Source organism: Nipponia nippon, unplaced genomic scaffold (genome assembly GCF_047370975.1).
Source record: "Nipponia nippon isolate SJK-2023a ecotype South Korea unplaced genomic scaffold, ASM4737097v1 scaffold_6, whole genome shotgun sequence".
NCBI lineage: Eukaryota > Metazoa > Chordata > Aves > Pelecaniformes > Threskiornithidae > Nipponia > Nipponia nippon.
Genome location: NW_028262380.1, coordinates 68,752,351 through 68,874,246, shown reverse-complemented (window position 1 = coordinate 68,874,246; position 121,896 = coordinate 68,752,351). Strand labels below are relative to the sequence as shown.

General features: G+C 40.6%; 2 protein-coding genes across 2 annotated transcripts; one reads left to right on the top strand and one right to left on the bottom strand.

The window, feature by feature from the left end:
- Positions 1-2,603: 2,603 nt before the first annotated feature.
- On the top strand, positions 2,604-27,895 carry SMARCA5 (SNF2 related chromatin remodeling ATPase 5). The gene is made up of 24 exons (XM_087736368.1): positions 2,604-3,040; positions 5,604-5,678; positions 8,561-8,727; positions 9,469-9,569; positions 10,252-10,352; positions 12,308-12,487; positions 13,950-14,105; positions 14,209-14,340; positions 15,170-15,238; positions 15,771-15,880; positions 16,144-16,370; positions 18,105-18,226; positions 18,315-18,467; positions 19,703-19,835; positions 20,547-20,695; positions 20,910-21,029; positions 21,268-21,378; positions 21,996-22,109; positions 22,309-22,431; positions 23,704-23,836; positions 24,878-24,996; positions 25,796-26,008; positions 26,451-26,561; positions 27,599-27,895. The coding sequence occupies exons 1-24, from the start codon at positions 2,888-2,890 to the stop codon at positions 27,662-27,664; spliced, it is 3,138 nt and encodes a 1,045-aa protein (XP_087592494.1). The 5' UTR covers positions 2,604-2,887; the 3' UTR covers positions 27,665-27,895.
- A 482-nt stretch (positions 27,896-28,377) lies between these two features.
- Positions 28,378-100,822, bottom strand: FREM3 (FRAS1 related extracellular matrix 3). The gene is made up of 24 exons (XM_087737871.1): positions 95,728-100,822; positions 93,733-93,822; positions 67,001-67,147; positions 64,182-64,412; positions 63,800-63,925; positions 61,369-61,620; positions 52,166-52,315; positions 49,743-49,952; positions 48,342-48,539; positions 47,528-47,692; positions 46,526-46,708; positions 45,106-45,236; positions 43,280-43,438; positions 41,744-42,047; positions 39,619-39,750; positions 39,024-39,355; positions 37,359-37,551; positions 36,487-36,591; positions 36,104-36,231; positions 35,067-35,201; positions 32,885-33,011; positions 31,634-31,821; positions 31,400-31,546; positions 28,378-30,617 (listed from the first exon to the last, which is right to left on the bottom strand). The coding sequence occupies exons 1-24, from the start codon at positions 100,820-100,822 to the stop codon at positions 30,087-30,089; spliced, it is 9,459 nt and encodes a 3,152-aa protein (XP_087593997.1). The 3' UTR covers positions 28,378-30,086.
- Positions 100,823-121,896: the final 21,074 nt, after the last annotated feature.

The following is a 121,896-nucleotide window of genomic DNA, read 5'->3' as shown; positions in this document are numbered from 1 at the left end:
TGTTTGGTTTGGGTATTTTGGTTTTGGTTTCGTTTTTTTTTTTATTTATTTTTATTTTTATGCCTGCTCTCTGTACTTCTCAGAAGTCTAATAGTTTGCTTTATTTTTGCCTCTAGCTCAGCCTTTTCCTCTGAGCATGGCAGAGATTTCGGTAACTCTTTCTGCTGTTTCACAGCATGGTTCTCTTCACTTGGAAATAGCTTGTCCAAAATTCTGATGTAGGTGTGGACTCCTAGTGATATTGCTCTCTTGCAGTGATACAGGGTCCATGGCAACTTCAAGTGAGCAATACTGAATAATGAAATAATGGATGGATTAGAGCTAGAGTTAGGATTTTTGGTGAGAAGTGAGTCATCTGTTCAGAAGCATTTGGGTCTATAAAACTGTATCATCTCATTACTATCCTCTTAGGGTTATGCAAAAAATACTCATATGATATTGCAGGCTGTATACAACTGTGAGACTAATTTTTTTCTTTTTTCCCCTGCCTCTGATGTAGAGAGAGAAAAAAAAAATCCTGTTTCTATTGTGGGATTCAGGTTTTGGCTAGGAATATTTTTTGATAATGTTTCACCTTTTGTGAATGAAATATTTGGGGCTGGTATTTTTGTGCATATTAACTTCGAAATTTAAGCAAAAAATATTCTATCTCTATGGTAAAGGCAGAGTTTCTCAGAAGTAAGGGAAGTGGAGAAGCTAAAGCAGTAGCCAGGAAGAGAAGAGAAACAATTTTGAAGTAGAGATGAATGATATTAAATTAATATTTCCTGATACCAGGCATACAAGTATCTCAACACCACCCACTGAGATGGTGGTGTTTTATTTTGCTGGCCGGCCAAGAATCAATGAGTTTTGGATGGAGGTGATGCTTTTCTCTCTTCTCCCCTTACTAACTTTTCTCACCTTCTCCACTGAACCAGTATGATCTTACCTGGCGATTTTAGTCTGATTATAAAAGGTGGTGTTGAAGGTGCTGAAACATTGTCACCTCTCTTCCCAAATGCCCGACTCCTTCCCAAAGACCTGCTACCCCACTTTTCTTCACCAGTGTTCCTCCATGTGTGGTTTCATTTGAGTGCTTTGCAGACACCACGCAGACAGCACTGCATTATCTGAAGCAACTCTAGAAGAGGAGAGGGAGTAGAAGCTGAGGCAGAGCACGTTAAAACTGGACACGAGACTATGCTTGAATAGTGTAGGTGGCTAAATTAATACAATTTCATATAATTTGCTACTGCATATATTTAAAAGTTAAAGCTGTCTGCCTGAATGCAGGGAAAAGCCTTCAGCAAAGCTCAGGGACTGAGTTTTCATCTGCGATAAGAGATGGCAGCACACAGTGGGAAAATATGTCTGTAAATTTGTTAGTAGTTGAGAAATTCTATTCTAGGGAAACTGAGATTTTCTGGGAAGTTATTCTTCTGAGTAGTTTTGGCAGAAATGAAGTGACACAATCTTTTGGAAATGTCAAAGCCAATAATTTTAACTTCAAAAAAATTTAAAAGATGTCTGTAATAAAAACCAATGGAATGAAGAGTTGTAATAATCGTTGTGGAGAAGGTCCCTGTTTAGCTGCTACCTTCATGGTTACAATAGTTTCTCAGGATGTAGGAGACAGCTTCACAAACCTGTGGAGTACACTCACTGGCTTAAATTTACCTTCCTGTTCCGTCTCATCCATTTTGTGCACTGTAGGGTTCTTCTGGGATGTGCGCTCTGGTAGGTGGTACCTGGCAGGGCAAGCGGGGGTGATCCGTCAGGAGCACTCCTCGCCTGAGCAAGGGTAATGCAAATGTCGATGTCTTCAGTTGTGTTCGACGGCAGGGGTCCGCAGCCCGTGGTGGCTTCAGGCCCGGAGCAGACACTGTGTTTTACTCAGTTGGTCTGTAAAACCGTACTTCTATACCTACGAACTTTGGCTGTCCCTAAAGCGAGGGAAGGGGACCTGAACAGTTAGCTCAGGCAACCATTTTGGCAAATGTTCGAGTCTTGTCATTCACAATTCCCTCTCTACTGCTGGAGATGTTGTTAGATTGACCTGAAAAAAAAGCACTTTACTGAGACCTGCTATTTCATAGCATTGGTGTCCTCCTTGCATTTTATTTTGATGAGGCTACAAATTACATTTGAGTAGCAAGACTTAATTATCTTGTCTGGATAGTAGCGTTGTGATGGTAGTTAACTTCAAATGTTAAGAGCAAGAGCGACTGGCTTCCTGATACATGCTAAATGCTGTAACAAGGAACCTCTGCAGTCACTGGACCAATTTTCAACAAAGCTGCCTTAGTAGGAGTGTTACTGTAAAACGCATCCCGCTCATCTGCTTCAATACAAAACGCTGCCGCTCGAACGAGCCAAGGCCGGTGCCCGTAGCCCCGTGGCCGGGCCGAAGCCTGCAGCCCCGCCTCGCTTCCTCAGCCTCCCGACGGCTGCTGCCGCGGCCCGCGCCGCGGGGCACCGCTCAGGGGCAGAAGGCGACGGGGCTTTTCGAACCTCCCCGGCAGTTGAGCGGCCCCAACGCCCCGCCGGCGGCCGTTGCGCGGGGGCGGGGGGCCGTGACGTCACAGCGGCGGCGGCGGGCGTTGCGAGGGCGCCTCCACTCAGGCGGCGAGGCGGCGGCTCGCGGCGGCGCACTGGCTCCCGCCGCGCCGCACGCCGGCGGCGGGGGCTCTCGCGAGAGCGGGGAGCCGGCTCGGTTCCTGGTTGGTGGGCGCCCGCCGGGAAAGCCGGGGCGGCAGCGGGGACGGGCCTCCGCCGGCGGCCGCGCACCGGGCTCAGCGCCCCGCTTCCCCCGAGCCTCCCGCCGGGCGGCCGCCGCCTTCCCCTAGCGCCCAGCCAGCCGGGCCCGGGCCCGGGCCCCGGCGGAGCATTGTCTGCGGCGGGGATCATGTCCGCCGGGCAGCAGGCTCCGCCGCTGCCGCCGTCGCAACCGGACGAGCTGCCCGCGCCGCCGCCGCCACCGCCAGGCGCCAACAGCAGCGAGGCCGCGGGGACGGCTCCCTCCGCCGCCGGCCCGCCCCGAGGCGACTCCGAGATGGAGGTCAGGCGCTTTCCCCCGGCGGGGACCCCACCCCCCCCCCCCCCACACACACACCCTTCTCCCCGGCTCCGCGGGGCTCGGCGGCGGGCCCCGGGGCCGCCGCGGCGGGGGCGCTGCCGGCTGCACGGCGGCAGGTGCCCGCCATGAGGGACGGCGCCGGCGGGGCGTCCTCGGGCCGCGTGGGGCCGCGGGAGACAATGGAGGGGCGGGCGCCGGGCCGGGCCGTGCGCCGCGGCGCCTCCGGGGCGCTGCCGGGCCCCGGCGGGAGGCAGGGAGGGAGGGCGGCGGGGCCGGGAAACGGCCCGGCGGCGGCTGGGGAGGGGGTGTTTGTGTGTGTGTGGGGGGGGGGGGGTGTCCATCCCTCCGCTACCCCCGCCGCCGGCCGCCGCACATGGGCCCCGCGCGCCGTGTTCCTCCGCCGGCCGCCGCCGCGGGGACAAGGGGAGGCCTCGCCGCCGGCTCACTTCATGAATTTATCTTCGAAGCGGGGTCAGGGGAGGGCGGGGGGAGCCCCCCTCACCTCCTCCCGCTCGGGAGGGGGGGTTCGCCATCCTCCCCGCCGCGGAAAGCGCGGAGATCTCCCTGGGCTCGTTCCCCGCGCCTTGCCAGCCGCCTTTCTCTCCTTCCTCCCTCAGAAGCCTTCCCGCTTGTGCTTCCTGCTTGAGTGATGCGCAAGTCCACGTTCTACAAAGCAGTAACGTCTTCTGGCTCCTAAAGTGCTTCAAAACTTTTTTTTTGGGGGGGTGGGGGGTTGAGAGGTGTTTCTGGCAACAGGTGCTTATTCCAGAATTTTCAAGGGGTCCGAGTGATTGCCTGGAGATGCAAATTTTATCGCAGCATTGTTTCTTTAACGATATGAGGAAACTGGTTGGTCCTGCTTTCCGCGCTGGCTGTTCAGTGCTCTGAGTCATGCTGTACAGTCCAACCTAGTTGATCTAAATAAATTTGCAAATGCCATATTTTTCGGATGAGCAAGTAGCCAAAGCACTGTGGGTAATAAGTCCTGCTCAAACCTGCAAAAATAGGGCAATTCCGGGCTGGGGCGAAGCGCACGGAGGCTGTGAAACGCGTGCTCTTGAGGCGCCCGTGTGCGAGGGTTCGCTCTCCGCTTGCTAAGTTAGTTCCTTTTTGCGTGGGGCAGGGATTACCTCGCGTAAAGTGACCTTTCAGTTGAAATAGCTTCTTGGTAGTCCTGATCATCTGAGAGACTGCTTTTCTTACTCTCCAGCTAAATTGCAAGGTTTTGTCATCTTTGTCGCAGATGATGAGTTCAGATGGCGCGGGGCTGCGTTTCTGTGTTTCGCACGTTAGGCATTTTGGGAGAAACGTGAATTTGGTACAGAAGTTCAAACGGTCCTGTGCTTGTGCTTGCTGGCAGGTGGGTGTTGGCTAAATCTGGTGGGAGAGGAGTAAGAAGATCCGGGTATGAGTTTAGAAGATCTTTAGCTGTAACTTTTTCCGCTCAGTTTTCTTTATATATTCACTGGTGAATGAAACACTTGTGTTAGGATTCTTCTGTCTCCACACGCCTTACCTGCCAGAGTTTTGTGAGGAAACACCCGCCCCCAAACATCCCATGTTTTGCCTGCCTTTGTTTCATGTCGCTTCTTACTTTCCTGTTCCTTTGTTCTACATTGGCCAGTAAAGACTGAATTTAGCTCAATTCTTACTTGGCTCAATTAAACAGATGGTTAATAATGATTTTGAAGGCATCTCGTTTGTTTCCTTTTCTTACCTTTTCAAGAATTATTTTGTAATCTGTTGCCTTAGCGTGGTTTACCAGGGAAGGATCATCCTTTGGTTTAAGAAGAGAAGATGAAATTATACGTAAGGGATGATGGGGAAAGAGTTAACCTAATAACAGGAGACACAAGGATAAAAAAGCCCTGATCTGAAAGAATAATTGAAGGCGGTATGTCAAGGATTTGGCAGGAAGAGGATGAGGGAGGACTGCCCCCTCCCAACCAACTTGTTTTTCTCTTAGTAGTGGTACCATCGGTGATAACAGCAATTATTTGATCTAGTAAACTAAATAGGGGGAAAATGCAGATCGTCTAAATTCCTACTCTGCTTCCAGGACAAAACTGCAGTCCAACTTCTTATTTAGACTTGTTCCCTTGATACGGAATGATGAGGGATTGGGGTAATCTGGAAAAACGAAAAAACCTTGAAACGCCTCTTGCTTCGGGACCGGAGCTAGTTCTTTTGCAGTACTTTCCGGAGCCAGCTTTAGGAGGGTTTTGGCTCAGCACCCTAGGAGCGGCATGCCGAGCTCCTGGACCACAGCTGTCTGTCTCATTCACATTGATGTGATGCTTTAATGATGGAGCTAAATCGGATTACAGAGAGATCTAGCTCTGTCCCTCAGCCTTTGGCAGGGATCTTTGATCCATCTCCAGGTAATTTACAATAAGTAATAGAAAGCCGACTATATCAAAGCAGCAAAAGATGGCTGTGCCATCTGATGTGGATAGATAGTAATTTGAAACAAGCTTATTCTCCTTTAGATGGCTATCTTCCCTTGTTCAGAAAATAATTTTTTTCTAATTCTTTTTTATTTCAGGAATCTTTTGATGATACATCACCAGGAAAACAAAAAGAAATCCAGGAAGCAGATCCTACGTACGAAGAGAAAATGGTATGTAATATTTGGGACCGTGTGCAGATATCTATTACTTATGCAGTTGCTTAAAATAGACTGAGTTTTTTCCTTGTTTGAAATCTCTTAACTGGATTTGTAAAACTTGGTCTAGTTATTAAAAAATGTTTGAGTAACTTGAAACAAAAAAATACCCAGAAAAAAGCCTTCGGAACCTTCTTTTTTAGCATTTTGTTCACTGGTGCTCTGCTGTTTCTCCATTCCCATTGCAGTCATTTGTGGGAATAACCGTTAATGTGTTTTGGTGTTTATAGGAAGCATAGTCCTAGCAGCTTTGAGGTGATTTAGAAGAATGATATAATGGGAAATATTCAAATGTCTTTGGGGGAAAAAATGTAAAAAAAAAAGTTGTCAAGTTGCTTTTAAAGTTACCTGTAGAGTTGTCCTTCCTGTATGTAAGGGGGATTATGAAGAGCTGAGTATTCACTTTCTCAGTCAGAAATGGGAAGCTCCTCTAGGAAAGCGTCCATAAGTATTTAAATGACTGCTACCTTACTTTCTCAATGTATGGAATCAGTTGAAGTCTAGGACCGTTTTTATAGCGCTGTTGAATACACGAAAATAATATTTTTGAACGGCAGGAGTAGTGGTCCTTTGTAGGAAAAGTATATTAGTTTCTGTTTGGGGGGGTGAGCAGTAAAATGAAAGGTTTGGTATAAGGCTTTGAGTAGGCACTGCCTTCATTTTCACTTTAAATATGCTTTAGTAGGAGGACTTCAAAATAGGCAGGTTCTTTCAAGCAGTACAGTTTACAGGTCAAAGTAAATAAAAGTTAGCTTTCAAAATTCACAGGAGGCTGAGGGGAAGGTTTGCCGTTTAGGACAAGTGCTGACTGTAAGCCTTGGCCAACTTTTTAACCCTTTTACTTTGTCTAGACTGAAAGGGATTTTGTTAGCTTTTTTCTGAAATTCAGTTTGTTCTTTGTGAAGCTCTGGTTAGAGTCTTCGAGTTTTTGAAGATGGGTGATTCTGTGCTTCATGGGTTAGATAGGAGAAAGCTTACTATTTTACTTATTTTTTAGTTTTTATAATATCCTGAATGTAAGAGATGGAGCCGTCCACTCACCATCTCATTGCATTTTCTTCCTCTGTTCCTCTCTGTTTTCCCTTCTTCCTGTTCGTAATTCCAGTGCCTGTGGCTGCATGTGGAATTTCTTCGTAGGAAAGTGAAACTGATTCTTATAATTTGCTGCTTCCTGTGTTGTTTCTTCTTGCCACTGAAAATAACCCAGTCTTCTGCTAATTTCTTTGTGCTGCTTCCTGGCAAACTGAAGAAAGTGAACTTGGAGTTGTCTCTTCTAGTCTCTAGACAGGCACGATGACAAGGAGGATTGTATTTTACTGCCGCAGTAGTCAGAAGATGCACTGGAAAAGAAAACAGGAAAAGTTTCTCTGTTGGTAGAAGGATACCTCAAGGTTGCAGAGTACAGCCTGTTCTTGTCTGTGTCCTATCTAAAAGATACGGACAATGTTTGTTAGTCTCTTAAAGGAATATCCTTAAGCGCAATGGAAACGAGTTGTGGGGATGTGTGTGCAGTGCCAAAACTTGCAGAAGATTCCTCACTAAAATTTTAGAACGAGGAAGCTTTTGCAATGCATTGTATCTCTTCTACTTCTCTTTTGCACAGCCAGTGAAACAAGTACTTAAAAATAAGGATCAGCAATTTGGATAGTGGTAACATCTTACCTAGCTTAAACTTCAGAAGCTGTTACAAAGTAAACAAAAAACATCCTATGAAGAATAGACAGGAAAACTTGAATTCAGTGGATGTGGATTGTAGCTGTGCTAATCAAGCTTAAACTACAGTTAGAGTGAGCCTGACTCTTGTGGTACATAGAGGATCTCTTTCTTCGTCTTTTTCTTCTCTCTCCCCCGTCTTCCTGTCTTTCACATAGTGCAGGAACTGCTTGTTTTAAAGAGGAGAACGCTCACAGAGCTGGCATTGCTCTTGCAGAAGTCTGGAACATATGTTCCTTTTTACTGAGAAAACTGACTTCCTGTAACCGTGCAAGTTGCTAAATACCAGGTTATGTTGTGGCATCTGGCAGAATGTCAGAGTGGTTGTTGTTAAGCGTGGAACTGTTTTCTGTCTTGATTGTCTCTTCTAAAGTCTTGATGTGGCCTTGGGAAGGTGTGTTGGTTCCAAATGAAACCTGTCTCAAAGGAACTGAACCTTTTAGATACTGATATTGTCTCCTGTAATCTTTTTTGCACGGCAGAAACAGCGACTCAAATCAAAGGGGGCAGTCTGACAAGTTAGGCTGAGCATATCTAAGAGGTCTCTGCTGCTGAAATAGGTGTTCTGGCTTCTAGCTGTGGGCTCTTCTGCCCCCTCCACCCCCTTTCGTGCCAGCTCTTTTGCTTATCTGACACCACAGTGAGGTGGTGTATCTCAGTGAGCAGGCAGGAAACTAATGGGGTAGAAAATAGTTGTTGCCACGTTGGTGAGATGAATGAGTTCCTTGAAGAATCCTGTGTGCGCTGGGCGGCGAGGGTAAACTTCTGGGAATGGGACTAGCATTTTTGATCGGAGAAGGTTGTTAAGGGGACTCTGCGGCCATGTCTAGTGACACTCATGCAATCTTTGTGCCAAAGTCAGATTTCAGTCTTCGCGCAGGTCTGTCTTGCAACTTTGATCTTAACTGCGTAACAAAGGCTAGCCTTGACCCAGTAGAAGAATATTGAATCTGTCAGCAGCAGTTATATTGTTGATGTTAATCATCTTTTCTTTGTTATTGTAGCTATGTATATAAAGAAATGTGAATCTGTATTGTCTAAAAAGCATTTGTTAGCTTTTTCTTTTGAATGAATCCATACTGTAAGGTCTCACACTTGTTCCACTTAATTTTTCTTGTCAACAGCAAACAGACAGAGCAAACAGATTTGAGTATCTGTTGAAGCAGACTGAGCTGTTTGCTCATTTCATTCAGCCTGCTGCTCAGAAAACTCCAACTTCACCTTTGAAAATGAAGCCTGGACGTCCACGAATAAAGAAGGATGAGAAACAGAATTTACTGTCAGTTGGCGAGTGAGTGATGACATGTAGGCCAGCTTGTACTGTAATTATGGATTTTATTGTACTTTAGAAGCGTAAGTTAAACTTGCTAGTCTTTTGTCCTATTTCGGTGTGTGTTTTATGCTGTATAATTGTGGGTTTTTTTTCAACTGCCCATCTGTAAGTTGAGAGTTGTTCAAGAATTCTAGGAGTTAATAAGACTTCTGTGTTGGTGGTAAAGCACTATCGTGAGTAAAAGTATTCCAGCATGAAGAAAAGCCGGGGCAGAAAAGTAAAGCATTCGTGGCTGTAAGTTGTAAGAGTTCATGGAGAATATGGGTATACTGCATCTTACAGGCAGCTGGAAAAGCAGAAGTCTAGAAATTTGGATTGTCTTCATTGCAGCTTATATGGCTACAGTATATCTAGTGTTTGGCAGATGTTCCAGAACTCTTAAATACAGTGTCGTTCCCTGCCTTGCAGTTAAAGGCCAGTACTGATGCACACAATTTATCCCTTTCCAGTCACTTTGCTCTAATATTTGAGCCCGCTAACAATGTGGTCATCTTATCTTATTAAGAAGCTAGTGGCTCTAAAGAGTTAAAAAGCAGCATTTCAGTTGATCACCTAAACATGAGTTGTTTTGAAGAATCTTGCTAGAAGCTTCTTTGGGTGTTTGCATTCTGTACAGCCATGATGTTAGATTTGATTTCGGAACAGTTTCACGTCTTTTCAGTTTAGCTGGAAACTTACTTCTTGCTTGCACTTTTTCAGCTACCGCCATCGTAGGACAGAGCAGGAAGAAGATGAGGAGCTGTTAACAGAAAGCTCCAAGGCAACTAATGTCTGCACTCGATTTGAAGAATCTCCATCGTGTGCGTTTCCTCTTCTTTGTTTTTGGTTTGGTGGTTTTTTTTTTTTTTCCCCTGTTCTTTCCCTTCAAAATGTTGTTTAAAATGAAGTCTGTTTTTATCCTTCCCAAGGACAATGAATCAATTTTGGGGGACAGGAGAAGGAGAAAAAAAATCCAGCACCGGCCTAGTGGGACAAAACGTCTTAGGGAGGGACTGTTTATTTTCAGTCAGGCTAGAAAGATGGTGCAGCGAGTCTTGTCCTTTAGAAATCCAGTTGCTATACTTTAGTTACTAGGAGAGAGCTAGCTGGTTTTAAGTCTGTCATCTTACAATTTTTACAGATGTAACCTATCTTCTGATACAATTTAAAGTACCTAACAGCTTCCAGTTCATTTAACAGAGAATGCAATATTCTGTTGTTTTAACGTTCGACTGTGTTCTAATTTGGGGGGTGGTGATAGAGTTAGAATTTCTACATATTTTGGGTTCTTGCAAAAAACAAAGGTGTTGGAGCAGCTTGCAGAAACAAAATTAACATATTGCTGTCTCCAGTCTGCATTGTCCTTGGAATTTACTGCATGAAATTTACTACTTGATTTCATTCTGTAGCTTAGATAATCAGTGTCCATTAGCAGGCAAGGGATGGTGAAATTCTTTGGTGAGTTTTTACAGATCTTTTAGTCTGTTCTTTCATGTCTTTTAGATGTTAAATGGGGAAAGCTGCGTGATTATCAGGTCCGAGGATTGAACTGGCTCATCTCTTTGTATGAAAATGGCATCAATGGTATCCTAGCAGATGAAATGGTATGTACATAGCCCGTGTTTCTGAGGACTTGTGAACACATGCGATACAATTTGAGTTCAGCTGTATATATGGTTTTTTTCATAGCACTAAATGCAATATAGAATTTGCCAAATCTTATTTTTCTAGTATGTTTTAAGTCACTAATGGTTTAAGTCACTAATGTTAAAAGTGTCATAGGTATCTCAATTTAAATAAATTGTGCAGGCAGTTTTAGAAATAGGCATACGAAATAGAAATCTGTCAACCTTTAGAAAAATAAAATTCGGTGGAGGGGAGTCGTTCTATAGAATGACGTGTCCTCTGTTTGTTTTCTCTAAATTGCAGCTATTTTGTTACGGTATTCTCAAGCTCCCCTTGTGAAGAGAGTGTCATGTTTGAAAAGAGCAACAAAGGCAGGAATGCTTCCTGGTGTATAGGGTAAAATGCAGATAGCAGGATACGAGTGTGTCCTGTATGGACTGATCTCAGCAGCCAGAGCTACACCAGTGGGAAATTTTCTGGGAAAAATGATGCAAAGATAGATGTAGCTAGAGAGCTGTGGTAAAATTTCTTTCACGCCGTGGCCATGGACATTTCAGTCAGCACTGACCATAGTAGCTTTTGCTTCTGTTTCTGTTCTTTTTCCCTGAAAGACAAGGGATGAATGCAGAAGAAGTTGGAGTAGTTTGACAGGCAGGTACGGTTTTGTCCTCTTAAGTGATTTTAGTTGTATCTGTTTTTCATGAGGAGCAGATAAAGAAAAACAAAAATCTAATTATATTTCAGTATATTGCATTTCTCGTAGCTTCTGGTAATTTCTTTTCTGTGTAATAAAACCTCTTCAAGTAAATTAGAGACAAATGACTTTAAATGATTGTTTAGTAACATGTTTAATTTTGAAATAGATCAAGGATTTTCTTCAACATATGAGCTTATGAATAGAGGAATTTTTTTTTTTTTTTTTTTTTGCTAAGTACAGTTCTAAGTGGAGCAGGCTTGTTTTAGTGAAAACAATTGGGAAACTTTATAAGTCCTTGGATTTGTGGTATTCCAAAATCCACCTTTCGTTGAGGAGTTTAAATATTTGCTGTTAAATATTTTTTGATTCATTCTTAAATATTGATCCTTTTGAACTTAATAACGCCTTTCACACAGCTTGTAAACACTTTTCCACATCTTACACCAGGTGGAATGCAGTTATTTTGAAGACAAAGACTTGAATTTTAGAAGCAAAAATAACTTGCACTGATGGTTTTGGCTTTTTTAAATCCCATGTGTTTGAGTCATAATCTTTCTGAATTATTTAAATAATATGAATGATCTGGGCTTTGCATGTCTTCCTCAGTTTTGTTTTGATTAAAATTCTATGCTGAAGATACAAGTTTTTAAATATTTCTGTTGAATAAAGAACAGAGCACTTTAAAAAAGTACTGCTAAAGAAGCTCAGTATTTGTTTTCTTCTTTGACATGTGCAACTGTTTACATAGTTTGGCTTTCTTCTCACAAGAACTGACATCATGTCGTGGCCTGTAAAAGCCTCCTTACAGGGTTCTTTGTTTGTTCACTTTATTTCAAGTTTAAGAGAATGCATACGTCCAGTTTGTAAAGTTTGTTGACCTCTATATAGATAGTCTGAGTACACCCTAGTCTGCAAAACAAAATTGTATGAAATAATGTTTCATGGGCCTTCTAAGAATGTGTCTTGTTTGAAAAGTAAGGCAAAATTCTAACTTCATAATCCAAGGTTTGAAAACGTTACTCTTATTACTTTCCTTTAATTAAATGTGGGAAGCCGTAAAAGCTTTTCCTAACCAAGATTTTGATCCCTTTTGTGAGTAGCACTGTCTTTACTAGATCTCACTCATTTCTTCAGGCTGCTGTGTCTTCCGTGTTGTACTCAGAGCTCACGCTTGGGTTTTTTAAAGGTGTTTCCTGAGAGATTTTTTTTTTCCTGACATGTTAACATCTCTTACAGGGTCTTGGGAAGACACTGCAAACAATTTCTCTTCTTGGGTATATGAAACACTACAGAAATATTCCCGGTCCTCACATGGTATTAGTTCCTAAGTCCACTCTACATAACTGGATGAATGAATTCAAGAGATGGGTGCCTACGCTTCGAGCAGTTTGTTTGATAGGTGACAAAGACCAGCGAGTAAGTTTTGGCGTGGTTGTTTTTCCTGGGTAAATCCAGCATGTGTTCTGGCTGTCCTTTACCTTTCGTTCACAGGGAAGGACATTACTTGGATTTGTAGTGGTTAAACAGTAAGACCTACAAGTGCTACCTACTTAAAATATAACCAGCTTAGAATTCATACGTATGTTGCCCAGCTATTGCTTCATCACTTTACAGTCATGATTTCTTGATCACAGGTTTTCTCTCTCCTTTTGTGAAGGCAATGTAGCATGTAGACCAACAAAACCCGAGAAATCTGAAAATAGTAAAATAAAATGTTCCACGTAAAGTGCTGTCATTTGTATGAATGTATAAATCCGTAAAAAAGTAATTTGTTTTCTGCTCTACGGAGTACAGTATGTTGTATTGCCTGTAACAGCAGCTTTTAAGAGGATTATGGGGTCTGTCACTAAGGAACTGTTTTCTGAAAACGGTTGTCAGCTTCATGTTGGAGGGGGCCAGGTGGGTCGGTTGGTAAAAGTGGTACACAAACGGATCTTATTTGGCTTGAATTTTGTCAATTAAAAAAGAAAATATTGTTCAGCTTCGTATGGCCTTACTATTTCAATCATTCTCTTTTTGTTAGTTCAGTATGAGTTCTTTGCTACTTTTTTTTTTAGCGCAGCAAAGAAAACTTGAAAAACATGGAATGTGATGGTGCATTTGTAGATCTGTCAACTGGAGTTACCTATTTTTTTATGGGAGGAAGAGTTATTACTGGTGCCATTAAACTTCTACTTTTGTCAGCAGATTTTTTTTGTTCTAAGGGCATCTAGCTCTATTTTCAGAGTTTGTTGGGTTAGAAATTACAGAAATATTGATGAAACTTTAAATAGTTCTGGAGGTCATCGGTCCAGGTCTGGTATCTTGTGATTTTTTTTTTAGTGCATCTTTTTTAATCCAAAAGTTCTTACACTTTCTTCACTATATTTCTTGCTTACATGAGTTAAGTTCTTGACATTTATACATCTCTGCATTTTGAATTCTGACTTAATTATCGTGTCTGCTTTTAACCTTGGATGTCAGTGTTCTAGAAATTGTTCAGTGAGCCAAATAAAGCCGTGCTTGGGATTATTTTTTATATTCAAAACGTACCATTTTCTAAACTTAAAACTTAAACCAAAGAAAACCTACAGAAAATGAATTTTGATTTTTGATCTTATAGTTCAGCTGTTGAAAACCTCATGTGTGTAGGTAGTCATCTGCAGTTCCCAAAGGCAGAAGTGAGAGTTTCCCTGCCCTGCCCCAAGGGTTTTAGCATCTTCAGCACTGACAAAATTGTCAAGCTTTACCATGGTTGTATGTTATATTGCCTCTATAATTAATTTTATCTTTTCTTCCGAATATAGTAGCAGCAATGTTTCAAAATTTTGGCATCGCTAGAGTGTTCTTTTTGTTTTAGATTTGACAAAGCCTCGGTAACTGTCACCTTGTTGTCTAGGCTGCCTTTGTCAGAGATGTGTTGTTGCCTGGAGAATGGGATGTCTGCGTAACATCATATGAAATGCTTATCAAAGAGAAGTCAGTATTCAAAAAGTTTAACTGGAGATATCTAGTTATAGATGAAGCCCACAGGATTAAAAATGAAAAATCAAAGGTAATTTATACTTTCACTGGAAGAGAGATTTGTGTGGGTTATTAGGCGGTGGTGTGGGAACTAGTAATATTTTTCTATCTGCTCATGTCTCAATGTCCTTCAGTTATCAGAAATTGTGAGGGAATTCAAGACTACGAATCGGCTGCTATTAACTGGAACGCCACTTCAGAACAACTTACATGAACTCTGGGCGCTTCTTAACTTCCTTTTGCCAGATGTCTTTAACTCCTCTGAAGTAAGTCTTCATTTTCTGCTAATCAAGTTAAATGAACTTTGCTGGTTTTTGAGATTTGAAAATAGACCTGAATACGTATAGTTAGGAGTATCGGTTACTGATAACGATAGATGGACAGTTAAAAATGTTTCCAGAATTACAAAGTAAAGTAGGGTAGTCTATTTTTCTCAGCTTGGCCATTTTTAAGGGCTGTTGTGAGCTCAGCAGATATAAGAGGTATTTTAAATCATGATCTGAAGATGATCTCTATGGCATTTCAAAATAGGTCTAAACATCATGATGGCTAAACCAACTAACCTTGTTCTTATATTTAACTATAAGTTACCTTATTGTTTATCTAAGACTTCTTTCCTGTGAATTGGGAGATACTATATGAATGAACCATAGACTTCACAAAGAGAAGCACGTGCTTAACTGTTTTGGTGAATTGGGAATGTAACGTCTGTAGAAAGGAAAGCCTTGTGGTGCGTTACACCAAAATTTTACTTTTTCCTCTTCATTTTTCATCAAATGCTGCAGTAGTCTGCTTCTTCCAGATGGAATTTGTCCAATGGAGTGATATGAGTGAATCTTTTCCAACAGAAAAGGACTCACATATTGATTTTTTTTTTTTTCCTCACCTTCCAATGGTATGGAGGTTTTCTTCTTTTTTTATTTTTGAAGACATTGTGTTGTAGAGCTTTCCATAAAAATAGACCAGAGAGGGTAACGTGTTCTTGTACTTACTGCTTGTGTAAGAGAATCACTTGAGTTGTATTTATTCACCATTGTAATGATATTGCACCTTGCAAGGAAACCTCTTAACACACCAATGATTTTGTTGATACAGGACTTTGATTCATGGTTTGATACAAACAACTGTCTAGGGGATCAAAAGTTGGTGGAACGTCTCCATATGGTAAGTCTCTCTGCTTTTTGTTGAAGTAAGTGTTATGTTTACCGAAGTTAGGTTCTAAGTAATTCTTCTAATGCTTCTTGTGACAGAATGTTAGGGTAAGAAAACTTATTCCAGAAACTATGGCAGACTTTCAGAATAGGTTGGTGAAGCTCAGAAGATGATCTGTTTCTTGAAAAGGAAATTGTTTTGGAGGGGAGAGAAGGGTCGATAGTTCTGGCTTTCAGCGTTCTGAAATGCTTACATTGAAAATATTGGCTATGAAGAGACCGTAAATATTTCAGTCAAGCAAAACTAAAAAAGAATCAAGGGGCATAGAACCATCTGAAAGGTGATTCTGGCCTAATGTTTGGGTCTTCCAAATGTATATTCCCACATTTAATAACCTGTTCATCTAGATTGCTTTTTCAGATGATCTGGTAAATAGGTCTGGTGGTTGAGCATTTATGATAGAGAATGTCTGCGCTGCTTTTGTCTGTTGACCTGTTCAGTGTTTCAGTTTGCAAAATACGTTCAACGATGCAATCTCTTCCAGGTGCTACGACCATTCCTTCTACGTCGCATTAAGGCCGATGTAGAGAAAAGCTTGCCTCCAAAGAAGGAAGTTAAAATTTATGTGGGACTCAGCAAAATGCAACGAGAATGGTAATTCACAGACTTGACTGTGCCGTGGTTAATGCTCAGGAGGAATGTGCTGCTTGTGACTTGACGATTGTGTGGAACTTGATTTGGTGTGCTCCCAACTCGTACATATTTCCTTGTGACGCTTCTGTGATGACAAAACCATGCGTATCAGGGAGAGTTACCTGCTGAAATGAGGGGGAGGGGGAGCTTGTGACTATACTTACCATCTAAAGAAAGGCCCACTTTAAAATAAAGTTACAAAAGTTTTTCTGTCTTTGATGTAGGTATACACGAATCTTAATGAAGGATATAGATATCTTGAATTCAGCTGGGAAGCTGGACAAAATGAGACTGTTGAATATCCTCATGCAGCTGCGAAAATGTTGCAATCATCCGTATCTCTTCGATGGAGCAGAACCCGGTCCACCGTACACAACGGACATGCATTTGGTCACCAACAGTGGCAAAATGGTAGTACTGGACAAATTGCTACCGAAGTTGAAAGAACAAGGTATGCGTCTCGTTGTTGTTGTTTGAGAGTTGTTTGGTTCAATGATAAAAATGGAGGTTGGTGCTTTTTAATGTTTCCCTGTATCCTGAGGAAAAACCAGTACACTCGAGCCAGGATTGTTGTTGGTTCCTAGCATGATACCAGTTTGTCAAGCACTGTATCTTAAGTAGTTGATACAAAAAACAATTTGTGAAGTGCCTTCATAAATAATTGGGTCGATAGCCCGCTATGGCTTTTTGTGAGGGTGAAGTGTTTTGATTTTTTTTTTTTTTTCTTTTTTTCATCCTAGCTAAACTGGGACCACAGAAATGTCGGCTGGTCTGGGCTTTAGGTTTTCTTCCTTAACATTAGCTGTTGGAAACATAATCACGTGGTATTTTAGCCACTCCTTTGGTTTGCCGTTTAGTACCATTGCAGATTCAAAGTCTTCGTGTTTGATTCAAAGTCAAATCCTTTGTGAAATGTTGGTTTGTCTCGCCGGGTATGATTTTGAGCAGCACCTGAGTTTTTTCAGTGAATTCTTTAAGGCACGCAAACGCGGGGGAACACACAGTTATTTTAGTGTCATTTGACGATAGGGACAGAGCTCTGGAATACATTACTGTAGAACTCGTGCGCCACAGAATGTTTGACTCTGGAATAAACTCTTAAGTCATTATTTTAATGAGCATGCTAACTGAAGTACCTTGGCTACGGAAGTGGAGGAAAATTTGTGACTGGGGAGCCATTGCAGAAAAATAAAACCAAATCCAGACCTCAGCTTTCGGTAATACGAAAGTAACCTGTACTTCGTATCCAGGTATCATTCAAGCAGCTGTGGCAACATGCGACACTGCAAGACTAAAAAAGAAGAATTCAGTGGTTACCATGCTTTTTTTGATCTTGGTTTCTTTCTGCTATGAGGCTTCGTGTTGAGATGTTGCAATTAAAATTGGCCTGGTCTTAAACGATCGATCGTCTTAAACAAAAGAGAGTTCACGGTTAGACCTTGAGTCCAAAGGACAAAAAAATCGTGCTAGGAGAACATAGGGGGAAGTGGAAGCTTTGTAATATTCTATGTTTCGCTTAAATCTCTCAAGTAGGTTGGAAATGGTTGTGTGTATATGCATAAATTACGGTACATTTACATTTTTTGGAGGTTGTTCTTGGCAGGTAAGTAAGTAAACTGACAAGTCTTTAAGAAGAACTTACTTTATTTCTAGATCTCTTAAATCCAAAACAAATAGTGCAGAATTTCATTCTTTATACTCCTTGGTGTTTGTGTATTTGTGTTACCATCTTACGCCGCTGTGTCTGGGAACATTTTGATAAGGAGTACAACAGAAAACAAAAGCAAAAAGGCAGCCACTGACTAGGCTGTAATGTACGGGACGGCAAGCAAGCGCCACGGCAAGCAGAGGAGCCTGCCGATCAGCAGCTAAACGGCACTAACGGCTATGATTTGGGTCTGGCACGCTCCGGTCACATCTGTCGTTATCTGGAACCCTTCGAGCCCCATGTTGGGCACCAGGAAAGGACTGTTGTGGTTTAACCCCAGAAGGCAGCTAAGCCCCACACAGCTGCTACGATCGCAGCAGCTGCAGCCCTGCGGTATATATGGGGTTCTGAAAGTCTACCTACTTCTCTTCTTAGTACATGGACCTGTCCTCCTTCCCCTTCTGGTAATGCAAACTTGCAGAGTTTGATAAATCTTAAGTTTTGGGGAAAACATAAGGAAGTTTTTTACCCAAACAGGTTCGAGAGTCTTAATCTTCAGTCAGATGACCAGAGTCCTAGATATCTTGGAAGATTACTGTATGTGGCGAAATTATGAATATTGTAGACTGGATGGACAAACACCACATGACGAGAGACAGGTATTTAAAATTTTAGGTATTTCACTTAAGTAAAAATAGTACTTGTACAACATTTGGTTTACCTGCTATTTTCCTTTTATTTATTTAGGCATCTATTAATGCATATAATGAACCCGGTAGCTCAAAATTTGTGTTCATGTTAAGTACACGGGCAGGAGGGCTTGGAATCAATTTGGCTACTGCTGATGTTGTAATTCTTTATGATTCAGACTGGAATCCACAAGTAGATCTTCAAGCTATGGTAAGAATCCAGATGGAAGTGATGTTCTTTTTTCTTCTCTTTCTCGCAGAGCTTTCCTAGAAATGTGTGTGTGGCATGACAGAGTATTTCCAAAATAAATGGGTATTATTTTTCTTGTTTTAGGACAGGAGTAGTACTTTTCAGACTGATTTTCAGTTCCAGTGTGCCTTCCACGGTGTGGAACCCTTAGTCATAATGATTTATGCAGTGGGAAATGCTGAGTATGTGCTCCAGTACTCGTAGTATTTAATGAGAATAGCCTGGTTTGGTTTTTAAAAAAAAAATATAAAATAAAATATCTAGCATGGTATGTGCTAATGCCAAAACTATAAAGCTTTGCTTCTGTGGGGAGCAGAGGTGAACGTGTTTACACTGTCTCGTTTCCAAGGTATCAGAGAACACAAAGAACAGGTGAATTAAACTTTTCAGAACCTGCTTTTTATGGTGGTGATAAGTGAGCAAGCTCCTTACAGCAACCACCTGTAATTTTTTTTTTAAGTATATTGGCATGCCTCTGCAACCTCAGGAGTAGGACCAAGAACACTACTGACCCCATAAGAAAGTAAAGTTATTTAAAAACTACCAGTGTTTTTTGACAAATAAGGCCTTTGACAAATCTTGGAAAGTTATTTTTAATTATTTCAGTGCAGCTGTAGGTTCTCAAGTAGTCTAGCAAAAAATTAGTTCAAAAGAATGATGCAGCTGGTGTCTGGAAGCTAAAATGAGGTAGTTCCAGCTACCACTAAAGGTGGCAGTACTACTAATGCTCGCAGCGGTTAATGATTTGTCAGTCAGGTGAGGTGGTGCATTGTGTAGTTCTTGAAATAGTCGTGGCACAACTGACCAGTTTTGAGAAGGGTAGCTTTTGGTCAGTACAGGGATAATTTCTTAAATACTTTGGTTTTACAGAAGGTTACGTAAGGTCAGAAGCGTTCAGGCTTCTCCCCCGTGTGATGTAACAAAAAACCCCCCCGACACATGCTACATGTAGGTATGGCATCTGGAGGCATACTCGGCAACGTTATTTAAAAAACACGCCAGGACTTGCAATGCGGCTAAGAATGTGCTGGCTTGGGTAGTCCTGTTAACTGGCTGTCTATAAAGCTTTAACTAACCTACGCTGTTCCATTTTGTAAACTAGTACGGTGAAACTAAAGAAAATTGAGGACTGATTATATAGTCATGCTGGAAACCAAGTACTGCATTTCCTGGTACATTTTTTTTTTATTGCCTAGGATCGCGCGCACAGAATTGGTCAGACAAAGACTGTTCGAGTGTTCAGGTTTATCACGGACAATACAGTGGAAGAAAGAATAGTGGAACGTGCAGAAATGAAACTCCGGCTAGATTCCATAGTCATTCAGCAAGGCAAGTACATGAAGGCAGTTTGTTTGTATATATGATGCAATGCTCTTTTTTTTTTTTTTTTTTCCACAACATGTAACGTATGGTGACATCAGCTAGTAAGAATTAACGGGAATGCTGCTTTTACCTCAGCTGAACTCTGAAGATAGCGAGCAAAGGCCTGATCCCCTTGAAAATTTATTTTACTGTAGGGGTAGGCTTTTCCTCACTAACTTTTTGATTACTTCCCTTCCGATACGTATGTACAAGTGGCTATAGTAAGTTGTGGGGTGGTTTGGTTTGGGTTTTTTTTAGCACTCGGCTTCTCATTGGAACTGGCGAAATTAAGGCCTTGCCTTTTTCTTAAATGGATGGGGAGAGGCGATGACAATGCAGCCGCCTTGGTTGACTTGATTGGAATCAGTAACTTTATTTCTGAAAAAAGGATTCAAGAAGGTTTAGTCTGGAGATTGTGAAAGCATGCACCGTAACAAAGCTTATACGGGAAACCTCACATCCAAAGGGCTGTTTGTTGAACACAATTAATGTATACTAAAACAAATGTATGTGGTCCCTGGCTGGATTTTGCTGGCTTTTGTTTCCCCCCCCCCCCGTCATGAGAGAAAAGGATATAGCTTTAACTTGGAAATGTAAGGGGGAGAAAAATCACATATTGCCCCTTCTGTAATGTAAACTCTTTGGTTAGTTGCTATCCTGCAATGCTTTTATCTTCAGGAAGACTGGTGGATCAAAACCTGAATAAGCTTGGGAAGGACGAAATGCTGCAAATGATTAGACATGGAGCGACCCACGTGTTTGCCTCAAAGGAGAGTGAGATTACAGATGAAGACATTGATCACATTTTGGAAAGAGGTGCAAAGAAGGTGAGATTAAAGTTTTAAAAAAATGGAAGCCCACCTGTAGACTTAAAGTTGATGGCAAGATGCTACATCCCTAGATGATAACTTGGTTGTAAGCTGGAGAGAATAGGGTTTTGGCTGTTGGGGGTTTTCATATTGGTCAAACGTGTTTGTTTGTTCTGCTGTTGTAAACGATACGTTTTATAACGAAGTACCATTCTTTTCTCTCTCCTCCAAGACTGCGGAAATGAATGAAAAACTTTCAAAGATGGGTGAAAGCTCACTCAGGAATTTCACAATGGATACGGAGTCCAGCGTGTATAATTTTGAAGGGGAAGACTACAGAGAAAAACAGAAGGTAACATTTAAATTTCTCTTGGAGGAAAGCACTAAGATGTATGATTGAACCATATTTATTTAAGAAGTGTTGGTTAAAATACAATATAATCTATGAAAATAGTTTATTACAAGTCTTATTACTTCTTATTTAATGAAGTAGATGTAGACCTAGTTTTACATAACCCTTGTAGCTGGCCTGAATATTTTGCAAGGCTTCGTCTTAATATTTTTGGGGGCGGTGGGATTTGTTTTTCTAGATGGCGTTTACAGAGTGGATTGAACCACCTAAACGAGAAAGAAAAGCCAACTACGCTGTGGATGCTTACTTCAGAGAGGCTCTTCGAGTCAGTGAGCCAAAAGCCCCCAAGGTGAGTTGACTAATGTAAAAAAAGAAATTGTTCAAATAGGCATGATAAATGGTTAAAGCTGAAAGCGAGAAGTTGGTCTTTATTCATACAAACCGCTCTATTGACTTCTATAAATTGGGGAGGCAATTTAAATTCAGGAAAATCCAAAGGACTTGAGAGAAACTTCTGTGAGAAAAAAGTAAGAGCAGAATGAAACTTGTAAGATGTTGACAGGGTGAGACCGAGGTGTCTCTTATTTTATTTAAGCAGCTGTGGATTTTCCTTACCTGTGGAAGATTTCCTTATTGCTGCTGGGAACACCTGAACTTTGTTCAAGGGGATGCATGTGTGACTCTTGCCCCAGCTGCCTCCTCCTCCCAAAAGACCCTCTCCCCTCTTCTCATGGCTCTTTTACCTTTAGAGTTCTTCATGGTCGTCGTTATCTCTTGCGTGGTGTGGCTTTTTTTTTTTTTTTGTAAAGACAGTGAGTTTTTGTAAAAATAAAGCTTTTTTTCTCATAGACTGAAATCAGTTTTTTTCCTCATAAACTCATTTCCTTGTAAACTGAAATCAGTTGTTACAAGCAGACGGATTCTGGATGTCAAGGGTGTACAAACGTTTGTATGTATGTATTTCAGGCACCACGGCCTCCAAAACAGCCAAACGTACAGGACTTTCAGTTCTTTCCTCCACGCCTGTTTGAACTATTGGAAAAAGAGATCCTCTACTACAGGAAGACAATTGGGTACAAGGTAATTGAAGAATTGACACATTGCAACAGTTTACTGCAACATTAGGAGAATATGTACTTGTCCTGCCTTTTGCACTAATTTAAATGAAAGAAAAGCATGTTGAGCTGAACACATGGTTGGGTTATCTTAACAGAAAAGTGACAGTTGGCAACTATCTGTGAAAAATTAATCAACTTTGACAAAATGCAAAACCTTTCAGGTACCTCGTAATCCTGATCTGCCAAATGCAGCCCAAGCACAAAAGGAAGAGCAGCTTAAGATTGATGAGGCTGAACCTCTTAATGATGAAGAACTGGAAGAAAAAGAGAAGCTTCTAACCCAGGTAGAGTTGGGTCTTTCTTTAGCGAGACTGAAATCGGCTGAAGCTTGCTTTGCGTTTTACAGTGTTGCAGGAATGCTTCTTGGCCATTGATTCATACATGTCATAGTTAGCACAGCTGCAGATTTTGGTTCCTACTGAACAGAGGGTTAGCGTTAGGTTTGTCGCGGGCCTGGGCACCTTTGAAGAACGTGCACCAAATGAGCGGATTCAGATTCTACTGAGTCTGACCTATGTTCTGTGTAAGAACTAGCCCGGTGTCCGAGTCTGGCTTCCCAAGTTTGCCTTGACTGTGGACTGTGACATCTTTTGTCAGCTGTGGGACCTTGCAGACTAGCTGCAGAGCCAAATGTGCTACTTTCCACGTTATTTAAAGCCTATCTGTCTTCTGCCAAAGTATCGCTCCCATGTGGAAGTGAATCCTGCAGGCTGAATGGTCAGTTTTCCTAAACTGTGACTGGCAGTGGATAGTGTCCCCCTCTTTAAGAGGAGATAAGCTGAATAACAGATATAATTGCGTAGCATGTACATTTAAATAATTTAAAACAGGTTAATGCCTGTTATGCCTTATTTGGGTATTACATTTTCACGTTGTATTTTGCGGCAGCAGGCGGGGAATTATAGGACAAGATGTCACGTTTGAGCAGTAATGGAAGAGTTCGCTATTAAAACCAATACAACAGCACAATCAAGTAAGCTGTGACTAAATCGTGACATGGCTGGCAGAATGTTTTGCTGTTTGTAAAAGTTATTGCTAATAGGAAATGAGCCTATTTTGGCAGCTGCTGCTTTCAGCATTGCTATTTCTGTCCCTACCGAACATCATCGCAAGATACCTTCTGAGGGAGAGTGACCAGGGCAAATGGCGGATGGCTTCTGTGAGGCACGTGGGGGGCCTTTTTTGCTAAAACCATTGTAAAGACTATTGCTTCACTAGAGCGTGCGTTTTTTCTGCTTAAAAAGTGATCCCATGTTCTCTTTCAGAGAACAGTGGTAGGAGGGATTAATTTAGGAGCTGAAGACTCTCTTATCCGCAACTAGTAGGTAGTTACAGAATGAGGGCTCATCATGATGCGGTATTTAGATGGCGAGACAACGGTGACTGCGGTATAAAAACAGTTTTTCTCCTAACATCAAACTGCAGAGAAAGCAGAGGTTTAATACTGTGGGAATGATGGAAGTGTTACAGGCCCTGTAAAGAAATCTATTAAAACAAATTCAGAGGGAGACAAATACTGAACTTCTGTGCAATGTTTCCTTTTGATTGCTATGAAGGGATTCACCAACTGGAACAAGAGAGATTTTAACCAGTTCATCAAAGCTAATGAGAAGTGGGGCCGCGATGACATTGAAAACATAGCACGGGAAGTAGAAGGAAAAACCCCAGAGGAAGTCATTGAGTATTCAGGTAACTCACTCACTCACTTTACTTACTGACTGACTGACTTACTTACTTTTTTGAGCAGTCAGCCCTGTGAGTCCATATCTAATGCTGCTTTCCTAGTTTGAACTGTCTGTGAACATGGTAACATCTTACTTCTTACACAGCTCCTGAAGACTTTCGGGGTGGAATTGTACTGATGGATTTGGGATCTACTGATCTAGATTTTTGCCCTGCTTAGCCCCTGCGTAATTAAAGCTGTACTAAAATATACGTATAAACTGTAACTGACCCACTTCAGTATATCCTAAATCTACTGTAACTGCAGAGGGCTGTCTTCAAGTCTTGTTAATTTTTGCAAAACAAAATGCTGAGAAACAGTGCTTAGCTGGAGAGATTTCACTTTTCCTTATATTCACTAACCAGCAGTTTTCTTGAATCTTTATCCCTTTATTACCCATTCTTATCAAGAGTGGGATACAGTAAATGCTTTGTGACTGAACATATAATGGCCATTGGTTTTTGAAACCTAAGTCCACTTGGCTACGTACCTCTGATGTCTCACAAGTGTTTTCTACTGTAGTGCAGCTGCAAGGTCCTGGGGCTAAATTTCTGAAGGTATACAGCAGCTTACAGATGTGAGCAGTTCTTTCAACAAACCCTTCTATTCAGACACCTAATTGTCTTTTAGACACTTGCCCTTGCCTTTGGCCACTCACTTGCCCTCCTGCTTCCCTCTGTAAAAATACATTCCTGTTATATCAGTTTCCATTTTAAGCAGCTTTTTTCTTTGAGAAGAAGATTGGCTACAAAAACCTTGCTGGCCTGCATCGCACCTCATTTAAACTGAGGACTCACTCCTCCCTCTGCCCCCTCCAAAACAGCATTTGTAATACTGCAACACCTACTATCGGGAAGTGAAGGTTCCGTACTGGGTAAAGGCATGCCTATTTTTATACAGCAGTAAGTTCTGCTACAAGGAAGTAACACCTAACGTCTTCTTTTAAGGTAAAAAACCCTAACTTTTAAGATGCACGATAAGAAACTAACCAATTGTTCTTTTCTTAGCTGTGTTCTGGGAAAGATGCAATGAGCTCCAAGACATAGAGAAGATCATGGCTCAGATAGAAAGAGGCGAAGCCAGAATTCAGAGACGAATCAGCATAAAAAAAGCACTTGATACAAAGGTATCTTTGCTGCGTTTTCTTCCTTTATCTCCCTGTGCAGTGAGGCGAGATGCAGGACTCCATGTCGAGCCAATGTTTCTAACGTATGAGGACAACGTGTTGGGCCTGGTATTTGCCTCTTTTGCGTATTCCTCAGCCGTTGCTTCCTATAGCTTTTCCGTTCCGTAGAGGTGCCGTCCTGGCCGATAGCTATGACGATAACTTTAGGTATGGCCTAACCTGTTGGCTGTAACCATCAATCACCTTTATCATAGGCCAAACAGTTCATAGTGCCGTATAACGAACTCCCAACAACTATGTGCTTTTTGAAGAAGCAAAATTTCTTTTGGACCCATGTAACTGGAAATGCCATCTATACCTTTAGAGCGCTTAAAAAGGGAAGACCGTGTGCTACAGTCCCATGTACCGTTTTACTCTTGCTCTGATTTTGACCATTCCTGAGGCTTTGTATGATGTTAAAGAGGATTATTGCCGTTTGAAGCCTGGCGGCTCTTGGCTATTTTCAGATGCAGCGACAGGTCTGAAGTCTGCCATTAATAAAAAAATCACAGACGAAGCTGTCTGTTGTCTAAACTAGAACTCAGCAGTTTAGATGGTGTTGGTAAATGCACTGTCTAGAACCCACAGTTCCTTACATATGGTGACTTAGCCCCAGAGATCACAGAAGAGCTAGTTTTCTAACTTGGTATGGTTCATCTGCCTGTCTTCATGGGATGTATTGCTTTCATCTAAAACGGTTCCATGCTAATTCTGAACTATTTCTTAGTTTTATATGATCTTATTTGTTTTGTTTATAAAGATTGGCAGATATAAAGCCCCTTTCCACCAGCTAAGAATATCGTATGGTACTAATAAAGGGAAGAATTACACTGAAGAGGAGGATCGCTTTCTAATCTGTATGCTTCACAAACTCGGATTTGATAAAGAAAATGTCTATGATGAATTAAGACAGTGCATCCGAAACTCCCCGCAATTCAGATTTGACTGGTTTCTCAAGTCCAGAACTGCAATGGTATGTATGAATCTGTTTTGCTTTTTGTTCAAGAATGTCTGTGACAGCACAGTTACACACCAAGCTAATTAAATAGCTTCTAAAATACTGAGGTAACGTATAACACAGTAAATTTTTATAAACTTCCCAGCAAGCGTAGTGGATGGCAAATGCAGTAAACTAAAAAGTCTTACCGGAGGAGAAATTCAAAATGCCAAGGTGCCGTTTTTGAAAATCAACATGAATTTGAGTTAAATACAAACACGTTTTAAAAAGCAGACGTTGCAATCAAATCCATTCCTGTGAAGCCAGCCAGTAACTATCAAAAAATATTTCATTCCTTTTTTGCTCTGCCAAGATACAGCAAAAAACTTACCTACTTAGAGGCATTTCTAATACTCTAATATGATTTTTACATTAAGTGGGTGCCTAATGTAGTGAATGAATATGTTGTGCAATTTAGGAGCTGCAAAGGAGATGCAATACTTTAATCACCCTGATTGAAAGAGAAAACATGGAACTGGAAGAAAAGGAAAAGGCAGAAAAGAAGAAACGTGGACCAAAACCATCTTCGGTAAGATTTAAAAAAGCATTTCTGTGGACTTTAAGACGCTGTGCTTTTCTAATTGTCTAGGACAAGTGATATCTAAAGTTATTTAAAAACAACAACAATGAAAAACCTTATAGGGCAGCGTTAAGAGCTGCTTACGGTTCACGCCCTCGTTCAGCCAGTACGGTTGTGGATGTCGAACGAAGGAAAATAAGTTTGGGTTCTACATTGTAGCTCACACGTTTTGGAGCAGATAAACTTGTTATGCTTTGGATCACTGAGTTGGTATGCTGTATAGGTTTACCCTGGTAAAATAAACCTGAGATGTATTTGGCCTTTTGATTAATTTCTATCCCTAAAGAAATTCTGTGTTTACCACTGAGGGATACGTAGGCGATGCAGCCCATTCGCTCCACTTTGAGAACGCTACAGCTCTGTTTGCAAGCGTTCCTATGTAGGCTCTGCTGTCTCCCATCCCTGTCCTTGGAGGGGGACTGGTCGTGAAATGGGCTTCTAGAGCTAGATTTGAGAAAACAGCACATATGCTTGACTACTCTGCTGACTAAATGCACAATATTGCTAAATACAGAGGCCTGTTTTGTAAAGGAAATATCAAGTTTAACCATTTTCTTGCTTAGAGTTGTTGTTCAGGTTGCTGTTGTATCAAAAACTTAGAAGCACAACTTACTTTGCAGATGTGCAGAAATCAGTAAAGTTAAGAGTGGTGGATTAATAAGTTTCTTAGAACTGCTCACAGAATATTTACACAGCTAGTCAGAAATACCGTTTGATAAGCAGCAAGCTTTATAAATAACATCCTTATTTGCTTCTATACACTTTTTGCCTCTATGAAATCGTACTCTTCCAGAATGGAAAGAATACAAACCAGGGCTATCCCGAGGAGGACGTGCATATTTGCCATATTAAAACATTCTCGATTTATCACATTTTAAAGCTGCCAGGGTGCAAATCATCTCCATCTTCTTTGACTTGAAACGCATTGGCTTGCTTCACAATCTTTTTGTATCACAATAACTTACTAAAAAAAACTTACCTTACAGGCACAGAAGCGCAAAATGGATGGTACTCCTGATGGTCGCGGAAGAAAAAAGAAGCTAAAGCTGTGAATGCAGAATTTTTGTAATCACTAAATTTAAAAAGTAGTTCTTTAATTTACGGGTCTTCATAAGATGTACTGTATAATGCTCAACTATTATGTCATTAAAGGACATCGGGTTCATCTGTTTACTGAACTAGAAACATAGTACTTAATGTAGTTTCACTTTTTTAAATGCAACAGCTGTGCTGAATTTTTTTTACCATTAACACTTGAAGTAATAAATAGGCTTCATTTATTAACAAGGCTTCACGTGACTTTCTTCGTTCATGTTTCCACTTGAATACCTGTTTATTTAGTCATCCCTCAATTTTTTTTTCCTCTTAGGGTGTTGTGAACACTTTTTCCATTATGATCAATAGAACCATTTAGTTGTGTTTTCTTGTTCCAAGCCACCACCAGTCAAACCCCGTTTCTGGAAATGCTGTGGCTCTGACCTTACCTTTACTGAACTTAATTTTACTGCACAAGTAGGCTCTGTTCTTTGACATTAGTTCTTGAGGTACTTACCTGGTCTTCCACTAATGATCAACATACATACAGATATATTATAACATTTTTCTGCTTAAAGTCTGCGCCAGAAGAAAGGTAAGTCGGTCAGTCATGCTGAGGTTTGTACTTAATTAGAACGGCCTAAGAACGGTAGAATTGTTTTTATTGGCAAACAGCAACAAGTCAGAACAGAGAACATACCAATACGGAAAACAACCCGCTTCTCTCAAACGCTGCAGTAAATGCACAGACAGTCTTGGTTACTGCAAAAAGAACTGGTGCTGACTCGAGGTGTGCAAGGTTGGAATGGTCTGGCAGTCCACGCTGTTCGCTGAGCTAGTCAAACTGTACCACGCGCGAGCGGTTCCTACGCTGTCCTTTCTTTGTGTATCTGGCATATAATGACTGAGACGAAGAGTCAGGTGTTTCCCAATACCATCACCTAAGGTAGCATAATTTTGGAATTTACTAGGGGAAAAAAGCCAACAAAAAACACAACAAAAAACCCCAACAAAACAGAACAAACGCTGAGTTTGCCTTGACCAATCTTTGCTCAGTTTTGGCTCTTGCAAGGACGCATATCAAAAGGCATCAGTGTTGTGTAAGCAGGGAGAAATGCATCTCTAGAAAAAATCAGCCTTTTGGAGCTTAAGCACTTAAGCAAAATGAGACTTAAGAAAAAGCGGAGAATTCACACACAGATTCGTGTACAGTAGTACAGCTCTTGGTAGCACATTAAATGAGTTTCTATTTGCAGGTGACTGATTTGCAGACCCCAGCTGAAAACAGGTTGAGTAACCATACTTTGCTCTTCAAAAAGTCAAAAGAACTTCGTATGTATGTACAGCAGAGTTACTTAAGAGCCAACCTACACCACTTTACAAGTTGAATTGTCACGGCAGCCACAGAAGACATCAGTCTAACTGCTTACGCTTTGTGTACAACAAAAATGCTGCAGTGCTGAAGCCTTCCTTTAAACGCGTCCCTTTTCACAAGAAAACTCCAAACACCATCAAAACCCCAAACCACAACAAGCCACGATCGCTTGTTAACTACTAGCCTAAATAAAAAGCTTTAGAGGAAGCAGAAGGGAAAGGTTTATCAAATAGCTGAGCAGCACTGCATTTGTGCTAATGCTTCTCAAGTGCTGCTATGCAGAAAGCAATAGGAACTAAACCTTACATCTTGCAAATGGCATGGAAAGCAGTCATTAATATTGTTCTGAAGTATTAAAATCTGTTTCAGGATGTTTGAAAGCACTTAATGCCAGCACCTAAGCATTAACACTGTTTTTCTAGTGTAGCTTTACAATATAGTTCTAATTCTCACTGATCCCATGTAACGTTCTCCTTACGGATAATCGCCATTACAGCTTTACCTGAATGAGTCTCCCTCCGCTGTCCATATGTCTGAAGTCCTCATTAAAATTTGAGACAAAACTGTTGGTATCGCTCGTTTAAAAGAACACTATCACCTACCACTTAGCTTCCACTCTAATACTACTCCTTTCTTCCTTCCCCAGCAATAATTATTTAAAAAACAACAAAAAACCACCCCAAAACCAGTTATATGAAAGCTAGATACTGTACATGTTATCAAAACCAGCACCCTAAGCACCAATCTTTCATGATGGATATAAGGCACGTTTACAGCTGCACATATTCAAAATGGTAAAGAAAAACTAGGTGTGGAAAAAAAAAGGAAAAGGCCTCAACTCCCATTCATGGAGTACTAGTTTGAATGCTATACACAAGTAGTCACTCGCACATGAACCTAGTACACCAACCCCGTCAGAAATAGCTGCCCATGACAAATTGAACCAGCATTAGAAGCAGAGCCGCCACTTGCCTGTGCAAAGGAGTCAGCTAAGAGCTAGTTTTGAGAGTCTGCTTTTTGGTGAAGTTAGTTACATGTTACAAGAGAAGCACCCAAGAAATCGGCTAGACTTCTGAACTGTCACTGCCGCTGTGCCGCGTGCTCATGGTTTCGCTGCTGCTGGAGTGGCTGATGGGCGCTTTGCTTTTCCCAGCAGAGGACTGGTTCCTCTGCTTCAGCAAAAAGAGAGTTATGACCGCAGTGCAGATCAGAAACAGCAATCCTGTCAACCCTCCAGTAACGGGTACAATACTGTTTCCAGAGTCCCTGCTTGTGATTTCCAGAACTGGCCTGTGATGCGACGTGCCAGCTGGGACCGCGTCTTTCTGGATGATGACAGCTTTGTCAGAACGGTCAAGTGCAATATGCTGAATATTCGTGCCTCTGTTTTTATCTGCTCCAATGTCTTGCATGAAGACCGGGACGTCTGGGTTGGCTCTTCTGCTGCGTTTGAAGGCTGTGGTGCTAACTCTTCCTTGAGCAGAGGACAACACATGGTGGTAGTCAAGACTTCTTTTGCCATTGTGCCTGTGTGCATTTTCCTTCGATCGGACTGTGTAAATAGTGTGAATGTACCATTCTCGGCCAGCTGCCACCTTAAAAAAAAAAAAAAAAAAAAAAAGACCACATAAAAAACCCCAACAACCCCGAACAACCCCCTCATGCCCATTTACTATAAACTGGAAAACACAAAGCATCAGGTTCATCCAGACAGGTGTCCCAAGTTTGCTGCTAAATACGTCTAATTAAAGTCAACGGCAGAAATAGACACGTGGAGATAGGAGTAATCTTTTAATGCAGACTGCTGAAGTAGGTCAGATAAATAAGAGAGCCTATTTCTTTCTAGTGTTAATGCAGAAAGGCTACTGGATTTACCTAACAAAACACTAGTCTTAATTTTGGCAAGAACACCACCACTTCAGGTGACCAAAAAAAAAGACTTGAGGAATTTGAATTCATCTGACTTAAAGCAGGATGCGTAGTTCTCTCTTTTTTTATTTCGTATCATATCCAAACCAATTACCTTACTCCACCCCCCCTCACCTCCCCCCCCGCCCCAGCTGCAAGAAAATAAAGTCATTTCTTAGTGTTCTCCTATGTAACAAGGCCCCCATGGTAAGCTAAACGAGTGACTTCTGCTCCCAGTCACGGGTGTACATGTCTGCAACAAGAGGAAGGCTGCAGAAGGGTAGTTCAGTGTTACAAAGCAATGCCATCCTTGTTTCTACACTGTTAGGGAGAGGGAATAAAGGAAATGTGTTGCTGAAGTCTGTCGCTGACTAACACAGTGCCCACGATTACCTGCATGCTCTGTTCTCCACCTCAGTCGTCTTTTAGCATGAAAGAATTTCTGTGATACACTTATCAGACAACTTACCTGGAAGAGCGGAGCAGAAGACAGGCTGAAACCATCAGAACCGGGCTGTTTTACTAGAGGAAAAGCATCTGCATGATCAGCTGCTAACGTAGCATGAAACTCCACGTTTCCAAAGGCTCTGGCTTGTGTCTCAGGTTGAGCTTTATCCTAAAGGAAGTAAATTTAGTATTTCCAGATTCACATGGAAATCAGGGATCTAAAAATGCATGCTACCATAACTCTCTGTTTACGTACCAGGATCTTGAATCTGTACAAGAGGGAGGGCGAGTCAGCCAGGCATCCGTATTCCTGATTGCCTGGGCTGTACTTGGGCACGTACCCGTCGGCACCAGTGCAAAGGAACACCTTCTCGATGTTGCAGCTGAAGGAGTCACCGAGATTCTGAACTGGATCCACCATCACTCGGCCATAGATTTCAGATCCTAGTAAAGCAGATGAACACATTTTACATTATACCAGTCAATTTAAAATTATTAAATCAAGTTATTACCAAAGCATTGTTCTTTAAAATTCGCAGGACAGGAATTATCTAGTTTTAAGTGTATTTCCCTTTGCATGTGAAGACGGGATGCTCCATGGCTGTTACTACTAATTTATCAGGGCTTTAGTCTTACTTGCTGTTACAATTTGTACCGACGTGTTTTTTACAGTGCAGCTCTTTTTAAAGCAAGCTCTTCCCTTCTCTTCACTAGAGGGCAACCCATATTCACGTATAAGAAACTACCCAACCTGATAGCATTCTATCAAGCAAAATAAAGTTCTTAACAGGACATCTGGGTTTCAGACTGATAACTCAAATAAGGGACCAAATAAAACCAAAGAACATTCTGGTCCAATACCGCCATTACCAGGAGTTTCCCTGGAACCTGATAACAGCTCCAGTCAGTGAGTGAGTACAGAGTGTGAGAGCACCCGCCCTGGGCCAGAACTCAAAAAAAAAATAAAAAAAAATAAAAAAAAGTCAAGAATGAGTCTGAGCAGCTTGGCTGAAGCCAGCTGCAGGTGTGCACCCAGTCTGCAATTGAGAACAGCTGCATGACCAAGTCAAGGAGCCTCGGGTGTACAAGTATTCAATTCCTGCATTTCTGACTAGAATAACCTAAGCACTGAAATTACGTAGCCCCCTCAAAATGGGGCAAAAAGTTCCAGTGTGGGCAGCTTCAAAGCAAAACAGAATGAGGGGAATACGTGATTATGCAGTAGCTGAGCAAGAGTTTTCAGAACTGCGGTTTCAGATATATGCCCCTATATTCTGCACCTACCTTTAGAATGCTTTTCCTCTCAGAGCCCATAAACAGAACCAAAGCCTGTTTCAATTACGCTAAATTACATCATATTTTAGTGCTTCTGTATTTTACTTTTCTGCAGTGGAAATACATAGACCATGCAGGGGTTATAAAACTAGTAAAACACATATTCAGCTCTTGTTAAAAGTGGTTCTGTTTTAGCTTTCATAATATGTTGAAGGTTCAATTGACTTTTTACCTTTGGTAAAGGCTACGTCAGCTCCTTCTCCAAATCCCATTGATCCATCAGATATCCAAAGCTCCTTTTTGGACAGCAGAAACATTTGAGTATTTAGACTGAACTCTGCTGCCACTGGGTCACTGACCTGTGGGGAAAAATGAAATTAGATGACCAAAAAAATGCCTTGGTTGTAGCTTTACAACGATCATTCTACACCATTGCCACAGTAGCGATGCGCTGGTCAAACCTTTCAGCAGTACGCAGCATTTATAAGAATCCCTCCGACATACATACATGCATAAACCTCCTCTTGTGCTTCTCATCATGATCCACTAAAATACACAACTACAGTGCTTTATTTCAACATTGCCAAGTAAAACAGCAAGAGTTATCTGTTTCCTCAGATACAGGGTAGCAACGTATCCTTTCAGTGACACTTGGGTGTCAAAGTAGTTGGGAGAACAGAGCTGTGGGCAAGAGGTCAATAAAACTAGATCAGGACCAGAACCTAGCTCAGCACCAACTCATTTTCCCTACTCTAAAGAATCCGCACATTCAAAGCAACAAGCACAGGATGGGAAACCTCATCTGCCCCTACTCGCCCCCGGCTACACTGTGCATGTTCCACTTGCGACCTGGAAGCTGCCTGCAATTTGCCCGGAGAAGTAACCTGGCCGATGGCCCACACCCGGAGCCAACACAGGAGTTGCCCTGCAAGTAGGTTAATTCCTCTGGTGCAATGGTAGGTCACTCCCAGTCACCGCCTTTCTGCCTTCCCCACCACAAACACCTCGTGGCTGCAGGAGCCCAGCACGTTTGGACGGAGGAAGCTGGCACCGGGCCACGGGTCTGCGCCTGCCCTGGGACTCCGGCACTCCGGGGTGCTGCGAGAGCCACCACACGTGTAATGGCAGGGAGATGTAGAGGGGAACAGAAGGCAACCGGCTCTCCAACACAGAAATAAGGTCAAGAACTAAACTGTCTCACACCACTATTTAATCTTGTTGACGACAATAAACCCAGCATCTAAGGGTAACAGTCATAAGGATGCGATTATATACACACAAGTGCAAAATTAACTTAATATGCAAATGCCACCACAACTCCAGTTATTTCCCTCCTCATCAAATCATTCTCCTCCTCCTGTGTAGCAGTTATCTCCTGCGCTACAAGCTGGCAGCAGGAAAACTATTGCTGAAGCAGTATCTTTAAATTAAATTCAACACCAATTGTTTGAGCAAACAAGACAGACATTCAGTTAATTTGCATGTAATACAGTCGTCTCCACACTTGCCACACATGCCACGCAACTGGCTAACGAAGCAGAAGGCTAAAGAGCAGCTCTCATGGTCAAAAGGGCTGAACGGCTCTGGCTGACATTGACATGGCCTCTCAGGTATCCAGTACTTTTGGAGGGGGCGGGAAATCAGGTCATTTTTTTATGTACTGACAGAAGGATGCAATGTTATACTAAGAGGTTTTAAAATGTTTGATACGGTCACTGGAAATTAAGCCTCAGATTCAGAACCCTTGCTCTCCAAATGCTATTCAAGTCATTCCTCAAGCTAATTGCAACAGAAAATCCGGTCTTTGTAACAATCTACAATAGTAAGTTACTGCTACTTGGTGCACTGCTTTTTTTTTTTTTTTTTTTTTTTTGCTTTAATATATACAGGAAAATTGTCACAATTGCCACCCTAACCCTGAATTAAGTGTTTCCCACTGCTTGAGAAAAAGACCCTCTTGATACAATTCTGTTACATTGAATCTCAGTTTTAAAAATCAACCTCGGGACTACAAGTTATTTTTGAAAACCATCTCGCTTAGAACTAAAATTCCTTCCCCTTTCAGCCCCCGCCATCCTGAAAAAAAGCAGCAAAGTACTTGGGAATAGGCTGGACTATGACGTAAAGAAATGGAAAAATAAGATTTTAATTACTGAAAAAATGTTGATTTAGTTTGATTTTCTCCCACCTGTGAAGATGAGATCTAGAGCAGGCTACAAGCACTGTAAAACTCCTTCTGAACCCACCTGAAATAATCCATGATTTTCTCTTGACAACTGGTACTGGATGGCCTATGCCAGAACACCTCTTTCAGTGGTTACAGAACACTGGCCTTTCAGCCTGAATTTGCTCTTGGCTTGTTTTGCCCATGAGGCTTCATGGAAAATGTGCAAGTCCTAAGTAAAATGGTGTACCTGTTGGAACCTGACGTCCATATCAAATACAATTGGGTCCCGTGGGTTACAGATGACAGGAAGGGCATATTGCTGACTGGGCGCAGCAGTGCAAGGGATGAATTTCACAGTGTAAGTACCTGAGTAATCTCGTACCTGCAAAAAGATCAGAGAAATGAGCGCTTCTCCACAGCCTCTGAACAATCACTTTCAGCTCACATTGCCCTGAGGTGAAGCTGAATTCCCAGCAGCATCCTAAACACTTTCACAAACTTGGACGTTACTGTTTATGATCGTGGTGCTTTCCCTTATGCAGGAAGCGTGTGCACCAACACCATCAGCACACTTCAGCAGCAAGACACTGACACACGCTGTCTTTCCTCTACTTCTCTGTAACGAGAACTAATACAGAATATCTACTACCAGGCCTTTGAGGGACTGACCTTGCTGCGGTGGTGGTGGAAATGAACATGTCAATGTCCAAATCTAACATACTAAATCTCTCTGAAGAGATGATGATTTTGGCCAGATTTTTAGTGAATGCAAATGGCTCCTTTCCTGTCAGCTCAGCAAGAGCCCAGTAACTGGGCTCTGTCCCTCTCACAGAAGCCAGACACTTTTAAGCAAGCCTCTTCTGCCCTACTAGAGGCACAGGCTTTGGGGCCACAGTAGTTCCCACTGACTCCTGAGCTCAGCAGGAGCTAAGCAGCTTTGCCACGTGTGGGGAGAAATCAAGCCTCTCATAACAGCAGCAGCAACTCCTGGATCACAGTTTCCTGGCAATGCCAAGGGAGATAACGTTAAGGCAAACTCTTCAAGAGAGGCCAGAGCTCCAGCACTGAACGGTGCCGGCTAGCGGGAGCATGGGTTCAGGCCTCGGGACTCAAGCTCCAGGGACACCAGGGACTTCTGACTGTTCATTAGGTAATGAAAACACGTGACTGCATCCAAATAAGTTGATGCTTACTGATCTTATAGTGCTGACAACTGCATGGAAAGTATGCTAAAAACCGTCATTCCCTTTGCTTCCCTAAATTCAAGTCTGAATATAAACTCACAGCAAAGTCAGAGATAAAACTCCACTGCTGCACAGGCTGGTGGAAGGTCGGCTCGCTTCGTAACAGACTGAGTGTAAACGTGAGGCCAGGGTGGTCAGCAGACATCACCATTGATGCCAGAGATGTTCCTGAAAGCATAAAAGGCAAATTATAATTTGCCATAATTAATACTGATGCCTGGCATGGTATAAAATCACTACACAAAAGCAAAGCAGCAAGAGAACGGAAAGAAATTAACTTACACCCCAGAAAGGGAAGCGCCTCGGTTACTTATACTCCTTCTACACTGAGACAGACCCTTTACTGTGATACCTTTGTCCTCTGCCAGACAGACAGCACTACAGATACCCTGGCTAGCACAGGTGGACGGGCTGGGTACGCACCTGGGTGGGACATCACCAGCTGGCCCCAGAAACGAACCTCTGTTCGGAAGTTCACCACTAATCGCCCTTCGTCATTGATCCGCATACTCACAGGATAGAGGGAGCCTAGGGAGGAAAAGCCAAGCATTTTACCACCAACGGTTCCCAAACGCATTTTTAAAGGAAGGCTCTTCATACATTTTCTGCATCTGGAGATCTGAAACACTTTACCGAAACTCTAGTGCTCTTCACAGACATTAGACCCTGTCACATTGATTGTTTTGAGAGAGATCTCCAAACCCACCAACTTCAGAAAAAATGAACTAATTTACACCTGCTAATGGTTCAATCCATTAAGGCAGGGTTTTTTTTCTCCCTTTTGCTGACATAAGACCAGACTCACCTGAAGTATATCCACATAGGCTGATATAAGAGTGCAGGCAGGAGAAAGGAGGAGTCTGGGTCTTTTTGTCACATGGACACCAAGGCTGCTCCCTCCAGTAAGGTCCCTTTTGCAGGCACTTCCCCTGCACAGGGCTGTGTAAGTGCTTCCGTTGCCTTGTGACCGTGTATCAATTCAGCACTGGAGGCTATCTTTCCATAAGAACGTCTGCTTTAGAGTTGGTCTGCGCACTAATTTGTCTCATTTTTAGAGATTAAAAGCAGCATGCAGTTGAGGGAAGATTCAAAACATCTAGTTCAGTAACATACAGCACTGAAAACCAAACATAATTGTCCTTTGGGTGGGTGTTTTAACTGAGGGAGTCAGCATGCTGTTACTGCTTTTGAGAGTCTCAAGGCTAAAAAGCATCAAGGTATTGACCACTCGTCTCCCATCATCAGAACATTGAACAGGATGGAGTTTAGAAATGACAGCATCTGAAACAGCTCACCTTGGAGCTCTGATTCAGGAGGGCCACCTATCCCATCTTTCCACAGGATAGCTGTGTCGTACACAAAGGTGAGTCTCAGTTCAGACTGCAAATCAAAATGTTGCCAGCCACCAATGGCAGCAGGGGAGTGGAAGACATAGGAGACATAGAGAGGCACCCGCAGAGTTACATATGACTGCACCAGATTTAAGACCTGAAAAACATTAAGGTAGCAGGTTACTGCATGCAACCTGAAAAAAACAATTACTTTCATGCCAACTTTGCATTCTCATGAACTGCACTCTTTAAACCTAAGCAAAAAAGCCTGCACAGAAACATTTTACATGTGTTACTGACATCGCTATTATTTCAGGTCCTGCAAATCACCTCACTCGATAGTGTCCTCAAATTTTTGCCAGTTCAACATAACAGGGTTCACACCTCTCCAAAATAAGGACCATCTAAGATTTTGTTTTACCTTGGAATTTAAAAAAAAAAAAAAAAAAAAGCTTTCAAAACAAACTCCATTTGAAATTGAACTCCAAGAGAAATTGAAGGTGGCCTAAATTAAAATTCCAGATGGGAACCACCAGATTCCTTAGGCATTCAGAAATCAAACACAAATTTAGAAATGAGTTCTCTAAAGTAACACCTACCTTTACAATAGATTGAACTCTATGGATTATGGCACCCTGAAACACTGCAATTTAAAACTATCTTCTGAGTTAAGAAGGTCTCTCTCTACCAAGCAACTAACAAGCAACCAGAATGGGTGGCCAAGCAGATGATTAGTAAATAAATCTTCTTTGGCTACTGAGCATCAATTGAGAAGGGAACAGTTGAGCACTTATGGAATGGGAAAGCATCAAGCTGCTGAGCCAAGGCTGATTCAAGGTGAAGTCAGCACAGAGGCTCCACAGCCCCCTGGAATTTCCTCCAGTGTAAGTGCAATTGCTGTAGGGTGCTTGTGCCTTGGGTTATTTTCCAAGTAAATGCAGTGTGCTTGCTGTCAGACACTGCACAGGGGAGCCACCGTGCCTGCTCTTTGATGTAATTCATATCAAAGCCCTGGCACAATGGCTTGTTTTACTCAGGAAAATCATGTGTGTGTTTGTTCCTCATCAACCAAGCTTCTGTTTACAAAATCTCACCCTACTTGACAGCTCTGCCTAAAGCCCAAACACTGTAAGCCTAAATTAGAGCTTCTAATTAAAAAAGCGTTTTGTTTTTTTTTTGTAAAAAAGCATTTTTTTAATGTAGCCTTAGAACACACTTCCAGGGTCAATAACATACTTTACATATATGGTTTACTTCTGTAAGGCAATAAAATTGTAGCCTCTTCTTTGAATATGCTGCTACATGGGCTTTAGGTGATAGCACAAGCACGTACAGAGTTTGGAAAAGCTCTCTGAGTCAGAAAAACTGTTTCTAAAATCCAGACTAGGAGCAACAGCAATGCGGTAAGCTGTGCTCAATTACCGGGAAGATGAATCATGTCTGTGCACAGAAATACAGTGCGAAGGAACAAATCTGTACTTCCAAAACCATTTGTGCTAAGGGAACACATATCAAACTGCCTGCATAGTGACGAAATCCTTCCTCATGCAATCCTTAGTAACACTTTCTGTTGGACTTGTGCTTCCAAAGCCTCTTATCGAGAGAGGAAAGCGCTTCAGTGCCACATACCTGCCCATCTGTGCCAAGGGAGCCACTGCAGTCTGTCAGCAGCTCAGACATATCGTAGTAACTGTTGAACTCCCAAAGGCAAGCCTCTAGGTTGAGGTTCTGGTAGAAACGCAAGGTTTTGGCAGACCGCAGAGCACTGCTGTACTGGTAAGGTGCTGTTTCTCCCATCACTTTGGGGTTCTTAGTTTCCTCTGTAATAAACCCGTGTTTGGTCTGGATCTCATTATAGTCCAGTAGGTTGGAGCACTTGTGGTGTCCCACACGAGTGCCATCTGGGCTAAGTGTTAGCTCAAAGTTGGATAAGGGGCGCGTGGAGATAACCGGCAGCATTCCTAAAACATAAATGTCATATGACCCATTAACATCCTGAATAGAAATAAAGTATTCATTAACTGCTTGTGAACATATTTTTAGAGCTGGAGTCCGGAAACACAGGAGCTAAGGATGCCCAACTTTGCAGTTGGCAAGCTGTTCATTAAACAAGGATTATTCATGGTTCTGCCACAACGCAGCAAGCAACTGTGGAGACAAACCTGTGGGAGAGGAAAAGTCCAAAGCAGTGTGTGTTAATTAACTCTCACCACTTGATGCTTACCATCCATATGGGGCATCGTGACTGTTAGTTGGATCAGATTGCGATGGTCAGGGTCATCTGGACCCATGTAGCGAATTTTAGCTGAGAAAGGTTCTGCTCCTACTGTTCCTGGGATGCGAGGCTGGCAAAGACCTGAGCAAAGGGGAAAGACAGGTTGTGAGATGACTGCTAAACTGTGTCGTATCTGTGTTAAGCAGCTTGGAGATGTCTGTCCACAGAGCTAGGTCAGAAAAATGCAGAAATGTCGACATGCTAATTAGGGAGTTCCTCACAGCTCTGCCCATGCTGCCTGGTCTAACGCCTAGGGCCAAGAAGCCCTTCTCCAGAGAGGCAACAGCACAAGCATGGAAACCCTTCAATGCCCAGCAGCGGCTGAGTAACCTGACCTCTTCCTGATAAGGATTTGTTCTTCCTCCCTAGAAATGGGGAGATGGCAACTTTACACCAGCATTTACCTTGGCAGCCATCACTTACTGAGGTGAAGGGCAGGGTGGTTCACAACCACACCTGAGCTCTTGCCGCAAAAAACAGGCTGCCTGAGGGGGGCCAACATCTTGCAGACAACAGCTAACTAAAATACACAGGGGCAGTTTGTGTCATTCTGCAGGGTCCACTACTTACACCGGAGAGGTATTTCAGGTTCTGTCTTTTTCTGTGTATGATGAGGCAAAGATCATTTCTGATTAAATTACAGAAGGAACTAGCACTTTAGGAGGATAGCGGTAAACCCACAGAGGAGCTATGGTGGATAATGGCCACTGTAGACCTATAAATCTAACACTTAGGAGCCTGAGGGAACCTTGAAAACTTCACCTAACTTCCTAACGATGGAAAGTCTCAAGGGAGCTACTTTTCAGCCACTGAGCCTGAGCACAACTGACTAAAACCTTGATGGATTTCAGTCTGGATTACATGCGCAAAAGCTTCCCTTCCTTCCCCAACTTGTGATCTTAACAGAAAACACTGCCTCTGTTCACAAGCCTTGTCTTGTTTTTTTGGCAGGCCGCTGACACTACAACAGGACCATCACTAATACCCTGGTAACACAAAACTTTTCCAGTTCTTCCCACATAGTTCAATGCTGCCCAGGGGTTTTGCACTGTGGCTGGAGGAGATGGAGGTGGAGGACTCCATGTAGCAGAGGAGATGTAGCAGAAGGACTGAACTGCAGAGAACAGAGAGCTGAGGAAGCACAGCATGACCCACTTGCATAGTCGGTGAGCTAGTGCTTCTCTCACCCAGTGAGTATTTAATTATAGAGCCTAAATGAAACATTTTAGTATAAAGAGACAGAGTCGCCCCCTAGCACGCAACATTTTGGCCCCTTGAATCCCAAGATGCAGTAAAGTCAAGCTCCTGCTTTAATTTGGGCAGAGTAGGACTTTAAAGTAACTCCCAAGTAACTGTTCTAGTCACTAACTGATTGAGCAAAAAGATGCATTTTCCTCATCTGAATTTCTGAGAAAAGGCAACAGATTAGTCATACACATCCAGATATGGATCACAGTTAAGAAACTTGAGGGATGTGGGCTAAATCCAAAATTAGCACGTCCCCTTACCTTCTGATGCATAGCCTCAGCAGAGTTATGCATGCAGTGCTGCAATATCTGAATTTCCACATGCATTTCATGCCCCCACCCTTTTCCAGCACCTGTATTTTAACTGTCTTTAGTCTGCAAGTCTTAAGACAACATCAAATTCAGTACACCTACAACCTGCTCTCAGTGTCAGTAGCTCTGTTGTTTAAACTAAACACACATGGAAATAGAGGTGTATTTGAAATATGTATATTGAGAAAAGCAAAGGACCCAAGACTGGGGAAATCAAATTCTGCTCTGCTCACTAGTCAAATTAGGTGTAAAAAAATCATTATCACCATACACCCACCAGTCTTTTACATATGACCTATGATGGGCCCAAACTCTTGAAATACTAGAGCTGATGAGACGATTACAAGATGCTTTTGCCTTTCGCTAGAACAGTCCCATGCGTGTATGAAAAAAAATTAACATATGAGCACTACGCCCTAAAACAAAACACCCCACAGCAGACCGCCATCAGCTGCAAACACTACCTCATTTTTTCCCAAGAAAGGCTACCTAATTCCCCATCATTAACAACTTACCTTCCTCTCTGTTTACTGTATATATTGGACTTAGCAGCTCCAGACCTGCATCACCATTGGCATTCACAGCTCGAGCTGCACACTGAAGCCTGGAGCCTGCTTGGAAGTATACAGAGTCCAGGGAGATGGATTTGGTGCTGGTAAAAAAAGTGTCGGAGTCCACTTCCCTCATCGGGCTGGTGACACCATCACTCCCACTTGGAGCGCTGACAAGCCAGCGGTACAGGGTCAGAGTATCATTGATGTTTTCCATGGCGCAGATGGATCCCGTTTTGTCGTAGTCTGAATACTTGGGATTGCATGCCTATGGGTTGGCATTTACATAAAATAGAGGGCGTTATCTGTTCTTACCTACGCCTGCTCCAGGCAAGCAAACTGTTCAGTATTATTCTAACAGTACTCTGCTTATTACTAAATCAGCAAAATAAGACCTTTATGCAGGCACACTATCTTCCCCTAACTGAGGGGATATGAATGAATGCCATGGGGCTTTTTTAATTAAAAATAAGAACAAACAAACAAAAACCAAACCCCAGATAGTAGTGAGTTGTTGTTACACTTCATGTTTCACCTCTGACCATGCAAACCTGGAAAATGCCAGTGCTGACTCCAAAAGCTGAACTCTCAAGTCAGTTCTCCCAAATTCAGACACCCTAGCTTGAAAGATCCCCACTCTAATACACTGGAAACTGTTAGAAACATAAAATGAACGGCCTGAATTCACACATCCCTGGCAAAGACCTGCCAAGTTACAACTGCACCCTCCCCAGCAGTCTGCTGCTGCTCCCACAACAGAATCAAACAGGAGGGAAGACACATGTGTACTTTTTGCTAGTGCAAAATTCAGCTTTTTTTTTTCTTTTTCTCCTCAAAATCATCCTTGATCAACAGTTTAAAACACCTGACTTTACACAGAAGCAGCAGGCACACAAGTACAGGTCCCTCTGCCAGCTCTATCTGGGAGAGCAGTCTCCTGCAGATGGGACAGATGGCTGATACCAGAGGCTGTTCAGTCCACTTTGATAAAATGTGCTCAGCTGCTCATGGCACAGCTCTGCTCACAAAGCCCAGGATGTGAACTGTTTCTGGAAAGCTCTGTATGGCCCAGCCACAGACCTTTTTTTTGGGCAGCACTTATCTCCTCCTCACCTTCCTGCCGGCTCAGCTTTAGGTTTAGAAATAGCTTTAGGTTTAGAAATCTCTATTTTTCTGGCCCTAATTCTACGTGTCCCAGCCATCCCCAAGAACTAGTTATTAGTTTGACAGCACAGCCCAGTACCAAAGCCTATTTAGGTCAGCAAGAAACACTCACTGCAGAAAGAGTTGTCACAGGTTAGGGGTGTTAGTGACCCTCTCTTGGAAGCTCTCGTTCTCTGACTTTGGTCAGCAGAAAGACTTATGCAAGTGCCTCTGACACAGTAACAGCCTGCTGCTTTTAGTTGTCATTTTCCAGAACTGAATACTTTTTCAATTTTTTACATGGTCCAGAGCACAGAGTGAGTACGTTGGACAAAAGCATGCAGAAACAAGCCTTACCGTTACACAGACAACAGGATAGCCAGTTGGAGGGTGTGGATTCTCTTTGCTTTTAGCAGTGTCGTCATACATCAGAAGTGAGACAACCTGGGGCACAGCTGGAAACATCACATCTGCAACACTGTCCATTTCTTCAATGTACACAATGGCTTTACTCATCTGAGTTGAGCGAGAGAAAAGGTTATGTATACCGCTGACAATAAGGAATGGAGGGAGAAGGAGAAGTAGTGCCTGCAACTTAATTTCTGCCACCAAGCTCATTCTGGTTTTACCTGGCATTCTTTGATAAAATGGTGACTTGTATTACAGAAAATTCACTCCGCAGTGGTTTTTAAAGATTTTCCACTTAAAACCTGTTCACCAGCAGCTAGCTAAAAATTCAGGAAGAACTGATTCCCCAAACACGAGGAAAAGGGAAATAAAAATATTCCAATTTTTGTTTACCAAAAAAACCCGTAGCCTTGGCAAACAGTCAAACACCCACCCAGATGCTCACTCACTCCCCATCTTCAGTGTGGCAGGAGGAGAAAATAGAATGAGAAAGCTCATGGGTCCAGCTAAAGACAGGGAGATTGCTTACTACTTACTCTAATGGGCAAAACACACTCAACTTGGGGAAAATGAATTGAATTTATTGCCAATTAAAATAGATTTGGGTAGTAGGAAATAAAGACAAATTTTAAAATACCACCTCTCCTCTTCATTTTCCCGTGTTCAACTTCACTCCTGACTCATCTACCCCCAACTAAACCTTGCGACAAACATAAAATATAAAAACAAACCCCCAAATTCTGCTAAACTACTTCCAGAGACCATGTAGTAGCTTCAGCGTACACATCAATTTGATCTCACCTGACAGCCAGTTTGGGCTTTTACCAACTGAAGTATAAAGACTGTGTGTTAACTTTAGATCCTCTGTTTTTAAAATAGTGGCCTACAAATTTATCAAGGTATAATATACACGATGTAACAGATCCCAGGGCCACAGTTTCTCTGCACGTAGTCATTTACTGTATATAGTATTGAAGTAAGAAGCTGCTAGTGTTTGAGACAACTTAGGTCTTAATTATAACCCAAAATGGCAGGCGGTGCTCTTCAGAACTGTAGTAGCTCTAACACTTGCTGTGCTCTCCTCTGCTTCATCAAAATAAAGAAAGAAACGGGAGACAAATCTACGCTCATCTGTCCCCATTCGTGCCTTCCTCCCTGCCCACAGACCTCCTACCATGGGAACGGGTGAGAAGGCCTCACGAGGCTGCACTTGGGCACATGAAGTGATGCAGAGCACTGATCAGAGCACCCCAGCATGGCTGCAGCTGCTGCTGCTGCCACATCTCTCCACACGTTTAGAGAGGGACCAACGCAGTCTCTCTGTCATACTGGGTCTCTAGCAGCCAGAGACACTATTAATACAAACAAAACCTGCCAATCACAGCTTCTTGCTTTCTTTTTTTATATTTTTAAATCTTTTGATGTAGTGGGAAAAGTCAGAAGAGGTTTCTACAAGTCAGTCAGTGCACTATACTCTCCTAAGATGTATACCAATAACTTGGAAAGAATGAGAGAGGTCTCCACTGCCAAACTCTCTATGAAGCATATAGCGGGTCATATACAGAATTTGTAATTCAGTGCTTCTAGACTTTGTTCAAAGTGTGCGGATTTACAGCTAATTTATACCAGTATTTAGACAGGCATGCACCAAACTAACCACAGGAGCCTATGAATACCAGGCTGTCATGCACGCTGTGAGGTTTTTTCAGATGTTTTTATATAAATAAAAAAAAAAATCATTACAAATGGCAACTTTTGTTGTCAACAGTGGTTACCTGTGTCTCTGCTACCATGTTTTCATCCGCTTTCAGGTAGACAGTAAAGGCTTCTCTCATTTCTCTTATGCCATCATACAGAATCTCTACTTCAACAAAATGCTCCATTTCTCCTTCTCTGAATTCAATATCTGATTAACAACAAACAAACAACAAATTAAAGAAAAATCAAGATAATTGCTTTCTTTGTCCATTGTGTTCAAGTAACATATTCTGTATTCTGTTGCAATAACATGTTTTTGCTCTAAGTAAAATGTACTAGTAGACTGAGCTGCTAGCATCTGTTCTGCAGCATAATGACCAAGTAAACCTAACTCACTTTTGCTGGACAGAAAAAATAAATACAGTTGATATTGATAACTTGTTGGAAGACTTAAAATAATATAAAAACATAATATCCAATATCCTGACATAATTTTGCACCAAGCCAACTAGCTTTCTTCCAAACAATTCCTGGACACAGTTCAGAATTAGTGTGGGCCTGAGAGGCACTTTTCATGCAGAAATCCTGCTTCAGTGGCAAAGAAACTTCAACAGAGTGGGTCTACATGCCAAGGAATGGTCCCAGGTACATTATTATACCAGTATGGATACTGTCTCAGGCTCCATTTGCAGTGCATATTTAAGCAGGATCCAAACCACTGCACTTCGAACTGAAAAGTCAACATACTTGGTTTTAGGTCTTTAGGACACATGTTCACCTACATGAAACCTCAAGACAAGAACAGTCTCTTAGAAATAGGCATCTGTGGTCCTTCCTCCAGAAACCAAGTGGGAACTGTTATTTCTTGCTAAAAGTCAGGAGGAAGTGGTACCCATTTTTCTGATGCTAGCTCTTAGTCAATAGCACAAATACTCAAGAAATGAGAGACTTTGCGTGTTCATTTCAGTCTAACTGTATTCAAGGTCATACCTCCCCAGGAGACACTGTAGAAGAGTTACTCCTCTAGGGAGTTTGCATAACCACCAGGCTATAACTGTTCCTGTGAGGGTGACACGCCATCAAAACCATGTCACTGTAAGGAAAACAAAATCCAAATGCAGTGGGTCACAGAAAGAGAATATGGGTCTGTAACTTTGAGGTTTGAACTCTTTCCTGGGAGAGAGGGGACCTGGGTGCCAGCTCCCAGGAGTGGGCTTTTCTATGAAAAGCACCCCGGGACCACTGGCAACTCCTTACTGTAAGTGCTTAGGGCAGATCCACATGTCCCACAATTAACTTGGAGAAAAAACAAAAATAGACAATACTCAAATCTCCCATTCCAAAACACACAGAACGAAGCAGGAAGTCCTAGTCTAAAGTACAGCACTTACCATTTGGTTATCAAAACAAGACTCCAGCTCCCTGTCCAGCATTCATTTTCAGGAAGGCACTTTCCAAACTAATGTTTCCAATCCCCACACCCAATGAAGCCCTTACCTTCTGACATTGGATTGTAGTCCTCCCCTGAGGTGGCTGAGCCATCCTTAGTGTGCACTCTGACAACAGATACTTTGGAGCTATCACCGAGGCGTAGAACATAGATTCTTACTAGTGCAATTTCTCCAGGTTCCTGAGGCTCCTGAATGCTGTGTTTTACTTCAGAGAATTTAATCACTGGTTCTAGATGAGAAAAAAAAACAAAACCAAACCAAAACAGGACAAAAACCTGAACATAAAAAAAAAATTTACTGATGTTAACTAGAACAAGTGCAAATACCTTATCTGAGAGTGAACAGTCCAAAGGAAATGAGAAGGTCATAACAAACCTGAAAATTCAAAGTGATTGTCTGGCTATCAATTTATTTGCCTTATTGATTGTTGTCTAGAACGCTTGAATTGAAACGTTTTGGAAACTGTAATTCAGATAGAAGTTTGTAGCTATTATTAAAAGAATACCTGGTCCCCTGGTGTTTGCTTTAGTGAAGTCTAGAGTGGAATATTTAGAGATAAAATATGTTTAGCTTTTGAAGAAAGCAGTTACTTCTATAAGTTATTTACTCTAATACCTTGCCAAAGGTATGGGATAAATCTGATTTTCTTAAATGACTCTCTACAACTTGCAAGGAGTCCATTTTATAGCATTAACAATTATATATATATTTTTTTTTGTGTGTGAATTTGACCCAAGGCACGCATGATTCTTTCAACTTAGTCAAATTTATGATACTCTTATGAAAGCAACACATATAGAGCAATAAATGGAATAGAAATAAACAAGAGAATTTCTCTTCCCATTATCCCACAAAAGGCAGAGCCAGTGATGCATTCAGAATAGATTAAAAGGGTGTAAAATCAACACATAAAAATAAAATACTTCACAGTTTTTGAAAAACTTGGTACTGGGGACTTTGAAAACTGTTGAACCAAACACTGCATGGAATTAGTCCCATGTTCCCATTTGCAGCTACCTGTATAATCAACAATTAACATAAAACTTACTGTCTTCTTCATCCTTAATCTTGATCACCGTCTCTTTCTGATCCCCAATGGAAGCACTGAACGTGGAATCACTTTTTGGTGTTCCAAGCACCAATCTGAATTCCTCTTCCTCCTCGTAAATTACATCATCCTCCAGAGTTACCACACAGGGCTTCTCAGTTTCTCCTGCAGAAAGGTATGAAGCAAGAACAAGACATTATCTTCATAGGAGTACAAAAGACCAGGATAAAAACAAAACAAAACAAAACAAAACAAAACAAAACAAAACAAAACAAAACAAAACAAAACAAAACAAAACCCCCACACTTTCTCAGGCTTGCCATAGAACATGGAAGCAGAGACTAGCGCTGACTGGCACACTTCATTTTTTTGTTGTGTTTGAGTCAGTCTCTGCTAAGGAAAAATCTCATGACTCTGCCACAATGGGAACTAAGCAGCAACCCTTGCAGCATTCAGCAGGGTGTTGTATGGCAAGGAACCTGCTGCTCTGATTCTCCTCTGCTCAAGGCACTGCATCAGTATTATTCCTGCTTATTCTCATGAACAAGTGCTATGCTCAAAAGTGTAGCAGAGGATGTTCAATATTACTGAATTCTTTATTATCCAACTTCAGCCATAATCACCTTTGAAAATGCTGCTGTCACAGTCATAAAACTATTTGTTAAATAGTCCTGTGCCACGTTCTTCATCCACAGAAGCTCAACTGGCATAACAACTCCCAGAATGTCCTGGCGGTCTAGTTCCTATTTACCATCAGATTACTTGTTAGACAAAAGTAACACATTATTTTCTAATTCCAATGGGAAAAACTTACCTGGGAGAAACACCACTACAGAATCACCTGTATTTGGCCTCTCCTTGTAGTCCATCATAACTTGGGCAGAACCCTGGCGAGTATAGCAACACACTGTGGATTTATGGCTAATGTCACCGCTTCGATAAATGAGGGCCACCAGCTGTTCATCTTTTTCATTTGCCACGTACATTGGTTCTTTGAACTGGACTTTGGGTACTGACAACAGAACATGTTACACAAGTTGAAAAGAACCCTCGCACATGGGCAGAAAATATTAATCACATTCCTTGATTAAAAAAAAAAAAGGTAATTTTCTTTAACTTAGCATTTTATTTGCTAACCTTTTACAGTAAACTGAAGAAGGTTCAGATTTACACATGCTTTTTAAACACAGATTTTGAATCTAGATGAATTCAAATACTATCTTGGTCTACAGCAACTAATTGCCAACTTTGTACTAATTCTGTCACCAGTCTTCTCACAGTAGCTAAGACTTGGTGATTTTTTTTTCAAAACAGCATTTGAGCCACTTCAGAGCTGTGGGATTATTTTCTATAAAGCAGTCTCTTTTACCTTTGATGCAGAGAGGAAGTAGATGCGCGATACCACAAGGGCAAAAAAGGGTGATGACCACAATTCTATCTCCGCTGAAGTCAGTATCACACTTTGCACTGACTTCAACAAGTGAATATTTCAGAGTGGAACTGTAACTGCTCTTCAGAGTTCTGTCTGAGAACGAGCTTTCTAAAACATAGCTTCTTTAAGTCTTTGAAATGCAGTGAATTTGCAGAAACCTGAGACTGCTGAGAGCCAGCTTGGTTTATTTAGGAAGTGCTGGAGAACCTGTAAATGGGCTACGCTGAGTGTTGTTTACTTTTAAAGTTTTACACCTACCTTTTTTTTTTTCCCCTTAGTGCTCCCCTCGAAGAGACAATACAGTTACAGCTTCATGTAACAGCAATCTGCATAATTATTTGAGAAACTTGGCTCCCTACAATTTTTGGTGTTCAAGTAACTATTAGGGGGAAAAAAGTTTAATCCCTAAGGTTCTCTACTTTCAAAATGAATATTCATTCAAACAAATAGCCTTAATGCACCAGGCATAAACAAATGTACTTTTAGCTCATGGCACAGTTCCACTATTATGTTAACTTGTCCAAAACAGTACCTTCAAGTACATAATGAGAAGGAAGACAAGCCAGAGTAAAGAACCTGCACTATAGCCCCATGTTCCAACTTCAGATGTAGCATACAGCTGTTAATCTTGATAAGGTAGTTGGGGTAAATGATAGATCACAGCACTTACGCACATAGTAATTTATGCTACTGCGACAAGAGCTCTTCCACCTTCTAAGTGTACTTAAAACACTAAAAGGAAAAACCCTTGGAAAAACTCTCCCCCACCCCCTTTATACTTACAGTCAGTGACAGTGTCGTTGATAATGACAGTAGTTTTGCTAGGCTTTCCAAGTGCTGCATTCACGGGCATGCAGAGAACTAGTTCAAACTTCTCCAGACCTTCCAGCATAGGCTGGCCCAAATCATCAAGGATGATCACTCGAAACACTTGCATGTTGACTCCTGGTGTAAAATCCAGGTTATGGCTGATGCCCACATAATCAACTCCAGCTGTTTGGGAAGCAACAAGACTTGTTTGGTCAGTTACTACTATATGTTAACAATCACTTGTACATTTGTGAAATGTGTTTGCAGCTGTTTCTGTTGCTGGACTGAAGAAAATTTAATTTAGATTTTTGTCACGTGCAAATCAATTTGGGAACGATGAACATACAGTGCAACACACACACAAATAAGTATCTCGATCATCATTTACTCTTTATGCTATCAGCACAATTAAAACTTGTTTATGATCCCTTAAACTGCAGAGTAACGGGCTACAGCCTCAACAACACACAACAGACCTGATGTCCACAGCAATTTAACCCTTTTGCTCAACTCTGGACTACATGCATGAGGTTTTACTTGGCTGTTTACCTGTAAAGGAGCAGATGCCTGTCCCAGAATAATGCCAGCTGTACCCTAAGAAAAAAATGTCTTGCACTAGGCTACATCACTGAGCTTGAAAATAACGCTGTTACCACTGTCTCAACCCTAAAAGAAGCAGGCAGGCTGAGTGCAGGTGAAAACACCTAGAATGACTTTTTTGTGTGTGTATGAGACTATTAAATCTAAACTGGAAGATGTAAAATGACTTCACTTCTTCCTTCTGCTTGTGTCCCATTGTTTTACTAAGATTCTGACTATTTCCATAATTTTGTATTCTTTTTAACCAGAGTGTTCCTTCCTATCCCCTTTTAAACGTTCTACTTGTTGCCTGTAATGACAGCAATTCTTTCCCTTCTTTGTCACAGTATGTTGAAGTTGACATACTTAAAAGCAACTGTGCCTTTTTCTTTCACACATCATTATGCAGCCTCTGGACTGGAGGCAGGGAACACTTACCTGCACAAGAGCTGACCGCCCTGGTTGGCTCTGTGCATCATGAAGAACTACAATTCTTGCACAGGTTTTGTTCTTTCCTTAATCAAATACTGTGTGCACAGGCATTTCATATACAACCGTATTAATATTTTTTGTATGAAAAACCTCTATAAATACTTGAAACTAGGATAAGATTTTGTGAAAAGAATTTTTTTCCAAATCTCATAGCTAGGCTTTGGCAGAAGTGATTTTTTTAAAAAAACCCTACGAATACAAGATTAGAAATGCAACACTACTTCACTACTTTATACACAACACAGAAAATCCTGTAGGACCCAATCATATTTCTTTACCTGAATAGTGAGTCTTCACATATTCATCAGATAGATTGTGTATTTTGCTAACCACTTCTCCGTTCTTCGGTAACTGTAGTCAAATTCTATTTCCATATATGTTCCTTCAATCATACATGCTGCATTACTAGTTGCTATAACTCTTTGTTATTTTTGTAGCAAATCTGATTATGTATCACACACATGCTAAAAAATACAATTTTGCTTTCAGCTTGATTAGTATGAAAATTTCTGACGCCTTATCTGTCTCTTGCCAGTGTGTCATCAATTTGTTGGGCTGAACGGGGAAATTCTCATGAATACAACTGATTTCCTTGACACCCAGCAGATGTAACTGCTCCTTAAGATTAATTTAGCAGCTAGCAAGTCAAGCAACATATTTAAACAGCATTGCAAAATTTTGGCCAGCCTAAGTATTCCCAAAGTCTGACAGGGAAAATGACTTTTCGCTGGGACTGAGAAATAAAACCAGGGTTTTACAGAGACAGTCACCAGATTGGGGGTATTTTGGGTCAGTGTTGGACAGAGAAAATCCTTGGAGGTCACACTGGTGGTGCCTTCCAGAATTTCTCTCTACAGTAACTGAGAGACCCTAAAATCTCAGATGCACCAGCTCTCATAGATAAATAAAGCTTCCTTGGCTAATGTACTGACAGCATCACTTCAGGGCAACAGCAGATTTATGCTGTAAATTCAGTTTTATTCCAGGGAAACACAGTACTATAAAGACAATGCTCTCTTCTTCACTCCAACTGTTTCTCCCAATGTCTGCCATCAGTTAAGGTGCGCGTAAATTAACAATCATTTCATTCACATTTGTTCTGCAGTCTCCGTCAGAAAGTCAGTGAGCTTAGCCAAGCTGTCCTTGCCACACACAACTGGGACACAACTATGTTTTCTACCTGATAAATCCACGTCTGATGTCTTTTACTTAACTTTTCCACCCCATATATACGCTGAAGGTAAATAAGAGTGAATGCCAGATATCCCATTTCCATGCTCACATACTCTAAAGCAACCTGAGTGACATTTCTATGAGTAACTCACCCTCTGCTGACACTGGTTCTGTTTTTCTGGAACGCACCGTGACAGAAGCTGCTTTGGACAGATCTGTTCCAGTCCTCCAGACACGAATCTCCACGTAACCAGCACTTTCATCCACTCGATATTCAGTGTTACCAAAGTACAAAGCAGGCTCTAAATACAGAGAGAAAAGCATATATTTTTGAAAGAGCCTCTTTTGGCTTGCTCTTGTGCACGTGTATATTTAGTGCTCAAACTCTCCAGTCTGACTTTTATTATGTTAACAGCTGCAAAAAAAAAAAACAAACCAAAAAACCAACAAAACAAAAAACACCAAACAAAAAACCAAACCATTACTAATTTCCCCTGCAAATCCCAGTAATATCTACTGTCCACTTCCATAAATATTATTATGCACCTGCCTACCACTTCATGTAAGGCTTTTTTTATCCTTTAAAAAACAAACTAAACACTCCTTGATTTAAGTAAATGAAGTGTTATATCTATATATTTTTTATCTTATCTGCAGCTGACAGAGATCTTCCACAGCCAGCTGTTTAGCTTACTGGCTGTTTACCTTACCATCTGAAGTAAAACAGCCATTTCAGAAATTGTAGACTATGTAGCATAACACAGACATAAGACACGGGATAGTTCTTCCATTATATTTTTGTTATGCAAACCAAAGCAGAAACTTTTTTTGAAATTTACTATTGAAGGAAATATATACCTAAATACACCTTCCCCCCTCCCTAAAAGACCAAGGCAGTTTGCAGGATTTCAAGAGTTTAGACTTTTTTTTTGTTTTAAATTGTTTTCAAAACAAACATTTGACAGGGATGTGGCAGATTAAAGGGTTACAAGCTGGTTTTTCTCTTCAGTGTGGTAAACTGACTTTAGTTATTCATAGGGAACACAAAAAGTTGCACAATCCAGGTCATGGAAAAGGTCAATATTAAATTGGGTTTAAGCAGACTCTGCTGTTTAGCATAAGAGATCAAACATCACAAGACTGTCTCAAACTAGCGCCAATTTAGCCGCCTTTCTGATTACCCATCAAGAAGAATGAAGAAGCACACACTGGAGACACGTTATACCTGCTGCTTTTACATAGTAATGGATAGAATCTGGTAAATTCAATACATGGCCTCCTTTACTTTTGTCACCTAAACAATAGTAGGCTTTATCTTGCTATCAGTATTAATAGAGTCTGACACATTTTTCCTGTGTTGCATATTACTGCTAATCTGTATTAACACAATGTAGACAATCTCTCCAATACCACAGAAACATTATTTTAGCACAATAGCCAGTATCTTCTTTAGTAGAACCACGCAGTTGCACAAAGCCTGGCGCTCATCTAATATGCTGCATTTCTATTGTACCTCTTGGGGAAATTCAAAGAACTCTGAAAAGCTTTAGAAGACGTGATTGTTGTCTCCTACAGCTGGGGAAATGGAAGCTTAGAGTAAAACACTATGGTCCATAAAGAGTTTTTAATTTTTGGCTACCTGGTGTTTTCCAGAGCTCAGTTTGTTACTGAGCTTAAAGCCAGTTTTACAGAAGGGACAGACAGTTTCAAATGACTCAATGTGCCAAGTAGAGCACAGAAAAATACACAGGCTTTTCTACATAATGTGAAGCAACTCAATAATAAAAGTGCCTCATCCTAGTAACAATTTTCTACATTCTGGATCTCGCCTCCCCACACCTAAGTAAATGTTCTTTTGCAAATGGAGAGAACATCTAGCTAAGTTCTTTTCTCAACAGGGACAGACAGCACTGCTCAGCTAATTGAGAATTTTACGTTTGCCTAGAGGCACTACCTGCTTCCTCCATGTATATATAAAAACATCAGAACACCATCTGGCACATACCTATGTAAACATTGCCACTCCAGCTTGCAGGCACCTTTGGATATTCACTGCAATTTTCTTGAGCCACTGAACCGCGAACCTTCGCGTTACTTTACCATCAGAGCAAACCCTGATAATCACAAAGACTTGCTGCAGAAGCAGATGAGGTCTTCAGCACACAGTATTAAGGAAAGTACAAGTCTTCCAAGCAGGACTGCATTAATATTTATTTTCAACCTTTTGATAGATTACCTTTAACCGGGCTAAAACATTTCCTTCCTTAGTCAGCCCAGCAGCATGTCTGACAAAGCAAAGCTTCCTCAAGAGAAGGATTAGAGAATGAAACCAGACACTTGATGATGGGTTAAATAGTTTAACAAAACACAAAGCTCTGAAAATGTGTTTTTTTGAGGGACAGATCTATTCATCCGGACTACAGGACTGACTTCTAGCTAAAAATCGCAACCTTTGGGAGATTGAAGGTGTTGGCTTTCTTCTTGAAAAATTCTTTTTCAATTCTTGAAGTATTTTTGTGTTTTAAGCAAAAGGGTATAATGACTGAAAGTCAAACTGAATGTCTCATTTTATGTCAATTAAATACTTCAAGCTGTTTTCAAAGAACGTTGTGCTTTGCCTAAAACAGTACCCCAACACAAATTTTTCTCCCCATCCTCCTCCCACCCCTCCAATCAGCAATTTTAATGATCAGTTATTCCCCAGTTTTGGCATTTTTCCCCCTGCCGTGACAGGTAAGAGTTTGAAGATGATCACATTCTCTTCCCACCAGCTATGCAGCTTTTACTATTGAAGTCTTCCCCACATGGTGGGGAGAAGAGTAGGAGTCTAAATATCCAAACTTACACACCTTTTTGTCACAGCTAATGGATTATCGAGTGACTAATGATGTCCCATAAGTTGTTAACCAACTTGTGTAAAGCACAGAAAGAGTAATTCTTCACAGGGCAATGGCAACACTCCACGTTCTATCGGTGTCACTGGGACCAGGATCCTACTTCAACTGAGTGGGCAGAAAAATCATCGGGGTCCCCCACCAAGAGTGGAAAAATACAACTTGACAAGAACTGTTACAATTTTGGCTACATTTCATGAAGATGATCACTGTGAAGTATTTACTCTGGCAAGAGTAATCAAGAATCTTTGTAATTAAAAGAAAACTATTCTTTATATTTTTAAAAAATTTAAAAAAATATTTCTAATATAATATCATCTATTCTTTCCCATTCCTTCTTGCCCTCTGAAAGAACTGTCCAAGATTCTAGATTTAGTTGAAAAATTAGACTGGTTAGTTTTCTCTACACAGGAATCTGCTTTCAAATATCAAAAGTCCATCAATTTCCCTTAGGCACAGCTTAATGGATTTTCAAGTACAGGTTGTAAATTCTTTTAAAGTTTTAAGAGATCAGGCAGTTCAGCTTATTGCAGTCCATGATAACTGTCTTGAACTGGCCTTTAAATACCAGCCTCCTTAATTGGGAGAGTAACTTTTCCCCCCCTTGAAAGTGCATACAGTGTCTACAACTATATGGACTGTAACATTGTAACTTCAGATGTCAGTGCTGCTCCTTTTGATAACAAGCTTTTTTTTTTTGAAATATGGCTTAAGAAAATGCAATAATCAGTCATATTATTCTTATTACAGTAATCTTTCCCATTTCTATTATACTCATGGTAATTTGTCATCTTAAATTGTGCTAAGCTGTTTATAATTCTCCTGCTGAGAGAACTTGAAATGCTTGCTGCAATGATCCAAAGTTTCTCTATCTTATTGTATTATCAATGAAAAATACTGAGTAAGCAAATACTTTTGTTCATTTCCAACACAAGCAGAAAAAAATAAGATAAAAACCCAAAGGTATCTCTATAATTCCTTTTTTTTAATCTTTCAGATGAACATGCTTCCCATACAAATATAGTACAACGAGAGAGAATCATTCCTTGGATACTGTGACCAGTGAAATATTCAACAGCATTTTATGTGTCTTCAGAGTTTCTGAATGTCCAATCTAGATACTCCTACTCTCCCAAAAAGAGTAGGGATAATAAACATCAGTCAATGGGCTATTAAACATACAGGTCCAGCCCTCAAGGAAGATGACAGTTGTGACTCAAGTAGTACAGTGAATTAATCACTTGTCTCTGAAACACAATCCATTCTTACTATGGAGCGCAAAGATAACCTCAGTACCCTTTACATTCTACCAAGCCAATGTATTTTAAAGACACATACCTTATTTAGGATTTCAAAAGCTGACACACCAAGTCAAAAAAAAAAAAAAAAAAAAAGGAAAAAAAGAAATGCAGTTTTAAAAGTGGCGGTCATTCATGTATTTATACACTTCTTTCCCTTTTAGGATGGTCAGTGAAGAAATCATTACATTAATTACCGAACATTTAACTAAGAAAGCAGAACAGCGTCTGAGCTAACTGGTAATCTTCATCAAACAACAGCAATATCAATCATGACATTCCATAAACTATTAATTTAAAATCCATTTTCCTTCATAAAATAATAGCTCTAAATGTTAGTTTGGCCTGGAAGGCCAGCCAATTTTCTGTTTGTTCGTTTGTTTTAAAGCTGTGGTGCTGAAATCCATTCTACCTGTGATGCCACTTAAACACACGAGCAAAGAGCTAATGTGGATTTCCACTTGCTTAGAAAACCACGAGCTGTTTGCACTTATTTCTTCAAAGCCATTTACTGAACAACCGGACCCTTTGTTCAGCTAGACACGGACAGCGTGCTCCCAAGCGCCCACATTACAGGAAAACGGCACACAACTCGGAGCTTACTGGTTTAGGATCAAGGGTCTGCTACAAAACCTGCATTGTTCTCTGGCTTGGAGAGACTCTAGATCAAAGGACAGGCATTATGTCTTGACTATTAACTTGCTGTTTCTTTTTCTTTTTAATTCTTGAACTAACACTTTCCTTTATTTAAATGTTACTATGATGCTATGAGAATGTGGAGTAATAATTAGAGATACTTAAGTTTTAAACTTTTTCATGCACTAAGCTATATGAAACTAGTGACTCTGAAGACTCTTGAGACCTAATAATGAGTTATTTCTGGTTTTTATGCACATGTAACATGACTCTGTGAGGAGCTATGGATCTTCATTTGAGGCAGTCTGTGGCAGGCCTCTCCTTATGACATTGACAACAAAATTTTAGGACTGTCTTCTTTATAAAGTCTGTTTTCTCTTTAAGGAATCCCTGGGCATATGCCTCTCATACTGTACTTCAAGCTTTGATCAATGCCTTCCTCCACATAATGCACAAACCCTATCACATCTGAGCAGAGATGGTGGAAATTTGAATCCTTCAGATGCTAAATAGGGACAAGTTTCTACAGTTGTAATCTGAGAGATGAAAACAGGCCCATGTACAGAACTAATATGGAAAATTTTCATCCATTTCACAGAAAAAAGTCACTGTAATGTGTGCTTTATTTTCCAGGATAAGGCCATTATACAGAACCATTTATTTAAAAATGCAGCAAGGTAGGGCCCTTCAGAGAGGGAGACCCAAGCAGAATATATGTAAGAAACCTCAAACCCTAAAACAATAAAACCAAGAAACTGCTTTCTTCTCCATCCTCACACACACATAGCACCGTGGATACCAGTGATCTCACAAGTTTTATGAAGCTCTCATGACACATCCCAACAGAACAGCCAGCAAGACAAAAATCATTTCCATTCCTGCCTGTGCTCTGGTATCAGACTTTCAAAATGGGAATAGTGACTAAGAGAATTTAATAATGTTTGAATGCCTTATATTTATGTCACCTTATGGTGACATTATCTTTACTGATAGAATGTTTTTTTTCTGAAATATGCTATACACTTTGTGAACCACTCTGTATAAATATTTAAACAGCAGTAATTTCACTAACAGAAGCTCTGACAACATACTTGACTGCTTTCCTTGATGACACTTTAAGGGGCTTTCCTTCTTGCTGTAATCTTTAATGCGAGTGAAAACATTTCAGATCACTTAATATAACTAATTCTTCAACTTTCACTGACATGTGGCAGCACCGAAATGACTGACATTAAAGTTGTGGCATTTACGTACAGCTTTCTTTGGCCTAAGAAACTCACACCTTTTCTCTCCAAAATGTCTTCTTTTTTTAAAATTGTTGACAAGAAATGTATTTGTTGCTTCAAATCTTACTAATGTTAGGCAATACTGACACTAATACCAAGCAATAACCTGCTCTCTTTGTATTTGATCATTGTGAAACATGGAATGCTGTGCATAAAATTAGCACAAGGTATTTGCTTTTGTATGTATGCCAGGGAGTGTTCACAGAATCTCATCGTGGGTGAACAGAAGAGCAAAGTAATCATTCCCATATTACTTTTATTCAGAAAAAGTGTGAGGAATATTTCCTGTGTTGCTTGCTATAGCAAGGAACACATTCATACTGCATATATCTGTATGTGGTCATTGCTGCACACCTCTCTACACTGTCAAAAGGCCTTATCTTGCTATCGACTAAAACTCCATTGACTGCACTGATGTACTCTAACACCTCTGTAGGTATTTAAGCACTTATGATGTAATTGTTCAAGCTTATCTGCTATATTGCCCTCTACTCAATCCCAGCTATATTTTTACCATCTGCACTTACAAATAAAGGGGTTCAGACCTCAGAGCTTGCCATTACACATGAAGGACTACACCTAGTACTTTGCTGCAAGGTTACCTACTTTCTACTTGAACCGTTAAGCAGTTCATAAAACTGTAAAATTCTGGAAGTGGTGCCAATATTACGGACATTTCTGTAAAAATTTGTAATACAAAAAAAGCCCACAAATGCAAAAACCGTGTACTATGTTCCAGATTCATTTATATTAAAGCTAATCACGGCCTGAATCATCATTAATTTGTGCTGTGTATGGCCACTTACACATACAAGTAGTTTCGGAACACTATCAGATCTTAATACTAAAATTTTGCATTTTCCTTTTCTTTTTCCAGGGCTGGCTAACACAGGATTACTATTATCCCTTAATGCTGCAAATAATTCTGTTGATACATATGTTAAAGTCTTTGTCTCTCAACTTCTTTCTTTTTCTTCTTGCAGGGTTCTCTGGTCCTTGTTGCTAGAGGCATCACAGCGCACCCCATCATGACTAACTTGACCAAAGGATTGTGCGAATACAGTCACATCCCATATCAAAGCTGTGCTTAGCTTTTTTTCCAGTTGGAAAGAGGCACTTTCAAGCTTACTATTGCCTTATTCCTTTGCTGAGCCTATCAATGATTCCAAGTTTGGTCTGCATACTTCAGCTGTTAGCATATTGCACTTTACAATGGGAAATCTTATCTGTTTTAACAACCCATTTTTCCCAGTATTAACAAAAACACCAAAGCATTCATCTTTCACGACACAACCAGACATATGGCTATGAAATCTCATTTTTCACTTCAATGGACAGTAGGACTACCCACTGTAGGAGGGGTAAGTATATATACTTATCCACTGCATATACACTTACAATACTGTATAACTATTAGAAGTGTTTGGTGGATCAAGGTATCATTCTGCAGAAAAACAAAACTGGTGAAACTCTACTCTTTGAAACTCAAATTTTACACATTTGAGAAAGAAGGCTGTCCAGTTTCTTATCAATCAATCCAATGCCAGCAGGCTCCTTCCAGGTCAGATCAAAATAGAGTGGCAGCCTGTTTCCTGTCTCTTTATTCAAAATGAAATAGCCTTACAAAGTGACGTATTCTTCAGAGACTTTTCATTTCAGAGCACACTCTTTAACAAATTGAGCTTAAGCCCTGGCTACCTTCCCATATGACATAGCCTGAGTACAGAACTACTCTGAATTTATCTGATGATAGGTTGTTAAGTATTTTGCCAGGTGGTTCTCTTAGAAAGAAAGCTTTGTAACAAAGAAAGAAAGTGAATATATGATGACCTATCAAAGTTGTATTGAAAAGTAGAAGCATGATAATTTTCTGTCAATTAATATAAAATAATTATCTATATAGTAATTTAGCTTTATATAAAATAATTTTCTATCTATTAAAAACTGCATAGAACCAGTTTTGATCTGCTGATAATAAATAATTTTGTTTTCCATGAAAATAAAAATCTGATCATTGTGTCTGGTAAAGAAAACAACTCTTTCCTTAAGTGGCTAATTCTGCATTATTTTCCCCTTCCTATACTCTGAAAAGAATCAAGAAGCCTTTTGACAGATCTCATCAAGCTAAAGACTGCGACACTCTTATTAACTTCATTCTCATGTAATGAGATGTATGTAAATCCTTTGGCCTCAGAGGAATTACACCAGTGATTATTTTGGCCCATTCATGTTCCATTTCAGAAAACAACATTTTTCCCCTCTTCAATTTGACTGTCTGTTTTGACTAGTTGACTTCTGCAGGACATACAAAAGGGTAGAAATAAACAGTAGCTAACAGAAATATTCTCCTGGATCTTTAGCTTCTTACTTTTCTTCATATAACAGAGTGAAAATTACTTTTTTATTACAGGGCACAGAAATCAGCCCCCAAATTCTCATTATTTATGAAGGTAATCAAAAGCTCCAAAGAATCAGCTCAGTATAGCTTAAATACTGAACCCGACCACTATTGTGTATCATGGATTTGTCTAATCACAGTACAAAACTCCTGCTTTACTTAGTGCAATTATATTCACAAGACTGGATTAGCAAGAAAGATTTAGATAGAGACTAAAAGAACAAACAGAAGTATGACAATAAAGTACATGGCTTTTCTTCTGCTTCTGTCTAATAGTATCAATTTTTGAATTGAATTCTGTGTCTCTAATTTTATAATAAAACAGGAAGACTTGCATTTCTACCTTAAAAGTGCACTAATCTTGATCCACTGGGAAATACTGTGCATGCAAATTAGCCTCTATTAACGATTTCTACTCTTTAGCTTTATCTGATAGTATACAATTTTTTTCATCTATAATATTGTTACAAAACTAATCCTATACCTGTGTAAACTACTGTAATCACAGACTCTGCTGCAGTAACAGTAAATCTAATCCTCACAGATCTACTTCAGAGTAATAAAACAGCCATCTAGTCCTGTGCCAGTAAAGAAAATAAAATCGAATCCTCAACTCCTACTGCAATAACAAAACAGCGTAAGCCGAAGTGCACAATACATATTTACACTGTATCTTAAACACAGTTCATGTCTGTTCTGACAGTTTTTCTACTGAGTAAGCAATTCCTAGACCCATGTTTTCAGCTGTTTAAAAACCAAAAACACAGCGGAAGAGATTTTTTAATCAGTAAAACGTCCAAAGAGAAAAGTCCCAGCAAAACAAAATTGCTTCTTCATACTCACCATCATCTCTGTCAGCCAAGATTGTTACTTTAGTGCTTGGGAATTCAGTGCCAATTTGGCCACCCACTGGCATGCTCAGAGAAATACTGAAGGTCTCATCTTCCTCATAGAGAGAGTCATCAATAATGACAATACGACATGTTTTCTCAGTCTCATCCTTATTAAAATGAACAATGCTGCTATGATCTTCAGAACGCGAGATGTAGTCAGAGTAAGACAAGACAGTGGACGGTACTGTGCCAGTAGCAGAACCTATGAGGAGAGAGGGTAAAAAAAATTAATTACAGGGACCCAGGACTTTAAAGCAGCAGAAGAACAACAGCCCTTTAAATGAAATAAACACAGAAAAAGTGTTTTATGCTGAAACTGGCTAATAAATGTGCTTTGGTAACAAGTTAAACACAAGAAATTCTTCCTATTTATAATTACAACTTCTCTAGTAGCAAAGTGGCTCAGAGGGCTCTTATTATCACCTAGCACCCTCATGAAACCATTCCTGCTCCCAGTGCACTATTAGCTCCAGTTACCCTGACTCAGCTTCTTTGTGGGGCTGCACTTCAATCAGGTGAGAAGCGAGTCAACTCATTAAAGAAAAAAAAAACACTCTCAAAAATATGCTTTGATACGAATTATGTAGAGCACAGCCCCATCAGCAGTTGAACAGTCACAATAAAAAGCAATTTTGTGAGGGACGAAGAAAAGAGTGCAAGAGCAGTTAGGAGAGGCAATGGGCAAAACCCCCAAATAGGTTTTGCTGTTGAAAGATGAGGACATGGAGTCACACACGATTTAACATCACACACAAGTGATCACATTTCATAACATTTGCACTGAAAAATGGCAAGATGTTTTCCCTTTTCACTTCTACACGCTCTTCTTTCATGGATCAGAATGCCTATGAAAGTCACTGGGGCTTTAGGATGAGTACCCTTCCTGAAGAAATGAATGTGAATTTGAATTTCACGTTTACCTCATTGTGTGATTCTTAGAAGGTGGGGAAAAAAACAATCCCTCCTTCTTACTTCTGCTGCGTTTATTTGTGTGAAATACTTGTTCGAAAAAAGTAAGGCTTATGTGCAGTAGGAAACAAAGAACTATCGTGGATTTGCACTACTGGCATCCTTGTAGCCAACTGGGATGTTACTATCTGGTTGGGTGGACTGCTAGATGGGTGAAAACTGGCTAGATCACCAGGATCAAAGGGTGGTGGTTAATAGTTCATACTCCTCCTGAAAGCCAGTTAAAAGTGGGTTTCCTCAGTGGCCTGCCCTGGGTCCGCAGGGATTTTCAGGGGACAAAAGCCTGAGCAGCCCTGTCCCACCTCACAGCTGCCTCTGCTTTGAGGAGCAGATCTAAGTGGAGACCTCTCAAGGTCCCTTCTAACCCACATAATTCTGAGTACGTTAGGTGGCCTGATTTTCAACGGTCGTAAGTACACACAACATGCATCGATTACCTTCCTATACTGCGGACAGGGGTTAGTAATGTGTCAGACACCTATTAAGCAGGCTGAGAAAGATTAAACGAGAGCCAGCATCATGTTTACCATGCTCATCAGGTTTAAAACTTTGAGAAAAATTATTTTACTGCAGCATGTTTGTGAAAAACACAGATCACGACAACAATTACAGCAATTGTGCGTTTGGGTAAACAGCTAGCGTTATTAAGGCCAAACAGGCTGACAGCCTACAAGGACAAAAAGCCTTAAGTAACTCGGTAAGATTTTCTGTGCCTCAATACACAACAAAAGAGGGGGAAATTCTGTTAAGCCCTTATAAGTCACTGGTGAAGGAACAGTGTGTCAGGCATTCAGAGGTCGTTTGAAGATTCCTAACAGCCACTCAGGCTGACTCTTACAGGTAAGGGTAAAATAGAAACAAAAGACGCTAAAAGGATTTTTCTGAACCAGAAGTTTAAATAAGTCACAGAACTGAGGATGATCCCCCATTTTCTCTGCCCATGAAGCATACAGAATGATGGTATCTCAAGCTATGACCAGCTGATAGAAGACTTCTACACAAAACCCAGTTTTTTTTAATCAAAACATTCATATTTCACTGCTTAGGATAAATGCTAACCTCTATCTTAAGCCTGGTTTCGTTTATAAGTGCCCATTTCCTTATCTTTATTAAATCTATTTTTGAATGTACATTTTAGTTTTAAGAGTTATCTGATATATTCTGTAACATCTAGCATTTCTACAATATCTAATATTTTCTAATATTCTTATATTTTTATTCTTATATTTTGGGCTTTAAAACACTCTTTAAACAGAGAACCAGACACACATAAGTTGGCTGCAAAAATCACTTGTTCCAGCTACTGAAGTTACTGGCAATACTTGCTGACCAACAACAACTGCATTTACTCTTTTACTTACTTAAATGTGAATATTATACTGAATAATCTGTTACCTAGATAGATAACATACCTTGGTGTGTAGAACAAACAACCACGAGTTCTTGACTGACATCTCCAGATCTTCTAACAGGAATCTGCAGTTCACCTATATCTTCCTCTACTCTATATTCCAGCTGAGGAATATACACCGTAGATACTGAAGAAAAACATGATGAGAGAAAGGGGGAACCAAGGCTGAACACCTGTATGACTTTACATACAGAGTATAAATTTAGCCAGGGAAGAGGTTTAATAAGAAATACAAATTCCTTGTTCAGCTAGGTGAAGCTTTAAGACAAGGCTGAACCACAACAAAGCAAGGACAGATGAGGTATACAGGTACTCACAAGACCTGCAAGTGAACAATACTGCACCTAATAACAAATCCTAAGGGAATAAGAACTGATATATACCATCACCAGGATCCACAATTTCAACCGTTGCTATTGCTGGAACCTCAAGGGCAGCCATAACTGGATCAGACAGAACAATCTGGAATGTTTCAGATGCCTCGTATTCATTGTCCGCAAATATCCTCACTCGCCAGGTGGCCGAACCCTGTCCGGGATTGAACTGGACCTGTTTCTGAGGTTTCCCCTTGAAGTCTTTATCCTTTACTGCTGTTCCATCTTTGGTTCCAATACCTGCATAAAAATTCAGAGGAATTATTCTCCATGCACTTTAGTATTTTAATAAAATTAAAACAACCACCACAAAAAATAGTTTTAAAATGCTAATCTGACAGTTACTGACCTTCAGAAAAAAATAAGGATGGTTATATCGCACTTTCTCTAACACTGTTGCATAGCTAGTTAAAAAATAGGTAATTAGGGTCGGTCCTGCCAACATTTGTATGCATAAAGAATTGTATTTGCATGAAAAAATTCCATTGACTTCACCTGCTGGGCACTTCAACCCTATACGCGCGTCAACAAAGTTACTGAGGCATGAAGTTATTTATCAAATATGACTGAACAGAACTGTTCAACAAGGTCAGTTTTCCCATCTATATAAAAATTTGTGGAACAAGTTTTCCAGTTATGCCTTCAGAAAAGATGTATCAGCCTGTTAAGAAATTTATGTCCAGTAAGGTGTTCAAGGCTTTGTTGAAGGTATAATTTAGTCACCCACATTAAAAAAAAAAAAAAAAAAAAAAAAAAAGACCTACCCCACCGCTCATCTCTTTCAAAGAGAAACTGATCATTATATGTTTAATACTTTGTGCTTACAGTTTCTGTTACTGCTCTGTGTCCGTGCTGTACTTATATACATTTAAGATCTGTGAAGTTTTTTTATCACTTTTACCTGCACACTAAATAAGCCCTAAAGATTTTTGCCATCTGTCCAAGTCTTGCTTCTGCAGATGCTCTCCTAGCTAGGTAGGTAAATAACTGGACATTTGATGCGGAATTGCAGCTCAGTACAATGTTCTCAGGGTTTATTGGGTCCACCACGCTATGTACATTTGCTCCTTCTCTCCGACCCCCGTTTCTTCTTCCTCATGCAACTCTAAACTGCAATACCTAGTCACATATCCATCCTCGCTGCTGGGGTAGTATCCAAGCAGAAGCTTTTCATTGTACAGGTTTAAAAGACTGCACATTCTCATCTTAATAAAAAACACAGAAGGTAGTTGCATAGAGATTCTAGGGCTAGAGATGAATCCGTTTAGCTCAAAGTTAAGCAGCAGATGAGGACTTAACTCAAAGTAAGTTTCTTTTGCTATTCAGATCAGACGGCTTTTGCTGCAGCATGAGTTCATAAAATGGTGATAAACCACGAATGTTTTGGAAGAGCAAAAACCATATCCAGTAATGTGAACTTGCTTTATTGGAAACTCAGATGCAGGATGCTACAACTGGCATACGGATTCATTCAGCTTTTGCTACTTAATGCACCACAAACACTCAATTTTTTGATATTTTTGTTTTAATTTTTTTCTAAGTGAGACTGTATCATACATAAAAATATATCATAGGAAGGCACTCAATAAAAGATTTTTTTTTTTTTTTTTACTACAAGGAATTGTTACACATTTTTTAAGCCTGTATATTTTTATAGCTACGTTTCTTGTTCGTTTTAATCAAAAGTGCACACATACTGGCAGAATCCAACTGTGGATGTAATGAAGCAAAGATCTGTAATTCACCGTGGGGTTTTGAAATTTATTACTGCCTTTGGGTTTCAATCCAGCATTAGTTCAAATATACGGGCACCTTTTATTAAGGTTCAACACCAGCAATTATGAGTCACTTTACCTCCCCAGTTGAGAATGATTAGTCCCTCTCAAGTCAATGGCCTATGTGTTTGTTGGAGAATCTGATGGCTAGCGAAGAGCTTCTGAAGGCTGGGAAGTATGAAATCATTCCTAAATTATTTAATTCCTAAATTCCCACAGTTTTTTCTATTCCAAAACTGCTTAGGTTTTAAATGGCCGATTAATACTCAGATAATAGCCCAATATATTTGTGTTGCACAAAGCAGATATCGTCATACATGGGTTTAAATGATAAAAAACCCTAAAACTTTAAACCTTTTTTCTTTTTGTTTTAGATCAGGGAGAAAAAGACCTTTCTGCTCAGTGCTCCTTGAGTCGCTCCATTGGTGCAAACATTCCTCTGACTCCTATTTACTTTGCAGAGCTGTCATGCTTGAGTATTCTGCTATCCCATGATAGCACACTCGTAACTTCAGTGTGCTCTACACCTGCCACCTATGCTAGCAGACGACCCTTTGAGAATTCCTAGTAGCTTTCAGATTTTCTCGTAGCTCAAAGGCCGGCATAACACTGCCCATGCAAAGTGAGGAGTTGTGACTAACTTCTCCACAACTTGGTTCTGAAAGCAGATACCAGCTACTTCAAGAACTTAGTTGTTTACTTATAGCTAAAGTTAATGTGTTATGAAATGTATCCTCCTGCCAAAATAAACAAAGCAGAGTATCCCAATTTCTGTTTTGTTGTCTGGCAAGTGACTTCAGGAAAAAGACACCGGGCAGATTTGTTTATTGATTTGTTCTTCCATCTACTAATATACATACTCACTTAGATTTCTGGGTGGCAGCAGTGGAAAATGAAACACATAGCCACACCTGAGCAATAAAAATCTACACCATTGTTATTCTCGTTATTTGACATTTATTATGTAAACAGAGGAACAAACAACTATGGAACAGCTCCTTAACAGCTGCCTTTTCTGGTGCAAGAAGCTTCAAACATTAAAGATTTACTTACTGATAAAAGAGGTTTCTCGCAGATATCCTCTGCGTCTGATGGTCACCTCCAGAAATTTGGAGTTCTCATCTACGACATAGTTCTCTTTCTCCAGTGAAATCCAAGCCCAGTTCAGTCGAAATGGCTGGCTCCTTAACCTGTTACCCCCTGTGTCACAGAAAAAGTATCCTGAATACTACATATAGTTCACAAAACACAACTAGAATTCCCTAAGGTCATTGCTTAAGTGTATTTATATCACCTCAGAACAAAGCCAGCCTGTTTTTTCACCTGCAGATATGAGGGACAGAGGTGCATCACATGAACCACAACGGTCCATCCTCCCAGACCTTCCAGAGTTGACCGGCACACGTCTTCCAAGAGGCTGGAGGTGAGTTCAGGGGCCACAGCCTGCGTCTTAGCACACCAGCTCCCTAATTAAGCTACCAATTAACTCTCAAAGATTACTTTTGCAAAGATTATTTCTGTCAGGAGTGGGATTAAGTTGTGAAAATAACTCTTTGGGAGGCTTTAGGTGGGTCACATTGTAGTCTTGCATTACTGACTCTTTTTAACAATGCTAGCGTGCGCCTATCAACATGAAACATGAGCACAAGCTGAATTCAGCATCTCCTAGTAAATGTTGGCAACGTGTAGTACCACGTAAGGAAGATATCATATCGTGAATTATATTTTGATTGATTGTGCAAAAATATTTGGAAATTGTGACTAAGCTTCTATTCTTTGCTTTCAGGAAAACAATTTATTAAAAACAGTAGTTATTTTGTATGACACAAGGGAAAACTGAAAAAAAAATCAAATTATGAATGTAATGTTATTTAAAATATACAAAGCCAACAAAATTTAGGTTGTCATTTCCTTCTGTTTTGGAAAATTAACTCTTCAGAAGTATTCTGTAAAATTCTCATGTGATCTGGCAAATCCCCTGTTTCTACACAACAAAGGTAATCAAATAACAACTGGTCTTGAAGCCAGAAGCTTCCAGTTCATTAATTACCTTTTTCTAGCAAAATTAGGCCTTATGCTGCATGCAGTATGCAGGCCTTATGCTGCATGCAGTATGCTTTGTAGTACAGGATTCTACCATCTAATTTCAGAAAGTTTTCATTGCTTATAGATAATTGACAAGGTATAGACAAGATAAGAATAGACAAGGAAAAAGTTGCCCATAACAAGAACTAAAAAGTCTGTCCTCCACTTGTCTGACGATTTTCCACATAATGAACAGAAATTTGCAAAAAAGAGTGCTTCAGATATTTAAGCAGCCTCTACTTACTGAAACAGACAATTTAATAAACTAGAAAACTGTATCCTGATAGCATTTTTTTTTGTTAAAAATTATGTTAACAATTTTAAAATAAAAATCACATTTTGCTCCATAATTATTTACTTCTATTACAGAAGGGTGACAACATGAGAGCAACTGACTAATTCAGCACTGGATAAAATAAGCACTGAAAGTTTTGCATTAAAGGATCTAATTCTCTACTAGTGCCCAGTTGACATCTAATCAAAATCATCACATAATTCTCATTTGCTTTAACATTGCTAATTCTTAAACTGATATTATCTCTATGGGAGTTGCCTCAGGCTCTTAAAAAGCGTAGGGCAAAGCCCAGCGTAGGATTCTCCTGCTAACTGGAAGCAACTCTAGATTATACATTGCGAGTAATTCCAGTAATTAGTGAGGTTACAGCTGCGTAAAACCTAGGAGCCTGGAATCAATTTTAAGATGTTTTAAGTAGTTACAACTTGGAATTAATTGTACCTTCGAACAAAAAATGAAAGTCATTCAGCAACATTGTGAAAAAAGCATTGAAGAATACAGATTTCTGAAAAATCACCTTAGTTGCAAACCTGAAGCCTAAACCTCTTTATCAACTGGAATATTTTTATAAAATATTTAGCTGTTTGGCTGCTGCTTTGGCTGACGCTCTGTTGCTGCATGTATGCTGGAAAAAGACCTCTGAAAGCATAATTTACATGTGCTTCTTGGTCACTACTCCCTTATAGAAAATAGAAAGGCTTCTTTTTATCCTGGAAACATCCCAACGAATGACATTATTTCTGCTGAAAAAATGCTTTTCAGCATGGTCATTATATTTCTGCTAGACATCTTTCCTGGTGACTCTTTGTTTCACAACCTTCATCTCTTGACAGAGTTCAGTGTTTTGGGTGGGTTTTTCCCCATTTTTTTACAAATAAGACTGATCACAGTGTGCTCCAAATTAACAAAGACTTATCAGCTTAGAAACAAAGGACTGGAAACAAAGGGAAACTCTGACTTAAGGCTAGATTAAAACCAAAACCAATGAAAAGGCTCACAACATGAAAAAACTTTAATTCAATAATAAATTCATGATAAACCAGCCAATTTCCTACTAGTCAACAACTGCAGTCAAAAGCTAGTTCTCCAATGTGAAATTCCTGATGAACTGCTATATAGACCTATGCAGAGCTAAACCCCAGATGTGACGGGACCACCTGCACACCTGTTTCCAGTCACAAATACCAACATCTCTGTTGTCCGTTTGGACTGCAAAGCCCTCCTACATACACAGAAAACACACACAGCCTCCTCCTCCATACATACAAAACACACTTACATGTGTAGGCAAATACACTATTGCTGTTTAGCAGAGACATGTTCATCATTCTTCAGGTATTCTACAGATATTTTCTTTTGGAAATGTCTGCTCCTACTGCCAGAGTGGGAAGGGTTTTAGGAAGGTTAATCTGCAATATAACTATCCCCAGGCTATTTAGTCATGACATAATGTTGCTGAAAAACTAAAGTAAAACACCCCCCCAATGGTTATCCTTAGTGCGCAGTTATGTGCAAAAAACCATACTGTTGGGAAACATTGTGGGGGGAAAAACAGTGTATTGCATATGTTCACCTATAGCATTGGCAATCTCAGCACAGTGTGTATCACAGGACCTGATGACTGACTGCTGGAGCTGGTGATACAAAGCAGCTGCCATGAATCGCTAGAAAATATCTTTTGCTTTCATCATCACTAGGAACGATCAGAGAGCAAGAGAGCTAAAGATACACAACACTTTTCACGGGTACGTATACCACATCCAACTGAACTCAATACCTGGCTTTTTCAAACTCCTGCATTAAACAAAATGATCCCAAAAGCAGACCCCAAACACTCTGTAGGTTTAAAGCAGGCTCAAAGTAGACGCATATAATTTCCTATTACTGGGAATATCACAGAACTCAGCATCCTAGAAGATAAGTGTCTGGAACACTCTTTGGCCCTGTCTTTCAATAGGCAAATAGCAAAATACCCATTCATAATCCTAGACAATTTTTTCCCCTTTCTAAACAGACATCTCATTTGGTAGATGCACTTCCAACAGCAGATTCCCAGCCTTGGGCTGCTTAAGGATCCTGTTCCTCAGGATAGCTGAGGAACTTGTGTTATGCACAATACTAACGCGAGGTTCAACACTTGCTTACCACCTCACAACTTCTTCACCCATTCCTTATTTCAGAACTGGGAAAAGGTTAGAGCAAGAGGCAGTTAAATTTTTAAGGTAATACATTTTTCTGTAGTTTTTAAGAGATAATAAAGTATAGTCTAAGGAATTCATTCTTTATGTTGAGGATTTAGTACTTGCACTTTAAAAATAATAAACAGGAGAACTTTATCCTGTAAAGTGTGTTCTAAATATATGCTTAAATATCTCTATTTTCTAACTAAACCACAAATTCATTAGATTACTTGCATATGCATCAGAAGATATAAAATCTTGCAGCTTTCCATTTTGCAATTTTTAGGAAGAATATAGATGAAGGGGCAATCGCTGGAAAAATTAAGCATTCATATTAAGTATTTTACATTTGCATTTTTCAGAGAAAGAAAGAACACCGAAAATGACAGCAAACGATATGTTAAAAACAGGCCAGTATGAAATTAGATGGTTGCCAGTTCTACGGTTACGATAAATGGCAGTACTCCAACAAGATACAGTTAATAAGGCCCCTAACTCTTTCACTACACAGTCCAACAGCCTTTTCCTGGCCCACGAGGGAAGCCTTCAAGGGATGTCTCATGCCATCAGCTTCATAAATCTAACAAAACCAGAACTGTTTTTCTCTTGTCACAGAAAATTGCATAAAAACCTCCTGAGTTTCATAAAAGAGAGCCCCCCATTTTCAGGGTTTTCCTAAAAATACTATCCTAGTTACAGCTTTCTTGGTTTTATTACCCCTAAGCAAGGGTTGATGTCATGCCAAGTGTTATTAGGTCTTGAGGAAAAAGACTAGATTAATACAGTGAGGTAAAAGTTGCCCATGTGCTTGGCAGATGGGTCCTGCATGCTAGGAAACGTAGACTTTCTTTCTGTAACCTTCAGACAGCATAAATATATATTCAGCAGTTCTAAATTAGTAAAGAATAGTACAGTAATAACCCCAATGGCAGGACACTTTCTTCCTTTTTGCTCTGGTGAAAAGTCCATCCGACCACCATCTCAGACTTCGTTTAGCTTGGGTGGTTGGCAGTGTTTCTATCAATTCCTTCAAGTAAAGTTATCGTTTTTTACAACAGCTGCTCTGTGGATGCAAGCCTATTTGCAGTTGGCTTTGATTTGCTGGATAGTTAGAATTTACTGAAAGGGATCAGAAAGATAGAAAGCAGTTCAGGGGAATAAACAGTGAAGGAAATAAAAGGAATGAAAAGTTGGAGAAGCACAGAAGGAAGAAAGAACAAAACCCACCAGCTCAGAAAAAGAAAGTAAATATACATATGTATGAAAGGGAAACAGTTCCAAATGTTGGAAAACTTAAAAAGGGAGATGAGAGGGAGGGGAAAATCTAAATGAATTTGTAACTTTAGCTAAAAAATTAAGGGGTGGCAAAGTCACAAATGGGCACTCATCCCCCTGCCGCCCAAAAATCTTCAAAAATTCTTGGGCAAGACAGCAGGTCAGGAAATGTAGAGTTTGTTGGGAACTAGGCAGTTTTTCCTTTTGTCTTTATTTTGAATAAAATTAATCTTTCACCATGGCTCAAGGAGTTACTTTTTTAGAGAAGTCATGCTTCAGGAAACAAACAAACAAGAAAAAAAGAATGCACAACAAAGCAAAACACCACCTCCCCTGCCCCAGATATCTCACTTCCCCCTGCATTTACACAGATGCACTTAGAAAGGGTTTTGGTCTTTTGTTGGTTGGTTGGTAGGTTTTTGTTTGTGTGTACCACAATATCAGGCTGTATTGTAACAACTGAATATTCTCAGTCTGGTACTTGTAATGAGCAAACATTCTGGCTCAGAAGGAACAAGTGGCTGTTCTAAGCAGATCAGCTAAAACAGCTGCCATTAATCCCTAATCTTTTATCTTCCTTCTTTGCTGGCATGCACAGAAGGTCTAACATGCTACTCAGACAAGCAGCAGGCAGGCATACTACTAGACTCAAGAAAACTTTGTTCTCACAAAAATATTTTCCAAGGAACTTCAAATAAATAAACAGCCAGCAATAACCTCAGATTGAAAATTCAGAAATGGACTTACTGTTCCTAAAAATTTTTTAATTCTAGAAATTGTTTCTACAAAATTAATACTGTAAGCATAAATTGCTAAATAAGATGATGGAAAAAAGAACTAGTTCTTTGTCTTTACTTTTGATGTAATTAGTAGATTTTCCTCACCTGAATGTCTCAAGAGCTGAAATAACAGCATAGGCTACCAACCTAGAAAAAAACACTTTTTTTTCAGGAACAAGTAACCTTCCTTGAACTACTCTAAGCAGCTACTTTTATCCGAAATAAAGGAAAATCTAGAGAAACATCAAATTATTGGTGAAATGGCTTTCTAAAGAAATACATCACTCTGGCCTCCCAAATACCTGAAGTCTGATTATACCATACATTCCATTTCAAGGACATGTCAGCATTTGAAAAGACCTTAGAGCTGACTTTGAAGAACAAACAAATAAAAACAAAGAGTAAGCAAGTTATAAAATCACTTTTTAAAAAAAATATCTAAATGCAAAGTGCAGAACACTTGTAAAAAGTGTCTGCTGTACAGTATCATGCTTTTTCTTTAAGTGTACACAAGTCAAAAATAGGAAAAAATTGTAGGTGTTGGAAAAGAGCACTAAATACCAAAAGAGCAAAAATTAGCTGACAAAAAAACACACCTAATGATTTTGAATGCACAAATCTAAACCAGTGGTACCGCACCATAGTTAAGCCTTTTACATGGCCTTTAAATGAGTATTTAATAGGTCTTTTACAATTCATGCCTGATTTCAGCTATCATCAAGAAATTTTGAGGCCTTAATAAATCTACATGAAGATGCTTACACTCAAGACTTTTTTTCCTATTTGATGTGGTTGGACAGGGCGGTTAAAGGAACAGGCACACCGTTGTTCGTATTTCATTGGAGCCACCTTCATTATTGCAGTTTGTGGTGGAGGGCTGGCGTGCACAGGTCGAATTATCTTGCCTTCTGCTTTTAAATCTAACCCAATTGTGAGGATTTCATCTCTTCATCCTCCTGAATTCCAAGAGACCTGGAAGTTGACTACAAGATTTGTAATTTGAGAATGATGAGCCAGTGCCTACAGTGAAACACGAGGTCAGCCTGTGCAGCAGGAGACCAATAGTCATATCCCATATCTTTGCCTTCCCTTGCCCACCCTTCCCCACTGCTGCTCCAGGACTGGAGGGCTGCAATATATCGTCGATGTAACAATAACTACATGCATTTTACAAAAACAAACAACTGATCTGCTGCCATATTCTCTACCAGGAAAGAGCGTTACTTCATTTGCGACTCCAGTGTTTTTACTCATGTTCTTTGCCTTAGTAGCTTTGCTTTGGCCTGTGTTTTTATCATGAATTAGTAACCTTTACCCAGACCCAGTCATCCTCCATCTAAATCGAGTATTGTACGCTTCTGTTAAAATTTGTCATTTACACTATATCTTTATAGTCTTTCTCTTTCTGGAAGCCATTAACTCAAGAGGAAAAACGTCCTTAAAGCCTCACAATAACATGCTTTGCTGGACTACATGATTCTACACTAAAGCTATTTATCTGGTGGAAGCCATCATAACACACTGTTCATCCATGCCAGTGTAGATCACTGGAACACAAAAGCCATGCTCCAATTTGCTCTAAGTATTAGCATGAAGGAATATGGTTTAGCCTGCGTGGCTGGAAAGGCGTTTTCCATCAACTAGACCTTCTCAGTTCTTGGAGTTTTTCCGATATATGAACACACTGCAAGAGATCAGATGGTAAAAACAGCTCTCAAACAAACTTACTGCTGCTCCATTTTCAAGTATAGGAGTTCACGAGAAAGAAGCCCAAGAATTTTTGTTCTGGCAAAAGGGAACTTGGCATTTGCAACAAACCATCCTCACTGCACTTTTAAATAAACTGGTTTTGTTGGTAGAGTGGAGTTGCATTTAATAGTACAATTAGGAGAAAAATAAGGAGAGAGAAAAAAAGTTTTATATCACAGGCTTGTCTAACTTTTGTCTGTTTTTCTAACAGCCTCAGTCGCAGATAACTGCAGTCTAGCCATGACACGTTCTATTTAGAAACACTCCCCTTTTTAGAAAGGGATGGAAAATTTAAAAGCAGAGGGTTCAAGAAGGGGAGATGGGGCAGGGACCAGGACGGAGCTACTGTAGAAGGATATGTGTTACAAAGGCACAAGACACTCCTTACCACCATCCAAGGAATTTCCAGTTGTTCCCGAGAGCAACTTTATATCATTACAGAGATACAACGAAATTTATTAGAGGTCATGCACATGCAGAGTCTTACATACTCTGCTTGTTATGAGTTAAATCTAACTCCCACTCCTCATTTAATTTAAGAGCAAATTAATCTTCTTCATATAACCAGGCAGCTCAAACAACAATAAACTACCCTGAAATCAGGCCTATGGTCCAATAAAGATATATACAAGACAGATGAGAAATAGGAGTTTCCTAGCTATCATTTCACAAAAGTCTCTTTGTCTGGAAAGACTCAGAAGAAAAAAAGAGAAAAGAGAGAGAAAAAAAAGACAGACAGAATAAAGGAAAATCAGAATAGTGAAGTTAACAACAAAAAATTTAAAACCTGGAACATGTTCCTGAGGGAAGCTAAGAGTGAGCTCTTCAGTCATTTTTCGCATTAATTTGAACAAACAGAAAAATGAATTTTTGGGTAACCAGTTCTGTGCCAGAAAAAATCTTCATCAAAAAGAGGAACTGAAAAACTTCCTTGTCACTTGTTTGCTCTAGATGGTTCTTAGATTTTTATTATCCAGGAGACTATTAAGGAAGTATATTGTCTGCAGAAAGTGACGAGTGTTCCTTGAAAAATGTTTGTAGGTAAAGCTAATGCTAAAGTCTCTGCTTTTCGGGACTGTATTTGGCCTGAAAGAAGTCATGGTAACTGTGGGAATTTGTTCTTCCACCGCCACCCTTTTTTGTATTAATGACATGAAAAACTATATTCCAAAGAATCATCTTCATTTCCATGTTTAGGTTAATTACAGAAACTATCTGCCACTGTAGAAGAAGCAACATCAACCAATTCATTGAATTAGACAGTCTAAATTGTGCAGTGTTCAGTTTACGAGCTATTCATACACTAAAGACTATTTTACCAGAGAATCCTACCAGAGCTTCACAATAACAAACACATTCAAGAATTCTGCAAGCCATTTGAACTGATAAACCAGCAAAACTTATGTGATACAGTCTTCATTAGAAATTTCCTTACCCAGTCATCGTCTTGCATATACTTATGGTCTGCCTGGGCTTTGATCCTAATCCAACCTAATACATCTGATCTAATTCAGGCTTCCTCAGTATCAGTTGTTTCAAACAGCTATCAACCCATTTGCAAGCTTTTATGTCTGATTACCTATACAAATGATTTGGCAAATTGCTAAAATATCATGAGAACAATATACAGATTATGATTCTTAACAATTATTCTTTTATCATATGAAGTGCCTTACAGACTCTACTATAAGCTTTTGAAAGGGCAGTATGATAAACATGCTTTATGGATGGTAGTACAGTGCAGCCAAGGGAAATTAATACAGGAAGTAACAAACCATAAATGAAAGCAGAAAGACTGACCAGCAGGCTCCACAGCCAGCTGTCCAAATTCTGGAGAGGTGCCCAGAGGTACCACAGAACCGTAAGATATGTTTCTTTCATGCTTCAGAGGCCTTCCCTTTTACTCCTGGGTGAAATGCCTGCTCAGCCTTAAAGGATCACTGCCACATGACTATTCTGCAGAGCCATAGTAAGACCAGTAGATGAAGACGGATGACAACAGAAAGGTTTGCTGAACCCTCTAGCCACTTGACGTTGGCTGAAGGTGCACAACAGGGTAATGACCTGGTGCCTCTCCAGGAACCTTACAGAAATCAGTACTTGTCTAACAAGGACCAGCATTACAAGAAGTGATGACTGCCTCTGCCTCCCTTCCTCTTGATTTTCTGCCCCTGTAACCCCATGACAGTCTTGATTTCTCCACACATGAAGGCTGCTTGCCCCTACACCCTGTCCCTTGATATCCTCAAAAGGGAGTGCCAGCTGGGTTGCCCAACGAAGTGTGCTTGTCGTGTTTCAAGAGAACGGTCATTTTTGATATAATAACATTTTGCAGACAATAAAGAGAAGCACTAGGGCACTGTGAAAGGTGCTCATGTTATCACATTTGGCCAGGACATTCTCTAGGCAAGCCTGCGTAAAGGAAGGTAAAGCAGGTACACAAAACAGAAATGAAAGCTTCCGAATACAACCTTGCTCACTTCTACTCACAGAGCTCATGAAGCAGCTAAGTTGTCCTTGGTAAGAGCTTCATCATCACTTACACACTATATCACAATAAAGCAAGCTTGGTATCGATTTCATGACATGGCAAACGAGTGATGCCAATGCCATTTAGTCATGGAGCAGGCTGAAATTAGGAGATAACTGCTGGAAATCTAAGAAGAGCCAAACCGCACAAGTAAATAATTGCCACTGAAGAAAAATTGATGACTGAGTTATTGAATGTGGTACACAATGAAGAACGATGATATCTTCTACCTATGGATGTACTGATTTGGCAAGTATTTCCTTTATGCTAATCCTTGAATCTGCAGGAAAGATCACAACCTAATTAAGGAACTGCAGACATTAACTGCTGCACATTAGTTTTTTAAAAATACTCTTCAAACTTTTGTCCTAGAAACTACATTACTTGGCAGAGAAAAATCTTTGGATCTGGTCTTAAATTGTCCCCTAGCCCTTTTGCTAAGATGAACTCAATCCAAAAGGAATCTCTAACCTGTCAGTGACAGGCTAGAGTAAGGCATATCAGCTGACCTCGCAGTCTCCTTCCCAACAGCTCGGTCACTGCCTATGACTGTGCTAACACATAACAACAACAACAATAATCTAAGTTATCTGATGCCTCTGATTGACCAAATTTAATAAAAGGTATAGTGACATGTTCCAGTCATGGTCACTATGATGAACTGACTATACATTGTAATCTTACAGAATATAAAAATTCAAAATTTACTACCTGGATTGGAAGAAAATTCCACAATTCTTTCAAGCAAATCATAGGCCTGATTTTGAGGTAGACCATGAAGAAGCTTAAATTATTCACTATGCTGGGACAAGATCAAAGTGATGTAGATAGATATATACAGCTGAGTGGATATACATGACAATCTTAAAAAAGGCCGCTCTTCATGTGTTTGTTCTTCAAACGGTACTCATCACATAGTTACAAATGCAATCCCTGTCTCAGAGAACAACAAGTCTTTGAATCTCTCTGGCTCCTTTAGGAGACAGCAGGAGGAAAGATCAATGGATGCATTCATTCTATCCAATACTCCTCCATACTCCATCCTGAACAAAATATAATTTCAGTTATGCTGTTACATGGTCAGTGCCAAAATGCATTACATTTCATAACTGTCAAATTAAGTAGAGAGAAAAGATATATTACAAGTTTATCATTCTCTGTGCAAAAATAACATCATGACTGACAACACACATGTTCAATGCACAAAGGATGCAATTATCTTACGCTAATCGTAACTCAGAAGTGCAGAGCTTTCATTATAAACAGAAAGCCTTTATGTTTTCCAAAAGGTAACTTTCCATGTGTGCTAACATGAGATAAAACTACCCATCCGTAATGCAAATGGTAGCTTTAATCATAAATTAAGTTCCTCCCCTGAATCAATGCTCTTTTGCAACACACTTTAATATGCTTAATATTTCAGGTCCCTGAAGAAGTTGAGGCTTCACAGTGAGACCTTGGAGATCTTGTAAATCAAGGATCAGTGCAAGAGATCTATGTTATAGTTTGACCTTTAAAGTGTTCCAGCAAGAGGCAGCTGACTGATCCATAGTTTGAATCTGCAGGGTTCATAAGCATGATGGCTGTCTTGGGAAGCTATAATTCCCCAAATTAAATCAACACATCAAAACTAGGCAACACAGTTGATACTACAGGCAGTCATTAGGGAAGGCTTCTTAAAGTGCCATACTAAGTAGATGCTGAGGCTGCACACCTGCAACTAAGCACCACGCAGCCACTCGCTCACTCCGCCCCCCGGTGGGATGGGGGAGAGAATCGGAAGGGCAAAAGGGGAAAACTCGTGGGTTGAGATAAGAACAGCTCAATAACTAAAGTAAAATAAAAATAGAACAGTAGTAATAATAACAATAATAATAAAAACAAGTAATAATAGTACAATAGTAATATAAAGCAAGCAGTGCAGTCTACAATTGTTCACCACCCGCCGACTGATGCCCAGCACGTCCCCCAAGCAGCGATCGTTGCCCCTCCCCCAGCCAGCTCCCCCAGTTTATATACTGGGCATGACGTCAAGTGGTATGGAATAGCCCCTTGGCCAGTCTGGGTCAGCTGTCCTGGCTGTGCCCCCTCCCAGCTTCTTGTGCACCGGGCAGAGCAGGGGAAGCTGAAAAGTCCTTGATCAGTGTGAGCACCACTTAGCAACTACTTAGCACTGCTTAGCAAGAACAAAACATCAGTGCATCATCGACATTGTTCTCATCCTAAACCCCAAACACAGCCCCATACCGGCTACCAAGAAGAAAATTAACTCTTTCCCAGATGAAACCAGGACAACAACGGACAATGCCTTTGAGAAGTGAGAAAGAGCTTTGCCATCTGGGAATGATGAGACTATATTAGTCATTTCTTACCTGCAATCACAAAGAAATGCCTCTATAACATCAGGAAAAGCAGCTGCCTAACTTCAGAGATATTTCTGTCCTAGATAAGGCTAATGCGATTGTTGCCGACCTGTGGAGCCATTTCCTGCATAACAAAGTGAAATACACACTGGGTAAGAAGGGCACAAGCCAGAGTAATGGACAGGAACGTGGCTGACCTTGGAAAGTTCGGTCTCATCACTGGTGCCAGTTAAGTTCAAATGACATGTGAGAAGACAAATACCTTAAGAAGTATTTTCCTGGTCACAGCATTGGAAGTAGAAAATCCTGCACACTTCTTCCCCATCCCAGCAATGATCAGCCAGCCAGGACAAGGCAGTGCAGGCCCTGCCTTAGAAAGAGCACAATGGCTCTTCCCTTTGCCTACATGGAAGATGAAGCTAACAAAGGAGAATCTAGGACCACCTTCATCAAGATGAGTGCTATCAGTGCAGCGGCTGTGCCTCTCATGAGTTCTGGGGACTCAGAGACTTGCCTTTTGGGACACAACCCCCTTATAACCTCCTTTGGAAGCTACTGCTTTGGAGAAACGTCTGGTCTGCATATTATGGCCATTAAAGTACCTTCACTTAATTGTTTACAGATGAATAACAATACTGAAATGCATAGCTGACTTCTAAAAACTGATAACAGGATGAAACAAATGGAAAATATTAGACTCAGATATCAAAGAGGTTAATGCTGAGAAGCTCTGTGCTAATGCTGACAACGAACTTCAAGGAAATTTAGGTGAAACCAAGTAACAAGTTTGCAACTTGTCGCTATTTCAATTTCCATTCTGCATAATTCAGCTTGAGTTCCAAACATCTGAAACTGTATCCTATAGTATCCTAAAAACATTTTGAGTACTATAGGAATGCACGTTGAACAGAACAAATGTATTTGTATCCTGTTTGAGACAGGCAAATTACACGGAACAGGTTTATATGTTCTTTTTTCTTCCCCTAACTTCTGGATAGTGTCAGAGAAAGGAATAACCACACTTCCCTGAATGTACCACACATGTAAATGGCATGATCGATATCCAATAGAAAAGCACATAAAAATACATGCTTAAGTTAACTAGCTTTATGTTATTTATAAACACCTTCTGGATTCAGATTTTGCACTTTGAAACTATACTTCAATTCCTAATTGCCCATCTATGTATTCAGATGATTCACCAGATGTTAAGGGAATTACAAGGGAATCTCTGTCCCTCTAATTACAAGAGATTAAACTAGGAGCCATTTCATACCATTTTGAATGCACATTTAATCCTCATGCTTAAAATTCCCATCACTGACAACACTTATGGAACAGAAATATTTTCCTTTTAATAATACTCTTTAAAGAAAATCACCTACTTATGCTGTCAAAGTCATTAGAAAGACAAATCACAGGCTCATGTGAACCCTGAACACAGAGACAGTAGTTGAATTTATTTTTGCAGAGCTTACTGATACATAACAGGAAAAAAAGGGACGAGGTAAAGAGGAATTGCTAAAAGGCATGCAGAAGAAAAAAATCTGAGATTTGAAAGAACCAGAGGAGGACAGAAGACTGCCCAAGGCACGTCAGCTGTTCAGGAAGAACATCACGGACCACCAAGTCATCAATTTCAGCAGCACTAGAAAATGACATCCTTTAACTAAGTATGTCCTGTTCTGGAAAACAACGTCCTTAACTGATAGATTTGAGAAATATTTACTCAGTATTTTGAGGGGAACTGAAATCCAATATTACCAAAGGTGTCCCGTAAGCAGACAAAAAGAAACTAACTTTACTGTCCAAGGAGTTGACCTTCGTCAGCTCTCCTAAAAAGAAAAACCTTATCATGCCACCCAGGAAGAACCTATCTGCTGCCACACATTCACAATACAACATCAGTTGACTGGGGTAACCGTGTTTTGCTTCAACCTCTGTTACCGTTTTGAAGCAATGACAAATAGGTCAAGTGCCTGATATACAAAAACCTTCCTGATATGTTTTATGCATCTCTTAACAACAGATTGAACACATCAGAGACTAAAACATGTGCATGCCTGTTTACCCATAAACATTCAAGCAAAACTCAAAGAATTCTATTATCTCATGTTATAGTTACAACAAAACGACTATGAAACACATTAACACATTGGTAATGGGAAAGGAAGGCAAATGCATAAATGTAATTAAAAAAAAAAAAAGATGGTCTAAAGACAGGTTAATTTCAACAGTAAGCCATAAAATTTCCTAAATGTCTATTAATGTTATCTTTTAAATCTCTCAGGCTAAAATTGTCAAATGAAGATGCAAACAGATTGAGACATGAAGAAACTCTAATCAGTGTCCATAGACAAATTGCAAGAGACAGCCGTTCCATAGACTCTTCCTTTCATTTAATTTTCCTTCTTTCTCACTCCTGTGCTCTCTTGTGTTCTTTTAAATTTTGTCTTATGACTAAAAGGACAGAGAAAAAGCCTTGTAGTAAGAAACCAAGAAAAATTATGTTCTGGTACGGGCAAGGTATTCTGGATTTGATAAGTTAGAAGATAAGGAAGATTCTGCTTTAAGGCTTTTATCATTCTTGGTGAACGCTTCTATCGCAATGAAAAGAATAAAACAGACCAGATGAATTTTCCGTAGGAACCGCCAAATTAGTCAAGCCCATCAAAGGAGCGTGATGGGGGGAGACAGACAGATCAGAGGGCTTCAACACTTGAGCAAGTTATGACAGTAACATATGAGAGCTGATCTGTAATAACTCTGTGTACATGCTCTGCGACTGCAAAAAATGGGGGGGAAAAAATACCATAGTCCCATTTCATTGAGTTTATATAAGTGTTGAGAGAAACACATGGAGAGCATATGAATCCAAGATACTCTTGAAGTCATGCTTTAAACAAGTGTTAAGTACCATTTTGAGTGGGACTGTATTTGTAGAACCCACATCCTTACATTCTTGGGTAGCCATCAGGAAAATAGTCTACTTATGAAGCCTGAAGCTCTAATAATCTCTGCGATAGTTATACAAAAAACACAGAAATTGATCTGACATTTTGCTTGACACGGTAATGCTATGTAAACTGGCAGCAACATATTAACTGGAAAGAACCAGCAATGAAATTTTAATCAAGTATTTTATTCGCGCTCAAAAGTATATGAAAAATCTTCTGTTATATTTTGTAGTTGCTTTCCCCAATTGTTACCCAGATGCAAGAAAGTAGTAATGTATACATATTTTATCTCCTGTCATTAGGATGTAGAACCAAAAACATGAAGACAAACAAAATGTTTGCATAAAATTCAACTCTGAAAATTTGCTTACCTCCAGCATATGCTACAGGAAAAAAATTGTCCCAAAAGACTGAATTAGTCCATGATGATTTAAATCACATCAAACAAAAAATTCCTTCAGCTTTCCTATGAAAAATTAAAAAAGGGGAAAACACAAACATTCTCTAGTCCACTCTGTTCACTTCACATTAACATTAATAAACTTTATAACAAGGTGCCAAGACTCCCTAAAGAAGTACTCTGTGGAAATAAAGTTCAATTTACCTATTCAAAGAAAATCAAACCACACAACTCAATGATAATAAATCTTTTGCTGCTACTACTATTTAATCACATTCTTAATATATGCAGTTTGGTGCTCTTTTTTCGCACACCTTACGCAAGAACATGCCACCATGGTAGGTGACGCCTTAGGTTCACCAACCAAGCAGCTTTCCAGCTGCTTTGCACCATCTGAACAGCTTTGTGTAGATGGAAGCAGCTTACTGAGGACCTGTGCTGTTGCTCCTGTCTAGAAAAGGTTACAGTCTATGATGCCTAATCAAAGCTCACCGGATTTTTTTGGAAAGATTTCCATTAACTTCAAAAAGTTTTGATCAGGCTCCTAGATGAGAAGGGACATGAACACAGGGGTAGAAAAAACGTGAAAGATTAAAATAAAATTGTAAATCATATTGTATAGCAAAAACGTAGCTTCATCTTTTTTAAAGTATACTTAAAAATTTACGCACATACCGTTCATCGGGTTCTTTATCACTAGGTTATATGAAAAGCAGACTTGTGGGTTGTTCAAAGACAGCAGTTTAATTTATGCAGAGTTGACTGGAAGGGCCATAGGGCTACCACAGGTGATAAATGTATTTGCTAAGGAAAGAGGAAAAACTACTTTTTTTTTTTTTCCTAGTCTGCTTACAGAAAATACAAGAGAGATTACTGTGGCTTTTGAAGGGCAAGATGTAGGTTTCGGCACAATTACTACATAAACAAGAAGACAGGTTGGGTTTTTTTTAAGAATTCATTTTATCCTAAGCTTTAGTCCAGTGAAAAGACACCAGCAAGGAATTATTTAATACACACGATTTTGAAAAGTTACCACAGAGTTCTCTGTTTTGTGTGATTAAAAACAAGTACTCAGCCATGAAATCTTCTATGTACAAAGAAATATACATTAAACCTAGCCCATTTCCTGTGCATTTGTTGTTTAGTTTTTCCATACTGTACTCTTAAGACATTTTTAAATGAATACTGTTTCTTTTCCTATTAACATGTCTCTTTACACGTGCATATGCTGACATTAATGTTTAAATATGGTGCTTAACTTTAAACAAGCATGAAAACGTTTTTGACAAATGAAATAGTAGTGTTCAGAAGCAGTTCTCAGTGTGTGCGTTTAAACACACATAATAGGGTGGTCAGATGAAGACCAACGAAGGCAAAAGCATAGTTGTCCTGCTTGCCCCAACAATTATCTTGGGCACTATGAGAACGGAGCTGTGCAGCAGATGCCAGCTACTTAACAAATTCAAGATTTAACACTACGCACTATGTTCAGTGCAAACACTCTGGGGAAATCTTAGTTTTGTTTGAATCCCAGTATGTAATACTGGGACAACCATTGCACTGACAAGAAAGTAGTGTGAAAAAGTTTGTGCTCTAGGCTGCAAAAATCCCTTTCTCTCCGTTTAAATTCCTTCAATATGCTTAAATAGTGATGAACATCATTAATAATGTTTCAAAGTTTAGCTTTAACCATTAAGGTTTTAAAAGCTTTTAGTAGAATATCAAAGATCCCACTCCAAAATGAATCTGAACTCAGATATAACTGCACGCGTGTGAATCTCCAGCTAAAGCATACAGGACTTTCAAGAAAAGCCAGGAAAGAAAAATCAAGTACTTTTTCCTAAAAGTCTGTATTACTGTTTGAATGAGTTTAAACTTATGGGACTGAAAAGTAATTTCTGAAAAACCATAATATTGGCCAAAGCTCCCTCCCAGCTGACATCTTCTAAAGTAGGTCTTGTTGTGACATTGATAATGACTAGGTTCTGTGTGAGAGAATTTTCAGGATTTAGAGCGCCCTGGTTTTAATCTCATTCACACTGGCACAACACTAGAATTACTTTTTCAGCACCCGTCTTTAATTTCTTAAAATTCTTGAAATTAACAGTCAGTCACAGTCAAATCTCATCTAAATCCTAGGTCTCATACGCTGTTATTATTAGAAGAAACAATAGTCAGTGGAGTAGTATCAACATGAGATGAAATTCTGGACCTTTTTCTTTTAGTTGAGGAAGTCCTCAAAAACCAACCAAAACATACAATTTTCTTATTAGATGCATGGCAGGTGAGCGAGTAGCTCTCAAAGCTGGTTCAGCTTCAGAATTGCCAAAGCATCTTTGCTGCTTCATCCAGGCTTTGTAAGATCCCAGATGAAAACCAAAGGTCAAACATAAAGGCAAAACAGAGGGCAGCAGCTTCGCAATACTTGCCTCACATATGGGGCTGCTTCCATACAGTCAGCTTACTGTGTAAGTACTGCTACTCTGGGTGTTTGCTCCCGCTTCAGATACACATCCTATTTGCTACACACACATAAAGGGTACAGATTTGAACCCTATGGCTACTGGCTAGAGAAGAATCTTACTTCGCAAGGACAGGAGTTGTACATCGCAGAAAATAATGAGGCTTTTACAAACACGACCTTCTAGCTCTTAAGAACCAAAGTTTTAGCTCTTAAGAAGCAAAAAGCCACAATCAATCAATGAGATGGAAGCTCTGCAAATACCCAGCATGTCTGAGTGAAGACATGAAGGCAGCAATTTGGAAAACAGCAACACATCAGCTAATGAAAAACAGAGAGCAATCAGTGTGAAACAGAAGTTACCAAGTGCCAAGTGTCAGGGTTATGCTTGAATCTGTTCAAAGGAGATGATAGTCTGTAAGTATTATGTCTTTGGTAGTCGTTGTCATCAGAACAGAACCGGTTATCAGGTAGAGATCAGCCTCTTTGAGCTATTGCCTGTTAGAGCCTTCACATCCTATTTTCTTGTCTCTTGTTTTGGGCCTGCCCTGACACTCGGTGTTGATAAGGGACAACAATATGAGGGGGAAAAAAGTTAACACTTGTAAATCGAAGAATCATTCTTTCCATCCCCAAAGATTCAAAACTTAAACAACAACGTCATTTTTTACAAAGAGATGCTTAAATTACTAATTATACAGGAAGGACATAAACGTTCAGCAGAGATTTCTTTATTGATAGAAGCAGACTGATGGCCTTGTACTATATGAGAAGAAGGAACTACTTTCTAAAGCAGCACAAACCAATTTCTAAACTGCCACTAGAAAGAATTAAACACCATGTACTTAGAGTAGATATTTTTAAAAAACAACAATCCCACGTACTCTTCAAACACATGTAGTATGTGCCAATAATAAAACAGCCGGCAGATCTTACTCTCTTTCAGAAAGCACTATTTCTAAATGGGATTAACAAAGGTTAGTAATCAGTGGGATGCTAACTTGTTCCTTTTGTGATCAAGGAGCACAACATCTTTTGTGGTAATACTTGATGATAAGAGGTTGTTAGAAAGTTAAAAAAGAGAGGCAAGAACAGGGAAAAATTTGCTGAACTGAGCAAGCTGCTCAGTAGGCAGAGTCTATTAAAACAAACCCCACATTTCAATACCTCCAACTGCAAAGTTTTACAAAGACCTTTGTAGATCTTATCAACGTATAAAGTAGATAGTATGTATGGAATGAGGCACTGTGTCCTGGAAAGCTGCATTTCTGAAAAGGATCTATTATGCAAAGCAGAAGAAAATATCAACCATAAATAATCTTCCACTGCAATACTGGAGCTAGGGAGTCCTTTGTTTTACAAAGCGGAGAACAGCAACTAGAAGCATCAAGGCTATTTTACTTCTCTACATTACTAAGAATCGGAATTCAGCACACAGTTCTGCTTTCTACAGTTAAAAAAGGCCTTTGAGAAAATGGGGTAGACATAGCAAAAGGGACATAAAAATAATCACTGTCTCATTGAAAAAGTATTTCATGTTAGGAATGAAGTACATATAGATATCTACATTGTGAAAAATAGTGCTATGGTAAGAAACCTGACAGCTCTAGCTGGCAAACAGATTTACAGAACAAAGCAGCACCACGTGCAGAGATACAGGTTTGGATTCTGACTGGATTTCAAAAGCTCAGTCACAAGAAAACCAAAAGGTACTTTGGCTGCAGAGTTTCTGCATATTCTTTCCAGGAGAAAACCAAGAGCAATAAACAACTTTTCAATCTAGCACAGTCATGAGAAGAATTTTTAGCCCAAAGGTGAAGCTAGACTACTCGAGCTTTTGTAAACACACACGTTTTTCTCAATGAGGATGCTAAATTACTAGAACATATCAGCATGGAAAGTTATGGCTTTTCGTTCTACTTATTTATGCTTTTAATCTAAAAATCAAGCCTAGATATTCTATGAAATGTGTTAGTTCAAAGAGGCGGCTTCTGGACTCAGTAGAAGAACTGAGTGAAATTACCTGGGATACACAGCGGAAGAGAGCAAATGACCTAGTGGTCCCCTTCAGCTGAAAACACCTGGCCTGAAGAACTTACAGGAGAAATGTCTGGTTTCAATGTACCTTTTTCTTTTTTTTTTTTTTTTAAAACACCGCAGAGGACATCATAGCAGGCAACTAACAGAAGGCTGCAAAGTTGCATATGTGAGGGAAGAAGAGAGCAGTTAAGCAGCTTTAGGAAGTAAAGAATGGAAAGGAGACTGAAAGAAACATGGTTTGGGAAGGAGGGGACATAAAACCTTGATTGCAGTGGTAGTTCAAAATGGTAAGGATTAATGATAGAACCTTGTAGTGTCAGGGCACACAGAGGAAAATGAAACTGAAAATGTTCAAACAGGGATGACCATTAGCCTCCACGTCTTTTTGGCTCTCAATGAGGCCCATCAAGCACCTCAAGATGTCAATAATGTTCATATACATAGTGGGGAGGCAAAATAGATAACTTGTGAATTAAGATTTTCTTGTGCCCTGCAATGCAACTATTCTCTTCCAGGCATCTCACATTATACAGGGTGTTAAAAGTAAAATTTGCTAATCATAGTGGTGAAGAAGAACACTTCATTCTCTTCCTCTTATCTGTATTAACAAATACCATATCCTTTCTCTGTTTCCTCTACTCCAGAGTGAACAGTATCAAATCCTTTAATCTTTTCTTACTGGTCAAGTTTTCTAGATCTCTAGTGATTCTCATTTATTCCCCCAAGACAGTGTCTCCAGTTTGTGTACATCTTCACGAATTCAGACAAGACTTGTGAAGAAGTCTAGTAGCGGATTTATTAGCACTGAGTGGAACAATTATTTCTCGCATCTTAAAAAGAATACTGTCATCTAGTTCCTCTGTTCTAGTATGATAGTTCTGTATTACACAAGAATAAAAATAAAAATCTTGCATCAGCAGAAATGGTATCCAATACCTCGAAGGGGAGGATTAAAATAAAATAAAAAAAACATATATAGATAAAGCCTTGTCTTCAGGTCTGCAACTTTATTCATTTGGAAAATCTGGCTTTAGAATTGAAAACACTGTAGAGTGCCTATCTTGAAACAGCAATAGATGAAGGGATGAATCAAAGCCACATCAGAAACACTTCAATGTTTTCATTCCACAATCGCTCAGGTTCTCTCCTTTCCGCAGAAACATAATGCCTTTGCAAACAACTGTATCAACATAAAGCCTCCCCACCTCATGGCTTTTCATTCTTGAGGTCAACACAGGTAAAATGCATCATGCAGTGCTGTCAAGCATGACAGCAAATTAGAGCACACCAAAAACACATGAAAAATGGAAGGCATTTTCCCACTGAATTCAAAAGATTCCTGCAGTGCAAGTTATTTGACAAGCTTTGTTGCATAAGAATTCATACATCTTTGCTGACTAACGTTTTCAGACTTTATTAAAAATCAAAAGTTTTTGTAAACCCCTTAAAAATTCTATTTAACTTGGGAGAAGTGTATCTTCGGGTTTTTTTTTTTGGGCTGCTTGGAGATGGCTCATCAGTTGGAAATTCTTTGCCTCTTATATGATGCGCTTTTATGTCTGAAAGCGGTGAAATTATATCACTGCAACATCTTCTGCAAGGTGTGCAAACTATTGTCAGATTTGCGGATGCGAGGAGATAGATGCACAAAACCTGCCTACTACAAAGGAGCAATTTTTAGCAAGAGGATGGTACACTGACTGGCATATGGTAACACAAAGTTGATTTGTAAAATCATTAGTAAAATTAGAGGAAATCTTACTTACAGGTAAGAGTACGCAGTTGTGTTAGATAAATAGTCATTAACATGCACAAACCTCACCAGATATTAAGTCTGACCAGTAACTACATTCTGCCACTTTAGGTGATTGAATTCAAACCAAGAATGCTAACAAGCTGCCGGAATTGCCGTGTTTCAGTTTGTGTTACAAAAGGAAACAACAAAACACCATTTAATTCTGCAGAGAGATTAATTTTTCTCTTGCACATTGTGCATTAACAAGAATACCTATTTTTAAGTGACCAGATACAGTAACATTTCTAGATTTTATAGGCCTGTGACTTACTATAATGTTGTATTAGAATCTGCGAGAACTGTGTAGCTCACAGAATTACAAAAGCCTGTATTCTTGTACCTTCTTAGGTGCCAGCTTCAATCAAAACCCTGAGAAGTTATTCAGAATGAAGGAGCCATACTCCTTGTCTAGAAAAACATTAACAAGCTTAAAGATAAAAGGCTGAAGCTCCTTTTATCAGCCTCAGGGAAGCCTGGATCAGCCCCTGGATCAACTTCCTGACTGAACAGTCTAAGTCTTTGGAAAGCAAGAGCTAAGAAAAAAAGGTGGAAAAATCACATACTACCGGAGAACTGCTAGGTTTTCCTTAGGGTTTTCACCCAACCACACCTCCTCCATGCAATTTATTTGCAGTAGCACCAACCAAATACAGGTGAGAAGGCCTCTGAGTGAAATCCCAGGCCAACCAGAATTAATAGCAAAGCTCCCACTAACTTTAGCAGGGTCAGATTTTCACCCTGCGGACCTGGGATCACATTGAGCAAAATGCACAGAACACATTCACACTTTAGATCAGATTCTAAATTTTTCTTTCTACAGAGCTATTTTTTAGTAGCTAGAAGTACGTAATACAATATTTTCTTTAATATTTTATGGACTGCAAAGACTCTTTAGTGCATTTCAGTAGGATTCCTTCATCCAAAAGGAATTCTAAGTTTTAAAATCACATTCCACACAAGGTTTGAAAGAAGCCTGAACTAGTCCCACAAAGTTCACATCAGCAAAACATCGTAGCTTTCAGTATCAGCAAGCTCTCTTTACTCTTTTGGCAGCAGTAATTGAAAACAAGGTCTAGAGGGCAGCAATGACAGGAGTGTCAAAAGGTTAAGCGTTACTAAAAAACTACAAAATAAAAAAAGGTGAACTGTACAGGTAAATAAAGGAGTTACTTATATAAAATATCACCAAACATAAACCAGGTGGAGAGGCATTGAACTAAGCAAGTCCAACTAAGCTGATCTTCGTGTGAAAATCACCAAGGAAAAATAACAAATACTTCTGAAATCAAATATGGTAAAGTCAAAAATAACCACTCTAGTTTTACTGCATGCATTGCTCCATTATAAATCTTTGAACAAACTTAACTTTATGCTATCTGTACACTCACTCCAGGAATAAATCATGAAAACCAGCTGAACCTTACCTACTTTGTATTCAATTTGTACCAACATTTGGTCTGGGAAATGAACTGCAGGCTCAACACTGAACACTCATAATTCATAACTGCCAGTGTGCACCAATAATTAGTGGGTTAAAATTCTAGTACTTCTGCCCAAATGGGCAGGAATGGGTACAGTTCCTTGAGTTAGAGGGATCGACTTTTCTGAAAGCTGCCAGCCATTCTTTCTCACGCATATCACTGATAAAGGTTTCCCAGCAGCTCTCTTAAATAGCAGAGCAAGTAGTTATCCAGATAAAGATCCTAAAGGAATCTTTTTTACCTTCAGGTTAGACAAAATTCTATTATTCAAAAGGTATACTTCCCATTAAAGGGTGAAACTTCTGTCCGGAAGAACCTGATTGCGTTAGTGCAAGGGAAGTGACAAGACAGAGAAAAACGGATACACCTTCTCCTCGCATTTGGTACACACATGCGTGTGCTTCATTGACCAGTTTCGATGCAAAATCAAATGCTTTTAAGAGGATTTTAGAAGCTAGAACATAAAACCAGAAAATAGCAGGCTCTTTCTTGAGTGTTGCTGACGCAGTTGCAAGCTGTACTAAAGCAGTGTACATTCTCTCCCGCTACTGGGCCTTTAGGTATTTTTTCCTGAATTGTACAACAGCTATTACAGTTGTGCCTTCTTTCCAGCACTCCCTTGGGAGGTAAATGTCCCTGAGGGAACATGTTTAATGCATTTCTAAGCACCAAAGCCATCAAAAGACTAATCCAGATAGAATTTCTGTTAAAAGCATTTCCCTGTGCTACACCAGTAATGACAGCATTGACTTTTCCACCTTCTTTCCCACACCAAGCAAGTTTTAAGTGAATTTCCAGAAGTTACTTGCTCGGCACACCTTCCTGTAGCCATGTGCTCTTCCTGTACTTGTGCCAGTCCCATCAGTATGCAACAACCCTTCAGTCAGTACATACTTTTGTTATAAGCGTAGCTGCACACACTTATTGCCACAGCTTTCCTTACTCTGTCTGTTGATATCTGGACCAGACAGATGATGAAGTAATCTAGCTGAAAGAATCACTCCATTTAGCAGAGACTGAAAGTGCTGTTAATGAAAACATCTAGTAACTGACTCCCTTTGTGTCCCTGGGTGTATAAGGAATAAGAATTACCATCTGTTTAGTCATGTCATTCCTTTTTCCCCATTGTTTCTCATCATTATTATATTACCCCACTCAGTCACGCCACAAAGACTTGTATATTGACCAAGTGACAGCAAAATAAGATGTCTGTAAGAAACACAGGTAGCAGCTCACAGCACCTTCTCCTGGGTGCTAAGTGAAATGTAAGCAAAAAATACAACTCCAATCTTTCTAAATTAATAGCCCCACTTGATTTTCATTCCATCAGTTGCACACTACTTCAAGAAGAGCTAGAAAATAATTGGCTTGTGAAATCTAGCTTGTTTTTTCCATCCCTGTCAGCTGGCCAACGTTCAACCTTTTTCTTTCAGCATAACCAGAGGAAGCACAAACCAAAAGCCATTTTCAGCCTGTCACAGCTTTGTCTCCCAATTACTCTCCTGGCTCCTAAAAGAGAAGATCTTTCCAGCTGTAAAGTTGCCAAGGATACAAAGTGCCAGCCATGGGGAATGCGTTGGTGCATTCTTTGCTTATGAAACAGGTCTTCCAATTTCCTGAAGCCCGGTGTAACAACAGCTGAATGAAATGATTTGCTTATCCAAACCTTAACTAGAAAGGAAATAATTTCCTTCAAGCTATGAATACTGTACACATTCCCATCTGCCTACTATTCCATCTTCATTTGTAAACATGAGAAACTTGTCCCTGACAGGATCACAGTGAACCAGAGGTGTGGTTGATCTAATATTGAAAATGTTTTTAATGTCCCTTAAGCTACATAATCTTTCATATACAAGCAAAGCGACAATACCAAATGACTGGTTCCAAATGGCCAATTACTTCCTGGACAACTGAAAATAAACAAGTCACATTTCATTGTTTTGCTAACTGATACCCTCAGTGCACTGCCAGAAAAGAGGAAGCGCTACCCTACAGGTGGGATAAAGAAACCACTGGAAGTCATACCCAAGGTACTTGTGTTCATCCTCAAGTCATAAAATGAATGGGTTCATCTCAGCTAATCAAAATGTCTCAGCTAATCAAAATGCGTCAGCTAACCAACGTGCAAGATAGTTCTTAATCCATAACAGAATGCTTATTTCTCAGGCATGTACTTATCTGTAGCTGGACTGGTTCATAGCAGATGGTGGGCATAAAACTACAATGATTTATATGGCTACAAGAACAGAAACAGACTGATTATAGATAGAACATAATAACTGGTTTTCAAGAGATCAAGATGCAAATTTTCTGGTTTGCAATAATTAGAATAGGAACCCTTAGCAAACTCAAAGAAGCTATTGCTTTTCAGTGACTATCCTCATAACTATCAATGCGGATTTCTTTTTATCAAGTCTGCCAATTTTGGGCAAAACATTTTAATGGTGTTTCAGACTTGTTTTGAGGTCCGTTAGGAAATACTCACAAATTGAACTTTTTGTCAAATGCTGTGTTAGAATGCTACTCTGACATGTTCTATGCACTCAGGATTACATCAAACTAGTCAGGAAGTTTACAGAGATTATTGTGAAGGCAGATCCTTACACAGAAGTTATTTAACTGAATTGCAAACTTATTTTACAGATCTTCCTGTCTGTCTTTAAGAGGAACTTGTATAAAATTTTGATGAATCCTCAGTGAACTTAATTCATGTGGATCATTGAGGAAAAATATTGCAGTCTACAGGAAAAAACCAATATACAAACAGAACAAAACAGATTTTAAAATAAAAGTCATTGAAGGAATATGCAAAAAATGCAACATACACATGTCAATATAAATAATCACCAGTCCACTGAAGCCTTTGAAACAATAACAACCTATGCAAAACAAGGATGTGCTTCTGTATAAATAAGAGCAAAATGGACTTAAGCAGCCTATCTTACCATTTTGCCAGGCTCTCAGCCATGATCTAGATCAACTGAACTCTCCTTCTTTAACAAAGGTTAGTGTTAATTTTCTCTTTTGATTCAGTAGTTGGCCATGAATCCAAAACCATCAATGCTCCACCTTGCACGGTTGAATTTTTGTAACATGCACAGCTGACCATGAGGGACTGTCACTGCAAACAGTTCTCCATAAAGGCCACTGAACAAACAGTATTGTGACAACAGTATATTCCACTAAGACTTCATAGCTTGCCATAACAGTTTGCATTAATTGTGACATTATACATTAAAATGCATAAAATATTCTGATTTGTGTTCTTATGTGTTCATGGCACTTTTACATATTACTTATAAAGAAATAATAGATGACTTGTTTATTTAATGTCAACAATCTTCCAGATGGTATACTTCTAAGATATGTATAATTAAGCATCTTAATCTTACCATTGTCTTCAATGGAGAAATAGAAGATGTCACTGGTAGCGTTATCACCTTCTTTCAGGATGTAGCTGATCTTCATGTCATCAATATCGGCTAAGAAAAGAATACGCTAAATGAATCACTGGAGAATTTTACTACAGAATATAGGACACAGTTCATTCTACCTTTACTATTTGATTACTTACTAATAAGTCGGCTAATTTGTGGATAAAGTATTTCATCAACCAAACTTGTGTAACGTGGCATGGCTTCTTACACTGGTCTATACTCAGCGACACAACATATATTTAGTTATTAGCTCAAGGAACAATGGCAAAAAGACAGTGAGATATAGTTTACCATAAATTTTTATTATAATATTTTAAATACTAAAGTCACATTCTTGTTTCAGCACGTTAGGAAGGATTACTTTGCTATAACTAAATTGAATCTATTGGGAGTAAAGCCTATTTTTTTAAAGATCAGTTTAACTAATTTTTTAAGCTCTTCTGTGACACAAAACTGTTGCAGGTGCATTGGGAGTGAATATGAGAATGTATTAAACGAATCACAAATAGGTCTAAAAGTCAATAAAATTTTGATTTGATCTTTCTAGAGAATAGGGGGAAACCATCAGGATACTTCTATTACCCTGAAGTTGCAGGTCTATTATCCCGTGCCACATTTCATCAATGTGAAGACTTCGGAGAAGTCTTCTACTTTTGCTTTTATTTTAGTTAAATAAACAACAATTTCATTTGATATAAAAATGTTTGGGATATACCTAAATGTTCTTTATACTCTGTTCAGCATTAAGCTGTTCCAGAGCTAATTCTGATCTACTAAGAGACTTACTCCCCTGGGGTTACCAGTTGCTCTTATTCTGGCATGACAGATTTGGGTGCTTTCTGTCAACTGAAAATGCATGAAACATTCTTGAATGAATAGCAAATGATTTTTCACAACACTGTAGCTTGGCAGATGAACTGCAGACTTCTAAAAATAAATTGTGTTATCATAATCTTAGAGCTACAACCTGTCTGGAAGTTACAGATAAAGACATAAAATGGAAATAAAGACTCTTTCTCTCCTCAGATTGTTTTCTCTTGCAGAAGAAAGGTAACATACCTGAGCACATAAAAATAATGGAGACCTCTAAACCCATTATAGTGTCTAATGAGAATTTTGGTAAATCTTGTCCCCCCTGCTAACAGTCAAAGCACACTGGAGGCTGGCAAAGTCTAGGCTGGAAGTTTCCTTGTAAAAGCTTTCAACGCACTATTCTACCCAGGACAGATGAATCACAGTCCTAAACCCAGCAAACTCCCTAAGATCGGCTGGAGCACGAGGACATTTATACAGAGTCTGGCTGCTGTCGCTGTGCCCTACCACCCTCTAAGGCTCTTCCCTCTGCACAGGTTTGGTGGAGCTGACCTAAAGGAGGCCTCCCTACCTACTGAGCTTTCTCTGTGGAACAGAATCACACAAAACGTAACCCAAACTACTGAGGTGATACTGGGTGTCCCCTGCCCCGCCTGCCTTTTTTTTTCAATACTAGATCCAGTGATGTGCAGAAATGTTAAGCACCTTTCCAAACAACTTTCTCTGAAGACAACAGTGATTTTTGAGCCTGGGTTCAATTTCCAGGCAGGCAAACAGGTACTTCAGTCTTCAAAAATAAACTGGTGCAGGATCTGCAAATCACCATTTCAGCTTTTATCCCGTCTTCTTATGAGCAGTACCATGCTATGTACATGGTAAGATGTACATTTAGCGCACAGTAGGAAACACATTAATGCATGCACATACAACACGGAACTTTTCTATTGTGTCTTCATAGGTAAAACAAAACTTCATTTCTAAAATGCATGTATTATAATTCTGATTATTTGCATATACTTTGTAGTTTAAAAGACATTACTTTCTAAATCCCCTGAAACAAAGATTCAAATAATATTACACAAAATAACGGCTCATTGAGCCCAATGTTTATAAGCAAATACAACCACCAGCACCAACCTTGCATAAACGTTCTAACGCTCTCATTTCCAAGGCCAGTATTAATGATGAAGCCATGCTCCGGCCCATCTGTTATTTTGTATTTCAACAGCTTGTGTGGGCTGTCTCGATCCTCTGCCTTTAGTGCCTTACTAGTGATCAGGAAGCCTAGATGCCCAGCTGGAAGTCTTCTCAGCGTAGGGGCACCCTTGTTCACCACTAACTGTGGCACTCTGTTGTCCAGTGAACTGATCTGAATCCTCATCATCTGGGGTTGATGGATCTCCTTGCTAGTGTCAGGGAAAACATAGAAGTTTGTGTGGGTCCCATCAGTCACAGAGAAGGAAAAACTATCCTGGCTGGTTTCTGTACCATCATGTCTGTAGGTGATAAGATTCTCATTCAAGTCTTGTTTGGTGAAGCTGGTGACTGGGTAGCTGTTGTTGTACAAAATCTGGCCGTGCACTGGAACTTGAGTGACCGTGAATAAGAGTAAATGGTCAGGTGTATCCCCATCTTCCACGGTCAGTTCAAAAGGGGTAATCAGCCTGGTCTCCCCTTCCTCAACAAGCAGGTTACCAATAGTTAGAATTGGCTTTTTATTGTCCACATCTGTGATGGAGACCCTGAAGGCACGGAAGACTGGGTTATACCCATCTGTCACTTCAAACTCAAAACTGTCCATCTTCACCTCATCCTCTGCAGTGTGAATGTAGTAAATCTTGTTGCCAGCAAGTTGGAGTTGAGTGAAGGAAACAACAGGTACTCCAGGACTGTCTGAATTCTCTAGATGGCCCCGGGTTGGCGACCGAGTGACACTGAAATGCAAATTTTCATCAGGACTGTTAACATCACTTGTGCTGAGCAGATCAGTTGTGAGTGTCACCTTTCCACCTTCTTTCAGAGTTACACCCTTGTTGATCACCTCAGGGAAGACCATATCAATGCTACCAATGGTAATATAGAAGTACCTGTCTATCAAGGCATTAATACCATCAGTAACATCAAATTTAATCAGGTCACGCACTCCATGTAGGCCAGTATGAACATAGCGGATAAAACCCTGGTCTAAATCATCTTGTGTGAAGTTTGTGCCTTGTGTAATGTTGCACAGCACTTCCCCTTGTCTGTTCAGATGCTGCAAGAAACCCTGCACAGGTGCCAAACGGATAACATAAACAAGGCTCTTGTCCTCCGAATCAACGTCTGTGGCTTTAAGGTCTTGACTAGAGATGACCTTTGACTTGCCAGTCTCAACTTCCAGACCACTGTTGATTGCCATTCTGGGGGTCTCATCATCTACCAGGATCACCATAATCGGCACGTTCTGCTCCACTGTGTGCTGTCCATCAGTCAGCTGAATTTGGAAGCTATCTTCTTTCGTCTCTGAGTCATCGTGTTCATACACAATGCTGGAAGCCTCCTGGATCTCCTCCGGGGTGAAGCTGTGAACAGGCACAGTGCCTGCGGACAGCTGCTGCACAATCTGCCCATGCTTAGGAGGGACAGCAATAACAAAATGCAGTTCATCTGGAGGCATATCTGCATCGGCTCCGTTGAGGATGGGAGTGTCAATCACCAGGCTCATCCCCTCAAGCACTGTGAATTCACGCACAAACAGCTCCGGCTTTTCATCGTTGGTGGGGAGGATGACAATGGGGAAGAACTGGTGAGGTGAGAAGTTAACGCCATCAGAGCACTGGAAAGTGAATCTATCCTCCACAGGCTCCACACCTTTGTGAATGCTCTGCACATAGCTGACATGGCCCAAACGAACATCTTTGATGGAAAAAGCACTAATGGCAGTACCAGCTCTAGACTTCTCAGACCCTGGGGCTGGAGAGACATTCTCCAAATATCCTGAAGTGGACTGAACAGTGACAATGCACAGGATGTCATCTCTGGGAGTATCTACATCTTCCACATCCAGCTGATTCAGAGTTAGAGTACTCTTCCCTCCCTCGAGGACACTGAGGGGCTCTGCCGCAACCATCACTTCAGGTGCAATGCTGTCCACAGGCAATACAGTTACAGCCACACGCACCCTTTGTACTGTGCTGCCTCCCACCACCCATTCACTGGAGAGGTCAGAAATGGTGAGATTGAAGGAATCATACCTCTTTTTCAAGCCAATCTCTCCGCTGGTGTGAGCATAGGCTACTGCTCCACTGATGAGGTCATGCTGGGTAAACTTTTCTGATCGCACTCCATCCACGAGGATGTCACCCAGCTGGGGGGGATCCTGCACAATGAAAGTCAGCACCAAGTCATCTGTATCCTCATCTGTACCCTGGATAAGTGACGTAGTAATTTCAGTAGCACCATTTTCCAGGACATCAATGGCTGCTCCCACCAGCCTGTGACCACCAGGGAGAGTGATACTTGGGCTTTCATCATCCACAGGCTGCACAGCAATCTTGACTATGATTGGCACATGATGGACTCCATCACTTACTTCCAACTGATAAGAATCACTGGCAAACTCATCGCCACTGTGCTTGTAGGAGATGCGCCCACCAGTAATATCATCTAGCAAGAAAGATTCCCCTTGCACGATCAGACCCTCCTCCAGGTAATATAAATGGCCATGCTCCGGAGTTTGAGTTACAGTGAAGACAATCTGGTCTACAGATGTGTCCTCATCTGTGGCATCCAGTTGATGGCTGGTGAGAAGGAAGCTGTTTCCCTCAAGCACACTGAAGCCTGTATTGGTGATCTGAGGTGGCTGGTTGTCCACTGGCTGCAAGAAGAGAGTAAAGGTACCTTGTAGAGAATTGCCAGCTGAGTCCTCTACAAGGAACGTGAACTGAACCACCCGTGGTGTGATCCCCAGCTCCTGATCCGGGGGTCGATATGCCACCTTGTGGTGGTTGACCTGGGCTTGGGTGAAACACGTAATGGATGTCTCGGGACTGTCAGCCAACACAATCTCTCCAGTGACCACAGAGTGGTTCTCATCTGTGTCTGTTGGGGGTGTCAGTAAAGTGTACTTCAGCTCCCTGTCATCCGTATCCAGGTCAGTGTACCGTAAATAGTGCTTCTTAAAGACAGTCAGCTGGTATTCCTGCACTGTCATCTGCAGGCTAGTACCTGGGTACAGTGCAGGTGGCAGGCTGTCTACCGGTTGGACTTTGACAGTGAGCACATGCTTCCCTGACCGGTTAGGGGGGTCGTTGTCATCCTGCAGCTGGAACACAATGCGGCCCATCACTGGGCTGGCGCTGTGAGCTCCCGTGTGCCTGAAGAACAGCCTCCCATCGAGGATGTCCTGCTGCAGCCACTCGTTCACCACCCTCTCATACACGTGTTCATCCTCCACAAAGTGCCAGGGGGAAGAAGAGGAGTCACTCTCCGATGCTGCTCTGCTTTCTTTGCTCTCATAAGATGCTGGTTGCTCTGCCTGACGCAGCAGCAGCTCACCAAAGCGGTGGGAGCGTAGTCGGGACACTGCAGAGTCCCCAACCAGGACAAATCGGATAGAGGCATCATCAGAGTCAATGTCTGTGGCACTGAGGACAAAAGGTGGGATTTGGACAGTCTGGTGCTCGCTCAGCACCAGCCCCGTATTTGCATTCAGCAGCGGTGGCTGATCATCATCAGGAGCAATAGTGATGGGGTACAGAAATTCGACCTGGTGCTGCCCATCTGCCATACGGAAAACAATGTTGTCACTGTAGCTGTGCCCACTGCCATCATGCTGGTAAATCACCTGCCCTGCTGCTAGCTCTGCAGCAGTGAAGTACTTGCGGCTGGGTGGTACTCCCAGTACCTTGAGGTTCCCGTATCGCAGGCCCCGTATGACCCAGACCTTCACCTCTTTCAGATTATCCTCATCACTGATCTCCAAGTTGCCAGACAGGGGCCGTGACTGGCCCTCAAAGAGCATCAGCTGTGGGCCGGCCACGTGACTGAAAGTGGCTACAGGGGCCAATGTGTTCATGGGCTTTACCAGGATCATGAAAGCAAAAGGCTCTGAGGAGGCACCGTCAAGGTCCAGCACTTCCATTTCCACCTGGAAAAGCCGCTCCTGGTCAGAGTCCAGGGTAGGGGGCTGGTAGGCAATCTTCAGCTCCCTCACCTCCTGCTGTGAGAAGGCAATGAGGGAATGACTGGGGTCATCGGTGCTGAGCAGGAAGCCTTGCTGCTGTGGGTCACTGGGCCAGACAGAGGTGAGGTTGAAGATCAGGAGGTCCAGTGGGGTCTCCAGGTCCTCAGCAGCCAGCATGTCCAGGGTGAGGGCTGTGAGTGCAAACTGGTCCACCTCCATCATAAGCAATGCCAGGAAGCTGGGCTTGGGCGGAGTGTTGTCGGCCCCTTCGTGGATCCGCACCAGCACCTGGAAGTACTCCTGCCGCTCCGGGCCGGCGGCAGGCAGCACGGACACCCGCGCCGGGATGCGGTCCCGGCCGGGGGAGGCAGTGGCCGCCGTGTGCTGGTAGCGGATCCCCGCTTGCAGCACAGCGGAGCAGTCTCCGCTGTAGCCAGCGGGCAGGGGCTGCCCCTCGGCATCCAGCAGCCGCCCGTAGGCGGGAAGGGGGCCGACGCCGGCGGCCTCGGGGGGCAGCAGGGTGAGGCGGCAGCGCCGGCCGGGCTCGCCTTCGGGGAAGCCCAGCACCTTGCCGTCCAGGGGGGCGCTGAGCCCCCACAGCTTCTCCACGGGCAGCGGCAGGTTGCGGCTGAGCAGGCGCAGCGGCTGAAAGAGCACCTCCACCTCCAGCGTGAAGGGCACGACGAGGGTCCGGCGGGGCGAGTCGTAGCGGAGCTGGAGGCGCAGGCGGTAGCTGCCGGGGCTGCGGGCCCCGAAGTGGGTGTAGGTGACCCGCCCGCGGGCGAAGGCGCAGGGGAAGCGCGGGGGCTGCAGGGCGCCGGCGGGCTGCGGGCCTGGCCCGCTCCCCAGCACCGCAACGGCACACCTGTCCCCCGGCCGCACCCGCAGCACCAGGTCCGCGGCCGGGTCCAGCGAGACGGAGCGGCCGAGGGGGACGCGCACCCCCCGCGTGGAGACCAGGATAGCAGAGGCGTCGGGCTCCACCGGGGGCTCCGCCGCCCCCCGCGCGCTCAGGAGCCCGAGCAGCAGCAGCGATGCGGCCGGGACTCCCCGGCGCCCTCCGGCCATGGCGCGGCTCCTGCCGGGCGCCCTCTGCTCTGCACGGTCTCCCGCCCCGCCGTGGCTACTAAAGGGCCGGGGCGGGGTCGCCGCCCAGGGCTGGGAGGTGGGAAGAAGGGACCTCCCCCAGCGCCGCAGCGGGGGCCACCGCCGCCCCCCGCCGGGGCTCGGGGCCGGGAAGCGCCCGTATGCCAGGCCGGGGCAGCGAAAAGCCCGAGCGACCCAGGTCCCGGGGCAGGCTGCCGAGCCGGAGCGGTGCGAGGAGAGCAGCAAGCCCGCCCCTGCCCCCAGAGCCCTTCTCGGCACAGGCACGGCCGCAGCCTCGGGCGGTGCGACAACGAGAGGCTGCAGCGAGGTTAAGGGCGGAAAAGAGAGAGAGGTGGGCGAGGCAGGAGAGCGGGAGCGAGCAGGTCAGGAGGAGCGAGGCGGAGTTGGGGAGATGCAAGTAGAGGCAGAGGGGAGCGGGCACCTGAGGCGGCCGGCGGCAGCCGGGCAGGCGGGGCCCAGCCTCCCCCACCGGGGACGGGGCTCGTCTCGCTGCCGGGGTAGAGGAGCCCGCACGGGCTGCTGCAAGTGCCTGCCCGCCAGCAGCTGTCCGGCTGAAAACCCGAAAGACAAGTTTCCTCTCGAGGGGGAAGCGAGTTCAGCGTGGAGAGGAGCAGCCAACACGACCATCCCTTCATGCTCTAGAAGGGGCTATTGATATTGCATCTTTTCGTCCGGACAGACGTTTCCTCCCCTTCACCCCCAAGAGTGGCATACAGCTCGCTATGTGCGGACAGTAAAGGAGGGCAAAAGGGGAAATCAGCAAAACCGCACTGACTTTAGGATGTTTGCTTACTGCTAAGCAATTTCTCACAGCTAGAAAAATGAGAGCAGCCTAGGCAGTTTCCACTTTGCTTGGGACCATTCCTATTCAGTTTCACTTGCAGGTGCGCTCAGTCCTTGCTCAGACTCTTGGCAGAGGACAGCAGATAAAAATGCTACTGGATTTTAAAAAACAAGGTTTCTGTTGAAATTACTAGTGCACTTTTTAATATTTTGGACAGGCAGCCTACTTTTTTACATTAAAGGGATAAGTTGCTTAAAGCTTTATTTACTGTTTACGATTTGGGTTTTTTTTTGTTTTGGTAGTTTGTTTTTTTGTGTTTGTTGGTTTGGGGTTTTTTTCTGTTTGTTGTTGGGTTTTTTCCCCCCAAATTCTCCAGGAGAATATCAGCAACTTACTGAGTCCCACTGTACATGAGGATTAATTGCTTACCACTCTTCACTACCATAAAATAGGATTGGGCTTTTCATTCTTAAGTGTTTCACTCGTGTTCTGGTATCTTTATCAATATCAACATATATTTGAAAATAAAGTGCATAGGGAGACCACGGACACTTCTCTGGTTTAGTACTAGGTTCATACAATCATTTGCTATTAGTTTATCAATGGCTTTTTTTTTTTTTTTTTTTAAGCATAAGGACTTTCTTGTACATAAGTTTCCCTGTACATAGACGGCAGTTCTGTACTCTGTGGAAGCGTTCTCTGGAGTGAGGACTGAGCCCCTGGTGTGCTTGACACTAATGAACTTTTACTGGCCCTTGTCCTTTCAGGAACCTAAATATGTCCAGCTTATTCTCCTCAAGCCAACAGGATATTTCTGGGCAAATATAACTAGACTAATCAGTAACAAAGATGTTGCTGAATAATCACTTACAGACAGAAAGGGGTTTTCTGTTCTTAATAGATTCAAAGCCGTTAGGCCAACTTCTGTTCTCTGGTAGAACCATGTAACCAATAACCCAGGTTACCCACTGACACCTGTATGTACATCTACATATACACACAAGCAGGCAAAGTTCACAAAATTTTCTTTTTTTTCCATCCTTAATCAAATCTAGGCATTTGTTCTATAAGGAACAGTGCCAGTACACAAGATCTGTGTAAAACTCAAAGATTGTATGCTTCAGTTTCCTGAAAGGTAAGACCTGCTTCTATCTTTCAATTTGTTGTGAGGTAGTATAATTTATCAGAAATATGAACGTACACCAGAAAAAAGTAGATGATGGATTATGAAGTTATGGAAATCTGACATTAAAGTGTTGGCAAACTAAATCCAAACTGCATGCAATAGTTCTGACCACCTTGCTCTACCTATTCTTGACTTCGTGCACAGTACAAGAATCATTTTCTCCTCTTTTAGTTTCACTGGCTTTTAAAATATTTCATCTTTCTTATGTCGCTGAAGCCCAGTCCTATAAGCACATAGACATAGGTGCTCATATTAAGTGTTAAAATCAGTGGAAATGCTTTCAGATATATATTTGCAGAAAAGGAGCATTTGTTTTTCCAGCTCTTAGGACCTGATTCAAAGCTCAGTAAGTCACACACTCACCTTTCAGTCGACTTTCATGGGCTTTGCATCAATGTTAGTTTTATAAAAGGTATTTAGAATTAAGTTCAAAGAATTGTTAAACAAAAAGTTTTACTTGCTCAAGTAGCTTCATTGTGCCTCAAACATAGCCGAGTCCCTTCCTTCCTACAATCATATTCCAGTTAAAAAGAACCCCACTGTATTCCAATATCAAAGTTATGACTAACGATAGAGATCAGACAGTCAATAAAACATGGATGCTTGACATCAGTGAAAGATTCTCAAATCTTGATTTATCACCATGTTAGTCCAGTCTTATGGTAGCATAACTAGAAAATGGAAGTTGTCCATTTTTCCTCTATGTTCTACATATCTTTTAGTAATACTCCTGATCCAAAATTAGGCTTAAGAACATTTCTGCTCTACATTCCCATAAGAACAGAAGGCATTCATAGCTAGGAGACAGTCCAAACCTTGGTGCAGCACAACACACACAGCTAGGTCCTCAAGTTCTAAGTCTGGGTTGTTTAAAAGAAAAAAAAAAAAGGGGGGGGGGGCAGCAAAAATAGTTGCTTAGAGGGTTCATTAAGCTGGAAAAGAAGGTCTCCACTTGTTCCACTAAAAAACAGTATATCTTAGTTTGTGTTACACTGACAAATTTTGTTTAAAAAAAGTGAAGTTAAGGAACTCCTTGCAAGTGTTCTCTTCTGAATCAAATTTTTTCTTAAAATCACACAACTATAATTAATTTTGGATACACAAGCACTGATGTATATGTTAACCTCTAGTAACCAAGTAGGTTGAGCCAATCTGACAGTTCACTGTGGCAACCCTCTGATGTGTTGGGAGTTAAGATTTCAGAGCCAATTACTATAGAAATTATGACCTGCAGCCCAAAACAGCAGACAGATTTTCCACAGAACAAGACTTAGAGTAATCACACCAAGATCCGTTTTCACAGTCACACAAACACACATTAATATTTCAACCAGAACGATGTTTTGAGTGAATATTTGCTACATAAGTGATGCGTGAGCACTTTAAAAACAGACAAGTCTTCCAAAAACTCTTTCTGATGGTTAGGTTATTTCTCACACTTAACAGTAACCATTATAAGCAAGTCTTAACAAGCACCAGTTAAGCGTGTGGAAATATACAGAGATACAACAATAGATTGATATTTTTGCTTACCTTGGAATTTGTTGCCCAGTTGCCTCTGAATTCACTCTTGGTTGTACGGCTCCAGCTTACTCCAGTTTAAGTCTGGTACAGTACAGTCTTACTGTCTGGACCCTTCAGTGGTTTGAAACAGTCCTTTCCATCTAGCTTGGTTTCAAGTTTAAAAAAAAAAAAAAACAAACCAAAAACCGAGAATACTCAGCTAGTAGCGTGAGTCCATCTTTTTGTATATCGCATCTTGAAGTGAGGTAAGAGGAAGTGTTTTCTTGGATTGATCTTGGAGACACCAGTTGGAGGGAAGGGACTCTTGAAGGTATTCAAATTGGAAAACAAGAATGAATCTGAAAAAAAAAAAATCAAAGCATAAAAATAAGTAATTTATTGAATTAACCTAATGAATACAACTATTTTGCTAAGTGTATAACTACATCTGCTTTGTTTTTCTTTTAATATATTTGTTTCATTTGTGAATGGCAGTATGAGATGCAGCAATGACCAGATTAGACATCTGTCCCCCCCCCCCAGAAGTAATTAGATCTTAATTCCATAGCAGTAGTGTCAAATTCCATAGTAGTAGTGTCAGTCAAACACTGCTTTGTGAGGCTGAGCACACTAGTCCTGCTTTCACTTAACGTGATTTTGATAACAATAAAAGTCAGCACAGGCTCCCTTTAAAAAAAATTCTACCTTATGCAGATCAGATGCCCTGGTTTGGAAGCATCAGGACCCTGCCCTGTATTTTATGAGAGCTTTTGCCACATGATCTACCTTTCTTCTGCGCACACGCCAGGTGCCAAACACCCCTGTTTAGAGGCTGTGAGTAGTGCACCAACCCCTGGCACTGCACAGCCGGGGCTTCTGCAAGCATACTTGCATTCATCTGCATGCTACCTCTGAATTTCATACAGGGCTTTGCCCCGCTCCCTCCCCCCATTAACGTAGTTCCAACACTATCTGCCATGTTTCTCTTCAGAAGAAGAGAAAAACTCTATTATATGGCATTAAATGATGTTAGGACATATTAATTTATACTGCATCATGCCATAGGGTCTAACTGGCCGAATGAATGAGAGCAAGCATGTAACTGCGCTTTCAGGCAGCAGACTTGCTGCACTTTACAGCTCACAGGAAACAAAGTACCAAAGAAGAAAATAGAGTGGATCTGCAAGATCTCATATTATGAAATATATGTACCTGTTCTGGTGAAATAAGATGTTGAAATGCTTCTGCTGCACTTTCTGCAATGCTGTCTACTGGGAACAGTTGTCCCGATCAGCTGTCTACATGTGTATAGATAAATGTGGGTGTGTATATATGTACCAATTTGATTTCTAAAACTCAGCAGCTTTATAGGACTAGTAGTCCTTAAAAACTCAAGAACTAGAACCAGGTTATAAACCTCAGTTCCAGGCTAAGGTCTTAGGATCCCACTACTGAAATCCTTTCTTCTGTTGTATTCTAAACCCCTTTAGAAATACTCATACAAGTTAAAAAAAGCAGAGGGGTAACTTTTGGAGAAGAAAGTATCACTGAAGACTCCTCCCTAAATTCAGGGTACATGACCATCCAGCAGAGAACAAAGCCTGGAGATAAATCAGCCCCCAGAATCTGGCTGGTTTGACTGTATAGATGAACACCCGCGCAGTCAGAAGAACATATGCTGCAACTTCCCATATAAAGCATATACTTTTGAGAGTTGGGTTTTTTTTTTTTTTTAAAGTGTCTAAAAGCCCTTTTACAGTTCCTAATAAATTTCCACATGATTTCTGCACTGGCTGAAGTCTTGTCAACATAAGGAGGAATAGCTGGGGATTCTTAGGAACTTTAGCATGAACCCAGAGCTATCCACTTTTGCACCTTTTAGAGAGAGATCTGACAGGGTCAGTAGGCTAACACTACACGTCTAAGTGGAATGCTAAGAATATCCTCAGTATATAAAGATCTACTTACAGTAGAGAAAGGAAAAAGATTGCAAAAAACCTAACAAAGATCAAGTTAATTTGTATTGTGTTTAATTTGTACAGTTTTATGTTTCACTTCAAGTAAGTAAGCATTCCACAACTAGAGATTCAGCAGATGCTTAAGGGTGTTTTGTTGTATCAGTGTAATGACTCCTCACTTTTTAAATAATTAGAGGAAAGTAAAAGTATCCAAGAGGCTATTTAAATAGCGATAGGAATAACCTTAAGACTACATCTTCGACTCAAAATCAGCCTTATGTTGAGAGATACTGGGACCTTGCACACTTGTTCATTCTTCCTTCCCCCCCCCCCCCCCCCCCCGGTAAATCGACAAGGATTTACTATAATGCTTGAGATAACAGTCCTTAGGTATGTTTATCTTCAAAGGAGGCCATTCACATTAAAAAGTCCATATCCATGAGATGTACTCTTTCTTATTTAAGCTGATACTGCCAGTCTTGCAAGATGCAGGGACATCTGTCAAGGCCTCCTTGCCCAAGTTTATTTCAAACAGACAGGACATCACGGGATCTGAAATGATCCTTCATGCAACACCCCCCACCCCGGTCAGTTAAGTGCTGACTTAGATACTTCACGTTAAAGCACAGCGCTCCTTGCATTCTGGGCCAGCAGATACAATAAATGAAAGCAAACAAATGCACTAATTAGAAGCTGTTCATGTAAAATTATTTTAGGGTTAAATCACAGTATTACTATGAGGACATAAGATATTTAAACCCATGTATAGAGTAAGAGAGCTCCCTCTGAAGTTTATTTAAGTAAAGCTATGAATGGGCAGTCTTCACTTAGAATTGAGAATGTTCCAACATTGTACAAGTGCATACGATGGCTTCATGATGTTCATATAGCTATTTTGCATATTATTGTAAAAATACAATTACTAATGAAGAACTTTGTAATTATTACAAAAGTCACAAACATTGTGATGATGTTTCCTAAGCAGTATATGACCAACTAAAGCTACATACAGGTTCTTCCTTCTATATCAACATCGAAAATATAAACACTAAGTAATCCATCTATAATATTCTTTTTCTCACAGACTGCTTAGTTCTTAGTCAGATGTAATTAAAAAAACAAGTAGCAATTTGATATTGAAAGTGATAGACTACTATTCAATTTTCAGAAAGGTATATTCCATTTAAATAGGGGAAAAAAACCGATGCTGCAGCTGCCACCCGCGGGACCTCTTTAGACCTTCTCCATCTTGCAGCTGCAGAGCACAAATGAAGTCCAGGAGCTCCCCGTGGAACGCTCCAACAGACATTTCTTACCATGACTCTCCCCTACGATGGAGCCAGTGGCTTCATTGAGTTTGATTGACAGGGTGGAGCAATTGGGCAGTGACACATACAAACATCAAGGAAGCTCCCCTGCGCACAAGGCTCCTAGACTCACGGCTTTGCTGTCCCTTTGCTAATTCGCAGCAGCATTCTGGGATACATAGACAAGGCTTGCAAACAGTTACAGATTTTGAAAAGGCCAACTTTTTACTTGCATAATCTTAAATGTTAGTGTCAGATCCAAAGCATTCTGCCCAGGCAAAATGGCAGTCTACCACAAGAAGAGGGGGAAACAACAGGCCTTTGGTATCTGGGTACAGGCTCCAGATGCACGCTTGGGCAGTTCTGCCCAGCCCCCCGCCCCAGAGACAGGTTCTGCAGAGTGAAGGGGAAAGGCAGTCACCTAAAGTCACGCGCTCCTGCACACACAACCGTTCTAACCTGTACAGCAAGTAGGAGAAGCATTTGCCTTTAAATGCATTCCCAGACTGCCCAATTAGTACAGGCGTGTAACGACAACAAAACCAACCCTTCCTCCTCTCTCCAAGAAAGCTAACATTTCGTGGACCTCACAATAATTGCTCCAGAACCCAAGGGCAGAACTAGACAGCTGTATTGGGAGAGGCATATTTTGAACCAGCGTGCTTTCCAAATCAATTTAACATAGTTAGAAACTAATGAGCATATCCAGTGACTATCCATAAAAATAAGATAAGGGATAAATTCTCTAACCACACAATAGTCCAGAGCAGAAACAGGTATTGCCTTATACCTCAATTAAGAGGAAAAAAAGTATTTAAGACCATGACCAAAGGCTAGACACTACTATTTCATACATTCATATTTCTATAAATATATGCAACATTCTAAAGAGTTTACAATGTCCATCTTTTAAAACTGTACTTATATACAGATGTAGTGAGATCCCAATGGTTATGTGCACCTTTGAAGAAGTACAGAAACAGAAAGTAGCCTTTTATTCTTCTCACTCAAGTTTCAAAAACATTTCAGTGTACACACACTTCCTCTGTGTTTGATTTCTGGTGGCCAAGCAGCTACCCAGGCATGTTTACCAAGTGCATGGCACAGGTTGCCTTCCCTCCTTCATGCTGCAGGTGTTCTCTCTGTGACGTTTCCTGATTTTATAGAAGATACACAGACAAACTTCTGCCCAGGTAGGTCAGGTTGCTAATTTATCTAGTACTCTACTGCCTATAATCTTCCTTCTATCTTAAATAAGTAAATCCCAAACCATGCATTGAGTTCTTTGAAATGAATAGGCTAGTCCTTCTCTTCTTAAGACCTCTTAGTACTCTTTTGAATAACTAGGGAAAGGTCAACAAGGTTGTTCACATGAGCACTACCAACATCAGAGAGGATTACAGAATCAATAGCTGCCCTCAGAGATCTGCTCAGGTAGACTAGCCAGCCTTTCATGCAAGCAGCCCACTGTACTCCAGGCAAAACTACTCTGACAGGAGAAACGGCTAGAAAGCTTTAACTCTTTCACGCACACGGAGGAGCTGCCTCTGTGCAGAGCAGACACAAAAAGGCTGCAGAGTAGAACAGGAGCACATTTGTGATCCACTGTTCACCGTAGAGGTGTGGGCTCCTGTAGCTGTCGCCCTAGTGGAAGAGAAATTATATAACTTCAGAATGCATCTCACCGCCTATGAAAGTTGGTAGGTATGAAAAATAGACAAGAAAAGTCAGTCAATGGAAGTTAAAGAAACCTTAAGCCAAAGCAAATGTCATGTATTTTACCACAATACAGATATACAGCAATAAATTATATCCATTAAATATTTATGGATATAAAAGGATTTTTTTAAAATCACGTACAAAAGAGTTATAAGGTATTGACACATCTTTCCAGATTTTGTCACTCTGCGTTCCATTTTACACGAAATGAAAATGGCTGATATGCCAAATATTTTCTCCATATCTTTGCTCTAATCCATTCTAAATCAGGATGGATTACATAAATTTGGTCTTCCATGGCAATCTGGCCCATTTTATCACTTGGCTTTGTTTTAATCAAATCTGCAACCTAGCAACTTTACTAAAAAAACAGTAACATTTTCTTTAGATCCATTCTTTAGCAAGGTATAATTTGATAACTCTTTGCTCACCCGCAACTGTTAGAAGCTACTACCACTCTGGAGACTTGCTCCCTATATTTACAAAACCAAAAGCAGTTGAGTGGCTCTAAGAATTGGTCATTTCTCATATTTTAAAGGAGAAAATGGCTTTTTTTTTTTTTTAAATATTTGATGACTGATGGATTAAAAGAAGATAACATACAGGAAGAGCATTGGGATTGTTCAGAAGTCCTAGAAAACTGAAATAAAGTTCACCCCCTGTTTTATTTGTAAGAGCCACCATTTTCACTCTGTACTCTAATGTTTTAGTGCTATTATTCATTTCCTAAGTGTAACCCAAACTTAGGAACCTGAGCCAAACCTCTCCCTGAAGATACCCAAGCCCTGTAGCAACTACTGAAATTGTTCTTATTTTGATGAAGAAATATGGAAGAAGCTTACACAAATTAAAACCAAAAGCAACATTTCAATATTCTACTAGGAACAGACTTGAAGTTGTCCTGTATTTGCATCACAGTTTTGCCACACAGGTTTGTCTTCAACAACATACTGGGCATTTTTGCCATGTGATGTGCTGCTACACTGATGCAGTGATATGTCTGCTTAGGACCTATGAAACCAGATGCTACCCATCTTATCTGCACCATCTGCTCTGGCATTGATATCAGAGGATCTAAGTTAAAATTCTAGCTGTTGTTGTTAAATATAAAGAGGATTTAGTTGGCTCCTAGTCAGTGATGCCACTCTGCTCTAGGGAGTCATAGGCACACTCCAATATTCAGGGGATCTGATCCATATCTTTCTTGCGGACAAAGATCCTTGTGTTCCTTAAAAAAATTAGAGCAAAAGTGCATTGCTAGATCACAGCAGTACTTTTCTGAAATTCCTATTCTGTGAAGTGAGAAATAGTTCCTACTTTTCAGCTTCCCTGTAAAGCAGAAAAATAAGAGTACTTCACTGTTGATAGTAACCATTTGAAAAATAATCCCCTTTTTCACCACCATAAAATACCTCTACCCATATGTAATCTTTAAAAGATTCTACAATTAGTCTTCTCCCTTCTTACTTCATTGTTTCTATTTATGCTAAATGAGAAAGTTGTTCGGATTCATGGGACAAAAGAGACTGAACGGAGGTGCTTGTAATATTACCAAGCTACTCAAAACAGCCCAGAGGGGAGGAAAATGAAAGCAATAAAACCACTTTTCACAGTTTATATATCAAGTAAGTAAGAGCAGACCAAGGTTCACCTGGAGGTTTTGCTTGTTTTCTTTTTTGACAAAATGGTACTCTTCCAAAGGAAAGCACTAATTTGACAGAAAAAAACAGCTTTTCAACACAGACATCTACTTCAGTGGTATGAAGTAGATACTTACAATGTGGAGAGCACTCATTAAGCCAGTGGAACCAGCTGACTCCAGACAGGAGTCAGGAGATAAGTTCAAGCCTGGGCTCCAGGCAGCACAGCTACATGGGAGGATGGTGCCAAAAAGAAAACCTGTGACACACATCCCCAGGGAGCCTGGGGCAAAAGGCAAAGTGGGCACTTGAACACAGGTCTCCCACAGCCCAAGTTAGTATCTAGGCTAGACTAGATGAGGTGAATCCACCCCCTTGGAGAATCTCAGGTTACCCTTAACACAGCATAACACATCTTATTAAGGCTTTTTCCCTTCTGACATCTCAGCATGCAGTTTTTTTGCCTACTCTGGTCACCACACTGCTGTAGAGAAACAGCAAGAGACTTGAAAAATTCACTTTTTCCATGCCCCAACTTTGAGAAAATAGTTTCTGACTTAAGTCTTTTAGAAGACCAAACCTATAAAATCTAAAAAACCCAAACATATACAGGATATATATTTGTCGACATGAATGTCCACAGTTCAGGCACCCTGCATATGCACCCAAATTAGCTGTTGCAAGGCACAGTACAGATGTTGCAAACATCACTAGAAAGATGCTGCTCAGTGAGAGCACATGCAGAAGAAATAACTAATGACGTTGTTTCATTTTGTTTGTTTTTCCACCCTGTCTCCCCACAAAGAGAATCACCTTTGCCTTTTAATGAGTCCATCTGACTTCCCACACACACACTTATTTTATACAGTCATTCTTCTATTAACAAGAACTGGCACAGTGTAAGTAAAGGCTAGGCAACTTTGTGCAAAGGAAGACTATTCACAGTAAGGTTAAACAAATACAAGGCTAGAAAAGAAATAATAAAAAAAAGAAAAAGAGAGAGAAAGAGCTCTCCCATCGAAGCAAGAAACGTCTTCTAAGCAGTTTTGCTTAGGTGGGGGCACCACCACTCATTGATTAAAGCATCATGTATAAGACACTATGCACAAAACTGTCAGAATTCTTCTCCCATGATCCCCAACTATGGATGGAAAGCAAAAAGCTAAGCCTCCAGCTGAAGTAGAGGGAGATCTATCAACCCATCTCTCCAGTACTATATTGCTAGACAGTCAATATATAAATCATTGACTTTATATAGTAGTCAATATACATATATTGACTATATAGAGTCAGTAATAAAGCAGGAGATTAATCAGATGCTACAGGCATTGTATGAGCCTCCCATAAGAGTCCTACTTTCTTCCAAGTCCCCTGTCCAGAAGCAGACACCATCAATAGAGCAATAACAACTTATACTTACCAGTAGTCCCTCAATGATGCATGTATCTACACAGCACTATATTAAATCTAACCCTTATTGCCAGTTTGGTGTCTAAAAAAATTAAAGAATAAAGATAACGACCTTTTCAAGTGCTTCCAATTGCTTGGCTTGTAACATATTTCAGCAGTACCCTTGAGGTTAGCATTTGGCAGTTTTATTTCCTAACATGGATGTTGTATTTTGTCTCTCTAGGACAAGTCTCAAATACACATTCAGAGTCCAACACTGTGCGGAGGTAGCAATCGTTTCCTTCTGAACAGCTGCTTCTCTTCCGAATATTTGAAAATCTCACGTTTGAGATTATTTTTAAGTTTGATAGTTCTATGGTCTGGAAGCCAACAGAAGTGCTTTATGTTGAATACATACATGTGGAAAACTGCACTGAAAGCTACCTCTAGATTTTTGTATATCTTATCAGAACTCAGTGTAAAGTTATAACTCTATTAAATTCAAACTATAAAAAGTCCAAGACAAACTGTTAAAGAATCATATTCTCTTATTCTGCCACATTGTGTTGAAGCTGGTAAGTATCAGGAAATACAAAGCTTTAAATATCAAATGAGAGTTTTCATGCTAAGAACTGCAGACAGCGTTTAAGAGCAAAGTGCTTCTCTGAGCTTTAGTAAAAGTTCAGAAAGTCTGCTAGGCTAATATTAAAATCCTCATCATCACCACTTTGCAGCAGCTAAGGATGCAGATAGGGTGTAATCTAATGACAACCAGGAAGTTCATAGGAGCTTCAGCAGCATCAAGAACACTTTTGTTCCAACTGGAGGGTTTATTTTAAATTTGGAATACTTTTCCAAGACTAACTAGTATAGTTCAATGGAGGAGCTATCAAGTTTAAGATTAAGCGCGTTCACCAATACAATACTTTACATTGCCAGCGCAAACAGAAAGACAAATACCAACATTATGCAATACAGCAAATTTATAATAATCTAATAAGATTTGGCTGTTGACATTACTAGTGCTCTTTACTTCATTCTATACTACTGACCTCTCTTCTCTATATATTGATTCCATACCTCAGTAAAGAAATTGTTTAAGTACAGTGTCAGACTGAAACAATTATCATACATCTTCAAAAACCACTTCTTTGGATAGGGACAATGAGTTTATGGACCATACTCGATAGCAACTTGCAAGGTCCACAACACACCCCAGGGGCTCACAGGCAGTTTAAACACACGTGAGCAATCAGGGACTTAAGCAGAACTGGCTGTGCACAGGTACAGCAGCAAACACAAGGCATCTGATATATAAACAAGGTTAACACAAACAGGTTAAGAGACTCTCTGGAGCTATAAAGTACTATCACTACGCTGAATTGTAAATAAAATTACAACCAACTTAGAATACATCCTACTGTTTCTCTCCTTTAGCCAACCTCACATGCCCTCAGGCACTCGGACCCAACCAACTGGTATTTATTTGTATAATCCTGCAGTCACTATGGCCAGTCAGAAGCAATTCCCCCACTCACACAGTAACAAAGTTTGAAAAAAAGAAGATGTCATTTACAGCTTGAGTCTTTGAAAGCTGATGCTTGAAAACTTTTTTTTTTTAATAGCCACATATAATTGTAGTTTTTGTTTAAAAAGTAATATACAAAGTTACTCACTATAACTGCAAAATATAAATACTGCCTTAACCCTAGTAATAGCTTAATCAGTAAGAGGTAACAGCCATACTGCTTCATTTGGTGGTATAAAGTCAGAATATGGCTGCACTAGTTTAAAGCAAGTTATGTCACACGACATTTGAGATTCAACCGTTCATGTTGTGTGCCCTAGGGCACACAAGGGACCTCAGTGGTACCAACACAGGAGGCTGTTACCCTCCATCCACAAACAACACAACTCTCACTGTTCCGGAGAAGCAGTGGGCTTTTCCCAAGGTCAGAAATCGGACCTCTGGTGGTGTCCTCTAAGGGTTCAGTGCCTCGGAAGTCACTAGTAGGTAGCACGTGCCAAAAGAACACTCTGCACTATGCCATTACCATGGCAGGTTTTAGAGCTAGGAGCATAATGGCAATGTGATAGGAGCTCTAGCTAAAAAAAGCTTGGCTTTTACATCAGAAAAAGTCTCCTAAGAAATGGAACACTACAGAGCTTTTTCTTGTTCTCTCCCTTGATAAAATAGCATTACATCATCTGTGCCTCCTAGTATTTCTCAGTAGAGTCACAAACATTTTGGCTAGTCACATAGCTTAAAAAGAAAACACACACCCCCAACCAGAAAACAAACAAAAGCTATTTGTAGTATGAAACAGAAGCTAAGCAAGGAACAAATTTTTTAAGACTAATTTGGGAGAGATTCAGTTGGGTTATCAGTAAGACAAACCTTCCCAAGTTTAGAAATGCAAAAAACTGAGAGAAAACTTAACTAAATCATTCAAACCCATAGAGAGAAGAGCTGCCTACCTGTACAGCTGGTGGCAAACACTCATTTTCACATACTTGCCAGTGCTCATGTAAAACTTCCACACTCTAAAGTTAACTTTGTCTACTAAACCAGTGACCTCTGCAAACCACTGCTTTAAGGTCTGGTTCTCCTGTCAGGTGTTAGGAGCAGGTGTTGCTCAGCTGACCTTCATTTACACCTGGGGAAGGTGCTGCCCAGCCCCCTGCCCCCCAGCAGCTGAGATCAATGGAGTCATCACATACATGCAACTGCCCCCTTGCTCTGAGTTGGCAAGACCAGAGGCTAAAGAAGAAAAGAAACAAGCTTTGGATATAAATGATATAGTTTCTTTGGGTTTTTTTTTAAAAGCTTATAGCTTTTGAGAGGAAGAGGCTTTACAGAAGAAAGTCTATAATTTGTAGCTGCTTTGAAGGCAGAAAGGGAGGATTTAGATCACAGAATAATCACATTATCACAAAGAGACTATTATAAGTCTCCCATTACAAACACTGAAGTCCTTTATTTAAAAAAACAATCCCCCCAACACTCTGAAGTAACTCCCTCATCAAAACTTCTTCTTTCCTCACCCTAATAGCATGTTTGGAAACACTGAACAAGGAGAGCAATTCATTTCAGGCTGCGGTGTGCATACAAGCCCTCATCGGAGCTTATATTTGCAAGCTATTGGTTATTCTCCATTTACAGCATTGAGTTTCACAACTGGTAGATGAGTTTATTAAGTTATGTGCTTTGATAATCCAAGATGCAAGCTCTTTTGACTTAGTTCCTCTGGCAATTATTTAAATCTTTGATTTGAACAACCACTCAGAGGTTATGTGGCCAAAAGTTCTCATCTGAAGAATACCACTACTGTACTATAGATGTACTTACATATTTCTAACTACTTAGCGAACCTTAAGAGCATGATAAAGTTTATTATAAACAAAAGTATGCCACAGATTGGCATTTTCTCAAAGCCTTTACATTCCCTGTTTTCTAAACTCTCCCTAAATTTAATGCCTTTCTTATTATGATAAATATTAGAAATCTGAGCTGCCAGTATCTGTGCTTGCCATTACCAAAGCTACAAAAAGGTAGGATCATCTTTGTACTTCTGTTCATTACTGTCGTGGTTATACATCCAACATTTGCATTAACCTTCTTAATCACACTTGAAAACTCACATTGAGTTATGCTCTGGGTCTGCCTGCCTTCCAGGATATGGGCCTGAATTCCTTAATCTTAAATGCATGTTTCATGGTCTTTTTTTCCCCCATAATACTAGAAATTGTAGCATTCAGATGCCTCAGACTGGATCCACACATCTTTACACACCCTTAGATTGTTGTTATGATTTTCTACAAGCTTTTCTTAAGTGAATAAATTATTCTTTACGTAGCACAGGGTTGTACATCATCTTTTGCATGTCTAGCATAATATGTGCCTCAATAGTTTGCTAGGTAGGATTTCTAATTTCTTATGGATTAATTTTTCTGAGAAGGCATGAAAAAAACCTGCAATTAGTGTTGCTTGCCTAAAAGCACACACTTTTACACATTTTCTTAATGGATATACAAAATAGCAAGGGCATCAAAAGAGCTTGGGATTCCTACCTAAACTTTTAGAAACCCAGGTCCACCGTGATGTTTGGGGCAAAACCCTCAAATAAACAAAACACCCAAAACAAATAAAATGCATTTCTAGGTCTCAGTAAACATTCACTTTCTTTTTTCAACTAGGCTTTAATTGAAAACTCTACCCTGAAATGAGATGCAATTTATGACATTTTGGTAGTAGTAGGAAGCTTACAGCTAGCTATTGGCATGCCTTTGTCAGTTTTTGCTGTCTGCTATGGAATAATATGATACTTCAAACTGAGTGCACCAAACATCAATTGAAGCAGTAATAAGCAGGCAGAGGATATTCCCTGGACATTAGTAAGTGACCGAGAGAAGCTGATACCCTTAGGATTAACCTTAGGTGCTTATTAACACTTAGGAAATATCCTGCATGCTGTGCTTTTTTGCTTTGGAAGATTTTAAAGAAAAAATCTCTCTTATTAAGGTATTTTATAATTAACAATGGTTTTGATCAATGAATATAATACAGAATATTTCTAAATATTACTTGTATTTAAAACAATGTGGGTTTGTTTGTATTGCCTCAGCATCAAGTTCAACAAATACTTCTCAATATAACCAATTTAATCTAATTAGTGGAAAGACTCATTTACTACCCATAAGAGAACTCTTTTGTCCCTGGAGTGCTATACCTAGCATTTCTTCAAGAACTTTTAGAATCTAAAGGATGCATGACAGTTGTCTGTGAGACTTTAAAACCTTTAAAACCTAAAAAAAAACCCAAAAAAACCCCACCAGGGATTTCCATCCTGCCTATGTTTCTGACAACTTGCCTCCTCATCATTGTATAGCAAGGAAGAAGTGTCTGTCACCAGAAACAGAAGTTATTGTTAGCTGGCTTTATAAAGGTATCTTTAGAGATATTTGTTCTGTATGCTAAACTTAGGTTTGTCAAACAAAAACATGCTGTAATCTTCTTTAAGCACATGCTAACAACACAGTGCCAAGGTCCTGGACATACACACCTGTTAACAGTAATGAAACCTTGGTCCCTGTGAAGTCAACAGGAGTTTTGCAGCCAAGTTCCAAAAGAACTTGGTTCATCAGTATCAAACTTCCATATTTCTTCCATTTGCTTGATCATTTATTCTGCCTAGAATACAGAGAAACATCTTTGCAGGTTTCAGATATCTACATGCTTATTAAACAGGTATGTTAAGGCCAGTCAGCAAACACTTCTGGAGTACCAGATCTTGAGAAATGGAGAACACTGCAAAGCTTCACAAAAAGGTATTTTGCTATGTTGGGCCCATCACGTGTTGCAAGCAAGGTGAGCGCAGGCCCTTCTTTTGGGCAAGTCCCCATTCCCTAGAATACTTGTGTAGAAATAAGATTTCATTTTTAATCAAATAAAAAGCCTAAAAATAAGTAACCACAGTATGAAACACTTTTTTACCTTTTAAAGGAACAAGAGTTGGGAGAGCAGTCATTTGTTTCATTTATTTCCATTCATTCATTTCCATTTGATGGAAAACAGATGAAGGGAAGAGAGGTAGGCATTTACATTGAAACTAATAGCACTTCTCCTACCAGTCTTGTCTAAGTCATCTTCCCTGACATGTAGAAAGAGATTCCAATTATATTAGCGTAGGTGTACACATCCCATCATTTCTGTGTAAATTTTTGCCCACACAACTTTGGTGGTTGAACAACTGAAGTTATGAAAGCAGTACAGGGCTCTGGCTGGCTATGCCTAAAAAGTAGCTATGGCACGTAAGAAAAAGAATTCAGGTCAGAGTCAAAACACAGCGATAAGCCTCATTCAGGAAGAAAGGTTTAGTTACAACATGATTGAACAAGGTATTTTACACAGTTTACCAATTTATAATGGTTGCATGCGTGCGCTAGATTAACGTGAACTCCAGACGTTGCCCTCATCTCAGCTACCCTGGTCTCCTATTGCCTCCCTTGAATACAGCTCTATCATGGAGTTGACCTGATCTTTCCAGGACAATCTCACTTGGCTACACCTTTGAGGTCATCGAGACAAACTTCTGCACCAAGAGGCAGCCCGCTAATGACCCCACTCACCCCCACGTTCTGCTATCACTTTCCCTGGATCTACTCTCGAAGTCCTCTCACGTTGTTTCTGTAGCATACCGCAGAGCTACACAGGTCACTGCAGACCTCCTCTAAGCCCCTCACAATCCACATTTATGGAGGAGGAGCTATAGGGCTTAGGAGGGTCTAAATAGTTCAGCTTTTCCTCCCCACTAACATGAATTGTTGCAGCTTTGCTCCCCCAAATTTCCTCACAGCTGGCCAGCTTGTTTGCCTTTTACAGGACCTTATTGACTCACCTACTCTCACCCATCTGAAGCCAGTAATACTACTTAATTCTTCAACAGGGGAAGGTGACCCAGAGCAGACACAGGTGCAACTCAGCTCCAGTGCCCTCCCAGGGCCAATCCACCCTGTGATGCTACCAACAGTCCAGAAAATAGAGACTCAGGCTCCCATGAATCTTGTCATTAGTTCCAAGGCAAGAAACACCACCAAAATTACCCAGAAAAAACCCCAATCAGTACTTGCTTATTAATCATGTTTTTCTGAAGATATCTTAGGGGTTTTAATTGTCTTTACCAATAAGAAAAATGTGTTGACGTTTAGATACAGCTCCAGTATACTGTACATCGTTTGAGAATAAAGTTGGCCTTTGAATGGAAATTGATACCAACACATAACAACAATACAATGCAATAGTGTTCCTTTACAAACTAAAACTATCTATCAACAAGAAAAATAAACAGGCAAGCCAAAAAAGAAGGTACTAGAATTTGACTTACAGATTAGATAGATGTGATCAATGTAACCTGTAAGTTTGGAGGTATGATAATGTGATATAAAGTATTCTCCTGCAAGGACAATATTGTTTAAAATGAAAGATTTTTCTTTTTTCATCCTCAGAGAATGGCTGCTTGTCATCTTTGAATTTAAGTAGGTGAACTAATTTTTTCATCAATTTTTAGTGTTCATAAATGATAATTCATTGTTCTTAGTTAACGCCACACTTCCAAAACAAAAGAGGAAACATTTGTAGGGAACCATGTACAGTGTGTGCCTGTTTGCGTAAGTGAAGACTCTCCCTTTTTCACCCTCCAAAAAAATCAGAAGCCTCTTTCCTCCTTTTCCATTTTCTCATAGAAAACACTCAAAAAACCCAAGACATGTAATTAATCCTGCTGTCTGATCTGTAATCTCTTACGTGTGGGCAATGACAATGCTTTGCTTTAAATCAGCCTCCTTTAGAAGGATCAGAGTGATTTACACAGGTAGGGAGAACCAGCAGACAGATTCAAGTAACATTACTGTTGTGGTTTAACCCCAGTTGGCAACTAAGCACCACACAGCCGCTCGCTCATCCTCCCCTGCCCTGGTGGGATGGGGGAGAGAATCGGAAAAAAGAAAGTAAAACCCATGGGTTGAGATAAAGACAGTTTAATAGGGCAGCAGGGAAAGAGAAAATAATAATAATCATCATCATCATCATAATCATCATGATAAAAGAATACACAAAACAAGTCATGCACAATGCAAGTGCTCACCACCCAGCAAACGATGCCCAACCTGTCCCTGAGCAGCAGTCACTGCCCCCTGGCCAACTTCCCCCAGTTTATATACTGGGCATGACGCCATACGGGATGGCAGAGCCCTTTGGCCAGTCTGGGTCAGCTGTCCTGGCTGTGCCCCCTCCCAGCTTCTTGTGCACTGGGCAGGGCAGGGGAAGCTGAAAAGTCCTTGACCGGTGTAAGCACTGCTTAGCCACAACTAAACCATCAGTGTGTTACCAACATTGTTCTCATACTAAATCCAAAACACAGCACTACCCCAGCTACTAGGAAGAAAATTAACTCTATCCCAGCCAAACCCAGGGCAATTACATAGCTAAAAGTAACACTCTTTTGGCAATGACACCTAAAAGCATTTGATTAATCTTGTTCTCCTTGACATGCTCTCTTTATGGGAGCAATATATAATTCCTGTTTTCAGAGACTTCCTGGATGTCTGACTACTCTACCCTCACAATTGACTGACTTTCTTGTGTCTTTAATGTATGATTTTAACAAATCCTGCTTGTGCCTAATCTCTTCTTCTCAGACAACCAGTGGGTTCAATTATGCAACTTGAAAATTTCTGCAAAAGAGGTGAAACTCAAAACTCCTTTCCTCCTATCTGAAGTCCTGCCCATTCATCTGTCTCCTGGCGCTAAAACAAAACTATACTCCACGGTCATGGCACTCAGCAAAAAAAATACAGTGATCAAGTACAATAAGGGAAAAAATATCAAGTTACTTCATACTTAAATGACAATTCAATATGAAGCATAATGACATTTGGTTGCCTTGAAAACCTGTCTTCACAGCTAGCGAAGCAGGTAAGTAAAGCAAAGCCCAACCAATTCAGTAAAACTCCAGAACTTAGCAGACTAGCTCACATGCACTTCTGCATCCAGCCTATTAGCCAGGGACAGGGATAGAGAAATATAGCTAGTGTATGTGCACAAATAGGGCAGAGACAGCAGGGCAGGCCTGTTCCCATGCTCTCTGAAAATGGCAGATAAAGATAAAGAGCGCTGGCTGCGTGGGGAGAAAGTCTCATTTCATTCCCAGTACAGTACCACATCCCAGATGGGTCAGTCTGTCTCACTGTCCGGGTGAGACTTCTTTCTCCCAGTGCCACCTGACTGACTTAACTCTGCTTACTCACGCTCCCAAAAATTTCTTCTGAGGAGTTGAAGGCATGAGGAACTGTTCATACAAAACAGAACAAGCGAAGCCTGCTTGAAGTAGCCTTCCTTTTGAAACTGAAAGACTTTGCCAGCTTCTCAAACAGATAAAAGTAATTTAGGAAACAACCTGGTCAGAGATCTGCTGCCACTGGACACAGGGCAGGAGGCACAGGATTCTGCTGAGAGAGGTGGTCATGCTTGTAACCTTCAGTTTGAGGGCCAGTTACAAAATAGGATAGTTGTGGGTAGCGAAGACTATCTTTGAAATTTCAGTCTAGCCCTCTTGGGAAAATGTCTCCAAATGCAAAATGAATTTGTTCGTATTTTGTTTATTCTGAATTTTAGCATCAGTATCTTTTTTGCTTGAATATGGCCCAGTGAAGCACATTCCTGAATTCTGTGGGTCTCACGCCTACAAAATAAAAGAAAACCAAGATGGGATGTTGAATATTCAAGTCCACCTATGCACAAATTCTTGCAATATCACTATGTGGCCTCCTTTTATCCTATAAGTGAGTTTAAATATCTCTTCAAACTTCACTGTCTGGGGCACTCCAGACAATATTATTTAAAGGTCGTTCATAAGATGCTTACAGATTTTTAAAATAATGTCACAGGTCTGTTTTCAAAATGCACAAAAGCCAGGAGACCGAGAGTGAAGGCTGAAATAGCAGCCCTAAACTTCCTCCTCCTGTCCGTACCTAAGCATGATGCCATGTTCA

Coding starts and splice junctions, on each gene's coding strand:
- SMARCA5 (XM_087736368.1), top strand. CDS start 2,888: ATGTCCGCCGGGCAGCAGGCTCCGCCGCTGCCGCCGTCGCAACCGGAC. Junction 3,041..5,603: donor GAGGCGACTCCGAGATGGAG/GTCAGGCGCTTT, acceptor TTTTTATTTCAG/GAATCTTTTGATGATACATC. Junction 14,106..14,208: donor TTAAAAATGAAAAATCAAAG/GTAATTTATACT, acceptor AATGTCCTTCAG/TTATCAGAAATTGTGAGGGA.
- FREM3 (XM_087737871.1), bottom strand. CDS start 100,822: ATGGCCGGAGGGCGCCGGGGAGTCCCGGCCGCATCGCTGCTGCTGCTC. Junction 64,413..67,000: donor GCGAGAAACCTCTTTTATCA/GTAAGTAAATCT, acceptor ATTTTTATGCAG/GTATTGGAACCAAAGATGGA. Junction 49,953..52,165: donor AGAACCAGTGTCAGCAGAGG/GTGAGTTACTCA, acceptor CTTCCCAAACAG/CTGGAGTTGATTATGTGGGC.